The 139,647-nt window shown below is 43.3% G+C and overlaps 6 protein-coding genes and 2 long non-coding RNA genes across 10 annotated transcripts; 5 read left to right on the forward strand and 3 right to left on the reverse strand.

The window, feature by feature from the left end:
* The first annotated feature begins 10,755 nt into the window (after positions 1-10,755).
* LOC148129549 (uncharacterized) lies at positions 10,756-12,538 on the forward strand. Its single transcript, XR_015745375.1, has 2 exons — positions 10,756-10,810; positions 11,769-12,538. It is a non-coding gene; the product is annotated as an uncharacterized LOC148129549 (long non-coding RNA).
* A 1,141-nt stretch (positions 12,539-13,679) lies between these two features.
* Positions 13,680-14,084, reverse strand: LOC148129550 (feather keratin-like). Its single transcript, XM_087943272.1, has one exon. It carries the CDS (start codon positions 14,082-14,084, stop codon positions 13,680-13,682), a length of 405 nt encoding a protein of 134 aa, XP_087799398.1.
* Positions 14,085-21,268: 7,184 nt separating this feature from the next.
* Positions 21,269-48,271, reverse strand: LOC113425879 (uncharacterized). Of its 2 annotated transcripts, none has more exons than XM_087943267.1 (2): positions 48,147-48,271; positions 21,269-22,140 (listed from the first exon to the last, which is right to left on the reverse strand). In XM_087943267.1, the coding sequence occupies exon 2, from the start codon at positions 22,116-22,118 to the stop codon at positions 21,612-21,614; it is 507 nt and encodes a 168-aa protein (XP_087799393.1). In that variant the 5' UTR covers positions 22,119-22,140; positions 48,147-48,271; the 3' UTR covers positions 21,269-21,611. The 2 variants fall into 2 exon arrangements, with proteins under 2 accessions (XP_087799393.1, XP_087799392.1); XM_087943266.1 differs by lacking the exon at positions 48,147-48,271 and adding an exon at positions 23,572-23,659.
* On the forward strand, positions 25,694-27,722 carry LOC148129551 (uncharacterized). Its single transcript, XM_087943268.1, has 2 exons — positions 25,694-25,800; positions 27,090-27,722. The coding sequence occupies exon 2, from the start codon at positions 27,112-27,114 to the stop codon at positions 27,613-27,615; it is 504 nt and encodes a 167-aa protein (XP_087799394.1). The 5' UTR covers positions 25,694-25,800; positions 27,090-27,111; the 3' UTR covers positions 27,616-27,722.
* Positions 41,219-42,933, forward strand: LOC148129552 (uncharacterized). The gene is made up of 2 exons (XM_087943271.1): positions 41,219-41,323; positions 42,160-42,933. The coding sequence occupies exon 2, from the start codon at positions 42,185-42,187 to the stop codon at positions 42,629-42,631; it is 447 nt and encodes a 148-aa protein (XP_087799397.1). The 5' UTR covers positions 41,219-41,323; positions 42,160-42,184; the 3' UTR covers positions 42,632-42,933.
* On the reverse strand, positions 45,626-56,636 carry LOC113425880 (uncharacterized). Of its 2 annotated transcripts, none has more exons than XM_087943269.1 (2): positions 56,600-56,636; positions 45,626-46,305 (listed from the first exon to the last, which is right to left on the reverse strand). In XM_087943269.1, exon 2 carries the CDS (start codon positions 46,281-46,283, stop codon positions 45,819-45,821), a length of 465 nt encoding a protein of 154 aa, XP_087799395.1. In that variant the 5' UTR covers positions 46,284-46,305; positions 56,600-56,636; the 3' UTR covers positions 45,626-45,818. The 2 variants fall into 2 exon arrangements, with proteins under 2 accessions (XP_087799395.1, XP_087799396.1); XM_087943270.1 differs by lacking the exon at positions 56,600-56,636 and adding an exon at positions 48,147-48,259.
* A 1,425-nt stretch (positions 56,637-58,061) lies between these two features.
* On the forward strand, positions 58,062-69,230 carry LOC148129553 (uncharacterized). Its single transcript, XM_087943725.1, has 2 exons — positions 58,062-58,314; positions 68,696-69,230. The coding sequence occupies exons 1-2, from the start codon at positions 58,199-58,201 to the stop codon at positions 69,228-69,230; spliced, it is 651 nt and encodes a 216-aa protein (XP_087799851.1). The 5' UTR covers positions 58,062-58,198.
* A 19,981-nt stretch (positions 69,231-89,211) lies between these two features.
* Positions 89,212-92,602, forward strand: LOC148129554 (uncharacterized). The gene is made up of 2 exons (XR_015745327.1): positions 89,212-89,389; positions 91,230-92,602. It is a non-coding gene; the product is annotated as an uncharacterized LOC148129554 (long non-coding RNA).
* Positions 92,603-139,647: the final 47,045 nt, after the last annotated feature.

Raw genomic sequence — 139,647 nt, forward strand, 5'->3', positions numbered from 1 at the left:
ACACTGGTAGGATAAGCTACTGTAGATAAACAGGGAGCAAACCCCACACTCCCTCACACTGATGATGTTACCTAGTAGGTTAATGAGATGTCTGCAAGCAAACAGCCAAGTTCAGATAGCACTCCACAGTTCAACCCTAATTATTGATATTATCTCCTATTTCAATCTTTCTTCTTCCTCCGTCCCTTCCTCTTTTCATCCATCCACTCATTTCCTCCTTAACAACAAAACAAACAAACAAACAAACTCAATGCAGGAAAAAGATTTGGGGCAGGGGGCTCTCTGTATTGTTAATCCCAACCGATAAATAATCAAAGGAATCCCTATTGGATATTAAAATTTCTTGGAAGGAAGCTAAGCAGATTGCAAGCGTGAGAGCAGCGAAAAGAAAAACCACTTCTGGATCAGGCCTATCAAAATGCAAATACCTGGCCAGGTTAACACCACGGATTGAACCATGGTTAGCCAAACCACTGTTTCTTGAACAAACCTCAACTGTCCAAGTTTGCTGGCCAAAAAGCTAAGCCATAATCTCTATCTAATTTCTACTCTATCAAATGCTTCCCCCCCCCCCCCAACTCCTTTTAGCGCAAGTTTTTGGGTGGTATAGATGTTAACTGTTGATAAGTCTCCAAGCTGATGGAATTTAAGCAGGAGAGCATCTTGGAACTGCCTTCCTGATTAAAAGGAGAAAGAGAACACTCTGCAGATTTGGTCCCAAATATATTGGGAGAAACTGGTTTTATTGCAAATGAAGTATTTTGTTCCAGAAGAAACTGACCATGCTAATTATATTTTATAATGGTCTCAGAAGGGAGGGGCAAGTGTAGAGAAGGAAAATGAGGATGAATCACAATATAACAAAGTGGAAAGATCAGATGCAACAAACTGGATGAGAACAGCAGAATATGACATTAATTGGACTCTGGACTAATTTATGATATTGTAGTCCTCAGAACAGCATTTTGCGCACACCTGCAAAACATAGGAGATTTGGAGAAAGAATACCTGGGATTGGAGCCCACCAAATGCTTCTTGAAAACTTTCACAGAGGGAGAACTTGCTACCTTTCCAAATGTAGTCAGATATGTAAGATATCGGCATACATATTTGCAAGATATTTTTGGGGTGGGTAGGTGGGGAAGCCAGAGAATATCATCGCCTCTGTGAATGTGTCAAAAGATTGAATCATGGCAACTGGACTACACTTTGTTAATCTGAGAGGTTTCGTTGCAGATGTTCTGTTGGTACATTCCAACAACTCTCTGACTCTCTTCCTAGATAATTTTGCTCTGACAACTTATTTTCCAAAGCAACCTGGAATTAAGAAGAAACTTCCTAACAGTGAGAACAATTAACCAGTAGAATTGCTTGTCTTCAGAAGTTATGGGGTGTTCCCTCAATGGAAGTTTTTAAGAAGAGACTGGCAGCCACTTGTCTAAAATGGTACAGGGTTGGACTAGAAGACCTCCAAGGTCCCTTCCATCTCTATTCTATTCTGCTGAAATTGCTTGAATGAGCATCGGAATGTCTCAGATTCAAAAGTTTGCTCCAGTTGCACCCAGTTGCCATTGGCCTGGGTGATTGACATGCCTCTATGAACAATTTCTTACATTGAATGGATTTAGTTGTCCCTTTCCTGGTTTAGCTAAATTAATTTTTAGACCTAAATTTAAAAAAAAAAAAAAATTAAACAGGGGGGGATTAAAAATTTGGGGGAAACCAAAGAACTGGTAGGAATAACTTGTTGTCATAAAGGGAACAATACCAACCCAGCATCCTAGATGGAGAACAACACGTTTGCTTCATCCTGACTGTACACAAGTTCATCGGATTTGTGATTCATTTTAAATTCAGTTGCGGGTGAAGCAATGTTAGTGTGCAAATTCTCGCTAAAACTGAACAAACTGCTGTCTTGTCCTGATGCCAATTACCAGATTAACTAATCTTTTTATGAGTCAAAGGGACACTAATATGGGCAGATCAAGGGCAGGATCGAGCTGAAATTAATGTTAATGAGAAAGGAGTTAAAAATAAATTATAGGTACCCTATCCATTCATTGCTGTTAATAGGTTTGCGAAATGATTTCCCCAATCCTTCATTCCTTGGTGTGAGCTCACAAAGTTGTGTGTAGGATCTTGAGAGGACTTTCTTGTCCAATCGGATGGAGCCAAATGAATTGATCCTATAATTCATGGGGAATTCCCCTTAACAATCCCAACTGAATTGATGGTTTGGATAAAATTGGGTTAGCTCATTCCCTTCTAATGATCTAATTTAATAATTTATTTATTGACCAAAACACAATGAAGTGTTTTTGTACAAACCATGGCTTATGAACCACAAGGTCATGCAATGCACTATTCCAAAGTCAAATAAAGCATGTTTTGTCAAGAAGGCCACCATATCAGCTAAATTAATATTATGGAAAGCCACCCAAGAGATAGCACCTTGGTGGCCGCCATAAGAAATGTTGGACTAGATGGATGTTCAACGATATGTTGGACTTCAGTTGGTCTTCAACCAGGGGGACAGAAGTTGCCTCCAGAAGTTGTGGGTGCTCCATCCATGGAGGAGATGGAGAAGAGACTGGACAGGTATTTGTCTGGAGTGGTCTAGGATCTCCTGTTTGAGGACAGAGTTGGACTCCAGAAGACCCCCCAAGGTGCCTTCCAACTCTATTATTCTGTATTCTTTTCTGGTGTTAAGTCCACCAAGTTTGGTGTGGGATGAACCCTTTGATGGAACTTCCAAACAGCTATGAAATTAAGTCCAGTCATAAACTCCCTCATGTGAAAGGCATTTGAGGGTGTTAGTTAGCATCATGCTGACTTTACAGCAAGATTTGCCTTTGATAAACTAATGGCTTCAAAGAAGGAGAGAAAAAAACACCAAACAATTAAAGTAATTAGGATATTACCCGCTCAACTTATCAAGATTCATAATTAATTGAGATTAGAAAATCTAGTATGCTAGAGCTGCCTCATGATCAGAGAAGTATAAAAGGAGAAGACAGACAGGAGAGCTTCAACAGCTTCACTTGGGCTTTCCAACCTTCTGATATCCAAGTAAGTTCTTGTAAGGCGTCTCCTTTACTTTTCTTTGCTCAGAGAATTGGCTCAATTCTGAACTGTCCTTCTTTGAAATGTCCACTCTTGGGTCTGTTGACAGAACGTCTCAAAATGAACAACCCAGGGTTGTCCCTTTTGAGAAGTTGGGTTGCCTTCTGTGGATGGAAGGCATGGATTTCCACCAGGATGTTTGATTGGACCCCTTCTAAATCATCTGATGGTGGCTGAGGAATTTGGGGAGTTGGAGTCCACCCTTTCGGTTCTGGGAGGATGACAAAAGTAGGAATGTTATCGTAGAGGAATGAATGAGGACATGTTTCTTCCTTCTGAGATCCTTCTCCAACTCAACAATGGTTCTTCTGAGCTGAAAGTGATCTCCTTTCATTGTTTTGTGTCTCGTTTCAGATCTACCCATCTTCTTTAAAGCAAGATGTCCTACTATCCAAACCAGTCCTGTTATGATTCAAGCCATCCCAGACGTTTCTCCGCTGGAAGTAGCGGGTTGAGGAATAGAACTCGCTGGAGTAGCGGAAGCTGCTATGGCAGTTACGGCCGGGGTATCCGTTACATACCCTCTTGTGGTTATGGTTATGGTGGTCATCAAAGCCCGGCCTACGGAGGTACCTGCTATCAGCCCATAGGTTACAACTGCGGTTATGGTTATGGTTATGGCAACAAATACTCCTCACCTGGGTACTACGGAGGCTACGGTTCCGGAGGTTATGACTATGGATGTAGATATGGTGGTCTCTATGGCCGTCGCCAATCCATCGGCTACAACTCCTGTTATGGCCCTAGGTATCAATATGGGTCCAGGCGTGGCAGCTTCTGTGGGCCTTGCTAAGCTCTGAAGAATCCATGAAGATGCTGAGTGACACAAGAAGCTCTCCAAGGGAAAGTCAAGAGGCCAAGTCTTCAGAACTTCCTGAAGGAACATATGATGGCTTGGTGCTTCTTGAAAGCCCCTTCATCCTCTGCTTTTTCCCCCCAAGGACATTCTTCTCCAGATCTCTGTCCTTCAAGGACTTGCTGACCCACCTTTAAAGGTGCATGTGAAAATGTTTAATCTCTCCTTTGATTGCTCACCTGATCTGTACAATCTGTCTTGATGCTTATTTGTTATTTCTGCTCCGGAATGAATCAAGACGGGGCATAAAATAAAGCTTATTTTGCATGACAGTTTTGGTCTTCTTCTCATTTTGTGATGTGATCCACGTTTACTATCAGGTCCTCACTCCAGGGTGAAAGGGACAGAATAACAGAGTTGGAAGGGACTTTGTGTTCTGACCAAAGCTTCCTGAGACCGTAATTAAGCACATGCTTAGTTAAAACAAATCTTGTTTATTTCAATGCTGGGAATTATGTTCATTCCCAGCCTGTAGGGAGTCCCAAACAGTCCCTCGAGATAAGCACCCACCTTTCTCTCCTTTGAATTGCTGCCAACAACTAAAGTGCCAAATGAACTATTTAAAAAAACCAACCGAAGTACAAAGTCCACACAGAGCTTCAAGGATTAATCTGAACAGAGCGAATGACCTTGCTTCCTGAAAAGGTTTCTTCACCTTTGCCTGTCCTTTATACCCTATGGGAGGGGCAATCACCTCCAAGACTTACTCCCAAGTCGCCCCTTTTGTCTTTGCTGCTCTTGCCTTCTAGCAGCTCTGCACACATGTGCACTGGGAACAGGCTCCCCTTGTTTGGTGGTCCCTGAGGTCCAAAAGGTTGGCGACCCCTGGACTAGAAGACCTCCAAGGCCCCTTCCAGTTCTATTCTGATTGATTGACTGATTGAAGATGGTGGACTTTGAATATCAGGGGAGAAAGTTGATATTTGGACTCTGGATGAGGCCCAGAAATAATTAATTGGGGGAGGGGGAGGGGGTTGTAAGGTAGAAACAGCTGATCCCCAGTTGAAATTGGGGATCGATACAGCTTGGACAGAATTAAATAGAACACAGGTTTAACATTTTATTTAAGGTGAAAAATGCTTTGAGTCCGCCTCTTCCCAATCCTGAAATCTCCCCACCCTGCTTTGCAAAATGTTTATGCTGACCAAATCTCCCCTTCGCCTCTTGCAAAGAAGCCTCACTCTGCATGTGCTCAGGTGCCCATTTTTTGTGACTCATGAATTGCACACTTAATCCTGACCTTCGGTATGTTTTTTTACTCTGAGAAGAAAAGCAAGATGTGGGGAGGGAAGAGGAAAAAAGCAGGCTGTATTCTTAAAATTCCTGTTGTTATTGTGCTCTGAAATGCAAATGCTTCATGAAGAATTCATTCACAGTGGGGTTTGAGCTCTTTCCATCCAAAATTGATCAATAAAAACTGGAAATGTCTGTTCAAATGCTCCTTTTAATACCTATTTTTCCCTATATGTTTTATACATATCCATCTAAATATCATCTAAATACAACATCAGGGATATTATAGTGAAGTGTCAGCCTGACCTCTGGTGGATTCTCTTTGTATTTCCAGATTTATTTCTGATTATTTTAAGGGCGGGTTGCAGAGATGCACCAGTAGAGGGTAGGAGCAGACAGGGAGATACGTTTAAACTAAAATTCCTAGTCCTTAAGATAGTTACTGTTTTGGAGAAAATGGTTGCCCTGAACATTTGAGAAGTGGACCAAAACTGAATGATTGAGAATGCTTTTTTTTTTTTTTTGCAGGAGTTATACTTCTCGGAGCTGCACTTTTAAGCACACCAAGTGTGTGTGTGTGTGTGTGTGCATGTGTGTGTGTGTGTGTTTTGTATGTGCCTTCCCTGTAATTACACTATTACTTCCCACATTTGCCATACAATTCTGGGCTAAAACATTGAATAATAACGACAGCAATATGTATTCTATGGAAACAACACCAAGCTGGGTGAAAAACTGCCGCTTCATTTTGAAATGGGTTTCTAGTCCTTATGGTGGCTGGCTCGGTTCAAAGGCCTTTTTGCACCTGTCCTGCTGCCTAAACTTTAGGAACTTTTTCCTGTGGCCAAAACCAGAATCTTGGCCATTTTTCATCTTCCTGCTCTCGTCTTTTCTGCAAAATGACTGTGCATTTTCTCACAGTTTTTTTTTTTTTTGGAGGGGGGGATCTTGTAGGTGCTGCAAATCTCAGCACTCAAAAAGGCAAGAGAAATAGGGAGATTGGCTGGCCCTCAAACTCACTGTGTGCCTCTCAAGATCGGGCTTTCGTTCCTGCTTAAGTTGGTAATCCCACACCCCAGTGGCAGCCTTCAAGTCAAGAATCTGTTTTAATTCTGGTTTCTGTAATATTATTTGGACAGTGAAGTAGGTTTCTCATAGGCGACTGGAGACAAAAATGCCTCTTGTTGCAAAGCATTGGGCAACAGATGATCAGCTGGTCCAGGCTTAGCTAAACCAACCCTGGGGTTTATAATGGGCTCACACATCAAAAAGGAGACTGGCAGATCTATTTTTCTCTAGCTGTTGACATTTATTGATGGATTGATTGATGAAGATGTTTTTAACCATGAAACTCTGGGCACCTTACACTTTATATATGCACCAAGACAAATTTGTTATGTGTCTAATCACACTTGGACAATAAACAAGAAAGAAAGAAAGAAAGAGAAAGAGAAAGAGAAAGAGAAAGAGAGAGAGAGAGAGAGAGAATAATTGTATATTTCCTGGGTCCTCTATTCCAATTCAAACTGGGGATTGACAGAGAGAGAATCAATCAACTTTTCTAATTTAGGTTTCGAACTGAAGTATATTTGAATATTAGGAACTCGGGTTGGTCATTGGGCTGAAGGTTTGATCTCCGAGCTCGGCCATTTGGTTGCAAACATTTCATCACCGTTCGAGGAGACATCTTTGGTGTGCTTTGAATTGTCCTCGTATGACAAGCACAATTCAAAGCGACGATGTCTCCTCCAACGGTGATGAAACGTTTGCAACCAAACGGCCAAGCTCGCAGCTCAAATCTTCAGCCCAGGTTTCAAACTCTCCCTGTTTACAATTGTTTTGTGCCCGAAATTTAATGTGGGATGAAATTTTCTCCCGTGGGGTGATCTGTAAATCTTTTCTGTGGTTCCTACTCAGTCAGATTGGGTCTACAAACGGTCCTTCACTAACAATCATTTGTTTTATGACTGGTTGTAAGTCAATATTTTGTGTGCCTTTGTAACTTTCAACGCACAGTTGAAATCTGGCTGATTGGAGAAGGAAGCAGGAATGGAGTAATCTGGGTGTAACTGCTCGATCAGCGATTAGCAATTATTTTCCCCTGGGCTAATCACAACCACCACCTCTTGCCTTTGATATTGTTCTGTCCTGAAAGTGTACTCCCTTGTTTCAGAAATCCTACCTGTGTTTTACATGCTCCTTGACTTGAAGATGACACGATAGGATTCTGGGGCTCAGGCCATGCTGTGTAAATGGGAGAACCAACCACACGGAAGGCCCTGAGTTGCGAGCTGCAATACACAAAGCTTTGAATCAGAATAGAGCTGGAAGGGACCAGCCCAAACCCCTGCTCAGACAGTACACCCTATAGTATTTCAGGCAAGTGTCAACTCATGTGGTGGGAAGCATTGGCAGATGGTTCTTGCTTCCATAAATCAAGCCAAATGCAGCTTAGTGTAAAAAGGAAAGGGTCTTTTCATGGGTCTTTTCATGGGTATACTAGTCGGTCTTTCGGTTCAGCTCATTGCTCAATGACAATAAAGGACAACATCTTTCGCTTAACATACCCACCAACCTCCGGTTTTCCATTCTTAAGAAGTTGTAAGTTGGGTCCACAATAATTATGGTTGGATCTCATCGTGGTTTGGGTTTTCTCCATTCAGTTGAAAACAAAATCCATGGTTTGCCCTCCTTTCTGGACCATAGAAGATCCATTAGGAGAAAGGAAGGTAGGAGAAAGGAAGAAGATGGGCCTGAAAGTTCAAGGTTGGAGATACCTAAATAGAATCTTTAGTCAAGGGATGATTCATGGCTGGGTATTCCAGTTTCATAGGGGAGGGGAGCATTATTTGAGGTTCACTCCTTCAAGGTTGGGGCAGTCTTAGGCCCACACGGGACTTCCAGCAGTATCCATGGCCTACAACCCTTTCTTAGAACACGAGGTACTTCTGAATAAGACCTGGCGCCGGGGCAAAAATGTAGCCACTGTGTTTTGGTTGGGTGTTTCTGAACAGAGACTCACCTCCCCTGGAGGCCACGGGAGAAAGACTTGATAAGATCTCAGCTGCTGTTTGCCCACAAGTCCTGTGCTCTGCATTTTCCCACGCTCTTTTACATGAGCTCTTGTAATCCTTGTTTAATAAGCTTAGTTATGTCCTGGTATGGCCCATCATTCATGGGAAGGCCCGCCCAGTGTCCTTGCTATGGCTTTCTTGACCTCTTCAAAGAATGGAGAACTTTGGTTGCATGAGGACTTCCCTAGCTAGCTTCTGCGGTTGGGGACTTCCCTGGCAAACTTCTACCCATTTCCTCAGCGTTGAAGTTCCAGGAATTCTAAAATTCCAGACGTGAACTTTGGGTCCGGAGCTTTGCAAACACCTTTATCGTTGTGCCAAAAAAGAAAGAAAGTCAAAACAAGCATTTATTTCCCCTGGAGATATTCTCCATTGAGCAACACTTTCCCAATTAAGCTCTTTCACATCCAGTTGTTTGAAACTGAACAAGGAGAGATTTAACCTGGAAACAAGGAGAAATTTTCTGACAGTGAGAACAATCAACCCATGGAACTGAAGTTGCCTTCAGAAGTTGTGCGAGCTTCATCACTGGAGGCTTCCAAGAAGAGATTGGACTGCCAACTGTCAGAAATGGTGTAGGGTCTCCCGCTTGGGCGGGGGGTTGGACTAGATGATCTATAAGGTCCCTTCCAACTCTTCTATTCTTCCTTCCTCCCTCCCTCCTTCCTTCCTCCTTTCTCTCATTTCTTCCTTCCTCCTTCCCTCCCTTCTCCATCCCTGGAGGCTTCCAAGAAGAGATCAGACTGCCACCTATCAGAAATGGTGTAGGGTCTCCCGCTTGGGTGGGGGGTTGGACTAGTTGACCTACAAGGTCCCTTCCAACTCTGATTATCTGTATCTATCTGTTTAATTTCTTTTAAATGACAAATTTCTTCTTCCGGATAAGATCAGAGATTTGCGGGATTACCATAAAGAAGTGTCGTTTATCAATTCATGTGATGTGAGGCATTGAATGTGTAAATGAATCTTTTCTAAATACTCAGACAGGGAGAATCAGTAATGGCAAAATGCAATGGGATTCCAACTTCCATCAGCCTCGTTGGTTAAGAATGATGGGAATGGTTGCTCAGAAAGCCCAGCAGCTCCCCCTGCTGGATTGTAGAAGAACTTGATCATTTAAGTTGTTGTGTTGACCCAATCGGATACTACACTTTGGATAATCCATGAATGTAAGGAAGGAAATAGGCTGAGTAGCCCTTTAGCACCCATATTAACCTTAGGTTTCCGTCTGGTAGAATGCAAAGCTACTGTATGTGAAGAGGTGTGGTTTGTGTATGGCACCGTGCATTGGGACAAGCTAGAAAATTCGATGACCTGGGTCAATGTGGGTCATGTGAAGTCAATCCAGGTGCTCCAAGGCTGGATTCCAACCACTTAAGATGGTGTGCTAGAGAACCAAGAAAAGTAACATTTTGTTCTACAAATTTGGGTCACTCAGATGAAGGAGCTATCTCAACCTATTGGAAGGAAGGAAGGAAGGAAGGAAGGAAGGAAGGAAGGAAGGAAGGAAGGAAGGAAGGAAGGAAGGAAGGAAGGAAGGAAGGAAGGAAGGAAGGAAGGAGAACAAAAATCGTGGAAGGAAGGAAGGAATAGAGAAGGAAGGAAGGAAAACAAGAAAGGAAGAATGGAAGGAGGGAAGGAGGGAGGAAGAAAGGAAAGAAGGAAAGAATAAAGGAAGGAAGGAAGAACAAGAATAGAGGAAGAAAGGAAGGAATAAAGAAGGAAGGAAGGAGAACAAGAATGCTGGAAGGAAGGAAGGAATTCTAAACATCCTTAAATTTAGGTGGATTTAATGACTTGCAAGTCAACTGGCTGGATATTTAAACACAGTATTCATTGGCTTCTTGAATTTCTGGAAATTATTTCTTTCTTTTCAGAAGTATCTCCTGTATACCTTTTCCCAAATCACCTGACATTCTGCAATAAGCAGGATTTGGTAGCCCTTAAAAATCTTGGCCCAAGGCCCATCTTCTTAACAACCTTGGAAATACCAGCTTGGTTTTTCTCTCCGCCTCTTGTTCTTCCAAAACAGGCACCCCCCCACCCTCAGGCAAAACTCCCCATTATCCGCAGTATCTGTTGGTGTTGGGGAGGGAAGTCAAGCTGCTTCAATACATTGCCAGCACGAGAGAGAGAGAGATTGGCGAGTCCCTGAAACTATTGCTGCAAGAGAAAAGTTTGGACATCAACTTTGGCACCACCATAGAAGCGGTTTCAGTTGTTGCAAGATCAGCCCGTCTTCAGGGTGTAACAATTCTGGATTGATGTAACCTGGTGTAGATAATCCAAACGGATGCCAAATGGCCAGAGAGGTAAACAAAATCGAAAATGATTTGATAATTTCTTTCATCTGTCCTCCTGTCCTCTCATTAAGAAAGGCCTGTGTGGGAGAGGGGTTGGCACGCCCATCTCCCACCCCATACGAGGTCAGGAGGAGCGTATAAAAGGACTTGAAACACAAGACTTCGCACAGTAAGCATCCACCTTCCTATCACCTTCTCCGTTCTGTTTCTCCGAGAACCAGGTAAGCTAAATTCAAATCCATCCCTTCTGCAGGAGTTAGGTTGACTTTCTCCATGTCTCTGTTTGCTCCATCGTCCATGGAGTTCTGGCTGTGTGCATCTCTCCTGCTCCATGAATTTTTTATGGTGGGTTTTAAGAGGTTTACCTGGGACCTCTTGTGAAGAACATCAAGAGATCCCAGGTGGATTGGATCCGAAGTCTCTCCAGGAGGCTGCCTTTGGAGGCTTCAAGATCTCAAGATCTTGTTGCATCTCTGATTTCATCCCTCAAATCAAACCAAATCAAGCTTTATCATGGTCCATGGGGAGGGTAAGTCATAGTTTTGCCTTTGTGCATTTCTCCTGCCCATGAAATTTATATGGTGGGGATTAAGAGGTTCTGTGTCCTAGTGAAGAACATCAAGAGATCCCAGGAGGATTAGCTCAGAAGTTTCTCCAGAAAAAGAGAAGGAAGGAGAACAGATGAAGGAAAAGGAGGACGATTTGTGGGATCCTTGGAGTTGTTTGAGCTTGGTTCTTTCCTTGCCAACATTTCATGACCCAACTAGGGAACATCATTAGTGTTAGAAGGGAGTAGGGTTTGCAAGGAAGAGAAGGAGAAGAGGAAGAAGAAGGAGAACAAATGAAGGGAAAAGAGGAGGAGGAGGAGAAGAAGAACTGGGGAGGAATTCCTTGGTGTTCTCTAGCATGGTTGTTTCCTTGCAGACATTTCATGACCCAACTAGAGGACATCATCTGTACTAGAAGGGAGTGGGGTTTGCTCTGTATTTGTACAGTGGGAGTGGGAGTTTGGTTTTTCTCCTTGGCAAGGCCTCGATTAGGTTGTTGTTTACTCTCTAGTTGTTAATCCTCTAACTTCCCTTCCCATTTTAAGTAACAAACCCATTGCTACTTCTCACCCTTTCCACCTTGGTCTTCACTGCTCTCTCTCTCTCTCTTTTGGTATCATCTGCCTTCCAGAACACTCCTAAGATGTCTTATTGTGGGTCCGTCTGCCATGTGCCTTATGCTTCCAATAGCGGATCCTGTGCGCTGGTCTCATCATATGGATCCGGTGCTCTCACCGGTCTTGCCGCCAACTACTACACCGGGGGCCACGTCAATTGTTCCAGCCAACTCACCGGATCGGAACTCATCATCCAACCTCCGGCTTCAGTGGTGTCCATCCCAGGTCCCATTATATCCTCCACTCACGATCCAGTCTCTGTGGGCCAGGTGACACCATGTAGCTACACTCACCCGCTGAACTCCTATGGGGCGTACGGCCGGCTTGGATACTTAGGCTACGGGAACTACGGAAACTACGGAAACTACGGAAACTACGGAGGTTGGAGAAGGTACAGCCGCAAATGCCTGACGTACAACTGAGAACTTTGCGAAGGGTTGACTTCCCACGATGTGGAACCACCTGGAAAGGAAAACGAGATCTCTGTTTTGGTCTGTTGTGTTGTTCTCGGTGTACGTGATGCTTGCTAAGTTCTTCCAGCCCCATCCTTTCCAGTTTGCGCCGAAGGTAGAGATGGTGTGCTACTAAAGCTGGAAAGTTCTCTCCCCAGTTTTTGCTCCTCCTTTACTCATTTCAAATACACTGTTTGTAACTTTGAATAGCTGTGGAAAAAAAAACCAACAGAATAATGTTGCCCATTTCTGCCTTGTGTACATTGTTCCTTAGCACATGTATCGCCTTCTGATCTCACACTTTCATAATAAAGCTTATTGCAGCATCATAACTTCTATTTCTCTTTCTCTCTCAATATATATATATATATATATATATATATATATATATATATATATATATATATATATATATATAATTTAAGGTTGTCTGTCAGAGTGTATATTTGCATATTGATTGAGATGGGTGGTTATAGGAATCCGATAAATTAAATGATCAATCCAGTTATATACAACCTGATCTCAGATGGAAAAGTATTTCCTTAACAGACATTGGGTGACCCACTTCAACCTTCTAAATGCAAGTAGCCCTTGGCTTATGACCACAACCAAGCCCAAAATTTCTGTCGCTAAGTGAGACATTTGGTTAATGAGTTTTCCCCAGTTCACGGCGGTTGCTAAGTGAACCACTGCCATTGTTAAATTAGTCACACAGTTGTTAAGCAAATCCAGCTTCCCCACTGAAGATCAGAGGGTTGCAAAAGAGGATTCCAGGACATTGCAACCGTCATGAATCCAGGTCAGTTGCCAAGCATTTGAAGATGTGACTGTGGGGATGCCACAATGGTCATAAGTGTGAAAAACCCACCATAAGTCACGTTTCTCTTTGGCATTGTAACATTGAATGGTGGCTAAGTGAACTGTTGTAAGTCAAGAACTACCCATACCCTTATCTAGAGAGCTTTCTTCCTTTTATCGCTCACAACCCCAGATATCTCAATGTCATTAAAAAAGAATCCGAAGAGACCAAAATTAAGATGCAACATTTTATTAAGAAGGAAGAGTAAAAAAAACCAGAGAGAACAGATGGCATGGAAAGGAGAAAAGCATAGACAGAGAACATGCTGGACAATTTCCCTTCGGAGAAATTTCGTGGTGGAGCAAAACCAAGAGTTTCTCTTGCCCCAAAATGTTGTCTCTTTCATCCTGTGTGGTTCACCAGGAGAAGCACCACAAGCTCAGCTCCCTTTAAAATGTGGGTTGTGCAAAAGAGGTGTGAATAAACAATAAACAAAAGCACGTGCTTTTTTTTAAAAAAAGGGAGAGCAAAGAATACATTCAGGCTAAGGAAAGATGAGGGAGGATGATATGGAGTGAGGAATGTCTAGTAGATGTTTTCCTCGGCACCAAAAGTTCTGCCCTTGTTCCTTGCAGGTCCTCTGTCTTCCCCATCTCTGGACCATCCAGGTGAGTTTAACAGGGGGTATAACAGATGCTGCCTCGGTTACCGACAAACCCATAACGGGAGCCCAGGCGAGGTTGGCCTCCAAGACTCAGAGGTAACCCTTGACCGAAACCACCAGCAGGAGCACATGGTGTGTTGCCTCCAACGGCAACGGGTTCACAGCTGGCAGACAGGATGGGACCAGGGATGGTGACCACACAGGCAGGGGGCTGGATGGTCACCTCGGAGGCTGGGATCTGGTTGATGCAGGAGGGGACGATTCCGGCCAAGGTGCCCAGGCTTTCTGCAGATTCAGCCAAGGGTGAGAGACCCAAGCTTCCGGGGACCAGTCCTCCGAAACCAGAAGATCCGAACCCAATGCTTGGGGTAGAGGCAAAAGAGGGGACGGCACAGGATGGTCCACAGAAAGCCATGGCGATGGAGATGACCTGAAAGAGTCCAAGAGAAGAACCATGGTTATATTATAATTGAGTAGCGTTGCAATGTCCATGGAGAAGAAACCTAGTCCTGTTCTCCATGGACCAGGTCTGTCTCCATCACCCACCCAAAGAGGAAAGAGAAATTGGGAGAAGCCGTTTCTCTTCTTCCAGCAGACTCAACTCAACTCAACCTTACCTGTTTTGAAAGCTTGGAATGAGAGTTTCTGGTGAAGCTGTTAAGAAGACAGTCCAAAGCATGGGCTTATATACTCTCAGAGGTCTCCTCCCCCATGGCCTTGATGAGGCCTGAAGCTTTAATGAGGCATTAACAAATTGTATCATCAGCATCACTTATAACAAATTACTTTAATAACTGTGAGGATTCAGGACAAATTTGGCTTCTTTAATAACCCTGTTTCCAATTTCTTAGAAGCTTACATTTTCAAGCTTTGTTCTCCTTCCTTCCTTCCTCCCCACCTTCCTTCCTTTCTCCCTCCCTCCCTCCATCCTTCTGTCTTTCCTTCCTTCCTTCCTTCCTTCCTTCCTTCCTTCCTTCCTTCCTTCCTTCCTTCCTTCCTTCCTTCCTTCCTTCCTTCCTTCCTTCCTCCCTCTATCCCTTCATCCCTCTGTCTCTCCCTCCCTCCCTCCCATCCATCAATCTTCCTTCCATTTTTCCTCCCCAGAAACAATGGTTTATTTTCTCAAGATTAATCTGGAGGTCAACTAACCAGCTTCTAACCAGCTTTAGCTAATCAGTTTTTGCTCGTGCTCCCATTTGCCCCATTTCACCTAACCTTGTCATGAAATTCACCCAATATATCTCTGCACTTGACGCTAAATGAATCAAACTCAGAGGATGTAGCCCCCCACAAAACCATAGTTAAGGTTGATAATATTAGGAAGTCAGTCAAAGATGCTGGTTTAAATAATATGATTCAGCACATTGCTCAAGGACAGACTAAAAATGCCTTTTCCTGAACTGATTTGTTTACAGAAAGGATGGTGGATTTTCCTCTCCCCCAAAAAAGAATTAAACAGAGAAAAGGTCTAAAAAAGATCCATTTGTATAAACTTGCGGTAAAGATATCAGGTTTCAGGTGGGGATAACCCCGAAACCTCCTTCTTTCTTGTGGTTTGTGGTTAACTTTAAAAAAATAATAATTAAACCTACCCTGAATGCTTGCAATCAAGGATGTTTTTCATTTTCCAAGCCTTTTTTTTTTTTTTTTTGCAAAGATCAACGTATTCCTGAATGCTGAACTCATCTGAATTCTTTCTGCGAAGGGCTAAAGGCTAGTTTGAAAAAAAATCAACTTTAATTGCCCATTGTCCATCTCTTGAAAGCCCAAGCTAATGTCTGAGCAACCCACGAGAAAGCATTGAAACTTGAGCTTAAATTGCATGTGACTCCTAGCCGAGTTTATAGGTATCATCCACGTATATTTCAGCTGACCTGGATTGTTTTCCCAGTTCTGTTTTTCTTTGTCTTTTTTAAAAAAAGTGTTGAGTGTTACGCTTGCTTAGCAAACTCCATCCCATACAGGTGAATCTTTATAGCTCAGGGTTGAACAGTGGGGTCCTTGGTGCTTTCTTACCTTTGTGGTTTTCTTGCAGACATCTCATGAACCATCTAGGGGACATCATCATGGCTAGAAGGGAGTAGGGTTGGTGGGGAGAGGAGGAGGAGAAGAAGAAAGAGGAGAAAGGAGGATTGTGGGGTCTTTGGTGCTCTCTGAGCTCAGTGATTTTCCTGCAGACATTTCATAACCCAACTAGGTAACATCATCAGGGCTAGAAGGGAGTGTGGTTTGCAGAGAGGAGGAGGAGGAGGAGGAGAAGGAGAAGGAGGAGGAGGAGAAGGAGGAGGAGAAGGAGAAGGAGAAGGAGAAGGAGAAGGAGGAGAAGAAGGAGGAGGAGGAGAAGGAGGAGGAGGAGGAGGAGGAGGAGGAGGAGGAGGAGGAGGAGGAGAAGGAGAAGGAGAAGGAGAAGGAGAAGGAGAAGGAGGAAGGAGAAGGAGAAGGAGAAGGAGAAAGAGGAGAAGGAGGATTGTGGGGTCTTTGGTGCTCTCTGAGCTCAGTGATTTTCCTGCAGATGTTTCATAACCCAACTAGGTAACATCATCAATGCTAATGCAAGAAACCAACCAAACTCAGGGAGCACCAGGGACCTCTCAACCTCAAATCTGTTTAGGCTGAACAAACCCAGAATCTGAATTAATTCAGATACCCAATTTGAAAGGTGATGTATGAATGCCACCATTGGTTTCTTCCAGTAAAAACGTCTTTATCTTTATTTGAGTTGGGATCCTCATGTTGAGCATTTTGTCTTCCAGCTCAAGGGGGAAAAAAGCAAGGGGACAATCTCCTTAATAAATAAACAATCTCCCTCAATAAAGCATTATTTTGCAATTAAAATATGTTAAATTCAGAAGGGAAAATGCTACACACGGTAGAATTGACTCTTAGCTCCAGGTGGGGATTGAAATGCCATCCTAAAAGAAACCTTATGAAGAGAGAGAGAGAGAGAGAGATGGAGAAATTAAAGGATGCTAATTTTTGTGATTCACAAAGCTTTGAGATGATGACAGTGAAAACTTTGCGGGTGATTAAAATAATTGGGGCCTTGATGAATCCAGCAGAAGTCAGAGATGGGATAATTATGAATTAATGAAGGCCAAGGGGAGGGATTGGAAGGTGTATATAAGACGTTAGACCCTCAGCAGTTCTCATACAGCTTCAGACCTCACCTGAATCAGGTAAGTTTGTCTTGGGCACAGCTCTGGTGAACCTTCGGTGAAATGTATTTGCAACTGAACCAGTGGTGGGATTCAATTTTTTTACTACCGGTTCTGTGGGTGTGGCTTGGTGGGCATGGCAGGGGAAGGATACTGTAAAATCTCCATTTCCCTCCCCACCCCACTAACCTGTTTTCCAGCTCTGTTCTCCTGTGCAGGGCAACAAAAGAAGACCCAGCCAATCAGCTGGGACCCGGGAGGCAGAGAATAGATGGGGGCGGGGCCAGTCAGAAGTGGTATTTGCCGGTTCTCCGAACTACTCAAAATTTCTGCTACCGGTTCTGTTGAACCGGTCCAAACCGGCTGAATACTATCTCTGAACTGAACTCGACATAAATTTAATTGCACTCTTGGGAGGAATCGTTGCCTTTTTAAAAATTTTTCCATGGGAGGCTTTGATTTCCCAGGTTTTAGGAAGGCCTTGGGAATTCTGGAACTCTGTTAGCAAGGCTGGATAAATTTGGATGCTCAGCTCAGGATGGGGATTTAAAGATGGCGGGTATTCTTTTCCTAAATTTTGAGATTAAGAGGTCTGGGGATGGAGGACGTGTGCCGCAAAACAACAAGAAATATTTGGGTGTATATTTTTTTCTGCTTGCTTTGCAAAGGGAGGGATTATTTAGTGGATCATCTGCTAGAAAAGAGTGGGGGAAGTCTCAAAATGAACCAAAAAACTCCTGGGTTGTCTTGAATCAAATTTTGTGGCAGAAAAGAAGAATATGTTAGTTGGAGTCTTGATAATATTGGCCAGAGAAATAGGATTTCCCGCTAGGAGATTAACTATATAAGTGATGCCCTTTAGTGTTTTGCTTTGGACTTTCTCTTAGCCCACTTACATGCTAGACTTTGGGCTTTAAGTCTGTTCTTCAAGTGTGCAAGAATTGTGAGAAAAGGTGGGGGGGAAAGCCCAGGAAGGAATCCCAAGGAGAAGCAAAGAAGGGTATTGGGATTGGGTTGACCAAGAGATCTACTGATGACAATGGCCCTCACGTATTTTGTAACCATGGTTCTCTTCTTGGCTTCTTTCAGCTCATCTTCATCAATCCACCACCATGGCTCTCTGTGGACCTTCCTGTGCCATCCCCTCTTGTGCCTCTACCCCAAGCATTGGGTTCAGATCTTCTGGTTTCGGAGGACTGCTCCCCGGAAGCTTGGGTCTCTCACCCTTCCCCTTGGCTGAATCTGCAGGAAGCCTGGGCACCTTGGCTGGAATCATCCCTTCCTGCATCAACCAGATCCCAGCCTCCGAGGTGACCATCCAGCCCCCTGCCTGTGTGGTCACCATCCCTGGTCCCATCCTGTCTGCCAGCTGTGAACCAGTCGCCGTTGGAGGCAACGCACCATGTGCTCCTGCTGGTGGTTTCAGTCAAGGGTTGCCCACTGGTCTTCTAGGAGCTGGTTTGCTTGGGTCTAGTTTTGGTCGCCGTTATAACTTCGCCGGGAAATGGGGCAGCATCTTCTATTCTCCTTGTTAAACTCATCTGAGTGGCCAACCAAAGGATGAGTAGAAGATTGGTGGGCCCTGAATTCTTTTCAGGGTGTGCATTTATCATTCTGGACTCTGTTTTCAGTCTTGATTTCACAATCCTTTCTGATTTATTAATGCAGCTCAGGAACTGAGCTTCTAAAACCTTTGAGCTTTCAAAATAATCCCTTCCGTTGAATTGGAGCTGAATTACAACGGAGACGACGTAGAATAGATACGAATCATCTCCCATTCTCAACCCAAGAGTAAAACAAAAGCTGTTTGCTTGTTTTCTTGTCCTTCATCTGTGCAAAATCCTGTTGGCTGCAGTTTTTTTTTCACACGGGCTACTCTTTCTTAATAAAAAAAATTCTTTGGCATCATAACTGGTCTTTGACGTCTTCTTCTGAAGAGTCGCTTGTTGGGTTGGGCCAAGGCACTGAGGAAATTAACTTGTTCTTCCTGGTTCAAATAATATTTCAAAAAGAAACAAGGCACTTATTAAAAATAAATAAACCAAGATTGATGTGTTGGGCTTAACAGCCAATCCCTGAACTATTTTTAGCCTGTAAACTTCCTTGCCACAAGAAGACCCTCTAGTGTCTCCTTCAATGATGGACAAGTGGAGGAAACATCAAGAACTTAAACTTCCCACTCTTTCCCTCTCATTCTAGTTTCTCTTCTCTCCATCTCCTCTTTCCAGCCCTCTTTTTCTTCTTCTTCTACAGCCCTCTTGACATACTCAGAGGCTACATTCACATAGGCTTTCCAAAGGATCCCATTTTTTTCTAGCTCAGCATGGTAGATTGAACCCTCATTCAGTGGGGTAGCTTCATCTACCCTACTTAGCCACACAGCCCAACATACAAATACAATTTTGTGTGAATGTAACTCTTAGTCTTTTGCTGATCTTCTTAACACAGAGAAGTTTGGATAATAAAGAACTTTTTAAAAAAAAGATAGGTTGATAAATCTGACATCCCTAATAGGATATCTGGTTAGTTATCCCTTAAGAAGGAAGAAGAAAATAAAGAGAACAAAAAAAAAATTAAGGAGACAGGAATATTTGAGAATTTACCCATTGGGATCTGTAAACTACAATTGCTTTGGCTTATTGGTCAACAAACTCTGGTTCAAAGAAATTGAGTGTAGGATGGTCTATGAATCCAGCTAAAATTTCCTTTTAAACAATTGGCAGATTATTTTAATGTTTTATTGTATTGGTGATGATTTAAAAGGAAGAAAAAGCAATACAGATTGGCTTTTTTTAAAAAATGTTGCTTTGATGGGACACCATTAACAAAGGGAAGAATTCTGTTTCAAAATGGGGATAATCAATGATTGATTACTTCAGTGTGAGGTTTCTTTCTGCAGCATCAAATTTTGAACTTCAGCCCAAAACATCTTCCTCCTCGTTTTAAATAAACTTCGGAAGTGTATAATGATTTATAGGAAAATTGACTTAGCAGCTTGAGTCCACTATGGGGCAGCAAAAGGCTCTCGAAAGGATGAAGATTTTGCAGCCAATCTAGGCAATTCATTGTTTGGCTTTAAAATAGTGATGAGGATGTCAGCCGATTTCAAGGCATGACTTTTATAAGCATGAATGAAATCAGAAAGAGAAGGGAGGGTGAAAGAAAAGTGAAAGGAGGAGGGATGGAGGTAGAGAGGCAGGGAAAGAGGAAGGAAGGAAGGGGAATGTGGAGAAAGAAGGAAGATGATCAGAGGAAGGAAGTAAGAAGATGGGAATGAGGAGAAAGAAGGAAGGGAGGGAGGGAGGGAGGGAGGAAGAAAGGAAGGAAGGAAGGAAGGAAGGAAGGAAGGAAGGAAGGAAGGAAGGAAGGAAGGAAGGAAGGAAGGAAGGAAGGAAGGGGAATGTGGAGAAAGAAGAAAGATGATCAGAGGAAGGAAGTAAGAAGATGGGAATGAGGAGAAAGAAGGAAGGAAGGAAGGAAGGAAGGAAGGAAGGAAGGAAGGAAGGAAGGAAGGGGAATGTGGAGAAAGAAGGAAGATGATCAGAGGAAGGAAGTAAGAAGATGGGAATGAGGAGAAAGAAGGAAGGAAGGAAGGGGAATGTGGAGAAAGAAGGAAGGAAGAAGATGGGAATGAGGAGAAAGAAGGAAGGAAGGAAGGAAGGAAGGAAGGAAGGAAGGAAGGAAGGAAGGAAGGAAGGAAGGAAGGAAGGAAGGAAGGAAGGGGGAATGTGGAGAAAGAAGGAAGATGATCAGAGGAAGGAAGGAAGAAGATGGGAATGAGGAGAAAGAAGGAAGGAAGGAAGGAAGGAAGGAAGGAAGGAAGGAAGGAAGGAAGGAAGGAAGGAAGGAAGGGGAATGTGGAGAAAGAAGAAAGATGATCAGAGGAAGGAAGGAAGAAGATGGGAATGAGAAGAAAGAAGGAAGGAAGGAAGGAAGGAAGGAAGGAAGGAAGGAAGGAAGGAAGGAAGGAAGGAAGGAAGGGAATGTGGAGAAAGAAGGAAGATGATCAGAGGAAGGAAGGAAGAAGATGGGAATGAGAAGAAAGAAGGAAGGAAGAAGATGGAAATGAGGAGAAAGAAGGAAGATGATCAGAGGAAGGAAGGAAAGAAGGAAGGAAGGAAGGAAGGAAGGACGGAAAAGAGAGGAAAATATGGTTTGTTTAATTGTGGCTGAATGTATTGTATGAATTCAGGCCTTCTGATAGGAAAAAAAATGGTCCAGACCTTTCATAGAGTCACACAACCAATGACCTGCTTCACCCATCATGGTTTATACCTCAACAGAGACAACTTGGGCAACTTTCACTTTCCACCCCATCCCACCCAGCCTACTTGGAGAAAATCTCCACAGCCACCCAAGACAAGAGTTTCCCCACCTTCAAATTACAACCAAACAAGAGCCACTGGTTTATCATGCAGAATCACATTTATTAAGGGGGCAAAGAATGAATATGGGGGCAAATCATTAGGTCTTCCAAGCAGACCAAAGCAAACAATCATCTCTCCTTTGATAAGTAATTTCACATGTCGGAAAAAACACAAGGTCTCCTAGATGTTGGCTGAGCTTCTTTCCTTCCAACTTCACATGAAGCTCTGGACTGATCGATTGAGGAGGAAGAGGAGGCTAATTGGTGCTAATGGTTGTTGGAATCACAGGAGAGAACATGGGTAACTCTAGAGTAGAAAGAAAAGAGTCATAAAAGCCACAGGCAGTCCAGAAAAGGGCTCAGATACACCTCAGTCGATCTTCTCGAATCCGTTTTTTGGTCATGGAGAGTCCAGGTTGACTTAACAAGGGAGGTTGCAGATGCTACCTCTGCGCCCAAGACCACAGATGCTACCTCTGCGCCCAAGACCACAGATGCTGCCACGGCGACCGAGACGCCCCAGGCGGCCTCCGTAGAAGCCACCATAATGTCCGAAACCTCCGATACCTCCGATACCTCCAGGGGCACATGGGGTGTTGCCTCCGACGGCGACGGGCTCACAGCTGGCGGACAGGATGGGACCAGGGATGGTGACCACAACTGCAGGGGGCTGGATGGTCACCTCAGAGGCTGGGATCTGGTTGATGCAGGAGGGGATGACTCCGGCCAGGGTGCCCAGGCTTCCTGAGCTTTCGGCCAAGGCACCAGCTCCGTAGCCATAGCCCAAACCATGGCCATAACCCAGGCCATAGCCAAGACCTCCAGAGCCAAGACCCCAACCAAGACCTCTGGCACCAGCTGATCCAAAGCCAACAGCTGGGGTGGAGGCGCAAGATGGCACAGCACAAGAGGGTCCACAGAAAGGCATGGTGTTGAGTTGTAAGGTGAATCTATTGCACAAAATAGAGAGAGTTTGTGAGAATTGCATTCATTCCCTTTTACCAACACATCCCTTGCTTCTTCTATCAACCAACATGATAACTTTAATAAGATTTGATTTGCTCGGACTGGGGTAAATGGTAGCCTCTAACTGGTCTTCTCAAGCTAGGCTTCCTTGACCTGAAATGGTCAAGAGGCTCACCAGTAGAGGCCATGAATTTTGGAAGGCAGAGCTGGAAACCCATTCCTTCCCTTTCTTAGAGGGGAGAAAAATAACCCCAACCGAGACCTCTGGCACCAGCTGATCCAAAGACAACAGCTGGGGCAGAGGCACAAGATGGCACAGCACAAGAAGGTCCACAGAAAACCATGGCTGGATGGAAGAGCTGTTAGAATAAGAAGAACCATGGGTTTTGTGATTCACACCCAGAGCATGAATGGCATCCAAGAAAAAAACAGAAGACTCTTCCTGGTATGGTGGCCTTCAATGTAGGACCACAATTGAAACTGCCATGAATGCATCTAGTTGCCAAGCACCCAAATATTGATCACATGACTGCCAGGATGTTGCCATCATGGTCATAAGACTGAGGATTGGTCATAAGGCACTTCATTGGGAATACTGCAACAATATTTAGGGGGAATCCCATTAGTGGACAGTGACTTCCCATCTTGATGGAAAGCCCTAAGATGGCTGCTCCACAGTTGTATGAATCTGGATGTTTTTGCTGGTATTTGAATGAAATATAAGTCCAGTGGGTATATCATTCTGAGATCAAGCATGTTTTCTGGATGCTGCTTTAAGGTCAGAATGAAACATTTTTCTAGGCTCTTCCTAAGAGGAGACAGAATTGTTTCAAATCCTTCCTTCCTTCCTTCCTTCCTTGTCTCCTGTCCCCTACAAATTTTCAGTGTGATTTAAACTGAATTTTCCTTCCTTCCTTCCTTCCTTCCTTCCTTCCTTCCTTCCTTCCTTCCTCCCTCCCTCCCTCCCTCCCTCCCTCCCTCCCTTGTCCCTCTCCTCCATCCTTATTCCCTCCTTCCTTTCCTTCTTTTTGCCCTCCTTCTTTTCCTACCACCCTTACTTCTCTTTCTCCTCTGTCCCAATTCACTTCCTTCCTTCTCCATTCCCTTCCTTCCTTCTTCCCTCCCTCCTTTCCTTTCTTCTTTCTCTTCCATCCTTATTCCTTCCTTCCTTCTAATCTTCCTCCTCCTCTCTCTCCTCCATTCCTATCCCCTTCCTTCCTTTCCTTCCTTCCTTCCGTCCTTCCTTCTATCCTTCCTTTCATCCCTCCTTCCATCCATCCTTCCATCCTTCCTTCTAATCTTTCTCCCTTCTCTCTCTCCTCCCTTCCTTCCCTCCTTCCCTTCCTTCCCATCCCAATTCATGAAACCAAGAGCCATAACAACCCAGAAAGGCATCTCAGATGCAAGGGACTTACCAGAGAGACTCTTGGAGAAGCAGTCAAGAGGAGGAGATGAAGCTGATGGAAACTCTCAGCAGGAGAAGCTCTTTTATACTGTTTTTCTGTCCCCACCGCTAGCTTAGAAACACCCCTTTTTGCTCCAGGGTTTCCTTTGTGTTTGTGCAAAGTCTCATCAAACTGCCCCAAATTACTTTAATAAGATGAAATAAACTTATGAATTGAAGACTTGGCGTTTTGTCAGACTTGTGTGACATGGTTGTTATTTTGATCTTATCTTTGCTTCCCCTTTTCTTCTTGTGTTCTTTCCACAGAGATAAATGCACTTTATGCCTAGCCTTGCCAAACACAAAGTAGCATTCATATAGTTTGTTTATGATTTCAAATTCCAAAATTCCATTCTATTATTAAATTGCTACCGACATTTCTTCTTTCTCCTCGTCCCTGTTGCATCAGGAGCGGTGATTATCCCTGTTGCATCATTCAGAATAATTGATCTCTCACAGTGTTATTCGATAAAAATTGGTTTGATTTTTAATTCAGCCTGTTCATTCAGAGGATAGAGGAGAGGGTTTGGAGAGAAAGGGAGAAGAAGAGTATCAAAGAGAAAGGGAGAGAGAGGGGGAGAGGAAGAGAGGAAACTATGTATGAAGTCTTCAAGGAGCGGTTGGATGATCAACTGTTGGATGTGTTGCAGTAGATCCTGTACAGCAGGGGTCCCCAACCACCGGTCCGCGGACCGGTACCGGTCCGTGGAACAAGTCCTACCGGGCCACTGGTTTGCTGGGCGCTGCCATCTTTTTTTGATGAAAAAGTGCTTCCAGTGAGCTTTTCCGGCTTTTCCCGGAAAAGCTCACCGGAAGTGCTGGCGCCGCCATCTTTTTTGATGAAAAAGTGCTTCCGGTGAGGTCACCGGAAGCACTTTTTCATCAAAAAAAGATGGCGGCGCCCAGCTGATGCCGGTACCGGGCCGCGGCATAAAAAAGGTTGGGGATCACTGCTGTACAGAAAAGGGGTAAGAATAAAGAAGTCCCTTCCAACTCTGCGATTCTAGGAAAGAAAGATGGGAAATGCCCATTCTGTTAAGTCATATTAACTAAGGATTATCAACAAACCATAGTTAGCAGGGCTTGGGAATCTGTGAGCCAAAACAGTAACTGGTACTATGGTTCCTGTTCTCACCACCACACCATCACCACCACACAGCTTGATTGCTACACTGTGCTCAGCATGGGGCTGCCCTTGAAGACTGTTCCAAGAGTACAGAATGCCAGGGTGCCAGTAGGTTGAGCATTATTCCTTGATCACCATATGGGCCAAAGTCTTCTGGACTGAACTCCAAGCCCAGTTTATAATCCTGGGTGATGGAGTTTAGAAGAGCCATCCAGAACCATCTCCTCCCAAAATAATTCCATGGGAACGAGGGGACGGTCTTGGAAGTCCTCTGATCTTCATACCACTCCAAATGTGCTCTAGAACACATGTTTTCATGGCTCTTGGAAAGCTTACTAAAGTTGGGTTGGTTGAAATATTTGGGACAAACAGCTTTGGAATGAAGGCCATCATGGAGAAGGTTGAACACTGAGGTTCGGGAGCTGATGTTCTAATGGTGATGGCATCTTCAGGGTGCTTTATCCTCCAGACATTACTGCAGAGTAGATTCAACCCGGAGCAGGGGTTCTCAGGTACAAAGTGAGTTTGGGTTACTGCTAGTTTTCAACAAGACCTTGGGAATGTTACTTTTTCCATTTTCCCATGTATTGGGTAGATTTAAGGATCCCTCCAGGGTCACAAGCTCCCCACCTTGAAGTCAAAGTTATCTCTGTGCTGATTCAAGGAAAAGTTACCCATTTTTGGCGGAGTTGCTACTGAGGACAACAATCCAACTTTGATCTTACCTTCATCTCCACCTGTGTGGGTGTTGCTCACTTCCATGATCAGATAAACAAAAACATTTGGCTTGAGGTCAACTAACTTGAAAGGGAGCACAGAAGAAATAGTTTTTATCATATTTACGGTGACAAGATTATTATGCCTCACAATGGCGATGTGACATTTGTGCTGAATTAAGTCCTTTTTTTCCTCTTTTAAATGCCGGAAAAGAAAATTGTAGGAAGCCAAATGACGTTTTATGAGTCCCAACTTCCTGAGGACGCAGAGGGAATGGTATAAAAACCCTCTCTGCACTCTGGAGCTCCATCAGCTTCTGGTTGACTCTCCTGTCTTCACTACTTCTCTCCAAAGCAGGTAAGACTATCGACTTAGAGAGAATCCCTCCGGGTTGCGAGCAGATGAGGTAGATCTTCAAGCCAGAATCTGAGATTCTGCAAGATTTGGACCTCATCAGGGGCTAGAATGCTTCTGAATGCATCTGCTTTCAGAACCAGCTTCTGGCATTCTATTTGAAGGAGTAGGAAGGCTTCATTTTGAGTTTGAGAAGATATAAGTAAGGGTTTGGAGAGAAAGGGAGAAAAAGAGAGTGTCAAAGGGAGGGGGAAGAATGGAAGAGAGAGGGGGGAGAACGAAAGCAATCCAGTTTTTCGAGATAGCTGAGGTAGATCTTCAAGTCAGAATCTGAGGTTCTTCAAAATTTGGACCTCATCATAGGCTTGAATGCTTCTGAATGCTTCTGCTTTCAGAGCCAGCTTCACCCTTTCTATTTGAAGGACTAGGATGGGCTTCATTTTGAATTTTTCTCCTCTCCTTCTCTATTTGAGCTTACCATCCAAAGAGTTTATGGTTAGGATACCGGAAAGCCATCAGTTCTTTTTGAGATAGCTTGGATGGTCACGCTTATAAAATCCAGGTTGTAATGACACATGATTGAGGGTCTCCAGTTAACTGATAACTAGAATGAGAGATTGAGACCCAACCTTGACTTCTTACTCAGAGGTCAGTTGAGAAGTCGAGAACTAATCTTAATTTTGGAGAGGGTGATACGAAAAAAAAAAACCTGGGAGGACCTTTTTCCGGATCTCCTTGAGGTTTGGCCACCAGCTGGCCAAAAAAAAGAAGCACATTCTTCAGCCTTAAACAAAAGCATATGGCTCAGAGTTAATATTGACAAGACATTTTTATGATTGAAGAAGTCAGGAGATATATATAAATGCAGATTCACATCAAAGGTGAAAACAATTGAGCCTTTGGATTTGACGTTACATTGTCTCTTGTTTCTTCTAGAACTTTTTTCTTTTGACCTCACTGTAGTCAGAAGTCATTTGATCAAGGACCATCATGTTGGGTCCAAAGTGGGCTTCCAAAGGAAAGAGAAGTTGAGGGAAACTGAAGTCTTGTCTTCAATTGTTTTTCTTCTTCTCCCTTCTAATAAAAAAGGGTTGATTTTCCAGCCCCCCCCTTCCAAATTTCATGGCTCACCCTAGTGAATCACTGGGAGAGATCTTGAGATCAGTTAGTTCAACTCAGTTCTAGCTGATCCTGTTGAAGTATTTGCTGGTTGAAGGATGAGGCGGGAGATGGAACGGGGAAGCTGAATGGAATGCAATTCTCACGATGTCTCCCCACTTGTTTTATCCTAGACTCACTTCACAACTCAACACAATGGCCTACTGTGGACCCGCTTGTGCTGTACCTTCCTGTGCCTCTGCTCCAGTTGTTGGCTTTGGATCAGGTGGTTCCAGAGGTCATGGTTGGGGTCTTGGCTATGGTCTGGGCCAGGGCTATGGCTTGGGCTATGGCTATGGCCGCGGTTTGGGCTACGGCTATGGAGCTGGTGCCTTGGCCGAAAGCTCAGGAAGCCTGGGCACCCTGGCCGGAGTCATCCCCTCCTGCATCAACCAGATCCCAGCATCCGAGGTGACCATCCAGCCTCCTTCTTCCGTGGTGACCCTCCCTGGTCCCATCCTGTCCGCCAGCTGCGAGCCCGTCGCCGTCGGAGGCCACACCCCATGTGCCCCCGGAGGGCTGAGAGGAGGCTGGGGCTATGGAGGCTGGGGCTATGGAGGCCTTGGCTTCAAGGGTTATGGTGGTCTTCTTGGGAAAAGGTACCCATGGAACCGTAGAGGAAGCATCTGTCTGAGCCGTCGTGGTAGCATCTGTCTGTAGATGGATGACATTGGCATGGAAGATCCCTCCTGATACTACAATGGCGTTGGACTCATTCCTCTTGTTGGTTTTCCCCACTTTTGCTTTAAAATGCTCAGGTTCCCACTCCCTTTTATATATATATATATATATATATATATATATATATATATATATATATATATATATATATATATATATATATATATATATATATATATATATATATATATATATGTTATACATAAAACATACCTTCACCAGCTCTTGCGTGTCTCTTAACGTTGCTTCTCTCTGTTTTCCAATAAAATCAAATGTGAATCATTTGAAACCCACGTCTCTGTCTTCCTTTGATCTCAGTTCTCTCTAGCATGGGTTGCAGTGAATTAAATTCCCATGAGGACATGGATCCTTGTCTTTGAAACCATGACTACCTTCAGACCATCCAAAGAACTTAAGTAGAGCTCAGATGAACCAAGTCAAAGTCCTTCTTAATCTAACACAGGGGTCTTCAAAACTTGACAGCTTTAAGACCTGTGGACTTCAACTCCTGTAATCCTTCCTCCAGTCACGTTAGCTCAGGAATTCTGGGAGCTGAAGTCCACAAGTCTTAAACTTGCCAAGTTTGAAGACCCTTGGCCTAAAAGTTGGTTTCTGCCAAAGGTCAACCTTTTTGGTGCTTGCAAACTGACATCATAGCCTATAGAATAGAAGATAGAATAATAGAGTTGGAAGGGACTTTGGAGGTCTTCTAGTCCAACCCTATACTATTACAGATAATTGGATGTCCAGTCACTTTTTGAAAGCCTCCAGAGATGGAGCACCCTCAATGTCTGAAGGCAAGATGTTCCATGGGTTGTCTATGGAGATTCTTGGAGAACCGAAGAAGCTTCTTGGATGAGAAGTGAAATGTCTTCAAAGAAAAACCAGAAGGCCCAGTTGCCTCTTGAAAAAGCACTTTGGATTCCATTGAAAGGCTCTCACCTTTAGGAAATTTCTAGGTTGCTTCTCTCCAGGGTGAGTTTCCATCCATTGTTCCTCCATCCATTGTCAGATTCCATCGCTTGTTTCTGCAGGCATGTGTCTTTCATGTCATCACAGTCCCCCATCCCTGAAAGTAACATTGAACTCTCAAGACTAATAGCTCATGGTCGCCTTCTCCTCCATGGTGGTATCTACTTCCCTTTTAAAACAAGGAAATGGCCCATCACCAGATTATGCCATCTTCTCTCTTTCTCTTAACTTTCTTCCAGCTCCTCTTCCCCCTCCTCTTCTTCCTCTCTACAAACCCAACTTCTTTCTAGAACTGATGATGTTACCCAGTTAGTAGTGCAGACTTTGTAAATAGTTGGACAGTGTTGAGGGAATTATTTGTTTAGCAGAGTGATGGCGTTCGGGGGAAAAAAACTGTCTTTTTTTTTCTTTGAAGACATTTCACTTCACTTCTAACATTCTCTTAGATATGTCTCTGAATGACCTAGCTCATTCAGACAAACGGGTTTCTGGTGAATTCCACCATCAGTTGGAAATATTTGGATGAACCTCTCACAGAAAGAAATGGCCACATAAATCATAGAAATTTGCAGGAGAAAAGACATCATAAAGCTCAAGAATCTTTGGTATATGCAGAAATAAAGAGAAGGCACACATCCCAACAGTTCACAGGGCATCTCTAGTAGTTATGCAAATAAGTACTTTTGTCTTTTTAATATATATATATATATATATATATATATATATATATATATATATATATTTATTTATTTATTTATTTATTGTTTACAACTGTAAATATACACACCGACCTCACATCCCAGACACAAACTGTTTCAACTCCTTCACTCAAAACGACCACACACGACACTATGGAGCACTGCACACCAAAACACAAGGACATTTTTTTCCCCCAAACGCCATCACTCTGCAAAACAAATAATTCCCTCAACACTGTCCAACTATTTGCAAAGTCTGCACTACTATTACAAACTAGGTAACATCATCAGTTCTAGAAAGAAGTTGGGTTTGTGAGAGGGAAGAAGAGGAGAGGGGAAGAAAGGAGCTGGGAGAAAAAAGAAGGCACTGTCCACATTCTCTTCTAAAGATAGAAGACATTTAGGAGAATTAAAAATTTATTGAGTTAGGAAGGGGTATCTTTGTATCTCTCTTGAGAGCAGGAGGAGGAGGAGGAGGAGGAGGAGGAGGAGGAGGAGGAGGAGGAGGAGGAGGAGGAGGAGGAGGAGGAGGAGGATTATGGGGTTATTGATGCTCTCTGAGCTTGGTTGCTTTCCTACAGATGTTTCATTACCAAACTAGGTAACACCATCAGTGCTTGTCTCATTATTGTCTTTCATTCATTCAATTACTCATTCATTCATTCCCTCATTCAAAGGAACCACAACACCTGGCCCACAGGGGGCTGGACTAGAAGGCCTCCAAGGTCCCTTCCAACTCTGTTATTCTATTAACCTCCTTGGGAACTCCAGAATATTCCATGAACTCCAGAACCTTCTATTCTTCTTCTGGATGCTGTTCATCCAGCTGTTCTAACGAAGCTTAGCTTCTTACACGAATGTAGCAGCTACATCATTCCTTGACTAAGCTAAGATATTGTGTAAACCTGGTTTCTCCACCAACATGGTTTTTCCACCAATAGCTTGGAGGAAGGAGAGTCCCCTCCTATTTTTAGTGTATGTCTTGTGTGTTTTGAGGTACAATACCCACAAGGAAGCACTGGGTGACCAGTTTCATCCGTTTTGGCAGACCAGCCCCATGTTTTTCGATGGGAGGTCCAAACCTTCTTTTGAGAATTCAACTCATTCATGTTTTGGATGACTATATATAGTGGATGAAGCTTCACGGGACATCTAGATCTTGCATATTACACCTGTTATTCTGCTCATAGCTTTGTGGTTATAGTTCATGAATGCGTTCCCTTTCCTTCCTTTTATGGGGCTGAAGAAAGATCTGATGTAGACTCCAGTTCCTTTGTCCTGTTCTCGTAGGACACATCCTCAGGCCCCTTGTCCTCTTTGTCACCTTCTTCTGAACTATCTCCAGGCTAAACATCCTTCTGGAGATGTGGTACCCAGAACTGTTCTCCAGGTGGAGTCTCAAAATACAGGGAAGGAGAACCAGATGTCAGCCTTGGAAGCAGAGGTGGTATTTAGCAGGTTCTGACCAGTTCTGGAGAACCGGTAGTGGAAATTTTGAGTAGTTTGGAGAACCAGCAAATATCACCTCTGACTGGAGATTTTACAGTATCCTTCCCATGCCACTCCCACCAAACCACACCCATAGAACTGGTAGTAGAAAAAATTGAATCCTACCACCACTTAGAAGCCATATTTTACTTAGAAGCTTTGAGGCTGCCACATTCAGTGCCTGGGAATTTGGGGGGGGGGATTTCATCGAGAGGTGGAAAATTAGACTCAACAACATTCTTTGCCCTGCACCTGGAGGGGAGCTTGTAGAGGAATGTCTCCAGTTTGCGAGAAAGATCTGATTGGGCCATGTGATGGACTGATGGGTGCAGGGGATGGATCTTTGGATTTCTTTGGGGGAAGGGAAAACCCAGAATTCTCAGATTTGGGTTTTCCCACATGTGCCAACTCTAATAAAATGGAGCTTTGAGAAAATGCCTGCCTTGGAGTTTGTTGGTTTGGAGTTTGTGAACTGGAATGCTGACACCAGAACTGTGATAGTCCTTGTAGCAGCCTTGACTGAGGCCCGGCCGAGTTTATATGGATGAATGCAAAGGGCAAACCCAACCAATTGATCTGCTCCACCCACCATGGCTTAATCATCATCAGGGGAACCTTGGCCACTCTTCTCTTTTCACCTCTACCCCACCCAGGCTCCATGGAGAAGTCATCACCCATCTTCAAATGACAACCAAAGAGAACCACAAGTTTGCAATGCAGAATGTTTTTTTTTTATTAAAGTGCCAAGAAAGAACATTGGAAGAAGCCACCGAGGATTCCAAATAGTGCAAAGAAATGAAGACCTCCTTTTTAGACAAATAATTTTAGAGGAAATGAGGCCCTAGATGTTTGGAGAGCGTCCTTCATTCGTGTGAAGCCCTTGACCAATCAATTTGGCAGGGGGCTAGTTTCACAGGAAGGCACAGTGCTAACTATTGTTGGAATATCAAAGAAGAATCCAAGTGGTGGAGTAACTCTAGAGTAGATGGGAGAGAGCTGTGAAAGCTAAATGCAGGCCCATGGAGGGCCCAGACACACCTTAGCCAACCTTCTGAAATCCGTTTTGGTCAGGGAGAGTCCGGGTTAACTTAACAAGGGTTGCAGGGAAGACTGCAGATGCTCCCTCGGCGACCGAGACGCCCCAGCCGGCCTCCGTAGTAGCCACCGTAACGTCCATAACCTCCAGCAGCACATGGGGTGTGGCCTCCAACAGCGACAGGCTCACAGCTGGCGGAGAGGATGGGACCAGGGAGGGTGACCACAACTGAAGGGGGCTGGATGGTCACTTCAGATGCTGGGATCTGGTTGATGCAGGAGGGGATGACTCCAGCCAGGGTGCCCAGGCTTCCTGAGGATTCGGCCAGGGCTCCAGCTCCATAGCCCAGTCCTCTGTATCCGTATCCCCAAGGTCCACATCCAGATGACCCAAGTCCGATGACAGGGGCGGAAGCACAGGATGGGACAGCACAAGAAGGTCCACAGTAAGCCATGCCTGGTGATAGGACTGAAAGAAGAAGGAGACAATGTTGATGTACACCAACCAAGGGTGGCCAAAAGGAATTGTGGAAGAACATAGTTATGGTATCCCATCCAGGAATGGTGGGTGACTTCCAAAGTCAATAAAATTAGGGATCTTCTGAATTATCCATTTGGTTTAACTTAACTGGTGTGTGAACATTTGAAGCTCTTTTGGCATTATACCATAGCATCAGTTTTCTAGATCCAATGTTCTAAGAAGTCAACAATCCCCAAGTCTACTTGGCATAGGAAGATCCAAGTCCTCCAAATTCTAATTAGTCCACTACACCAACTTTAGATGTTCTCCAATATTTATACATTATATTTTCATTCTCTGAGCTTTGTAGCACATGTACACCATCAGAATCTCCCATGTTAGAACCTAATGCAAACGTAGTGGTAGCACCCAAACATCTCCTATCTTGAGTTCTGAATTACCCCAAAATTGGAGGTGTTTGGTTGGGTTTGAGAGCATCTGAGGATCATTAAGAAGCATTGGAATTTGTAAACTTTAAGGAATAACTAGGCTCATCGAGGGCTGAAAGAAAGATACTCTTCAACCTCTTCTCCAAAGCAGCAGAAGACAGAACAAGAGGTAACGGATGAAAACGAATGAAGGAGAGATTCAATCTGGAACTAAGGAGAAACTTCCTAACAATGTGGACAATTAACCAATGGAACTGCTTGCCTCCAGAAGTTGTGGATGCTCCAACACTGGAGGTTTTAAAGAAGAGATTGGACAGTCATTTGTCTCTGTTATTCTATTATTCTGATACTGATTATAATTGTTCAGGCTGAGCTCAGTTTCTGGTGGCTACATGGCCAGAATTGCGTAGTTTTCATGACAAAAAAACAAAAACCCAAAAGACTTGTCATTGCTTTTCTCCCGAGCGTCGTTCCAACTTTCCAGCCTAGCCTACAGATTCCATGGTGGTGTCCCACCATAGATTCCCTGACTTAATCCTGTTTAGCCTTCCAAGCAAATTCAGCCAGACAGATTCTTCTACCCAAGTCTTGAGTATTCCAAAGCTGTCAATAAACTTTCTGTTTCCTACAAAGGTAAGAGAGATCAACTTACCTGTTCCTCTCAGGAGAAGAAGGCAAGAGAAGGCGAAATGTGAAGCTGTTGGAAATCCTGTGGAAGACTGGTGTTTTTATACTGTCTTCCTAGTGTCCCAGTGAGCGGACAGGAATGCCTTCGCCTCACTAACTGGTAATTAATCACCATTAAAATCTGCTGTTCCTGTCCTTTGAAAAAATTACTTTAAAACCCTGAAGGTATTCCATGGAAAAGATTCTGCTGTTGTCAGCACAGGATAACACAAATGGCCTGAAACACGTTAGATAACTTCCTTCCTTCCTTTCCTTTTTACCTTTTTACAGAAGCTTGCAACTTTCAAGATGGGAAGTGGAATGTAGGGAGAAGGTTGAGATTTGCAAATGGGCGAAAACTCTGTAGGATCTTTCAGTTGAATCTGAGAGCAAACAATGGGATTGAGTTCCTTTATTTATTGTTCCTCGTGTATCACATCTAGCCTCCTTAGTTTTGACCATGGTTTGTTGAACAAACCACAACAGGTTCTCAGCTGCCTACCTGATTTTGTGTCAGCCAGTGGGTCACGGTTAAAAGGATGTTGTAGAATTATCAGGTCAACAAAGCTTTGGAGAACCACTTCCAACAATGACCATGTAGTAGCAGATAGGTCAATGTTCACGTGTATTATGGAGTGCTGATCCTTCATTTTCTAGAGAAGTACCTGGCCCGCTGTAGAGAAATACACCATATCCATGAATGTCCATGTTTCTTTGTTGTGTCCCAATATAAAGAGTCCCATTTGGAGGCTAAATTTGGATGATCTGGAACTCGCACTCTCTCTGAAGCCATATTCATACAACAAACTCCATGTAAAATAGGGTTGCCTAGGTTTTGGTTCTATGTGCTGAACAAACTTAGATGCTCTGACTGACCAATCAATTGACAGAGTGTGTAAACCCCAACTATTGGGACCTAGTCCATAGATCAGGGTCAAAGAAGCCATAGTTTACTGGAATGAGTTTTAACAATAATGATATGGGATGCTGTGTTTCACAAATGATTGTGCAAGTACATTAATGTAGAATCCTGGTCTGATACTAGAAGGAAGGTGGAACCATTACTCAAAACCTACCAGCTCCATTCACACAATCGGTTTGCTGAGCGCTCACAATACATATAACCTAAATGAACTTCATCAGCTGGATTTGTTCAACATGCCAACACAAAAGTCCTCCCCACACTTAACACTAACCTAGTCATAGAATGGTGGAACAATCTTGAGGAACATCTAGTCTACTAGATGTTGCAATATGAAGAAAAACCAATTAAACCAGACCTGAGAGTGGTGGACGTCCAGCCTCTTCTCAAAAATTTCCAGAGGTGGAGAACCCACAAAGAAATGTGTCGGCGTTCCAAGTAATGCATTCCTAGAAAACAAAATGTTTTACTGGTGTACACAACTGACCATGAAAATTCTAGATGGCCAGCTGGGGAGAAAAGTTATGGCAAATCTAGACGGCACACAAAAAAGCAGAGACATCACCTTGCCAACAAAAGTGCATATAGTCAAGGCTGTGGTTTTCCAGTTGCAATGTATGGCTGTGAAAGCTGGACCATAAGAAAGGTTGAGCACCAAAGAATTGAGGCCTTTGAACTAGGGTTCTGGAGAAGACTCCTGTGAGTCCCTTGGACTGCAAGGCGATCAAACCGGTCAGTCCTAGAGGAGATCAACCCTGACCACTCTTTAGAAAGCCAGATCCTGAAGATGAAACTCAAAGATTTTGGCCACCTCATGAGAAGGAAGGACTCCCTGGAGAAGAGCCTCATGCTGGGAATGATGGAGGGCAACAGAAGAAGGGGACAACAGAGAAGGAGGGGGCTGGATGGAGTCATGGAAGCAGTCAGCGTGAGCTTAAATGGACTCCAGGGGATGGTAGAGGACAGGAAGGCCTGGAGGAACATTGTCACGATGGGTCAGACACAACTTTGTGAATAACAACATACTTTTTTACTTCCGATCCTCCTTTTTCTTCCACGGAAAAGAGTTCCTGACTATTTTCCTTAGGACATTCTGAGCACTGTTTTTTTTTTTTTTTTGTTTGTTTGTTTGGTAGTACCTGATAGAAGTGCATCTACTGGTTATTCATGTGGTTCAAGTAGCATCAAGAAATACAGGCTCAAAAAGTGTAAAGGGTTGCCATATAAGTCCAACCTTGAAGTTTGTGAGAAGAAGGGTCTCCTCAATGATGTTCTCCTTGGTGGTAAGGACCTTTCCAAAGCCGTGCTTTAGCATGAGAAGAGGGTGAAAAACCTTCGTTCTCCAAGGTTGTGGATTGGTTTCTGGACATCTCATTACCAGGCTGGGCAACATCTTCAGCAAAGTTTAGATGTCAGTGTTCTTCTGTTTACGAGGGCTTTAGTGTGGGTGTATCAAGTGAGGGTCTTCGGGTGGGTCAGGTGTGAGTCATCAGTGAGTCTTGTGATGGGTTTTGTGATAAGGAGGTCAGGGTCATTGGGAGATGAACTGATGGTGGGGAGGGGGGCCTTGTGTGGGTTGGTTGAGGGTCAATGGTGCCCCTAGTTGGCGGTGGGGTTGATTTGAATTCTGAGGGGTTCATAGGCTTGTTGTAGGTCCCTGTGTCTCTTGATGGAGTTGCTTGTGGAGTGCCAAGCCTCAATGAACTCACAAGCGTGGTGGGTGGTAACGTGGCCGATGATTGTGTTGCTCACAAGATCCTCACTTGACACAACCACAAACCCTTATAAACAGAAGAACACTGACCTCCCCTAAACTCCACTAAAGATGGTACCCAGCCTGGTGATGAAACATTTGGAAACCAACCCACAATAGCACTCAGCAACAGTGCTTAGACTTATATACAGTTTCACAGGGCTTTTGCAGCCCCCTCAAAGCGGTTCACAAGCTCGAAGGATGAACCTTCATCCTACACCTGAGCTACCGTAATCTGTGACTATTGCAAACCTCAGAGCCAACTTTTTGGGCTCCTTTCAGGAAAAACTAGCCAGCCTTAATGTTTTTCTCTTGGACAACTGAATCCTACACAGGATTATTCCGATAGTATGACTTCCCAGAGTTAGAATTCACAGTCAGCATCACGAGTAAATTGGCAAATTCTTTGCGGTGGGAACTATCTGCCTCCTTTGAAGTCCTGCACTTCCTTTTGGGTGTTGCTAGCTTTTTTATTATTATTTATTTCCTGGTAGAACAGCCTTGAACAGTTTTTCAGAAATGTCGATACAATCAGAATTAATCTTGTGTGTTTTGACCCCTGTAGCAACCTGACCTCTGTTTCGGGTAGCATCTTGGTGATAATTAAAGGTGCAGGACTTGTTGTATAATTATTTACTCATAAAGGAAATGGGTATGAGCATATTTTTAAAAGCTTGGCAATGGACCATGTCATTTGATCTGTACCGTGATTGGAAAGATTAAAAAAATTTAGGAATGTAAACTTCTATGAAGTTTTCCTGAGATGCTTAGCCAAGCCACATTCCAATTAAACTGGAGATATTTTTTCCCTCCAGGTAGAATGAATTTAGTCATGCCACAACACATTTGTGAATCCATATTGGGATGGAAGTGGGGTCAGAGGTTACCGTGTTGAAAAGGGATAGAAACAAAATTGAGTGGGGATGAGGCAACAGGAAGAAAGAAATGGACAGGTTCGCTCAGGTCCAGAAAGAGTGAAATTGACTAGCTGTGCAATCTCTTCCACTCAATGAGTACCTAGGGAGATTCTTAGCCATCCAGGTCATGGTCCCAAAGGTGATTTTTCAAGAGACAACTGGGCTTCCTTTGTTTTTCCTTGAAGATGTTTCACTTCTCATCTGAAAAACTTCTCCAGTTCTTCAGTTCAGAACTGAAGAAACTTCTGGGATGAGAAGTAAAATATCTTGAAGGAAAAACAAAGGAAGTCCAGTTGCCTCTTGAAAAAGCACCTTTGAGACACTCAACAAGTAGGAAGAAGCTCACTCTGGTCCAGAAAGGGTGAAACTGACCAGCCATGAATCTCTCCTACTCACCAAACTAAGAAGGAACACACTCAGGTCCAGAAAGGATGGAATTTACCATCCATGCAATCTCTCCCACACAGCAACTTATCTTCAAAGGCTTCCTTGCTGTTTACAGTCATTTGTACCTCCCACTCACTTAATCATTTTCAGCACTATCTTCGACATTATCTCCTGTTCTTCTCCACACATGTATGCCATCCCCACCCTTCGCCAGTAGTTAGGGAGGGTGGAACCTCTTGTTCCCAGTGTATACATTTTCCCATGGACACACAATTTCATTTGGGCTGAGTCGGTGAATTGCAAGGCAGAACTTAGCTTCAAAAGAGGAAGCTGGATAAACTAGCCATTGTAGAGCAATTTAATTTGCATTGAGGGTTATGACTTCCCATTATTATTCACATGAATAAGAATTTGCTTCTCGCCATTAAATCCCCATTTGTTGACAAATATTATTGAGCTTGAAAGTTTCCATGGCATTTAATTACACCCCTTCCTCTTATATCAAGCTGAGGCTATGCCCAAACATTGAACTTTTTCAAATTTACAGATAATAAAATTTAAAAACCAACAATGTCAAATGTGTATTTTTATTTGTTAAGGGTAAGATGTTCCTTGTGTCCATGATTGGCAAAATGCCCACCGCCACATGTGCTTTTTAACCCTTTCATCTGACCTTCATCTAATCTTGAAAGAAAAAGAGAAACAGGGGTATTTGTGTTGATAAATCAAAAATAGGCCTTGAAAATTGACCTTTGGGTGAGCTTACATGCCAACGAAGATCTTCAATCATCTCTGGGTTCATTAAATGATACAAAAAAATCTAGTAAATTTTCCCTCTAATATAATTCCAAAATGTATCTAATATGAAGCAGATAAAAAATATGGAACATTATAGAGCAAGAAAATAGATTTATTTAAGAATGACCACCTTAAAACAGGATGCATCTTGTGAACTTGTGAAGAAACAGCTTTGAGGGCTCCTGGAGTGAGATTTGGGGTACAAAGATATAGATATCCATATGTGGCCCTTGGAAACTGTGTCCTAACTCTCAAATTTTTATTTATTTATTTATATGTATATATAAATATCATATATGTAGAATAGAATAACAGAGTTGGAAGGGACCTTGGAGGTCTTCTAGTTCAACCCCTGCTTAGGCAGGAAACCCTACACCGCTTGAGACATTTGTCCAATCTCTTCTTGAAAACTTACAGTGTTGGAGCATTTACAACTTCTGGAAACTCAACCATCACCTCCTTCTTCTTCCTGCTCCTTCTCCTCCTCTTCCCCCTCCTCCTCCTCCTCTCTACAACCCCCCTAACTTCCAGCCCTCATGATGTTGGGTCTACAAGAAAACAGCCAAACTCAGAGACCACCAAGGATCCCACAGTTTTCTCCTCTTCCTATCAAGAAAGAAACAAAGATATCCTCCAAGCCCCCTAACTCAACACATTTTTAATTCTCCTAAATGTCCTCCAGGAGAACTGGGCCAAAAAAGCAGGATTTTTTCCTGCAACATTTGGGGCCCAATTTCCTTCCTTTGCTAATACTCTTTGTGACAACTCTAAAAGACCAGAGAAATATTTTTGAGTTGACATTGAATGGAGGTGGATGCTGGAGCCCTGACACTTTGGAATTTCTTCAATTACACCAAGTAGTCACCAACTTGAAAGGAAGATCCTGTCAATAAGATCCTATCTCAAAGTTTTCTAAGAAGAGATAAACATCTGACCACCGGAATGTCATTTTTGTCAACTGTTTATTTTCTCGGTTCTTTTCCTGCTGACGTGTTCTTCCAAGGAAATTCAACCAGCCCGATTAGAGATGGAAGCTAGAACAGGGAGAGATGGATAATTGCAGATTGCAATTCTATGGTAAATCTTTGATGTCTTTTGTTGTTTAAATGAGCTGGAGAGAAGACAGCTATGTGGAATGGCAAACATCTTGTCCACACGCCTGTTCGGGCTAAACAACTTGTGAAAAAATCCACACAGGTCAGCTTTTTGCATTGATACACCTGTCATCCACGCACAACATGATGGTGGGCCATGAATTAAAAGCCAAACAGAACTCCATTATCCTTTTCCACATGGTATTTGCCCCACCAAGAATGTCTTTAGTACTGATCCAGGGAGATTGTCTTTATTTTTTATTTTATTTTTTCTAAATTATTTTAATCTTACCGAAACTAAAGATAAGTAAATCCTCTTTAGGTTGCACAAAAACATTCAAGAAACCCATGACAAAAGTCCTGTGATTTTTCTGGGAATCAACGCGTATTTAAAAGGAAATTCAAACCATCAAATGTAGCTTGAAGTATATTTAGTAAAAAAAAAAAAAAAAGCCCATCAGTAGATGAAAAAACTACTTTTTTTTTTTGTTACCAACTCATCTGCACTACTATTACTATTAATCTTCTCCTCACTCCTTATCACCCATCCACTCCCACTTGTGACTATATGACTGTAACTTTGTCGCTTGTATCCTTACGATTTATATTGACTGTTTCCTAATATGATTTCATTGCTTCTTGTACCCTATGACTATCATTAAGTGTAGCACCTTATGATTCTTGACTCTTGATGAAGGTATCTTTTCTTTTTATGTACACTGAGAGCATTTGCACCAAGACAAATTCCTTGTGGGTCCAATCACACTTGGCCAATAAAGAATTCAATTCAATTCTATTCTATTCGTTGTATCCCACAATTTTTTCCGGGAGTTCCTTGATACATCTAGTACAATGGAGGTTGTGTGAATCCATCATTCTGGTTTCTTTGGTTCTGGGAACAGTGTGGTTATGAGTTGTGTCGCAACACCACTCCAGAGGGAGAGGAGGTGGGGGGTATTTTGTTTTTACCCCCCGGTTTTTCGATTTGTGGTTTTGTTTTGTTTTCAGCCTGAAATCGATGCCTGCAAAAACTCAGGGGTAGCAGTAAAACTCCGTTTCCCCAAAGCATCTCGTGTCAATCTTACATTCAGCTACAGAGATGTTTTGAAATGGTTGATTAATCTCTGTTGACAGCAGAAACAAGGGAAACAAAGGAAACAGGCCTGAACAAACGAAATGGCACCCATCTTTTTTTTAATAAATAAATAAATTTCAGAAGTGGAAGAGAAATGGAAATAATGTTATATGTGGATTTCCCCGAGAGAACCAGGATTTAGTTACAGCTGCTATTTCTGTTGGAATGAAGAAGCATCGAGTTTTCAGGATTTCGATCTGGAGATTCCAAGACCATCCCCTTGAGGAAAAAATCTGGAGATTTGCTCTTTCCCCGTGTTAATTTGTATGATCTTGAAATTTTGTTGATCTTTCTCCTTCCTTTTGTTCTCCTTCTCTTCAACTTCCTTCTCCTCGACTTCCTTCTCCTCCTTCTCCTTTTCCTCCTTTTCCTTCTCCTTCACCTCCTTTTCCTTCTCCTCCTCTTTCTTCTGCTCCTCAACTTCCTTCTCCTTCTTCTCCTTCACTTCCTTCTCTTCTCCTTCCCATACCAAACCCACCCCAGATCCTGATTTCATATTCCATAACCCTTACCTATTTCTTACTACAATAGGTTGAAAGGGTCAGTGCAAGAAAAAGAACTGAGAAGCAATTCTCAACCTTTTCCTATTCTTCTCCTGTGGGAAACAAAAGAGTGAATCCCCGTGGCTCCCGCTGTGGCGAGACACACCCCGTAAGATGAGCTTTGTACAAAATATCCGTAAACCCCAAACAACTGAAAAATAGAGGAACACCCACACGGCATTCTAAGCAACTAAAATTGTAATTATTATCTTGACATGTTATGAGTCAGACTGTGTTGGCGGTTCATTAAGGCCTGTGGGGAGTCTTCTTCAGATGCCACCAGAATGGTATAAAAGCCCTCGCTACTCCGGGAGATCTTCACAGCTTCTCTGACCAGCTTGCTCCCTTTCTACTTCTTCTCCTCAGAGCAGGTAAGTCAATTTCTTTACTGGAGCGAGTTAACTTAGAGAGTTGGAACTGCCAAATAGGAAAAAGAGTGAGGTTTGATTAACCTCCAAACTCTTACTAGGAGGAATAATCTCTGTGAAGGAAGATCTGGAGGAGAAATAACTTTTGGGGATTCATCTGAATGGAGAGGAATTTGAGGCCAGGACATTCTTCTGATCAGCTTTAGTTAAGATCTTAGAAACCTCCTAGGGGAGGAAGAGCCCTGCACTAAGAAAGATGCTAGAGCACCGGCAAAGTTCTCAATGATAAACAAGGATAGGATACGTAGAAGGGCACTTCATATCTTCAGAGTCTCTATGTCAGAAGCTCTCAGAGCTTCTCCAAAACATATTGAAGTGGTCTTCAGAAAAATGCTGATCATTTTTACTAGATCCTTCTGGTAATTCTTTCCTGTAGTGGATCTTCACAGTTCTTGGAATTCAGAGAGCAATTCCAGATGGAAACTTCCTTCCATTTTAGTTTAGGTTATGACAAAGGCTGGGTTTGTTTGGTGGAGCAGGTTGAAGTTCTAGTGTTTGCAGTCCTACAAGATGCTAAGCTTGAGTAGCTGGAAGCTGTGGTTAATTTGAAGGGGGGGGGTTGACTTTATGACTCATTATTCTGTGCACCTAAAGGATGGATTATCATCTAATTAATCATGCTGTGCAAAATCAGACAGAAGATTGACATGAATCAAATGAGCAAATGTCGTTTGTGCACATGGTCCCATCCTCTGGAACCTTCTCTGAGTCTTCATGATTCTTTGGCATTCTCTCTCTCCTCCCATGGTCAACTTGGTTGTGTAAATGTTTCATTTCAGACCTACCTTAACTGTCCTACAAAAAATGGCTTGCTGTGGACCATCTTGTGCTGTTCCATCTTGTGCTTCCGCCCCCGTTGTCGGACTGGGGTCAACTGGCTGTGGACCATGGGGATACGGCTCATGGGGATACGGCCACAGCGGTCTTGGTCTTGGCTACGGTTATGGCTCTGCTAGGTTAGCTGAATCTGCTAGGAACCTGGGCACTTTGGCTGGAGTCGTCCCATCCTGCATCAACCAGATCCCAGCATCTGAGGTGACCATCCAGCCCCCTCCAGTCGTGGTCACTCTCCCTGGTCCCATCCTCTCCGCCAGCTGTGAGCCTGTCGCTGTTGGAGGCCACACCCCATGTGCTGCTGGAGGTTATGGACGTTACGGTGGCTACTACGGAGGCCGCCTGGGGCGTCTCGGTCGCCGTGGCAGCATCTGCTCTGTCGGACGCAAAGGTAGCATCTGCACCCTCCCTTGTTAAGTGAACCTGGACTGTCCATGACCAAAAACAGATGTGAGAAGATCGTCTAAGTCCTATCTGAGCCCTGCTCTGTGTGTATACAGCTATCACAGCTCCCTCTACTCTAGACTGATCCCATTGCTTGTATTCTTTTCTGGCATTCCAACAAGCACTTAAGGCAGTTAAGTCATCAGTCAAGGGCTTCATGTGAAGAATGAAAGCTCTGCAAACATCTAGGGCCTCTGAGATTATTTGTCAAAGGGGAGGTCTTCATTTCTTTGCGCTGTTTGGAACCCCTGATGGCTTCTGCCAATGTTCTTTCTTTGCACTTTAATAAAAGTCATTCTGCACTGCAAACTTGTGGTTCTCCTTGGCTGTCATTTGAAGGTGGGCGAAGTCTTCCCTTGGTGGAGGTTTTCTCCATGGAGCCTGGGTGGGTAAGGGTGGAAAGAGAAGGGTGTATTTTGCCACAGCTGTGGAAAAACAAGATACAGTAAACCTGTAGAGTAAGGGTTCTGGAGTTCTCAAGAACCCCTTTCAGATAGAGGTCAGTCAACTCTTCAAAGGTCCTTCCTGGCTAGCATAGCCTCTTTTGAAGACCTCTTGTATTCTCAGCCCCATTAGCTCACAAAGAACTCAGCAAATCAAATAATTAGTGGGAAATGCATACCTTTTCCTTGATCCCTTATTAGCATCCCCGAGACGCCTGGAGTTTCTTGTCGAAACAACAATATACAATGCACCTTCTCTTATGCCCGCGAGCTTATATTTGCAAAATTGGCTTGACGTTTGCTGATGCAAATGTTTTCTTTTTTTTAATTTGCAGCAAAAAGTGTCCCTGAATGATTGCCCCCAGGATACAAAAAAAGAGAAATTAAAAATAATCTTCAAATGATGAAAAATAAAATAAAATAAAAGCACAGATAAACAATCTCAAGGAGACATGAACCTGGAAATAAGGAGGAACTTTCTGACAGTGAGAATAATCAACCCATGGAACAGAAGTTGCCCTTGGAAGTTGTGGGAGCGTCATCACTTGAGACTTTCAAGAAGAGATTGGACTCCCATCTGCCAGAAATTGGTGTAGGGTCTCCCGCTTGGTTAGACTAGATGACCTACAAGATCCCTTCCAACTCTGATTATCTGTTATCTGAAAATAGGCCTCTTGTTGAAAAGAAATGGGCAAGAAATTCCTGCCTAGGTTTAAATCCAGGTAACGAGAAAGAAAGGTAGGGAAAAATGCAGGTTGGCTGTGGTGTTATTAGAAAAATAAAATTAAACACAATTAAGGCAGAATTAAATATATGAGGCCCCACAGACATCCTGTTGGAGTTCTTTATTCACCTTTATTGCTTGTGATTGTGCTTGTGCAGAAGACATTCAGAAATTACTCGCACAGATCCAAATTTGAAAGTAAACCATAAAAATGTCACAGGATGAGGATGATGATGGACTTAACCTGGTCAGTCAGTTCACCTCTGCTTGTCCAGAACAATAAGCCATAATCCTAAAATACAACAAGAGATCTGAATAAAACAGAGATATCTTTATCACACCTGGTGAAACCTGTTGTGTGTGAACTTCTGTGTATTTTGCCACAGCTGTGGAAAAACAAGATACAGTAAACCTGTAGAGTAAGGGTTCTGGAGTTCTCAAGAACCCCTTTCAGATAGAGGTCAGTCAACTCTTCAAAGGTCCTTCCTGGCTAGCATAGCCTCTTTTGAAGACCTCTTGTATTCTCAGCCCCATTAGTGAAGATCTGATGATGAAGAAGGTTCTTCTTAGAAGGCAAAATAGAAAGAACACAATATCATAGCCCTCTTTTGCTTAGCCATAGTTTATCGCCTGAGCCACAATGGGTAGACTTCATGTCCCAGTCGATGCTTAACAAACCACCATGCCTCGGTTTCGTCCAACCAGCAATGCCAACAAACGAAACAGGTCATAACCTTTTGCTTCAGGGTACTTCATTACATCCCCCCCCTTTCCTATTGGACATTTGAGGAACAAGTAGGTGGGACTTGGGAGCAGCAGCCAATAAGTATTCTAACACCTGTTGGGTTTAGCAATCAACCATCTTGTGTTGTGGGCAACTCTGTACGACTGTATTGTTTCATTGGAGGAATGACTGAGTGGAGGAGAGACACTGTTCCCCCAGTTGACTAGGTTTGGAGTTGATACCTGGTGTGACCCATAATCAACCTGGTTGGGTTTGGGGTTCAAATGGACTTTCCCATTGGTATGGAATGGGTTTGGTGGTCCATATAATATGTTGGAACTCAAACTAGCCTGGTTAGGCAGATTGGGTGCCTCTACAGAAGAACCACTGTACTGAGAATGTTCACTCTTCAGAAGATGTAATGAGAAGAGGATGGACTTCAAACAAACAAACAAACCAGAGATTCAGAAATGAGAATGCAGCATGAGTTTTAATGAAGAAATAGGAACAAAAGCATGAGTGGACAATTATCAAAGGAACAATAATGACATACAAAGCAAATAAAGAGAAGCGATGCCGAGACAAGAAAGAAGAAATGCCAGTCCGGTGGAAAAAGAATTTTCAGATTCTAAGCCCTGATAACCTTCATGTTCTTGGTCCATGTTAGATCATTTCTAGGCTTAGACCAGAGCAATACAAAGACAAGCAGACATCTCCACAATATCCTGGAAGACACCTTCTTTTTTGTTCATGGGTCCATGTGCTCCCAAAGCCATAAGCCTAGGCTTCACTTCTCTAAAGAACCAGAGATTACACATGGTATGTTGCCTCCAATGCAAATGGGCTCACAGCTGATGAAGAGAATAGGACCAAGGATGGTCACAATGGAAGCAGGTGGCTAGATGATGATCTCGATTGATGGTGTCTGGTTGATGGTAGAAGGGGGTGACACCAGTCAAGGGGTCTATGCTGCCCGAGCTTTCAGCCAAAGCACCAGATCCATAACCATAACCCAATGAGGGACCTCTGTAGCCAAGATGTTTGCACAGCTTCTTGATACCTTGACTGATCAATTTAGCGGAGAGATAATTTCACAGGAGGATGTAGTTCTCTGCTGGTTGTAAAAATACTGGGGGGAAAACACAAGCAATAGGATCTAGAGCAACCTGGAGCAGGCAGAGGAGAATTGTGAAAACTGCAGACAGGGCAAAATGGGGCCTTAGCCAATCTTCTGAAATCTGTATTTGGTCATGGAGAGTCCTGGTTTACTTAACAGGGGAGGTTGCAAGGATTGCAGATGATGCTGCCACGGCGACCAAGACGCCCCAGCCGGCCTCCGAGATAGCCAGCACCTAAGCGTCCGATACCTCCAGGGGCACATGGGGAGTTGCCTCCGACGGCGACGGGCTCACAGCTGGCGGACAGGATGGGACCAGGGATGGTGACCACAACTGAAGGGGGCTGGATGGTCACCTCGGAGGGTGGGACCTGGTTGATGGGTTTGGGCAAGACTCCGGCCAGGGTGCCCAGGTTTCTTGAGGATTCGGCCAAGCCAGCAGCTCCATAGCCATAACCTAAACTATAGTCGATACCTCCAGAGACGAGACTTCCATAGCCGAGACCTCCATAGCCGAGACCTCCATAGCCGAGACCTCTGGCACCAGCTGATCCAAAGCCAACAGCTGGGGCGGAGGCGCAAGATGGCACAGCACAAGAGGGTCCACAGAAAGCCATGGTGTGGAGTTGTGAAGTGAGTCTAATGTAAGAAATGGAGAGAGATTGTGAGAATTGCATTCAATTCATTTCTATCACCATATCCCTTGCTTCTTCCGTCAACGAACACAATAGTTTTAATAGGATTTGATTTGCTAGGACGGGAGTGAATGGTAGCCTCTAATTGATCTTCTCAAGCTAGGCTTCCTCAACCTGAAATGGTCAGGAGGATCACCAGTACAGGCCATGAATTTTGGAAGGCAGATCTGGAATCCCAAACCTTCCCTTTCTTAGAGGGGAGAAGAAAATTTTGAAGGAAAGGTCCAGCTTTAAGCACTTTGGCTTTCCTTCAGCAGCCCCATTATTTTCGAAGCCCACTTTGGATCCAACATGATGGTCCTCAGCCAACTGACTTCCTCAGATTACAGGGAGGACTAAAAAAAGAAACGTTCTAGAAGAAAAATGCATGGTCACCAAGATTCAACATCAAATCACAGGCTCCATGTTTCCACCTCAGTTATAAAGCAGGGGAGAAACCTGCATTTCTGTGTCTCAAGTCCATCAAGTGTAAAAATACTCTGTAAATATGAGTCCAGCTCTGTGCCCTATGCCTTTGTTTAAGGCTGAAGAGTCTGCTTCTTTCTTTGGCCAGCTAACGGAAAAATCCTAAAGAGATCAGGAGAAAGGTCCTCCCATATTTTTCTTGTCATCTTCTCTGAAACTATTTTTTTTAAATAATGCTTTATTGAGGTTTTTTTCCCATGTATACATAATACCAATAGTTATTAAACAGTGCTGTGACATTATATATACGTTTATGTGTCCTATCAAAACTTACAATACATAATACTTTCATACCCTCTTATTTATTATATACTTTATTTACATTTTCTATTCTTATATCTATTATCAATCCGAATAAACCATGTTTCCCATACTGCATTGTATTCTGTGTCTGTTTTCCCTTTTAATTCCATAGTTCATTTATCCATTTCCACACACTCTAATTTTTTAATTATTAAGCCTTCAGGTGGTATGGAGTTTTTCGTCCAGTACTAAGCATATGAAATTCTCGCTGCTGTTAATATATGTAATAAGAGATATTTTGTCTTTCTGTTGTAGTTTTCTTTTTATTATACCTAAGAGGAATAATTCCGGGACAAAATCAATTTTGTTTTTAGTTAACTCTCTCTGAAACTAAAATTAGACCTCAACTTCTCAACTGGTTTCATGCCCTCTGAGTTAGAAGTCAATATTGGGTCTCAATCATTCATTCTAGTTAACAGTTGAGTTAACTGATTACCCTCAATCTTTTGTCATTACAACCTGGATTTTATGACCATCCAAGCTATCTCAAAAAGACCTGATTATTTTCCAGTATCCTAACCATAAAGTCAGTTCTCTTAGGATGGGAAGCTAAAAATAGAGAAGGAGTGGGGGGAAACTCAAAATGAAGCCCATCTTAGTCCTTCAAATAGAAAGCATGATTCTAAAAGCAGAAGTATTCAAGCCTATGATGAGGTCCATATTTTGAAGAACCTCAGATTCTGACTTGAAAATCTACTTCAGCTATCTCAAAAAGACTGGTTTGCTTTTGTTCCCCCTCTCCCTCCCCCCCCCCCCATCTCTCCATTCGCCCCTCTCTCTTCTTTCCCTCTCTCTCCCTCCCTTTAACACACTCTTTTTCTCCCTTTCTTTCCAAAACCTGACCTGTAACTTCTGAAACTCAAAATGAAGTCTTCCTACTCCTTCAAATAGAGCACCAGAAGCTGGTTCTGAAAGCAGAAGCATTCTAGCCTATGAAGAGGTCCATATTTTGAAGAACCTCCATCTACCTCATCTGCTCACAACCAAGAGGGATTCTCTCTGAGTCGATAGTCTTACCTGCTTCGGAGAGAAGTAGTGAAGACAGGAGAGTCAACCAGAAGCTGATGGTGCTACAGAGAGCAGAGAGGGTTTTTATACCATCCTCTCTGCGTCCTCAGGAAGTTGGAGCTCATAAAACGTCATTTGGCTTCCTACAATTTTCTTTTTTGGTCATACAAAAGAGAAAAAAAGGTTCTTCCCTCAGCAGAAATTGTCACCTTGGCATTCTGAGGTACAATCATCATGTCACCACAAATAAGCTACTGGGTGATCTGTGCATCCTTTCAAGTTTGCTAACTTCAGGTCAAACGCTTTGGTTTATCTGATCTTGGAAATGTGCCACTGCCACAGGGCGGGCATACAGTCAGGATCAAAGCTGGGTTGTTGTCCTCAGTAGCAACTTCATGAAAATGACGGCATTTCCTTGAATCAGCACAGAATATCTTTGACTTCAAGGTGGGTAGCTTATGATGCTGCAAATATCCCTCAAACTACCCAACATATGGGAAGATGCCAGAATGGTGTTCTCAAGGCCTTGTTGGAAACCAGTAACCCCAGTTCACTTTGAACCTGAGACCACCTGCTCCAGGTTGACTTTACTTTTCAGTAATGTCTGGAGGAGAAGCATCCTTTCTCCATGGTAGTCCCCTTTTCTGAACTATCTAACCTGAAAATGTTGACCAACCCAACATTGGTAAGCTTTCATGGAGCCATGAGAACATGTCTGTTCTAGAGACATTTGAAGCAGCGTGAAGGACACATGCTGCTGTTGGGACACAAGTCCTCAAGCTCTGATAACAATGGTTTGTTCAAATAAATTAGATAACATGGCTTAGTAGGGTAGATAAATCCCACTCTGCGGTGATATCTAGAGGAGGAAGCATCCAGGAGGTCCCATCATGAATGGAGTTTCACCACCAGAACCTCAGTGTTCAACCTTCTCATGATGGTCTTGTCACCTCCAGAAGCTCAGCGTCCAACCTTCTCCATGATAGTCCCCCTGTCCGAATATTTGGTTTATCCCAAATATTTTGACCAACCTAACTTTACTAAACTTTCAAAGAAGTGTGAAAACATGGGTGTTCTGGAGCACATTTGGAGTGGTGTGAAGATCCAAGATATGGGTCGTGGGTCTGGTGTGAATTGCTTCTCCTTGTTTCTATTGCTTTTGTCTCTTTTTTTGTGCTGGTTTCTTCTGGGACTGGAGCAGCCTATAAGCCAGAGTCAGTAAATAAATGAACAAGGAATACTAGTAGATTATTTTAAAGTTATTATTAGTGATGGAAATCCATCAGTAGAGGTTCCTTCACTGGGAGACTTCTGACTTTGTGGAACAAATGATGGCACGATGAATGCCAATTCTACTTGATCTTAAATATTGAGAAAAGAGTTGACCTTTTCTGTCATTTTCAATTGTTGCCTTCGCCTTGTAAGAACATGAAGAGAGATGGTGATGCTAGGAAAAGACCAGGTCCCTCAATAACAATTTCCATGTGTCATGCCTTCACTCACTCACTCACTCATTAACTCACTTGTTCGTTCGTTCATTCATTCATTCATTCATTGTACTTTGAATGAATGAATGATGTTCATGGAAACAAGAAAAGAAAAGATTAAAGGGACAACCACAACTTATGTGGTTGATAAAATGCTAAGTCTTCAACTACTTATTCCTACTTATTAAAATAATTGGCACCAGAGGGATGAAGCTATGCGGAAATTGCTTATTAATGAAACCCTGTGGTAAAAAAGGGGCCGTCTCTAAATAAGTGGTGGGGACAGAAAAACAGTATAAAAGAGCTTCTCCTGCTGAGAGTTTCCATCAGCTTCATCTCCTCCTCTTGACTGCTTCTCCAAGAGTCTCTCTGGTAAGTCCCTTGCATCTGAGATGCCTTTCTGGGTTGTTATGGCTCTTGGTTTCATGGAATGGGGTGGCATGGAAGACTGACAATATAGTGTACTCAGAATCTGATGGACGAAAGGAAGGAAGGAAAGACCTTTAAGAGCCCTGAGCATTCAGAAAACATGTTTGTCTCAGAATGAGACAAATGTTAGGGAAAACTTCCAGATTTGTAGAACCGTGGAACAGCTATCTGATAGGGGTTGTAGCCGCCTCGGCGGGTTTTTGAGAAAAGACGAAACAATTACTCCTTGATCCCATGATTAACCAGTTGCAATGTTCCAGGCTAGTCACAATTTATGAGCTTTCTAGGTGACTTCCAAGAAGCAAAGCCAACAGGGAAACCTGGATCCTTTTAATGACCAAGCCAAAAGAGGTTGTAAAAACAAGTGAAACTCGCTTAAGAACTGTTCCACTTGACAATGGGATCAAAATTAGAGGGTTTGAAAACAAGCACACATTTATGACAGTCCCAAGTGTGATTTTGACTTACTTCCGGAAGTTGTGGATGCTTCAACACTGGAGCTCATTAAAAAAGAGATGGGACAGTCCTTTGAAATGGTAGAGGGTCTCCTGCTTGAGCAGGGGGTTGGATTAGAAGACCTCCAAGGCCCCATCCAACTCTGTTATTGTGTATGTTGAGGCTTCCTGTCCACGATGCCAGGAAGAGTCTTCTGTTTCTTTCTTGGATGCTATTCGTGCTCTGGGTGTTAATCACAAAACCCATGGTTCTTCTTTTTCTTCTACCAACAGCTCTTCCATCCAGCCATGGCTTTCTGTGGACCCTCTTGTGCTGTGCCATCTTGTGCCTCCGCCCCAGCTGTTGGCTTTGGATCAGATGGTGCCAGAGGTCTCGGCTATGGAGGTCTCAGCTATGGAGGTCTCGGCTCTGGAGGTCTTGGCTATGGTTTGGGCTACGGCTATGGAGCTGGTGCCTTGGCCGAATCCTCAGGAAGCCTGGGCACCCTGGCCGGAGTCAACCCCTCCTGCATCAACCAGATCCCAGCATCTGAGGTGACCATCCAGCCCCTGCAGTTGTGGTCACCATCCCTGGTCCCATCCTGTCCGCCAGCTGTGAGCCCGTCGCCGTCGGAGGCAACGCACCATGTGCCCCTGGAGGTATCGGAGGAGTCGGAGGTTTCGGACGCTTAGGTTCTGGCTACTATGGAGGCCGGCTGGGGCGTCTTGGTCGCCGTGGCAGCATCATCTGCAATCCTTGCAACCTCCCCTGTTAAATAAACCAGGACTCTCCATGATCAAACTGGACTTTAGAAGATTGGCTAAGGCATGTCTGAGTGCTACATTGGCCCACATCTAGCTTTCACAAGTCTCTTTCATCTCTTTCCTGGCCATCTTCAGCAGCGAGTACCATGCCTTCCTGTGAAATGAGCCCCCCTGCTAAATTAAGCAGGGAAAGGTTTCGAATTAAGTAATGGAGGACCTTGTCTCTTCCCTTTCTCAAACAGGAAATGTGGATGGCTTTGGAGTGCTTTGGCACATCTGCACGGTTTCTCTTAATGCTCTCTCTGTGCACTTTAATAAAAGTCATTCTGCACTGCAAACTTGTGGTTCTCCTTGGCTGTCATTTGAAGGTGGGCGAAGTCTTCCCTTGGTGGAGGTTTTCTCCATGGAGCCTGGGTGGGTAAGGGTGGAAAGAGAAGGGTGGGCAAGGTTCCTCTGCTGATGAATAAGCCATGCTGGGTGAAAGAGATCGTTGGTTGGGTTTCCCCTTTGCATTCATCCACATAAACCGGGCCAGGTCTCAGTCAAGGCTGCTAGAAAGTCTATCACAATTCTGCTTCTCCTTCCCCTCGGTTCTGCCTTGCTGGCCACAGATCTGGAGAAGTTTGCATAATTCTGGGCACCACAGATGAGAAGGATATTCAGTTTGGAAAAGGGTTCAGGGCAAGGTGACAAAGAAGACAGGGGAGCTTCTTTGGTCTAGGTTGTCCTACCTGAGCAGGGATTGGACTAGAAGATCTTCAAGGTTTCTTCCAACTCTATTCTGCTTGATAGATTGGCTTGAGGACATATCTTATGATGAGAGGCCTAAGGAACATGAGATGTTCAGTACCAAGTCAACAAACCTATGGGAACCACCATAGGTCCACTCTAGGATCAGGTTCATGTCCACGAAGGGAAGGTACAATCAAAATACACCCTCTTACGGGCTCCAAACCAGAGTAACAATTACAGGTTGCCAGATCTAAAATTTAATGGATCAAATAAAGTTATCCAAAGCATGAAGGCCAATGAGTTTGATTCCCTGAAGAGGCTTTGGAATCTCATGGAACAACATCTGGCTTCTCACCTCTGAAGATGCCCTATGAAGATGAAACGGCTAACATCATACTTCCTATGGTCACTTTTTTTTCTGAGAACCCACAGGATAAATATACATATACATATACATATACATATACATATACATATACATATACATATACATACACACACACACACACACACACACACACACACACACACACACATATATATATATATATATTATGTTTAAAAAGAGAAATGTCTCTTTCCTCAAAGATGGTGGCAAAGAGGGCATCTCATGGTGGCATGACCCAACAATAGGTCAAGCTATTCTCCAAAGCACCTGAAAGTGGGACAAGAAACAATGGAGGGAAACTAAACAGGGAGAGATCCAACTTACAAATATGGAGAATTTTCCTGATAGTTAGAACGCTGAATCAGTGGAAGAGTTTTCCTCCAGAGGTTGTAAATGCTTCATCACTGGAGCCTTTCAAGAAGAGACTGGACAGCCATTTGTCTGGAATGGTCTACAGTCTCCTGCTTCAGCTAGAAGACTAGAAGACCTCCAGGGCCCCTTCCAACTCTGTCATTCTGTTATTTCTGTTAAGGACTAGGGGTGACATGATAGCAGTCTTCCAATATCCATGGGGCTGCCACAAAGAAGAGAAGGTCAAGCTATTCTCCAAAGCACCAGAATGCAGAACAAGAAGCAATGGATGGAAACTCATCCAGGAGGGATGATCCAACCTAGAACTAAGGAGTAATTTCCTACAGTTAGAACAATAACCCAATGGAACGGTTTCCCTCTGGAAGCTGTGGGTGCTCCAACACTTGGAGGTTTTCAAGAAGAGACTGGACAGCTTGAAATAGTTTTAGGTTTCCTACTTGAGCAAGGGGCTTGGGCTAGAAGACCTCCAAGGTAGAGGTGGCACTCAGCAGGTTCTGACCAGTTCTGGAGAACCGGTAGCAGAAATTGTGAGTAGTCCAGAGAACCGGCAAATCCCACCTCTGACTGGCTCTACCCCCACCTATTCTCTGCCTCCCATTGAGTCCCAGCTGATCGGCTGGGTCTTCTTTGTTGCCCTGCACAGGAGAACGGAGCTGGAAAGCAGGTTAGTGGGGTGGGGAAGTTATGGTGATTTTACAGTATCCTTCCCCTGCCACGCCCACCAAGCCACGCCCACAGAACCAGTAGTAAAATACTTTGAATCCCACCACTGCTCCAAGGTCCCTTCTGTTATTCTGTTATTGTGTCCTTCTGTGGTATCTCTTTCCCATTTTTAAACTCTTTGTTATCAGAGCTTAAGGTAGGTTGCCCTGTAGATGCCATTCTGGCCTGACTTGACTATTCAGAACAGACAAATCAAAGTCCGCAAGCTAGAAAGAGCTTGTGGAATTCATTGTTACTGTAGACAATCATGATGACCAGAGAGTAAAAGGTTTCAGCAGGAATGAGGTCCCATTGCTAGCTGTTCTCCAGGATTGCTCATCAAAGCTTGAGAACATAGAATTTAGGATAACACTTACAGTAAATTCTTTCCTCTTTTGTAGGTTCTCTGGAGATATGCTATGGCCTTTGCAAGGAGACCATGTTTCCCAGATCCCTCATCTCAGCCAGGGGTGATCCCTAGGTAGAGTCTCTTCATGGAAAGGCTGTGCTAAGGAACTGCACCCTGAGTTGGCTGAAGCCATCATGGGATGAAGGACCTGCTGCATTTTTGTGCTGTGCTAAATCTGTTAGAACAGCTGGATGAACAAGGATTGGAAGAAGAATGGAACATTCTGGAGTTCATGGAATCTTCTGGAATTCCCCAAAAGAATTGACTGACTGACTGACTAAATAAATAAATAAATCATGAATGGAGTTTTTTTAAGGAAGAATTATATATGCAATGGATTGGAGAAGCCTGGGAAAGACTTGGCTATATGGCCCATCTAGAGCAAACTATCGACTGTTATCTGTAGCATTGATAAATTCTGATTCTATCATATTTCCAAATCAAGGCAACTATTCAAATTTTTGATCCAAGCGGGGAAGAACCAGCAGGGATCACTGTTGGAGGAGAGGATCAGTGGCCTCTCTGCATGATTTGGGTTCCGACCTTCTGCCAAAGTCCTTGTGTTTTCTGAGAGGTTCAACCAAACCATTAACAACTGAAGGTGAACCTCAACAGATGCTCCTTTGTCTGAATGGGTTCAGGTTCTGGGCAGCCCAAAGGCAAACCTTGAAGACCTAAGAGTGCAAGAGAGGGAGAGAGAAGATGGTGAAATCTGGTGGTGGCCATTAAGCGGCCATTAATGGTGAATGAGATGCCATCATGGAGGAGATGCCTACTATGGGTCTTGAAAATTCATCATTAGCTGCAGGGAGACCATCCATCCAATGTACTGTAGTGAACTGTGGTGGCACCAAAGGGGCAGATCTCTAAGCTTCTCTTTGCAATCACCGTAGTGGTTGACCTTTGGGAGAAACCAACGGTTGGACTTAGAAGGACCTTGATTTGGTTCATCTTAGTGTCCTTGGAAGCCCGAAGGCAGGCTCTTGTCGTTTGAAGACAAGAGTCCCCCACTTTAATTTAATTCACAGTAACCCATGCTACCAAGGATAGAGCGCAAAGGAAGACAGAGACGTGGGTTCAAATAAAGCACATTTTATTGGAAGACCCAGAAGGGACATTAAGAGACACACAAGAGCTGGTGAAGGCTGGTTATATATAAGCAAAGGGAGAAGGATGTTGAGCTGTTTTAAAGCAAAGTTGGTGGGGGGAAACGAAGACTAACCGTAGAAGCCACGGGTACCATCTCGGCCCAGGCGGCCTCTGAAGTAGTCAATACCGATACCTCCGGTACCTCCGATACCTCCGATACCTCCAATACCTCCGGTACCTCCGATACCTCCGATACCTCCGATACCTCCGATACCTCCGATACCTCCGATACCTCCGATACCTCCGGTACCTCCGATACCTCTGATACCTCCAGGGGCACATGGTGCGTTGCCTCCGACGGCGACGGGCTCACAGCTGGCGGACAGGATGGGACCAGGGATGGTGACCACAACTGCAGGGGGCTGGATGGTCACCTCGGAGGGTGGGACCTGGTTGATGGGTTTGGGCAAGACTCCGGCCAGGGTGCCCAGGCTTCCTGAGGATTCGGCCAAGGCCCCAGCTCCGTATCCGTAGCCCAAGCCAAGACCTCCAAAGCTGAGACCTCCATAGCCGAGACCTCTGGCACCAGCTGATCCAAAGCCAACAGCTGGGGCAGAGGCACAAGATGGCACAGCACAAGAGGGTCCACAGAAAGCCATGGCTGGATGGAAGAGCTGTTGGAAGAAGAAAAAGAAGAACCATGGGTTTTGTGATTCACACCCAGGGCACGAATGGCATCCAAGAAAAAAAACAGAAGACTCTTCCTGGTATGGTGGCCTTCAATGTAGGACCACAATTGAGACTGTCATGAATGTATCTAGTTGCCAAGCACCCAAATATTGATCACATGACTGCCAGGATGTTGCTATCATGGTCAAAAGACTGAGGATTGGTCATAAGGCACTTCATTGGGAATACTGCAACAATGTTTAGTCTGCCGTTAGGGGGAATCCCATTAGTGGACAGTGACTTCCCATCTTGATGGAAAGCCCTAAGATGGCTGCTCCACAGTTGTATGAATCTGGATGTTTTTGCTGGTATTTGAATGAAATAAGAGGAGATAGAATTGTTTCAAATCCTTCCTTCCTTCCTTCCTTCCTTGTCTCCTGCCCCCTACAAATTTTCAGTGTGATTTAAACTGAATTTTCCTTCCTTCCTTCCTTCCTTCCTTCCTTCCTTCCTTCCTTCCTTCCTTCCTTCCTCCCTCCCTCCCTCCCTTGTCCCCCTCCTCCATCCTTATTCCCTCCTTCCTTTCCTTCTTTTTGCCCTCCTTCTCTTCCTACCTCCCTTACTTCTCTTTCTGCTCTGTCCCAATTCACTTCCTTCCTTCCTTCTCCATTCCCTTCCTTCCTTCTTCCCTCCCTCCTTTCCTTTCTTCTCTTTCTCTTCCATCCTTATTCCTTCCTTCCTTCTAATCTTCCTCCCTCCTCTCTCTCCTCCATTCCTATTCCCTTCCTTCCTTTCCTTCCTTCCTTCCGTCCTTCCTTCCATCCATCCATCCATCCATCCTTCCTTCCTTCCTTCTAATCTTCCTCCCTTTTCTCTCTCCTCCCTCCCTCCCTCCCTCCCTCCCTTCCTTCATTCCTTCCCACCCCAATTCATGAAACCAAGAGCCATAACAACCCAGAAAGGCATCTCAGATACAAGGGACTTACCAGAGAGACTCTTGGAGAAGCAGTCAAGAGGAGGAGATGAAGCTGATGGAAACTCTCAGCAGGAGAAGCTCTTTTATACTGTTTTTCTGTCCCCACTGCTAGCTTAGAAACGCCCTTTTTGCTCCAGAGTTTCATTCATGTTTGTGCAAAGTCTCATCAAACTGCTTCAAATTACTTTAATGATAGGAAATAAAGATGAGTTTGAAGACTTAGCATTTTCTCAGTCCAAGAAGATACAATTGCCACTTTGATTTCTTTCTTTCTTTCTTTCTTTCTTTCTTTCTTTCTTTCTTTCTTTCTTTCTTTCTTTCTTTCTTTCTTTCTTTCTTTCTTTCTTTCTTCTCTCTTCTGTTTCTTTCCTTTCTTATAAATACACTTTATTTCTAGCCTTGCCGAACACAAAGCAGCATTCACATATCCTGTTCATAATTTCAAATCTCAAGAGTTCATTCAATTATTCAGTTGCAACTGACAATATTTTCTCCTCATCCCTGTTACATCAGAAGCAGTGATTAAGCATCAGTAGATTCACTGATCTGGTCTACTAGTAATAACAACATTCAATAAAGATTTATTTGATTTTCAGTCAACATGTTCATTCAGAAGATAGAGGACAGATTTTGGAGAGAAAGGGAGAAGAAGAGAGTGTCAAAGAGAGGGTGGGAGGGAGAGGGAGAGGGGGAGAGAGAGAGAGAGAGAACACAAACATAAGGTTTGGAAGCTTTCATAGGGGGCCTTCAAAGAAAGGCTGAATGATCACCTCTTAGAGTGATGTAGTAGAACCTGTATATAACAAGTGTGGGAATATAGAGGTCCCTTCCAACTCTGTTGTTCTGGAAAAGAAAGTGGGATTTATGTACCCTGCTAAGCCATGTTAACTAGTTTATTCGAACAAACCATCATTATCAGAGCTTGAGAACTTGTATGCCAACAGCAGTATATGTTCTTGACATTGCTTCAAATGTCTCCAGATCAGACATGTTTTCATGGCTCTATGAAAGCTTAACTAAAATTGGGTTGGTCAAAATATTTGGGTTAGGTAGTTCAGAAAGGGGAACCATCATGGACAAAGTTCAACTTTGAGGTTCTGGAACTGGGGATGAGACCTCCAGGATGCTGCTCCTTCCAGTCATCACTGCAGAGTAGAGTCAACCTGGAGCATGTAGCTTCAGGATCAAAAGGAACTTGGGTGAACTGGTTCTTGGGAATACTCTTTTTCCATGTTCCCATGTGTTGGATAGGTTCAGGGATACCTGCAGAGTCACAAGCTCTCCACCTTGAAGTCAAAGGAATCCTTGGGTCTCCGTGCTGATCCACAAAAATGTTGTCATTTTCGCAGAGTCACTGCTGACAACAACCATCCGGCTTTGATCTTGCCTTCATCTCCACCCCATGGGTGTTGCTCACTTCCAAGATCACATAAACAGAAACATCTGACTTGCATACTACACAGGAAGAACAGAAGAAGTAGTAGCTTATTTGTGGTGACATGATTATCTCACCTTACAATGGCAATATGACAGTTTGTGCTGAGGGAAGTGCTTTTTGTTTTCTTTTGAATGCCAGAAATGCAAATTGTAGGAAGCCTAATGAAGTTTTATGAGCCCCAACTTCTTGAGGACACAGAGGGAATGGTATAAAAACCCTCTCTGCACTCTGGAGCTCCATCAGCTTCTGGTTGACTCTCCTGTCTTCACTACTTCTCTCCGAAGCAGGTAAGACTATCGACTTAGAGAGAATCCCTCCGGGTTGCGAGCAGATGAGGTAGATCTTCCAGCCAGAATCTGAGATTCTGCAAGATTTGGACCTCATCAGGGGCTAGAATGCTTCTGAATGCATCTGCTTTCAGAACCAGCTTCAGGCATTCTATTTGAAGGAGTAGGAAGGCTTCATTTCGAGTTTCAGAGCTCAGGGTTTAGAGAGAAAGGGAGAATAAGAGAGTGTCAAAGGGAGGCAGGGAGAGGGGGAGAATGGGAGAGTGAGGAATGAAAGCAATCCAGTCTTTTTAAGATAGCTGAGGTAGATCTTCAAGTCAAAATCTGAGGCACTTCAAAATATGGACCTCATCATAGGCCAGAATTCTTGCTCAACGTTTCTGCTTTCAAGAAGTCATTTTGGGGGTTTGCTATTTGATTTTTTTTGGCCAGGTTATAGAACCAGAGTGCCTCTGCTTTTTTCCAGAACCTTCTTTTCTTCTTCTTTTACTTCACACCATTAGCAGTTGAAGCCAGTTGGTCAAGGGCCATCACATTGGATCTAAATCGGACTTCTGAAATTATTGGGGAGCTAAGAGAAAGCCACGTTTTTAAAGTCTGATTATTTCTTCAAATATTTTTCTCCCCTCTAAGAAAGGGAAGGAATGGGTTTCCAGCTCTGCCTTCCAAAATTCATGGCCTCTACTGGTGAGCCTCTTGATCATTTCAGGTCAAGGAAGCCTAGCTTGAGAAGACCAGTTAGAGGCTACCATTCACCCCAGTCCGAGCAAATCAAATCCTATTAAAGTTATTGTGTTGGTTAACGGCAGACTAAACATTGTTGCAGTATTCCCAATGAAGTGCCTTGTGACCAATCCTCAGTCTTATCACCATGATAGCAACATCCTGGCAGTCATGTGATCAATATTTGGGTGCTTGGCAACTAGATGCATTCATGACAGTCTCAATTGTGGTCCTACATTGAAGGCCACCATACCAGGAAGAGTCTTCTGTTTTTTGCTTGGATGCCATTCGTGCCCTGGGTGTGAATCACAAAACCCATGGTTCTTCTTTTTCTTCTTCCAACAGCTCTTCCATCCAGCCATGGCTTTCTGTGGACCCTCTTGTGCTGTGCCATCTTGTGCCTCTGCCCCAGCTGTTGGCTTTGGATCAGCTGGTGCCAGAGGTCTCGGCTATGGAGGTCTCAGCTTTGGAGGTCTTGGCTTGGGCTACGGATACGGAGCTGGGGCCTTGGCCGAATCCTCAGGAAGCCTGGGCACCCTGGCCGGAGTCTTGCCCAAACCCATCAACCAGGTCCCACCCTCCGAGGTGACCATCCAGCCCCCTGCAGTTGTGGTCACCATCCCTGGTCCCATCCTGTCCGCCAGCTGTGAGCCCGTCGCCGTCGGAGGCAACGCACCATGTGCCCCTGGAGGTATCAGAGGTATCGGAGGTACCGGAGGTATCGGAGGTATCGGAGGTATCGGAGGTATCGGAGGTACCGGAGGTATCGGAGGTATCGGAGGTATCGGAGGTACCGGAGGTATCGGAGGTACCGGAGGTATTGGAGGTATCGGAGGTATCGGAGGTACCGGAGGTATCGGTATTGACTACTTCAGAGGCCGCCTGGGCCGAGATGGTACCCGTGGCTTCTACGGTTAGTCTTCGTTTCCCCCCACCAACTTTGCTTTAAAACAGCTCAACATCCTTCTCCCTTTGCTTATATATAACCAGCCTTCACCAGCTCTTGTGTGTCTCTTAATGTCCCTTCTGGGTCTTCCAATAAAATGTGCTTTATTTGAACCCACGTCTCTGTCTTCCTTTGCGCTCTATCCTTGGTAGCATGGGTTACTGTGAATTAAATTAAAGTGGGGGACTCTTGTCTTCAAACGACAAGAGCCTGCCTTCGGGGCTTCCAAGGACACTAAGATGAACCAAATCAAGGTCCTTCTAAGTCCAACCGTTGGTTTCTCCCAAAGGTCAACCACTACGGTGATTGCAAAGAGAAGCTTAGAGATCTGCCCCTTTGGTGCCACCACAGTTCACTACAGTACATTGGATGGATGGTCTCCCTGCAGCTAATGATGAATTTTCAAGACCCATAGTAGGCATCTCCTCCATGATGGCATCTCATTCACCATTAATGGCCGCTTAATGGCCACCACCAGATTTCACCATCTTCTCTCTCCCTCTCTTGCACTCTTAGGTCTTCAAGGTTTGCCTTTGGGCTGCCCAGAACCTGAACCCATTCAGACAAAGGAGCATCTGTTGAGGTTCACCTTCAGTTGTTAATGGTTTGGTTGAACCTCTCAGAAAACACAAGGACTTTGGCAGAAGGTCGGAACCCAAATCATGCAGAGAGGCCACTGATCCTCTCCTCCAACAGTGATCCCTGCTGGTTCTTCCCCGCTTGGATCAAAAATTTGAATAGTTGCCTTGATTTGGAAATATGATAGAATCAGAATTTATCAATGCTACAGATAACAGTCGATAGTTTGCTCTAGATGGGCCATATAGCCAAGTCTTTCCCAGGCTTCTCCAATCCATTGCATATATAATTCTTCCTTAAAAAAACTCCATTCATGATTTATTTATTTATTTAGTCAGTCAGTCAGTCAATTCTTTTGGGGAATTCCAGAAGATTCCATGAACTCCAGAATGTTCCATTCTTCTTCCAATCCTTGTTCATCCAGCTGTTCTAACAGATTTAGCACAGCACAAAAATGCAGCAGGTCCTTCATCCCATGATGGCTTCAGCCAACTCAGGGTGCAGTTCCTTAGCACAGCCTTTCCATGAAGAGACTCTACCTAGGGATCACCCTGGCTGAGATGAGGGATCTGGGAAACATGGTCTCCTTGCAAAGGCCATAGCATATCTCCAGAGAACCTACAAAAGAGGAAAGAATTTACTGTAAGTGTTATCCTAAATTCTATGTTCTCAAGCTTTGATGAGCAATCCTGGAGAACAGCTAGCAATGGGACCTCATTCCTGCTGAAACCTTTTACTCTCTGGTCATCATGATTGTCTACAGTAACAATGAATTCCACAAGCTCTTTCTAGCTTGCGGACTTTGATTTGTCTGTTCTGAATAGTCAAGTCAGGCCAGAATGGCATCTACAGGGCAACCTACCTTAAGCTCTGATAACAAAGAGTTTAAAAATGGGAAAGAGATACCACAGAAGGACACAATAACAGAATAACAGAAGGGACCTTGGAGCAGTGGTGGGATTCAAAGTATTTTACTACTGGTTCTGTGGGCGTGGCTTGGTGGGCGTGGCAGGGGAAGGATACTGTAAAATCACCATAACTTCCCCACCCCACTAACCTGCTTTCCAGCTCCGTTCTCCTGTGCAGGGCAACAAAAGAAGACCCAGCCGATCAGCTGGGACTCAATGGGAGGCAGAGAATAGGTGGGGTAGAGCCAGTCAGAGGTGGGATTTGCCGGTTCTCTGGACTACTCACAATTTCTGCTACCGGTTCTCCAGAACTGGTCAGAACCTGCTGAGTGCCACCTCTACCTTGGAGGTCTTCTAGCCCAAGCCCCTTGCTCAAGTAGGAAACCTAAAACTATTTCAAGCTGTCCAGTCTCTTCTTGAAAACCTCCAAGTGTTGGAGCACCCACAGCTTCCAGAGGGAAACCGTTCCATTGGGTTATTGTTCTAACTGTAGGAAATTACTCCTTAGTTCTAGGTTGGATCATCCCTCCTGGATGAGTTTCCATCCATTGCTTCTTGTTCTGCATTCTGGTGCTTTGGAGAATAGCTTGACCTTCTCTTCTTTGTGGCAGCCCCATGGATATTGGAAGACTGCTATCATGTCACCCCTAGTCCTTAACAGAAATAACAGAATGACAGAGTTGGAAGGGGCCCTGGAGGTCTTCTAGTCTTCTAGCTGAAGCAGGAGACTGTAGACCATTCCAGACAAATGGCTGTCCAGTCTCTTCTTGAAAGGCTCCAGTGATGAAGCATTTACAACCTCTGGAGGAAAACTCTTCCACTGATTCAGCGTTCTAACTATCAGGAAAATTCTCCATATTTGTAAGTTGGATCTCTCCCTGTTTAGTTTCCTCCATTGTTTCTTGTCCCACTTTCAGGTGCTTTGGAGAATAGCTTGACCTATTGTTGGGTCATGCCACCATGAGATGCCCTCTTTGCCACCATCTTTGAGGAAAGAGACATTTCTCTTTTTAAACATAATATATATATATATATGTGTGTGTGTGTGTGTGTGTGTGTGTGTGTATGTATATGTATATGTATATGTATATGTATATGTATATGTATATGTATATGTATATTTATCCTGTGGGTTCTCAGAAAAAAAAAGTGACCATAGGAAGTATGATGTTAGCCGTTTCATCTTCATAGGGCATCTTCAGAGGTGAGAAGCCAGATGTTGTTCCATGAGATTCCAAAGCCTCTTCAGGGAATCAAACTCATTGGCCTTCATGCTTTGGATAACTTTATTTGATCCATTAAATTTTAGATCTGGCAACCTGTAATTGTTACTCTGGTTTGGAGCCCGTAAGAGGGTGTATTTTGATTGTACCTTCCCTTCGTGGACATGAACCTGATCCTAGAGTGGACCTATGGTGGTTCCCATAGGTTTGTTGACTTGGTACTGAACATCTCATGTTCCTTAGGCCTCTCATCATAAGATATGTCCTCAAGCCAATCTATCAAGCAGAATAGAGTTGGAAGAAACCTTGAAGATCTTCTAGTCCAATCCCTGCTCAGGTAGGACAACCTAGACCAAAGAAGCTCCCCTGTCTTCTTTGTCACCTTGCCCTGAACCCTTTTCCAAACTGAATATCCTTCTCATCTGTGGTGCCCAGAATTATGCAAACTTCTCCAGATCTGTGGCCAGCAAGGCAGAACCGAGGGAAGGAGAAGCAGAATTGTGATAGACTTTCTAGCAGCCTTGACTGAGACCTGGCCCGGTTTATGTGGATGAATGCAAAGGGGAAACCCAACCAACGATCTCTTTCACCCAGCATGGCTTATTCATCAGCAGAGGAACCTTGCCCACCCTTCTCTTTCCACCCTTACCCACCCAGGCTCCATGGAGAAAACCTCCACCAAGGGAAGACTTCGCCCACCTTCAAATGACAGCCAAGGAGAACCACAAGTTTGCAGTGCAGAATGACTTTTATTAAAGTGCACAGAGAGAGCATTAAGAGAAACCGTGCAGATGTGCCAAAGCACTCCAAAGCCATCCACATTTCCTGTTTGAGAAAGGGAAGAGACAAGGTCCTTCATTACTTAATTGAAACCTTCCCTGCTTAATTTAGTAGGGGGCTCATTTCACAGGAAGGCATGGTACTCGCTGCTGAAGATGGCCAGGAAAGAGATGAAAGAGACTTGTGAAAGCTAGATGTGGGCCAATGTAGCACTCAGACATGCCTTAGCCAATCTTCTAAAGTCCAGTTTGATCATGGAGAGTCCTGGTTTATTTAACAGGGGAGGTTGCAAGGATTGCAGATGATGCTGCCACGGCGACCAAGACGCCCCAGCCGGCCTCCATAGTAGCCAGAACCTAAGCGTCCGAAACCTCCGACTCCTCCGATACCTCCAGGGGCACATGGTGCGTTGCCTCCGACGGCGACGGGCTCACAGCTGGCGGACAGGATGGGACCAGGGATGGTGACCACAACTGCAGGGGGCTGGATGGTCACCTCAGATGCTGGGATCTGGTTGATGCAGGAGGGTTGACTCCGGCCAGGGTGCCCAGGCTTCCTGAGGATTCGGCCAAGGCACCAGCTCCATAGCCGTAGCCCAAACCATAGCCAAGACCTCCAGAGCCGAGACCTCCATAGCTGAGACCTCCATAGCCGAGACCTCTGGCACCAGCTGATCCAAAGCCAACAGCTGGGGCGGAGGCACAAGATGGCACAGCACAAGAGGGTCCACAGAAAGCCATGGCTGGATGGAAGAGCTGTTGGTAGAAGAAAAAGAAGAACCATGGGTTTTGTGATTAACACCCAGAGCACGAATAGCATCCAAGAAAGAAACAGAAGACTCTTCCTGGCATCGTGGACAGGAAGCCTCAACATACACAATAACAGAGTTGGATGGGGCCTTGGAGGTCTTCTAATCCAACCCCTGCTCAAGCAGGAGACCCTCTACCATTTCAAAGGACTGTCCCATCTCTTTTTAATGAGCTCCAGTGTTGAAGCATCCACAACTTCCGGAAGTAAGTCAAAATCACACTTGGGACTGTCATAAATGTGTGCTTGTTTTCAAACCCTCTAATTTTGATCCCATTGTCAAGTGGAACAGTTCTTAAGCGAGTTTCACTTGTTTTTACAACCTCTTTTGGCTTGGTCATTAAAAGGATCCAGGTTTCCCTGTTGGCTTTGCTTCTTGGAAGTCACCTAGAAAGCTCATAAATTGTGACTAGCCTGGAACATTGCAACTGGTTAATCATGGGATCAAGGAGTAATTGTTTCGTCTTTTCTCAAAAACCCGCCGAGGCGGCTACAACCCCTATCAGATAGCTGTTCCACGGTTCTACAAATCTGAAGTTTTCCTAACATTTGTCTCATTCTGAGACAAACATGTTTTCTGAATGCTCAGGGCTCTTAAAGGTCTTTCCTTCCTTCCTTTCGTCCATCAGATTCTGAGTACACTATATTGTCAGTCTTCCATGCCACCCCATTCCATGAAACCAAGAGCCATAACAATCTAGAAAGGCATCTCAGATGCAAGGGACTTACCAGAGAGACTCTTGGAGAAGCAGTCAAGAGGAGGAGATGAAGCTGATGGAAACTCTCAGCAGGAGAAGCTCTTTTATACTGTTTTTCTGTCCCCACCACTTATTTAGAGACGGCCCCTTTTTACCACAGGGTTTCATTAATAAGCAATTTCCGCATAGCTTCATCCCTCTGGTGCCAATTATTTTAATAAGTAGGAATAAGTAGTTGAAGACTTAGCATTTTATCAACCACGTAAGTTGTGGTTGTCCCTTTAATCTTTTCTTTTCTTGTTTCCATGAACATCATTCATTCATTCAAAGTACAATGAATGAATGAATGAATGAACGAACGAACAAGTGAGTTAATGAGTGAGTGAGTGAGTGAAGGCATGACACATGGAAATTGTTATTGAGGGACCTGGTCTTTTCCTAGCATCACCATCTCTCTTCATGTTCTTACAAGGCGAAGGCAACAATTGAAAATGACAGAAAAGGTCAACTCTTTTCTCAATATTTAAGATCAAGTAGAATTGGCATTCATCGTGCCATCATTTGTTCCACAAAGTCAGAAGTCTCCCAGTGAAGGAACCTCTACTGATGGATTTCCATCACTAATAATAACTTTAAAATAATCTACTAATATTCCTTGTTCATTTATTTACTGACTCTGGCTTATAGGCTGCTCCAGTCCCAGAAGAAACCAGCACAAAAAAAGAGACAAAAGCAATAGAAACAAGGAGAAGCAATTCACACCAGACCCACGACCCATATCTTGGATCTTCACACCACTCCAAATGTGCTCCAGAACACCCATGTTTTCACACTTCTTTGAAAGTTTAGTAAAGTTAGGTTGGTCAAAATATTTGGGATAAACCAAATATTCGGACAGGGGGACTATCATGGAGAAGGTTGGACGCTGAGCTTCTGGAGGTGACAAGACCATTATGAGAAGGTTGAACACTGAGGATCTGGTGTTGAAACTCCATTCATGATGGGACCTCCTGGATGCTTCCTCCTCTAGATATCACCGCAGAGTGGGATTTATCTACCCTACTAAGCCATGTTATCTAATTTATTTGAACAAACCATTGTTATCAGAGCTTGAGGACTTGTGTCCCAACAGCAGCATGTGTCCTTCACGCTGCTTCAAATGTCTCTAGAACAGACATGTTCTCATGGCTCCATGAAAGCTTACCAATGTTGGGTTGGTCAACATTTTCAGGTTAGATAGTTCAGAAAAGGGGACTACCATGGAGAAAGGATGCTTCTCCCTCCAGACATTACTGAAAAGTAAAGTCAACCTGGAGCAGGTGGTCTCAGGTTCAAAGTGAACTGGGGTTACTGGTTTCCAACAAGGCCTTGAGAACACCATTCTGGCATCTTCCCATATGTTGGGTAGTTTGAGGGATATTTGCAGCATCATAAGCTACCCACCTTGAAGTCAAAGATATTCTGTGCTGATTCAAGGAAATGCCGTCATTTTCATGAAGTTGCTACTGAGGACAACAACCCAGCTTTGATCCTGACTGTATGCCCGCCCTGTGGCAGTGGCACATTTCCAAGATCAGATAAACCAAAGCATTTGACCTGAAGTTAGCAAACTTGAAAGGATGCACAGATCACCCAGTAGCTTATTTGTGGTGACATGATGATTGTACCTCAGAATGCCAAGGTGACAATTTCTGCTGAGGGAAGAACCTTTTTTTCTCTTTTGTATGACCAAAAAAGAAAATTGTAGGAAGCCAAATGACGTTTTATGAGCTCCAACTTCCTGAGGACGCAGAGAGGATGGTATAAAACCCTCTCTGCTCTCTGTAGCACCATCAGCTTCTGGTTGACTCTCCTGTCTTCACTACTTCTCTCCGAAGCAGGTAAGACTATCGACTCAGAGAGAATCCCTCTTGGTTGTGAGCAGATGAGGTAGATGGAGGTTCTTCAAAATATGGACCTCTTCATAGGCTAGAATGCTTCTGCTTTCAGAACCAGCTTCTGGTGCTCTATTTGAAGGAGTAGGAAGACTTCATTTTGAGTTTCAGAAGTTACAGGTCAGGTTTTGGAAAGAAAGGGAGAAAAAGAGAGTGTTAAAGGGAGGGAGAGAGAGGGAAAGAAGAGAGAGGGGCGAATGGAGAGATGGGGGGGGAGGGACAGAGGGGGAACAAAAGCAAACCAGTCTTTTTGAGATAGCTGGAGTAGATTTTCAAGTCAGAATCTGAGGTTCTTCAAAATATGGACCTCATCATAGGCTTGAATACTTCTGCTTTTAGAATCATGCTTTCTATTTGAAGGACTAAGATGGGCTTCATTTTGAGTTTCCCCCACTCCTTCTCTATTTTTAGCTTCCCATCCTAAGAGAACTGACTTTATGGTTAGGATACTGGAAAATAATCAGGTCTTTTTGAGATAGCTTGGATGGTCATAAAATCCAGGTTGTAATGACAAAAGATTGAGGGTAATCAGTTAACTCAACTGTTAACTAGAATGAATGATTGAGACCCAATATTGACTTCTAACTCAGAGGGCATGAAACCAGTTGAGAAGTTGAGGTCTAATTTTAGTTTCAGAGAGAGTTAACTAAAAACAAAATTGATTTTGTCCCGGAATTATTCCTCTTAGGTATAATAAAAAGAAAACTACAACAGAAAGACAAAATATCTCTTATTACATATATTAACAGCAGCGAGAATTTCATATGCTTAGTACTGGACGAAAAACTCCATACCACCTGAAGGCTTAATAATTAAAAAATTAGAGTGTGTGGAAATGGATAAATGAACTATGGAATTAAAAGGAAAACAGACACAGAATACAATGCAGTATGGGAAACATGGTTTATTCGGATTGATAATAGATATAAGAATAGAAAATGTAAATAAAGTATATAATAAATAAGAGGGTATGAAAGTATTATGTATTGTAAGTTTTGATAGGACACATAAACGTATATATAATGTCACAGCACTGTTTAATAACTATTGGTATTATGTATACATGGGAAAAAAACCTCAATAAAGCATTATTTAAAAAAATAGTTTCAGAGAAGATGACAAGAAAAATATGGGAGGACCTTTCTCCTGATCTCTTTAGGATTTTTCCGTTAGCTGGCCAAAGAAAGAAGCAGACTCTTCAGCCTTAAACAAAGGCATAGGGCACAGAGCTGGACTCATATTTACAGAGTATTTTTACACTTGATGGACTTGAGACACAGAAATGCAGGTTTCTCCCCTACTTTATAACTGAGGTGGAAACATGGAGCCTGTGATTTGATGTTGAATCTTGGTGACCATGCATTTTTCTTCTAGAACGTTTCTTTTTTTAGTCCTCCCTGTAATCTGAGGAAGTCAGTTGGCTGAGGACCATCATGTTGGATCCAAAGTGGGCTTCGAAAATAATGGGGCTGCTGAAGGAAAGCCAAAGTGCTTAAAGCTGGACCTTTCCTTCAAAATTTTCTTCTCCCCTCTAAGAAAGGGAAGGTTTGGGATTCCAGATCTGCCTTCCAAAATTCATGGCCTGTACTGGTGATCCTCCTGACCATTTCAGGTTGAGGAAGCCTAGCTTGAGAAGATCAATTAGAGGCTACCATTCACTCCCGTCCTAGCAAATCAAATCCTATTAAAACTATTGTGTTCGTTGGACGGAAGAAGCAAGGGATATGGTGATAGAAATGAATTGAATGCAATTCTCACAATCTCTCTCCATTTCTTACATTAGACTCACTTCACAACTCCACACCATGGCTTTCTGTGGACCCTCTTGTGCTGTGCCATCTTGCGCCTCCGCCCCAGCTGTTGGCTTTGGATCAGCTGGTGCCAGAGGTCTCGGCTATGGAGGTCTCGGCTATGGAGGTCTCGGCTATGGAAGTCTCGTCTCTGGAGGTATCGACTATAGTTTAGGTTATGGCTATGGAGCTGCTGGCTTGGCCGAATCCTCAAGAAACCTGGGCACCCTGGCCGGAGTCTTGCCCAAACCCATCAACCAGGTCCCACCCTCCGAGGTGATCATCCAGCCCCCTCCAGTTGTGGTCACCATCCCTGGTCCCATCCTGTCCGCCAGCTGTGAGCCCGTCGCCGTCGGAGGCAACGCACCATGTGCCCCTGGAGGTATCGGACGCTTAGGTGCTGGCTATCTCGGAGGCCGGCTGGGGCGTCTTGGTCGCCGTGGCAGCATCATCTGCAATCCTTGCAACCCCCTGTTAAGTAAACCAGGACTCTCCATGACCAAATACAGATTTCAGAAGATTGGCTAAGGCCCCATTTTGCCCTGTCTGCAGTTTTCACAATTCTCCTCTGCCTGCTCCAGGTTGCTCTAGATCCTATTGCTTGTGTTTTCCCCCCAGTATTTTCACAACCAGCAGAGAACTACATCCTCCTGTGAAATTATCTCTCTGCTAAATTGATCAGTCAAGGTATCAAGAAGCTGTGCAAACATCTTGGCTACAGAGGTCCCTCATTGGGTTATGGTTATGGATCTGGTGCTTTGGCTGAAAGCTCGGGCAGCATAGACCCCTTGACTGGTGTCACCCCCTTCTACCATCAACCAGACACCATCAATCGAGATCATCATCTAGCCACCTGCTTCCATTGTGACCATCCTTGGTCCTATTCTCTTCATCAGCTGTGAGCCCATTTGCATTGGAGGCAACATACCATGTGTAATCTCTGGTTCTTTAGAGAAGTGAAGCCTAGGCTTATGGCTTTGGGAGCACATGGACCCATGAACAAAAAAGAAGGTGTCTTCCAGGATATTGTGGAGATGTCTGCTTGTCTTTGTATTGCTCTGGTCTAAGCCTAGAAATGATCTAACATGGACCAAGAACATGAAGGTTATCAGGGCTTAGAATCTGAAAATTCTTTTTCCACCGGACTGGCATTTCTTCTTTCTTGTCTCGGCATCGCTTCTCTTTATTTGCTTTGTATGTCATTATTGTTCCTTTGATAATTGTCCACTCATGCTTTTGTTCCTATTTCTTCATTAAAACTCATGCTGCATTCTCATTTCTGAATCTCTGGTTTGTTTGTTTGTTTGAAGTCCATCCTCTTCTCATTACATCTTCTGAAGAGTGAACATTCTCAGTACAGTGGTTCTTCTGTAGAGGCACCCAATCTGCCTAACCAGGCTAGTTTGAGTTCCAACATATTATATGGACCACCAAACCCATTCCATACCAATGGGAAAGTCCATTTGAACCCCAAACCCAACCAGGTTGATTATGGGTCACACCAGGTATCAACTCCAAACCTAGTCAACCGGGGGAACAGTGTCTCTCCTCCACTCAGTCATTCCTCCAATGAAACAATACAGACGTACAGAGTTGCCCACAACACAAGATGGTTGATTGCTAAACCCAACAGGTGTTAGAATACTTATTGGCTGCTGCTCCCAAGTCCCACCTACTTGTTCCTCAAATGTCCAATAGGAAAGGGGGGGATGTAATGAAGTACCCTGAAGCAAAAGGTTATGACCTGTTTCATTTGTTGGCATTGCTGGTTGGACGAAACCGAGGCATGGTGGTTTGTTAAGCATCGATTGGGACATGAAGTCTACCCATTGTGGCTCAGGCGATAAACTATGGCTAAGCAAAAGAGGGCTATGATATTGTGTTCTTTCTATTTTGCCTTCTAAGAAGAACCTTCTTCATCATCAGATCTTCACTAATGGGGCTGAGAATACAAGAGGTCTTCAAAAGAGGCTATGCTAGCCAGGAAGGACCTTTGAAGAGTTGACTGACCTCTATCTGAAAGGGGTTCTTGAGAACTCCAGAACCCTTACTCTACAGGTTTACTGTATCTTGTTTTTCCACAGCTGTGGCAAAATACACAGAAGTTCACACACAACAGGTTTCACCAGGTGTGATAAAGATATCTCTGTTTTATTCAGATCTCTTGTTGTATTTTAGGATTATGGCTTATTGTTCTGGACAAGCAGAGGTGAACTGACTGACCAGGTTAAGTCCATCCTCATCCTCATCTTGTGACATTTTTATGGTTTACTTTCAAATTTGGATCTGTGCGAATAATTTCTGAATGTCTTCTGCACAAGCACAATCACAAGCAATAAAGGTGAATAAAGAACTCCAACAGGATGTCTGTGGGGCCTCATATATTTAATTCTGCCTTAATTGTGTTTAATTTTATTTTTCTAATAACACCACAGCCAACCTGCATTTTTCCCTACCTTTCTTTCTCGTTACCTGGATTTAAACCCAGGGCAGGAATTTCTTGCATATTTCTTTTCAACAAGAGGCCTATTTTCAGATAACAGATAATCAGAGTTGGAAGGGATCTTCTAGGTCATCTAGTCTAACCCCCCACCCAAGCGAGAGACCCTACACCAATTTCTGGCAGATGGGAGTCCAATCTCTTCTTGAAAGTCTCAAGTGATGACGCTCCCACAACTTCCAAGGGCAACTTCTGTTCCATGGGTTGATTATTCTCACTGTCAGAAAGTTCCTCCTTATTTCCAGGTTCATGTCTCCTTGAGATTGTTTATCTGTGCTTTTCTTTTATTTTTCATCATTTGAGGATTATTTTTAATTTCTCTTTTTTTGTATCCTGAGGGCAATCATTCAGGGACACTTTTTGCTACAAATTAAAAAAAAAGAAAACATTTGCATCAGCAAACGTCAAGCCAATTTTGCAAATATAAGCTCGCGGGCATAAGAGAAGGTGCATTGTATATTGTTGTTTCAACAAGAAACTCCAGGCGTCTCGGGGATGCTAATAAGGGATCAAAGAAAAGGTATGCATTTCCCACTAATTATTTGATTTGCTGAGTTCTTTGTGAGCTCAGCTTTGTCAAGCACTGAGTCAGCAGAAAAGATCGAGAAAAACATTCTCGCGTCGTGCTGACAATAGAGATGGCTACAATTTTTAATTTAAATTCCTCTGCTTTTTATGAGTGTCTTGGAGTCTGGGATGCAGGTTCATAATTTTGGGGTGCCCAATTTAAGATATCCTGAATTTTCAGGGCCTTTCAATTTCATCTGAGCTGGTTTGCACGATCCAGATGAAGCTTTGCAAGACGGTCAGTTTCAGAATTTAATTGGACAGAAGAAGTTTATCTATCCAAGTTTCTTCCAGATAGACCTTAGCTTTTACAGACAGATGGGGGAGGAAAAAAAAATCAGGGATTATATTTTCCTTATTCTCCAGGTAAGATTTTTGAAAATGTTCCCTTGCCATCCCCTATTTGACTTTGCTCTAAGCCATGAATGAATAAATGGATGGATGGATGGATGAAATACCAGATTTTGAAATGTGTGAACTCCTCTCTTGGACTGCTGTTTTCTACATTGCCTCCACCTTGCTACAAGGAAGAGGAGATGAAAAATTGAAAGAAAAACCAAGAGACATGGAATTACGTGCCTGGAGATTTATTGAAAAGGGCCATGAAGCAACACAGTGGGTGAAAAAACCATGAACCATGAACGGAGAAAAGGAGCTGGGTCCTGAGCAGTTCAAAGGAGAAAAGAACTCAGGGAGAGAAAAGCAGAAAGCTCAGACCTTCTACAGAAGGTCTTCCAGTCCAAATCTTCTCAATCCAAGACCAGCAGAAGCAGTCTCATCAGTTCTGTAAACATGAGGATCCATTCTTTGGATTCTACCTGTCCATCAGTAACCACAAGGGATCAAGATGACGTTTCCACGGCCTCCTGAAGATTTTTCGCACCGAGCAATCCTCTTCTCGCGGCTGAGGGCCTTCCTAGGATCCCAGATCCAGGAGCAGCACATGGTGTGCTGCCTCCAACGGCAACAGGGTCACAGCTGGCGGAGAGGATGGGACCAGGGATGGTCACAATGAAGGGAGGAGGCTGGATCACGAGCTCTGCAGGAGGGATCTGGTTGATGGGTTGTGGGACGATTCCAGACAGGGTTCCAAGTTCTCCAGAACTTACGCCTCCTCCGAGAAGACTACCTCCCAGGCCACCCATGCTTCCTCCTTGAAGGCCACCTCCAAGACCTCTACCACCAAGGCCAAGGCCACCAGCAGAGGCACCTCCAAAGGCACCAGCAGAACCAAGACCAAACTGTGGGGTGGAGCAACAAGATGGGACGACACAGGATGGAGAACAGAAAGCCATTGCTGAAATCTGGAAACTAGATCAAGAAGGAACCAAGTCAAAACAAAGGAGAAGAAAACAAATTCATGTATCTTCATCATTTATCATACTTCTCTCCTACCAGTTTCCCAAGATAAGTTCTCCTAATTTTTACAGCTTTTCCTCCTCAGACACAAAAACTTTATCCATGGATCTTAGGAGGTACCAAGCGTGGAAAATTTCAGCTACCAATTTTGGAAGACCAAGCTGGTCGTGACCACACAGAGCCATTCTCACAAAAGGTGTTGGCATGGAGAAGAATCAGAAGACCTCACTGGATCCTAAAGGACACATTAGCTAAGCATGGACATTTCTCCAAGAACCATGGCCTCTTACCTCTTCTTCTGAGATCTTTATGTGAAGACAGGAGAACTCAAGTGAAGCTGTTGAGATACCTGAAGAGGCCAAAGCTTTTATACCATTCTGCTGGCCTTCTCAAATGTCTAAGAAGCCACCTCTTTTGTCTGATGTTCTTAGTTTGCAACACCCATTTTTACCCTTTTTCCTGAGTCAGAATAGTTTTATTAAGAACTCAGAAGAATTAAGGTACCATCAAAGAAAGTTAATAGCCCATCATCACTTCCTTTCGTCTTCCTTTCGTCTTGCATTGATCTTCGTGTTTTCTTTGATTTAAACCCTGGGGAAGGAAAATAAATAAATAAATGGATTACAAATACCCTGGGGTTCAAGGAATCATCTAAACCCTCCCAAATTTCTTCTGACAGCTCAGAAATTCTTGCTTGTAGGCAGCGTGGCTACCAATGAGATTTGTAATGCCACGAGATCAAAAGGGTCACTCCCTGTGGATTGACCAGACAGATTTTGCATCACTCTCTTTTGTCTGATTTAAATCCAAACATTTTTTTAAAAAAGGGAGGCCTGATTTAAGTCTAATTTTACACCTACGGACTGTCCTCATGTAGCACCAAAATCAGGACTCAGTCATTAATTGAAGCAATGGCTGTGTTTGTCTACGTGTATTTACCCAAGTAATATGGCTGTGGCATTATTATTTAACAGAATAACAGAGTTGGAAGGGACTTTGAAGGTCTTCTAGTCAACCTTCGGCTCAAGCAGGAAACCCTATATACCATTCCAGACAGATCTTTTCTTAAAAACCTCCAGTGATGAAGCACCCACAACTTCCAGAAACAAATTGTTCTACTGATTGATTGTTCTCACCGTCAGAAAATCTCTCCTTAGATGTAGGTTGCGTCTCTCCATCCATTGCTTCTTGTCCTGCTTTCAGGGGCTTTGGAGAATAGCTTGACTCCCTCTTCTTTGGGGCAGCCCCTCAAATATTGGAAGGCTGCTATCATGTCTCACCTGATGCTTCGTTTCATTAAACTAGACATATCCAATTCCTGCAACCCCTCTTTGTATGTTTTAGCTTCCAGCCCCATTTAACCATTTTTGTTGCTCTTCTCTGCACTCTTTCCACGTTCTCAACATCGTTTTCATATCATGGGGGCCAAAACAGGATGCAATCAAGGCTTTATAAAGAGGGAATTAAAACCGCACATCATTTTCATTCTATCCCTCAATGAATGCTTTGGAAGGAAGCATAACCAAAGTTGTAATACTTGAGGGACACTTGCACCAGAGACAAATTCCTTCTGTGTCTCATCACACTTGGCCAAATAAAATTATTCAACTCAACTCAGTTCCTTAGAGGGTCATTTGATCAACCAAACAAAGCAGTTATTTGTAGCAATTTCCTGGTCGGGCTTCAAAGACAACTCAACCCTCTCTGATGGATCCAGGAGGATAAAATTTGAGCCTCCCAATAGAGGAATCCAAGGAACTAGACTCAAGAGAAATATGACTTTGAGATGTCCTGGTTTCTTGGTATTGCAAGAACATGCTTGGTCATTTGATCTTCACTTTGGCTTCAGGTTGAGCAGTAAAATTAAGATGCAGATTATGACGCCTGAAATATACTATGCTCAGCCTTCCTTATGAAGCAATTTTTAGCGTGCTAAATCCTTAATGGGCCAATTCTTTGAAGTGGCCTCATATGGCAATCATGTTCTCATGTTAATACCTAGATTTTTTGCTAATCACCCCAGCATGATGTGCCTTGGGACTTTAATTAATTGTTTTTGAAGTAGTTGGATTATTTCTGAGGCTTCCTTAAGAATTACAGCTTTGGTTATTCTTCTTTCCTTCCTTCCTTCTTCCCTTCCTTCCTTCCTTCCTTCCATCCATCCATCCTTCTTTGCTTTCCCTTCTTCTATTTCCTTCCTACTTCCATTCCTTTCTTCCTTCCTCCCTTCCTTCCTCCCAACCTCTCAAATAAAAAACAACCAAGGCTGACCACTATGCCAATCAACAAATTGGGAACATTAAATAAAGCAAAGCAAATTTTTTTTTTTCATGATGGCAGCTTACTTCTCCAGCATTTTCTGCTGAGCAATGCTAGGTTACCCACATGAAAAGAAAACCAGCCATGGCTCACACAACCTTTAAGCCAGAAAAGAGGCAGAGTCTGACCAGTCCAAACCAGTCCAGATGCCAAGACAAGAGTATAAAAAGCCCAGCTCCATTTCCAAAATCCAACAGGTTCACTTGACTCTCTTGTCTTCGTAACTTCTCCTCAAAGAACAGGTAAGTTCATTTGTCTTCTGCAGATTTGGGTAGGAAACTGGTAGGAGAGAAATATGATAACCGATGGAGAGATTGTCTTCTTCTCTTTCTCCTTTGTTCTGACTTAGTTCCTTCTTGACCTTGTCTCCAGATTTCAGCAATGGCTTTCTGTCCTCCATCCTGCACCATCCCATCTTGTAGCTCCACCCCACAGTTTGGTCTTGGTTCTGCTGGTGCCTTTGGAGGTGCCTCTGCTGGTGGCCTTGGCCTTGGTGGTAGAGGTCTTGGAGGTGGCCTTCAAGGAGACCTGGGAGGAGGCATACGTTCTGGAGAACTTGGAACCCTGTCTGGAATCGTCCCACAACCCATCAACCAGATCCCACCTGCAGAGATCATGATCCAGCCTCCTCCCGTCATTGTGACCATCCCTGGTCCCATCCTCTCCGCCAGCTGTGACCCTGTTGCCGTTGGAGGCAGCACACCATGTGCTGCTCCTGGATCTGGGATCCTAGGAAGGCCCTCAGCCCTGAGTAGAGGATTGCTCGGTGGGAGAAATCTTCAGGGAGGCCGTGGAAACGTCATCTTGATCCCTTGTGGTTACTGATGGACAGGTAGAATCCAAAGAATGGATCCTCATGTTTACAGAACTGATGAGACTGCTTCTGCTGGTCTTGGATTGAGAAGATTTGGACTGGAAGACCTTCTGTAGAAGGTCTGAGCTTTCTGCTTTTCTCTCCCTGTGTTCTTTTCTCCTTTGAACTGCTCAGGACCCAGCTCATTTTCTCCGTGAAATTCATGGTTTTTTCACCCACTGTGTTGCTTCATGGCCCTTTTCAATAAATCTCCAGGCACGTAATTCCATGTCTCTTGGTTTTTCTTTCGATGTTTGATATCGTCTTCCTTGCAACGAGATAGCCAACATGACCAGTTGCATCTTTTGGTCTGAATTAGAAGCAAAAATGGGAAACTATGTAAACCCCAAATCTAACAAATGAGTTATAGTTCTAGAAGTTTCTTCCATCATGGCTGGGAGGCTAGGAGTTCTAGTCAATACCCCTCTGGGGAAGAATACCTAGGGAGTGGTTTTGGTTGCAAAAATGTGTGTATGGGATCCGGAGCGACAACATTTTTAATTGGCTTCACACTTCATCTTGCCACTAAATGCATTTTTACCACACCTCACTAAGATTTTCTCGCATTTCGATAGCCAGATGGGTGGCATGTAAATTTAATAAATAGCACAACCTAGCACAAAACATAGCATGATATAAATGTAACTGATAACGTAAACTATAACATAACGTAACATAAACCATCAAACATAATGTAACATAACCAACATGACATAAGGATTTATGGGCTAACTGGCTGTGTAGTCGTCTCTATCTAAAACCTTTTTAAAAGAAAAAGAATAGCTATTCTGATAATAACATTTTTAAAAATCAGCTGGTATCCAGTAGGGGAAATATAAAGGGGAAAGTTTCCTTTTCCCACTATGTATTCAAAATGGACAGTTATTAATACACACACACAGAGAGAGAGAGAGAGAGAGAGAGAGAGAGAGAGAGAGAGAGAGAGAGAGACATATTCCTGCTGGCTGGGGAATTCTGGGAGTTGGTCCTCACAAAGTTATTGAGGTTGAGTAATAGTGATCTAAAGACTTCTCACACGGGCCATAGGAAAGGGATTAATTCTGACTTTTCTCCAATCTACAGGTGTGCCACGTCCAAGAAATTTTGAACTGGGAATGCAGCTTCCATACCACTCCCTTCTGTCATGGGAACATCCAATGTTTCTGGTGCTTTCATAAACCCAAGTTCCTAGATCTCATGGCCATAGGTGGGTGGTGATAACATCCAGGAAGAAAAGACACAGGCGAAGTTAATTAAAAGCCCAATTCTGAAGGGGCGTGTTTTAATCACGAGGGATGTCAACAACATCGCATAAAAGCATACAGCCTCTTGGAAAGTTCTCTCCATTTAGCATCCTTAAGACTAGAAGTAACCCCTCCAGAGGGTTAGAAGACACAGGTGCAGTTCAGAAATTCACAGTGGAGAGCGGAGAGAAAACCAGATGCTATAATGGGAAAACTTTATTTTCGTTCTGAAACCTGGATGGCCCTGCTTGTCCTTGTGAACAACCTGACGTGCGTCTTCAGAGAGGCATCCATTATGGGGTTCTTCCAGAGAAAGGAGGATGTAGAACCATTTGGGAAAAGAAAGGAAGGAAGGAAGGGAGGGAGAGAGGGAGGGAGGGAGGAAGTAGAAGAAGGAGGGAGGAAGAGAGGATGGGAGGAAATAGAAAAAGGGAAGGAAGGAAGGAGGAAGGGAGAGTGGGAGTAGAAGAAGGAGGGAGGGAGGAAATAGAAGGGGAAGGAAGGGAGGGAGGGATGAAGAGAGGAAGGAAGTAGAAGAAGGAGGGAGGGGGAAGAGAGGAAGGGAGGAAATAGAAAAAGGGGAAGGAAGGAAGGAGGAAGGGAGAGTGGGAGTAGAAGAAAGAGGGAGGGAGGAAATAGAAGGGGAAGGAAGGGAGGGAGGGATGAAGAGAGGAAGGAAGTAGAAGAAGGAGGGAGGGAGGAAGAGAGGAAGGGAGGAAATAGAAAAGGGGGAAGGAAGGAAGGAGGAAGGGAGAGTGGGAGTAGAAGAAAGAGGGAGGGAGGAAATAGAAGGGGAAGGAAGGGAGGGATGAAGAGAGGTAAGAAGTAGAAGGAGGAGGGAGGGAGGGAGGGGGGAGGAAGAGAGGAAGGGAGGAAATAGAAAAAGGGGAAGGAAGGAAGGAAGGAAGGAAGGAAGGAAGGAAGGAAGGAAGGAAGGAAGGAAGGAAGGAAGGAAGGAAGGAAGTAGAAGTCTTAGGTATTCAAATTGTCCACTAGATGACAGCAAAGGGACACAATTGGCTCTAGACCTTGGTAGGCTCCTCCTGAGCTTCACTGAAGAACTGAAGAAAAGGGTTATAGGTGGACAAACCTTGGAAAATGCGACTGGGTTGGGTGTTAAAGTATTGAAAGCGATACATGGCAATCACAGCAGAAGTGGTCATCCCGATGCAGGAGCCCTGTGAGATCGTCTTGGACATGGCAACCTTCTACAGGTGGTTGTCGAAAGCTCTCTGGTCTTCTGGAATGCTAAAGATGGACTTGCTTGCTTGGGAAATTCTATTCATCTTTTCTAGGTTTTGAGAGTGCAGGTGGATGGTGACAAATTGAATGGCATGGCCTGGGACCAGTGATGATGATGATCCTCCTCCTCCTCCTCCTCCTCCTCTGACACTGTATCTTCTTCTGCTCCTCCTTCTTCTGCTCCTCCTTCTTCTGCTCCTCTTTCTTCTGCTCCTCCTCCTTCTCCTTCTCCTTCTCCTTCTTTTTCTCCTCCTCCTCCTCCTTCTCCTCCTTCTCCTTCTTTTTCTCCTCCTTCTCCTTCTTTTCCTTCTCCTTCTTCTTCTTCTTCTTCTTCTTCTTTTTCTTCTCCTTCTTCTTCTCCTCTTCCTTCTCTTCCTCATCTTCCTCCTTATGCTTCTTCTTTTTCTTCTTCTTGCCCTCCTCCTCCTCCTCCTCCTCCTTCATCACCTCCTCCACCTTCTCCTCCTCCTCCTTTCCTTTGTCCTCCTCATTCTCTTCCTTCTCCTTCCCTTCCATAAAAGAAGGAACCATGTTCAAGAACTTATTAACACCCCACCAAGTGTTAATTCCTGGGCGGGGGGAGGAGAAAAGAATGAAAATACGGATCTTTGTGCCTGAAAGAAAAAGACAAGACCAGATGAAGAAGTTGCTTGCGAAAGAAGAGACACAAATCAATGTCCTTCTTATTGGTGAAGATCTACCTTCTGGTGTCCCGTTCTAAATCCCCTCTTTTAAGAATATTTCACTGGAGAAGGAGCAGAAGGTATGATCAGAGTCTGGAAGGCTACGTTGATTATGGAAGGAAGCGAACCTATCAACCAAATATATAGCATAATGTCTACCAGACAGATGTATTGGCAGTTCATTCCACACCAATTAAAAATAGCACCAAGCAAATTTTAATTAACCATGATGGGGGAAAGACCATCATTTCCGTGCCATAGAATATCTAAAGAACTTCTGAAAGGAATTATAAACCACCACAATAAAGTGAACAAAACATGACTGAACACCCATGACTGAGTGACTGTGCTTCTGTGTGTTTAGGGGTGTGTGTGTGTGTGTGTGTGTATACATGTATACGTGTACAAATTTCCCATTTCCTGTTTTGTCATTCTTTCAGGACGTTAATCAAACAAGTCCACCTCCTAGTGGTCACTATTAAAATACACACACAACTCATTTATGTTTAAAAAAAAGTTTTGTTTTCTTTCATCTGGATGAAATATATTTCTTCAGAAGTCATGGGAGCTTCACTGCTGGAAGCTTTCAAGAAGTGACTGGACTGCCATCTGTCAGAAATGGTGTAAGGTCCCCTGCTTGGGTGAGGGGGTTGGGACTACATGATCTCTAACACTGTTTATCTGTTGTTTATTCTGTTCTTGGCAGGGTTTCTTTGTTGGCTAAGGTGATTTACACTCTGAACATCATAACTGGAAACTATGAAGCCATCGGGGGTGGGTGGGTGGAGTTGTGATTGTGAATAACAACAACAGCAATAACAATGGAACAGTTTATGCCAGGAACTAGGTTGAAGGGTTTCACTGCTATTCTTAAGCATTTCGTTTAAGGGAGTATGCAATCCAACTCGATTTAAATCCTCAACTTACTGACGCTGATCACTAAAACTTGGACTCCGCCTTAAAGGGGAGTCCAACTCCTTCAAAAGACTCCGCCTGATGTGAACTGCCCAAACCAGTTGGAGAGCACATGGCGGAGGTGAAGCTTTTCCTAGGACTGTGATGGTGCTGTTGATTAGAATTCCAGGGGAATTTTAGTGGATGGGGGAGGGAGGGAAGGAGGGAGAGAGGGAGAGAAAGAGAGGGGATGGAGGGAGGAAGAAGGAAGAAAGAGAGAAAGGAAGGGAGAAAAGAGAGGGAAGGAGGGAGAAAGAGGGAGGGAAGGAAGGAGGGAGAAAAGAAGGAAGGGAAAAAGAGAGAGATGGAGAAGAGGATTTTTTTTTTCACTACTGTGAATCTTTCTCTGTCTTTCCCCTTCTCTCATCTTATTTAATGGTCTTTTTGTCTTCAGTAACATTCCTGTTGCATCTAATGGTATGTGGGACCTCAGGGAGGGAGGGAGTGGGAGAAACTGACTAGGGAACAATCAGATAAAAGGAGAGGGGAGCCCACAACTGCATAACAGGCAGAGAGAGAGGAAGAAAGAAACTCAGAAAGGATTGTTTCTAAGCGATCAGGCTGTAAAAAAAAAAAAAGACAGAGGGAGATTAGTATTTTCAAACTTGCAAGATCCTGTTAATATAGTCTTACAATGAAATAGAATTAGTTCTCTCTCTGGTTTTTTTTTTTAAAATGTCCTTTTGTCTTCAATATCATTTTTGTTGCATCTAATGGTATTTGGGACTTAGGAAGGGGGATGGAGGAAGGGACAGAAACTGCTTAGGGAATGATCAGATAAAAGGAAGGGAATCCCACAGCTGCATAACAGGCAAAGAAACTCAAAAAGGATTTTCTACCAGGCTGTAAAACGAGACAGCAAGAGACTTGCATTTTCAGACTTGCAAGTTTCTGTTGACGTAGTCTTATAATAAAGTAGAATTAGCTCTTCGGGTCCATTTCCTGTCATCTCTCCTTGGTAAGGCTGACTCGGTGTTAGCCCACAATGAATATTGCATCACATGATGAATAACAGGGACACCAAAGTTCAAAGCCCAATTGCAACCACCAGCAACCTGCAGAGGTTTGGTTAATAAAAGGAGAAGGGAAAAAAATGAAGCAAGCAGATTCAGCAAGGAAAAACAGGAATTAATTTGCACTGGGGGAAAGAACACTCTCTCTCAAATTAAATTTAGGAATTCACATGAGCACCTAAACTGGTCAGAACTGGTCTTTATCTGCAGATAAAAAGAGATTACAAAAGTGCTATGGGTTTTCTGGAAGAGCTGGATGCCTGGGACATGATATAAACTTGCTTGGCTATTCCTAATTAATTATATCAATGTTAGCTAAATGAATATGAAGCTAGGAATCAGATATGCACCGCTTCTGTTCCTTTTCTCCCTCTGGAAAGGCCCCAACGATCATTACCCTTTATAAATAATCCTTGAGATAGGAACCGTCAGTTTAAGTGACCACTCAAAGTTCTGGTGGACTTCTCTTGGGTCTATTTACAACCTGGATTTCAAGTTCCAACAGGTGCTCAGCAACTGGGTGACATTCACAACAGTTTGCAGGATGCTAAAGTCATGTGACCTCATTTTGTGATGGTGTTGCTGAAAAGTAGCATTTATTGTCCTAATTTTCTATCCAACCGGCCCCGTTGCAAACAATTAGTTCACTTAAGGACCATGGTGGTTGCTTTACGACTGCCATTTTCACTTAACAACCATTGCAACAATGTTCATGAAATCAGGTCACTTGGGTAAATGACTCACTTTATAATCATCATGAGATACATGTCAATATAGTTGCCAGTATGACTGTAATGGATTCTGTTATGGTTGTAACTCAAATGATCTTCTTCTTCTTCTTCTTCTTCTTCTTCTTCTTCTTCTTCTTCTTCTTCTTCTTCTTCTTCTTCTTCTTCTTCTTCTTCTTCTTCTTCTTCTTCTTCTTCTTCTTCTTCTTCTTCTTCTTCTTCTTCTTCTTCTTCTTCTTTCCCCCCTCCTCCTCCTCCCTCCCTATGGAACAACCTTATCCCATGAAGACTTCCCATCTTGCTCCTGACAAGTCCAAGTCCCTGTCATCATGAAGAAACTTCATAGCTCACTCTATTGTTTTTCTGGAATACTTGCTCAATGGACATTCACCTGCATCTCCATTTTAATTGCAGGTAGTAGCTTTCATTGCCCTGGCTGGCCTTCCAGCTATGTTGGCACAACACTCCCCATAATTTTCATTGGGCTAGAAGGTTGGGGTTGTTGGAACTAGGGATTACAACATGCCCAGAAGGGCAGTCAAGTTAAGAAGAGCCAGTGATCTGACCTCTTATTTTAAAGCATTTAATTCTAGGTGTGCTCCATGGAGCCACTTTGACCCAACCTTTGCTTGGTTGGCTGGGAAGACTGTGGGGAGTGGAATTTAGCAACACCTGGAGAATTATACAGGTGCTTCACTTTAACAATTCATCTGAGTTTGTGTCAGAGGATCTTCTGAGTTCCATCTTTCTTTCTTGATGTTCTCCAATCAAATCCACGTTCTGATGGCCTCTACTATGAGAAGGCCATCATCTTCAGAAGGTTGTTTCCTGCCACTGGAGATACTGTCCCTTGTAAGATCTCTGGATTAAGCCAGGATAGGGAACAACAACTGGCTCAAAGTCACCCAGACAACTTCCAAACCAAGTTTGGAAGATTTGAATCTGTTTCTTTGACCTTTTGTAGCCTTCTCAGGACCACATGAGACTTGAGAAGGGGTTCATCTTGACCCTGGGCACCATATCTTCTTCTTTCTTTCTTTTTTTCTTTTTCTTTCTCTTTCTCTTCCTCTTCCTCCTCCTCCTCCTCCTCCTCCTCCTCCTTCTTCTCCCATATCTGACATCAGATGTTGGCGATCATGTTGGTGATTCTATTTTTATCAACAGCCACAGAAGAAAGTGCTGTTCAGTTTTGTCCAAACCAATCCCTTAGATTTTGAAGCCATGATATTCTTCTTCTGCCTGGTCCTCATTTGCCTTCAATTTTTTTCCTGGAGGATTAAGGGAAGTATGCTATATTTTTCAGGGTGTCATAACACATGACTAAAATATTCTAACTTTTGCTTTTTTTATGGTTTTAATGATTTCTCTTGGCTTTCCCAGGTGGCTTATCACCTCCTTATTTCTGATTCAAACATTACTCAATTACTCAAAACATTGTTCAAACATTACTCAATCTCAAACATTACTCAAACTCAAAAATTACTCAAACATTATGCTATTCAGAAGTGCCCTTTTTAACTTATTGGGCCTTTTTATGCAGGAGTTGGAATTGAATTCACACAACGGAACAAACAGGTACATTTCCAAGTTGGGACATGAAGGGATCAGCCATTAATTTCTAAGTGAGTCTATTCTCTGCTGTGGCACAAGATTTATTAATAAGCCTATGAACTTGGTTTGTTCCTAACTTGGTCCTGCATGTTCGGTAAATCAGCCTTCTTTATAGTGGTGAATGTTGCATATGAAAAAAATTGTAGTTATGTGAACAAGAGAGAAAAGAGTTTATATCAGGGAAGTACAGAATACAAAAGCCAAAGTGGGACACTGACTTGGCAAAGAATGACATTAGGGAAACTGAATCATAGATACGAATGAATTTGTCACTAATCTAGAAAACAGCCTCTTATGTGGCTAAGAAAGTCATGTGTGAAAAGTAGTAGTTACATTAAAAAGATAGGGAAGGAGCTTACAGTAAGCAAATTACAGGATAGAAGAGCCTTGGGGAGATATTAACTTGACAAACAACAACATTTGGGAAAATCAAATTGTTGGTAGGGGTGACATTGCTGCCCTAAATGTAATCTGAATATTTGTTTTGCATTCCCATCCTTCACTTGGAAAGAAATGAGAGTCCACACTTCAATTCAATTCAGAATAAAGCTGGAAGGGGCATTGGAGGTCTTGTAGTCCAAACTCCCTGCTGAAGCAGGAGACTCAATACCACTCCGGACAAGCGGCTGTCCAATTTCTTCTTGAAAACATCCAGTGATGGTGCAACCACAACTTCTGAAGGCAAGTCGTTGGAGGAATTTTAGCAAAATTCCTAGGATCTACAAGGAGACTGAGAGCAGGAAATTGCACATAAAAAATGGATTGATAGGCTCCATCAATTAGTTCCTCTAGGGATCCACATTGCAATTAATCCTTAAGAGATATTCTGTAAGAGGGATGTATTATTATTATTATCACAATTAAAGAATTCTATCATCACTTGGGTATCTGTGTATCCTATGAACAATGGGACAGGATCATTCCTAGTAGTATTTTACTAGCAGAAGGAAGGCTTCCTGTAGCAGTTCGAAAGTCCCAATTTCCAACAAGGAGATATCCTGAGCTTAACTTACAGGGAGAACTAATCATTTCCCAATTCTTTATCTAGTTATCTTGATCACTTCACACATTGCAACAAGGTTTATCACAGCCAAAAGCCATCAATTAAGCTATTAATTTAAGACATATCATTGCTGATCACTCACTCACTCTTGGAAACAATGCCCATAAACAAAGTAATTAAGAGTTCACCCCCAATCTGAATTTTCTGGGCCCACGTTCTGCATCTCAGCTTTGAAAACAAGAATCAGGATGCTGGGGTGAAGGTTTCCTGAGATATGGTGCCCAGGGTCAAGATGAACCCCTTCTCAAGTCTCATGTGGTCCTGAGAAGGCTACAAAAGGTCAAAGAAACAGATTCAAATCTTCCAAACTTGGTTTCGAAGTTGTCTGGGTGACTTTGAGCCAGTTGTTGTTCCCTATCCTGGCTTAATCCAGAGATCTTACAAGGGACAGTATCTCCAGTGGCAGGAAACAACCTTCTGAAGATGATGGCCTTCTCATAGTAGAGGCCATCAGAACGTGGATTTGATTGGACAACATCAAGAAAGAAAGATGGAACTCAGAAGATCCTCTGACACAAACTCAGATGAATTGTTAAAGTGAAGCACCTGTATAATTCTCCAGATGTTGCTAAATTCCACTCCCCACAGTCTTCCCAGCCAACCAAGCAAAGGTTGGGTCAAAGTGGCTCCATGGAGCACACCTAGAATTAAATACTTTAAAATAAGAGGTCAGATCACTGGCTCTTCTTAACTTGACTGCCCTTCTGGGCATGTTGTAATCCCTAGTTCCAACAACCCCAACCTTCTAACCCAATGAAAATTATGGGGAGTGTTGTGCCAACATAGCTGGAAGGCCAGCCAGGGCAATGAAAGCTACTACCTGCAATTAAAATGGAGATGCAGGTGAATGTCCATTGAGCAAGTATTCCAGAGCAACAATAGAGTGAGCTATGAAGTTTCTTCATGATGAAAAGGACTTGGACTTGTCAGGAGCAAGGTGGGAAGTCTGCATGGGATAAGGTTGTTCCATAGGGAGGGAGGAGGAGGAGGAGGGGAAGAAGAAGAAGAAGAAGAAGAAGAAGAAGAAGAAGAAGAAGAAGAAGAAGAAGAAGAAGAAGAAGAAGAAGAAGAAGAAGAAGAAGAAGAAGAAGAAGAAGAAGAAGAAGAAGAAGAAGAAGAAGAAGAAGTTCCATAAGTGCATAACCTTCTTCTCTTTAGTCTATACTTTTCGTATTGCCTCTTCAATCACTCTGAAAAGCTTTGGGCCTCTTCCTCTTCCTGTCCTGTCAGGTAGAACATCAAACGTATCTCTTTTCCATTCCACCCTTCAGCTCCTGGGCCTTAATTATGAAGCACACATTTCTCTTTTTCCTGATATTTCTTGTCTCCCTCTTATCTCTTTGGAACAAGCAGACCCCTGCAGCCATAGCCCCACAGCTTGTTACTCAACAGCAGGGGACTTTCACACTCCTAAATATCTCACTCTGGGGAAAACCCTCACCTATCTGCTTCTGGGAAGTTTCTCATAAGTTCTTCCCTTCCAGTGACAGCATCTTGCCATAGATCTGTCAAAGAAGAAGTCCTGATAACCATAATTGAGCCACTCCAAAACAACAGCAGCAACCACAACAACAAAATCCTCAGGGATCCAAAGGTGGACTGTTTCAAGAGAAATATCTTGAAGCTGTCAACCTTGATGGGTGAACTGGAAGTTTCATTTCTGCACATTCCATGAACCGGTTCTCAATTATCTCTTGGACTTGAGTCAAATGAAGATCCCACAAACCTTCACACAGACCTCCTCAAGTTGCCCAAAGAACCAGTTTTAGAGTTCAGGTTCCTTAACTCAGATACGGTGACCTTCCCTTCCTCTCTTCTTCAGCCATTGCCAAAACCTTCACCGATTTCTTTCAAAATTGATTCACCACCATGGAAAGCCTTGACAAGAATTTGACGGTAGCACCCCTGAGATTTTCTGATTGGGGAGACCTGGAGGGAACCCAACCTCAAAATATCAACCCTGATCAAAATCAAGACAGCTTCAGGTTTACCAGCTGTGGTGTCCCAGTGGTGAAGCATTAATTGAGCCATCTCTTTGAAGACGAGTTGGCTTAATTGTAATTCTTTCCTCTTTGGGTTCCTGGGTGGGTGGGTGGGTGGGGGATAATCATGGTTAACACAATTATTATAATGTGACAAAGTTGCTTAAGTTGAATATTTCCCTCATGAGCTTAAAGCATAATGTGAACTTCCTTCCCATCCAAGCTTGTAGGTATGAATGTCCCTATTCTTAATTTCTACAGCCTTATGAAAGGCTGTTGAGCTTGAAATTACAGTTCTTTGAGAAAAATCACTGCCTTCCTTTGATTTCCTTGGAAAACCTAGAACGTTTTGGATCCTCAAATGGGGACTCGATCCGTAAGTCGGAAAATGTTGGATTTCCAAGACAGAAATACTGTTTGAAATAGCTTTCATGGAGACTAAAACCTTTCTACCAGAGGTGGTATCCAGCAGGTTCTGACCAGTTCTGGAGAAATTTTGAGTAGTTCGGAGAACTAGCAAATGCCATCTCTGACTGGAGATTTTACAGTATCCTTCCCTGCCATGCCCACCAAGCCATGCCCCACAGAACCGGTAGTAAAAAAAATTGAATCCCACCACTGCTTTCTACCATTTCTTAAAGAAGAACAAGTTTTCCATGGCCTCTTCATCCTTAAAGAGTTCTTCTCCTCAACCAGGAGAAACTTCCAGATGCCTTGCCTTTTAGTTAAATATCTGGACCAAATGTCCTTACAGGAACACTCACTGAAAAAAAATCCATCAATGCATAACCAAGCACTGTGTTAATCACATTATATGGGGAGGGGATTAAGAGGTTCTCCAGACCAACAAAGTTCTTCTGTAGGACTTTGATTCAACAAGGTTTCTGACATTGTCAGATGATCTTGCCCCCATCTTGAAATCCAGGAACTTGCTTTGCAGTAAAACCTAAGATTCTTAGGAAGTCTCAATCTGTACCCTCCTAACATGGGAGAAAACACTTGTGTAAACCATAGTTTACTTCCCTGGAAGCCACATGCATGGACAACTGATGAAAATCCACCATGGTCTCTGAGTGTAGAACTGCATAAGATGTAGATAAAACAATTGTTCTTCAAGACCCTACATTATCTTCTACTTCTACCGAGAAGACATCTTGGGTCTCATTGTCCTGAACAATGATACAATGATGACAAAATATGATTGATTCCTGGGAAAGTGGCCCATGATATTTAAATTTTAATTGTTGTTCTCAAGCTTTGCTATAATGTTGCTAATCCACCATAAGGTTAACCTTGGTTTCTTCCATTTATGTGCTATAATTTTGCTCCCTCCCTCCAAAGATGGAGGGGAGAAGATGGAAGGTGGAAGAACATGTGGAGTCACCCTTGACTAGATTTGACAGAGGACCTGTCTCCTAACATGCCATTATTTTCCATCACATCTGTCCCAGCTGGATGTCCCAGCTTGATTTAGACAGAATGCCACAAAATCATTTACATTGTGAAGTTTCCTCTTTTGTTGCCTCATCTATGCCATCAAACTTATTAATCAATTAGATTTAGCTTAAGGAGGAATTGTTGAGGAAAGGAATAAACATAACTCTTTCAGTCATTTATGAAATAGAGATCTTCCAAGCGTGGCATGAAGATACAGGTTCCAACGTTGAATGAAAGCAGATCTTCCAATGTTGAATGAAGACAGACCTTCCAATATTGAATGAAAGCAGATCTTCCAACGTTGAATGAAGAAGATCTTCCAGTATTGAATGGATACAGATCTTCTTGTCATTGAAGGAACCCAAATCCTTTAATCCTTTAATAAACCCAGATGTTTCAGATTGCAGCGAGAAAAGAAACCGAGACCAGGATACTAGCAAACTTAAATGTTATGAACAATAGAAATTGACTGCTCATTGATTAGCGTATCCTCAAGACCAGCTTTTGGCTTCCTTGTGGCTCCCAACCACAATCTCCTGACCACAAACGATTCCTTGAAATAATCTGCTCGTCTCAAAGGACTGTTTCTGACAGTTGCTTTCTATCAACATCTTTACTCTGAACAAAAGTCAAGAAAGTGAATCCAACTCATTTCATTTATTAATCTGGTTTAATACCATGCCCAAGAGGACTTTGGATAGAGTTGAAGGCCCTGGCAGGAGATCCACTTACTCAGAGATCCACTTACTCGGTTCTTGGAAAAAAAAGAGGACAATTAAAATCCCAGGAAAAAAACAAAACCCAAGCTAAATGCCCAAGGAGTAAGTAAACAATAATTCTTGATGAAAGGGGGAATCTGTGTGTCTACAAAAAAGGAAGTCAGCTGAAATTAAGGCTATTAAAAGGAGAACAAAGCTCTTCTAGATTAAAGCAACTCCCGAGAGGCATCTGAACTTTGTAAACAGGCAGGTCGATAATTAAAACAATTTAAAGATACTTTGAAATGTGCAATCAGATTAAGGCTGATGAACCCCGGCTGTTTTCTCGCCTACGGTCTGTTGAGCAGCTCATATAAAACATCTTTCTCAGCCCTGCTTCACTAGCTGTTGCTCCTGAACAACGTACAGACCAGGTAAGTCCTGCCCACTTAGCACCCCGTCCTTTGCGAGGTCTCCCAGATCACTTCCTTTGCCCCCAAATTTCAACCAGGGCACCTCATTTTCTGCTTCATTCTCAGAAGATTTGACATTCTCCTCCTCCTCCTCCTCCTCTCTCTCTCTCTCTCTCTCTCTCTCTCTCTCTCTTTATTTCTTTTCTTTCTTTCTCTCTCTCTCTGTCTCTGTATCTCTCTCTGTGTGTGTCTCTGTATCTCTCTCTCTTTCTTTCTTTCTTTCTCTCTCTCTGTCTCTCTCTCTCTCCCTGTCTCTCTCTCTCTCTCTCTCCCTCTCCCCCTCTCTCTCTCACACACAAACACTTTGAGGTGATTTTGATGCTGGGAGAGGCAAGGATGGAGAAATGTGGGAAGAAAGGAAGGTGGCGGAATTGTCCAGAGAGGAGGTTGATTATGGTAAAGCAGGCGTTGCAGGATGAATTCTCTCTCTGAACTATGTCCATGCCAGCTGCTTGCTCTAAAGGGGATTTCTAAATGAATAGAATAGAATAGCAGAGTTGGAAGGGACATTGGAGGTCTTCTAGTCCAACCCGCCTCTGCTTAGGGAAATGTGTGGGGAAATTTAGGCCCAACCTTTGTGGAGAACTCCGACCGAAGCAAATCTGGCTGGTTTCTCAAGTTTTGCTCAAGCCCGTTCTTCAAGTTAAATTTTCAGAGCAATTTTTGTTTCCGTTGACGCGTTGCTGCCAGCTGAGAAATGCCAGGGCACCATTTCATGTTATTTGTTTACTGATTTTGCTGATTCCTTGATTTCAATTTCAGAAAGCAGCTTTTGTTTTTCAATTCTGGCCACAAAGCTGAAGATGGAAAGATACTCAAGCTGTCTAAGTCAGGAGTTTTCTCCTACATTTTGTGGCATTTTGTTCCTTTAATTAAGGAATATCTGTGGGCAGAATAATTGAATTGGGAGATTCCCATATCAGAAGAACAGGTTTTTCCTGCATTAAACTTACTCCGGTCTTTATTTTTCAAAGCCAATATCCGAGGCGCCTTTGTTTCTATTTCATAAAAGTCTTGATTTTTTTTTTTCTTTAGAGGATGGAAACTTGTGACCTTAAAAAAGAATCAGATGAGGAAGGAAACAAAATATTTGGATTTTTGAGTATTTTATCCTGTTTGCATCATTTCTTCTCACCCCTCAGGAGCTCAGCATGGTTAAGAGTTGCAGGACAATTAGTACGATGGATTATTATTATTATTTTGTCACAGTAAAAATTGTAATTTGGCCCTGAATGACTGGATTTTTCTCAGTTTGTTTTTAGATCAAACTTACCCATGCATATTTTTTTAAAAAACTGCTCACACAATTCTCATTAAGGGAGAAAAAAAGAGAAAGAGAGAGGGAGGAAGGAAGGGAGGGAGGGAGGGAGGGAGGGAGGGAGGAAGGAAGGAAGGAAGGAAGGAAGGAAGAAAGAAAGGAAGGAAGGAAGGAAGGAAGGAAGGAAGGAAGGAAGGAAGGAAATTAAGGAGGAAACGCACATGAATTTTGATACCAGGTTTTCAGTTTCCCACATTCTCAGCATTGTCCATCTTGGCTGAGGAATTCTGGAAACTGAAGTTCACATGTCAGGGAATATCCATTCCCAGAATTCTCAGTAAGTTGCCAGGTTAGAGAAGTCAACGATGAAGAACTTGGATTCAGACCAGAAAGAATTGGTTCCAGATCTTCACCCTGAGATTCTTCTGCCATTTTGTAGGATTATTCTTTGGGGAAAGAGAGAGGACAAGATATGTTGTAATAGCAAATTAAACTATGAACAAAAAAACATACTGGAAACCAATGACCATTTTCTCCTTTCAGAGTTATCTTCCACCACCTAACCATGGCTTGTCCTGGACTCTGCAGCTACAACCCGGCTTATAGCACCAGCCTGCCTTCAAAGGCATTCTTGCTGCAACCTCCATCCTTTGTGGCCGAAACAAGGTTAACAGACTTGGAAATTCTGGTTCCAGAACACATACCTTGTGAAGTCCCAGATGTTTGCTCACACCCTTGTAGCCCACCTGCCTTTTACTACCACGAGCCTCCAGTTGTGGTGGGTTTCTTCGAAACTAGCCTGCATGTGGTATAAGCAGGCCCAACATAACGTCCATTTGTGGAGAGGCCAGGGTCATGAAGGAAGCTACAGACCAGTGTAAGTCTGAGAGAGGAATCCAATTTAGATAGGGCTGGAGTTAGACTCTTGAAACAACAAAATATGGAGTTCCTTACTCCATAGGGACCAGAGCAGAAATGTTAGAGCATTTTGTATAGTCATGTAGGTGTAGTTTGACGAATAAGAAATTATAATCATCATAGAGACTGAACGGTAGCCTGAGTCTTTCTTCATGGATTTATCCATCTGTGTCCAGAGCATGGACATGGGCCTGTTTCTTTTCTTTTTTGAAATTTTGCTGATCATGGATCTAATAAATATGATTGATTGATCTTTCCAGATTTGTTCATCCATGTCCTGGACATTTGGGGTGGGAAAACACAAAACAAAGTGGGAAGGTTAAGGGTCATTTTTCTCCTATCAACCAAGGTGTAGAAACATCTCAACCCAATCAATTGACCACTCCGGCCAACTTAGTCCTCCAAGAAAGAGAGGAGGAGAGGAAAGAAGTCTTACCATGTTGTCAAGACTAGTAGAAGAGAACATTGGCTGAATAGGCCAAACCACACCTATTGCTGCCCACTGGCCAATGAAAAGGAGTAACCTTGGAGATATGCCAGTAGTTTCCCAGCCCAAAGTTGGTGGATTACCCATTAAGAAGCAATACAACCCCATCGTAGGAAGGACTATAAATTTAGTAGAACGAATGTGCAACGTGTCAGTTAGAGACGAAGGAACTGTAATAACACGTACTCAAGAGTAGATAGGAAGTTACAAGACCGGCAACAAGAAAATAAGCAGCAGAAACCCCAAGGAGGGACAAAAGGACACGTAGAACTTATGAAGTGTGTGCTCAAACAAGGCGTAACTCCGTAGACAAACAGACAATGTAGACTAAAAGCAAGATAGAACTCCAAAAATAACCACAGCATAATGGCTTTGTGAAATGTTACTTCCTTATTTCTGGAAATCAACTGTGTAAGAGATCGTGTGGTGCTATTGTTCATGGTCTCAGCTCCCAAAATTGGAGTGAGACCCTTTTGCTGAAACACGTCAATAAACGGTTTGCAAAAATCCATCTCTTGTGTCTGGCTCTGAGTGGCTTTTGGAGAAGAAAGGATGATGGGATACTAGGAACATCCCGGAGAAAGTGAGCACTACTCTGTATGCCCACAATAATCTCCAGAAAGGAGATGTAACATAGTTGATGTCTGACAAGGATATTGTAGGAATAGATTCTCAGCTTTTTTCGTGTATGTCCATTTGCATCTCTTGTAAGGGCTCCAACACATCCACCTTCATTCAAATCAAAAGTCTCTAGCCACGTCTCAGAAAAAGTAAATTGGTTTATTAGAAATTGCCGTGTTGGCGCATGGCTGGGTGCAGCCGGTATGAAATCACATTATACATTTCCCCTTTGACCCTGGTCTTAACCCCACCCCCCCGGATGTGACTTCTCCAATGGGACATATCCGTCTCCAAGAGTCATCCATCATGCTGTCCAATAACCTTATGCTCCGACAACTTTGGGCTGCCGAGGTGATTATCTAGGCATTTCCAGAATGTTTTGTTTTCCCCCACTCCCTTTTTCTGGCAGCTAAAAAGATTAAAGGAGTATCTTTTTAGTTGACAGCTCTGCTATAGCTCTGCTATATATTAACCTTAGACTGTCTACTATTGACCTCACCCCTTTCCTAAGAGGTCTGTAGGGGGCGTGCATAAGCGCACCAACGTGCCTACCGTCCCTGTCCTGTTGTTTCTCTTATTCTTCTTTTATTTTTCTTATATGTACCCATTTCATGTATTCACAACTATGTATACACTTATACTTATTATCTTGTAAACAATTGGCAAATCAAATAAATAAATAAATAAAATAAAAATAAATAGTGGCATTTGGGAACGTCAAATAAACCCTATACCAGGGGAATCAAACTCAAGGCCTGTGGGCCAAATTTAGCCCATGGGGTGTTTAGATCTGGAAACCACCCTGGAAGCCACCCTGGAAACAGTGAAGGACTGTAGTGCCTCTTCCAGTGGATCCATCCATCCATCCATCCATCTGTCCATCCATCCATTGGGACTGCCCTTATTCCATTGTTCATAGATTAAATTCTCCATCCAAAATTTTCTGCACTTCTCCCTTTCCAGACCGATGAGGTCCTACCTGCTTAGCTTTGGGGGAATCTGTTAAATCCAGAGCAGTAGCGCTGCCACCTGTTGATGTTGTATCTCTAAAAACCAGCACCTGTGTCACAATGGACACAGGTCCCCCTGGTGGACCAGACTATGAAACCAATGTCAAGCAAGATTTTCAGGCTGTTAGCTGGTTGTTACCTTGGTAGGGACACTTTTTCTCCTGTTCCTACAGCTTATCCCCTCTTCTCTGCTCTAGGACAGAAAGGTCATGGATCTTTTAAAGTTGGTCCTATCGAGGACGCGATGGCTCAGTGGCTAAGACGCTGAGCTTGTTGATCAGAAAAGTCAGCAGTTCGGCGGTTTGAATCCCTAGCGCCACATAACGGAGGGAGCTCCCGTTACTTGTCCCAGCTTCTGCCAACCTAGCAGTTCAAAAGCATGTAAAAAAATGCAAGTAGAAAAATAGAGACCCCTTCGGTGGGACGGTAACAATGTTCCATGCGCCTTTGGCATTGAATCATGCCAACCACATGACCACAGAGATGTCTTTGGACAGAACTGGCTCTTTGGCTTTGTAATGGAGGTGAGCACCACCCCCTAGAGCCAGAAACAACTAGCACGGATGTGCAAGGGAACCTTTACCTTTATCAAGGAAGCCCCCAGGGAGGGAAGTCCAGCTTAGAATGGAGTAATTTTGAAGGGCATTTGATAAAACCAAGGAACTTCCAAGAAACCCCCAGAACAAGAAACAACCACATAAAAACTCGGGTTGATGCTGAAGTGAATCTTTATTGCCAAACAGAAATCCTAAGAACATTTGCGATGAAACTGTGGTCAAAGCAAAGAACTGGAATCCCATCTGATGTTATGAAATAAAGAAGATGCTGGAGTCAGAAGAAGAAGATGAAGGCCAGGTTCGGGAATACTGTTGTCTAGATTTCTACACGTTTCCAAATTCAAGGGATGAAATCAAACGAGAACCCTTATAGAATATGGGTTTTTCTCCATGTTTCAGAGACAGACAGAGAGAAAGAGAGAGAGAGAGCCATCCCAGGAGATGAAAGAAAGCAAAGAAGGGAAGAAGCATTGAAATAACACAACTTGGAGAACATGGAAAAACGTGGCTGTTGGAAAACCCGAGATTTTGGACCATGGTAGAGGGATCGAGGTAAGGATGCTTGAGACTACCGCAACCAGATCTACAAGATCTTCATTGTAAACTGAGGTCTCAAGAGTCCGTTTGCCAGTGGTGCCTCTGGGAGCAGACATGTCCTTAGCTTCTACATGGGTTGCAGGGGTAGTATCGCATCCTTGAGCTTCCACCAGAAGACCCAGAAGCACATGCGGTGTATCCTCCCACACGAACCGGCTCACACGTGGAGCTGAGGATGGCTCCCGGAATGACAACAATGGACGGAGGTGGCTGGATCAAAATTTCAGATGGAGGGTTCTGGCTGACACAGCTCACATTGGCCCCGGGGGCTAAACCCAGGCTGGCCGCTGATATCGAACCCATTGAACCTGAGCCCAATCCATAGGAGCCAACACCACATGAGCTCAGGGACCCCAAGCCGCCCACTGGGTAGCAAACGGAAGGGCTGCAAGAAGGGATGCAGGTGGGTACAGCACAGGCTGGGGCACAGCAGGACATCTTGAGAAAGGTGGAGGAATGTCTGAAAAGAAACACAACATTGCTTCATTCGGGGAGGTTCGGGAGCAGGGAAGACCACTGTCAAACGTGACACGGAAAGTATCGAGGAGAGCATAGAGAAAGGTTCCTTCTGTGTGGTTCCATCTAGTTCCGTCGGCCTCTTTTGAGAACATCATTCTAGCCCGTCTTGGTCATTGACTACATACTACCCTTCCACCCATTCCCCATCCCGCTAAACTTCTCATTTTTTTTCCCCTCTGGTTTCTCCTGTCCCTTTTTAAGCTTGCAACCTTTGGAAATGATTGCATGAAGGAAAGTGCAGGATGAATTCCCTCTCTGAACTATGTCCATGCCAGCTGCCTGCTCTCAAGGGGATTTCTAAATGAATAGAAGAGAAGAGCAGAGTTGGAAGGGACCTTGGAGGTCTTCTAGTCCAACCCGCCTCTGCTTAGGAAAGAAACACTCCCCCACTTCAGACAAATGGTTATCCAGTCTCTTCTTAAAAACTTCAGGGTTGGAGCATTTGCAACTTCTGGAGGACCTTGTCCGTAGGATTCCTTGCTTTCCTCTTCCTTTCTCATCCTTTTCCCCTTCTCTGCTATCCCTGATGGACAATAAACTTCCACAGGGTAGTTCTTCATTTCTCCCTAGCTAGTCTTTTGGTCAAAACTGACAATGGAGATGAGGATCGATACACTTACAAGATCCTTCCTGATATCAGAACCGAGTATAAATTTCTACCCAGCTGAATAAAATCCATCAGGTAGTCCCAGGAAGTCCAAATAGACAAACAGAAAAAGAGAGAGAGGGGGGGGGAGAGAGAGAGAGAAGAATTTCTGAAGGGAGAAACCAGCAGAGGTAATCTCACACTTACCAAGTTCTCAAAGGAGAAGATCGGAGAAGCAGAGAGAAGCTGATGGTGAGCTTGAGGATTAAGCGTCCTTATATACCATGCACAAGTTGGGATGGGGGCCCTGAGGCTCGCAGGAGACCATACTTAACCAAATAACCTGACCCAACAATTTGCACCTAAATTCAACCCTGTGTAATTTACCCCTGCATGGTACCTTTTAGGCGGATTATAATCCGGTGACATCCCTTTTTCATGAGCTTTGAGATTATGTCTGCTTCATTTCCCATTATGTAGGAAATGTCAAGAGTTTGCACCTGGACGTGCAGCACCTGCTGTTCCATATGGAAGATTCTGACGTTAAATTCCATAGAGCTTGGTGGAACATCGTGGTGGTGTGTCCTGATATGTTTCTGAAAGGGTTTGACTACAAGGACTGACATTCTGGACTCAACTGTGGTCCTAAGTCAAGTTCCGTAAAACTTGAGCACACTGGCTGAATTTCACTGTAGAGTTGAGAAAGTTCATAGCATTTATTTATTTATGTGATGATGAAGTTTCCCAAGATGGAATCTCAGAAAACCTGTCTCCAGACCCATCTCAGCCAATACCCACATAATCAGTTGTGTGGACCTGCAAACACAACATCTATGTGGAGCCTCGGTGACGCAGTGGTTAGAGTGCAGTGGTTAGAGAGCTATTTCCACTTCAATTTGGCAGATCGAATCCCACCAGGCTCAAGGTTGACTCAGCCTTCCATCCTTCCGAGGTGGGTAAAATGAAGACCCAAATGGTTGGGGGCAAGAGGCTGACTCTGTAAATCACTTAAAGAGGACTGTAAAGCACGATAAAGCGGTATATAAGTCTAGGCACTATTGCTATTGCTATCTAAACACAAATCCGGGATTTTCTACCACATCCTAGAAAATGGAGCCTCTAGGACAGGGGTGTCAAACTCAAGGCCCGTGGATCGGATCCAGCCTGCACGGTGCTTAGATCTGGCCAGGGGTGGGATTCAAAGATTTTAGCAAAGGGTTCTTTGCCCAGTTGCTGGGTTGTCCAGGTTCATCGTAAGTAAATATGTCTACACAAAATATTTGTATTGATCAGCTTAGGTGGTCATGAAGATGAAAATCATTTGGCTTCTCAAGTGGCCCATTTTTTTGTTTGGCCTTCTTCCTGTTTCATTTCCTGAACATGAGTGGTTAACTCAAACATTCAGCCTTAAGGTGTTGGGTGACACAAGAGTTGTTCTTTCTTATTTCCACCCATGAAAGGAAGTTTCCTGCAATTATAAAGCAGGTGGATGGCTCAGAACCTTATGAAGGCATCACTCATGTGAAAGAATCTTTGCCAAGGGGAGGTTTCATAGCATTAAAATAATTAAAAGGTGACAAGAAGGCAGATGTTCTTAACTAGATGGCCTCAGGTTCCAATGTAAAACTAAGATGGAAAGGAGGCCACGTCGTGTGTTTATCCAAGCAAATCCAACCCTAGCATTTGGATATTTCATGATGCCCCCTAGTTGGAAAGGTTTGGCTCTTCTCATTCCATCCTGGAGGAGACTGGATTTGGGACAGTGGCTGGAAGCAACAAAGCCATCCTAGATATTTTTTTAAAAAGTTGACAAGAATGTCAACTTTGAGGGGAAGAAAATGTCTCAAAGCTAGAGAACAGTTGGATCACATGGCATCAGTGGTAGTATTCTATCGGTTTGGCACGGTTTGACCAAACCGGTTGCTCCAACAATCATCTGTGAGCAAAACGGTTCGCTCCAACGATCAGCTGCTGGGCCCTCCTCCCACCTGCCCCAACTCTATTTACTTTTATTTCCTGCTTTTCAACCTTCAGCTGCTTCGCGCAGCACAGCCGATTGCCACGCATCCACTGTTTTACACACAGGGCTTGCAGGAGAAGGTGAGTTGCAAACACTGTGCACATGCAAAGCATGCAAAGTGCGTGAAGCAGGCATGCATGTGCAAAGCACGTGCTCACCCCGAATCGGTAGGAAAAAGTTTTGAAACCTACCACTGCGTGGCATGGTTGACCAGTATTTCTTGAAAGAGAATCTCCTGGCCAGCTACTCCGATCCTGGATTGTGCAAACAGAGGCATAGAATCGAGATCACGAGAAGTATTTGTGCCGTGTTACAAAACCCTCGAAAGGCCAGACCTGGAATACTGCAACTAATTTTGGTCACCCTACTACAAAAAAAGATGTTGAGGCTTTGGGGAAAGTCAGAGAAGAGCAACTAAGATGATCAAAGGCCTGGAGACTAAAACATACGAAGAATGACTGCAGGTTTCGGGTCTGGCTAGTCCAAAGAAAAGAAGAATTGGGGTGACCTGATAGCAGCATTCGAGTATTTGAAGGGCTGCCACCAAGGAGAGGGGGGTCAAATTATTCTCCAAAGCACCAGAGGGCAGGACAAGAAACAATGGTTGGAAACTGATCAAGGAGAGAAGCAACCTGGAATTCAGGAGATAGTTCCTAACAGTGAGGACAATTAATCAGTGGAACAACTTGCCACCAGAACTTGTAGGTGCTCCATGACTGGAGGTTTCAAAGAAAAGGCTGGACAACCACTTGTCTGAGATGGTATAGGGCAGGGGTTGGCAACCCACTGCTCTGGAGCCACATGTGGCTCTTTCATCCCTCTGCTATGGCTCCCTGTTGTCAGTCAGCTCCACAATTGGATGGGGGGCTTTTGATTAGAACCTTTGTTGGCTCTTGGAGTATTTAAGGTAGCCGACCCTGATATAGTTCTCCTGTTTGAGCAGGGGGCTGGACTAGAACACCTCCAAGGTCCCTTCCATCTCTATTCTATTCTAATTTGTGAATTCGAGATTATCAGGGTCAAACTGGGGCATGTAAAAAATGATTATTATTTTTTTTAAAAGATACTCTAAATTTTGGCAAAGAATCTCCCCAAATCTCATCCAGTTCCCCAATTGGCTCTTCCAAGGAACTCTAAGGAAAACCTCAACATCTCATTAACCTTCATTTATTAACTTCAACTTCATTTTTGGAGCTTCACGGGTCATAAATCCTGCAGGTCATTCAGTGGTTCACCGTGCCATTGCACCCAGTTTTACCACAGCTTTTGCATCCATCATTAAGCAGATGAGGAGATCATAAAAGATACATCTCAGTCCTTAAGTGAGCACTACCATTGTTAAGTGAATCCACTTGACTTTTTTGTTTTTTTAACCAAGCCGTTTCCCTGGTTTATCCACACACTCAAAAGTTTTTGGCTTTACGTCATTCATCATTTCCATTGTTCTTTCGGTTAGCATCCATCATTGCCATGAAAAATCTTGACTTGTTGAGAAACATTTATCGCCTCTGGAAATTTCTTTCATTCTTCCATTAAAATTCCTTTGCTCATACCTTACCCAGCTGCTCAAACATTTTCTGAAGCAAATCTGGTGTAATTCTCCCCTCGGCAGGTTGCTCTCCCAGTCGTCTTCTCCCCTGTCTTTTGACCACTTTGCCAGGGGTTGCCATTATGATATTATATCCCAAAAATTAAAGGGTCTCAAACAAGACAAAATCCATCCATCCATATTTTTTTATCTGCCCTGAATGGGAGTCTTTCTTATTTATTTTATTTATTTATTTTGTCAAGCATGTTTTAGATAACAGATATATAAAACATGATTAAGAGTACATGAAATGGGTACGAATAACAGGGGACATTAGGACAGGAACGGTAGGCACATTGGTGCTCTTATGCACGCCCCTTACACACCTCTTAGAAATGGGGTGAGGTTAAAGTTTTGGGGGCTTGGGGAAGAGATCACAGAGTCAGGGAGGGCGTTCCAGGCGTTGACCACTCTGTTGCCGAAGTCGTATTTCCTGCAACCAACTTTGGTGCGGTTTACCTTAAGTTTGTATCTACTGTGTGCTTGTGTGTTGTTGTGGTTGAAGCTGAAGTGTTCGTTGACAGGTAGGACATTGTAGGAATCCAAATTGCTTGGTGTGGACTAGAAATAAATGGTTGTCTGCAACAACTGGCCCCTCCCAAACCTATTTATTATTTCCCAGGGACGGGCTGGCTAGCGAATATGTCTGCTTTTTCCTGAGAGCCGGCTTATTGCTTTCCTTTGCTCTCCTCTCCTCTCCCTGCGTACACGTATGTGGGATGGGCCCTATCTGTTCCTCCCCCTCACTCAGCTCAGGCCCCGAAGACAGCTGCCTCTCCACCAGAAGGCCCAGGCACTCCCTCCTCCTCCTCCTCTGACTCTCCTGCTATCTCTGCTGGCAGCCGATGGGCCACAACACTGGCAAGGGAAACCTGGGTTAGGGCAGAGCAGGAGATCTGACATAACCAGGAACTTGGATCCTCCAAGGAGGGGCTAACAAGAAAGAACCACGAAAGAAACATCTGTGGATGCTGCAATGAATCTTTAATAGATAGAAATTTTGAGAACATTTGCCATGAAATTGTAGTCCAACCCCAAGGAGGAGTGGAATCCCATCGGAGGGAAGGAAATCAGGACGAGGAGATGTTGGAGGCAGAAGAGAAAGATCAGAATCAGATTTGGCACTACAATTTTGACCAGCCCAAGGAGGAAGCGAAAAAGAATCCATGTGAGTTTGTCTTCATGTTTCAGAGAGGGCTATCACCAGGAGGTAAAAGAAGGCAAAGAACGAAAGAAGCATTGACATAAGTAAAGCTTGAAGAACAGGGGAGGATTTTGGTTATTGGATAAGCACAGAGTTTTGGACCTTTTGGAGGGATCGACGTATGGATGCTTGAGATTACGGGCACCCAGGTCTATGAGATCTTCATTGTAAACTCAGGTTGCAAGAGTCTGTTTGCCGGTGGTCCCCCTGGGAGCAGATACATCCTTACTACTTACAGGGACCACATGGCTTGCAAGGGAAATATCGGAACCTTGAGCTTACGCCAGAAGAAGACCCAGAAGCTCACGCGGTGTATCTTCCAATACGAATTGGGAAACCCGGGGCAGAGAGGATGCCTCCTGGAATGACAAAAATGTACGGAGGTAGCTGGACCACAATTTCAAATGGAGGGATCTGGTTGATGCCACTCACACTGGCCATGGGGGCTAGGCACAGGCAGGCCGCTGACACCTCACCCACTGAGCCAATCCCGTTAGAGCCCATTCCATAGGAGCCAACACCATATGAAGTCAGGGAGCCCAAGTCGCCCACTCGGTAGCAAATTAAAGGGCTGCAAGCAGGGATGCAGGTGGGTACAGCATAGGCTGGGGCACAGCAGGACATCTTGAGAAAGATGGAGGAATGTCTGAAAAGAAAGACAACATTGTTTTATTCAGGGTGGTTGGGGAGCAGGGAAGACCATTGTCAAACGTGACATGGAAAATATCAAGCAGAGCATGGAGAAAGGTTCCTTCTGCGGGGTTCCATCTAGTTCCCTCAACCTCTTTTGAGAACATCATTCTAGCCCCTCTTGGCCATTGGCGACATGCTACCACATCACACTAAACATTTTGCTTCTTATTTCTAATGTCCCTTTATAGCTTGCACATTTTGGAAAATATGGAACCCTCCACAACTGGTAGATCCATGTCTCGTGTGCTCCCAACTTGGCTATACAATAATTGAAAATCACGGAACACATGGATTACTGAAGATAGACCTCTGTTCAAAGAGAAGAAACAGCAACCTTCAGCAGAGTAATATTAAAACCTTGCCATCATCCCTCATCATCCCTCTGTCTTTCTGTGCTTTCCTAAATGGACAATATACCTCCATAGAGTCGTTCTTAATTTCTCCTTTCAATGTCTTTTGGTCAAATGTCCATTGAGATTAGGATAAGCACCTACACAACATCCTGATAGAATAAAGATTTCTACCCTGCTGAGTAAAGTCAGAAGGAGACAGAGCCAATCCCATCACTTACCAAGTTCTGCAAGGAGAAGAATGGAGAAGCAGAGATGAACTTGTGGAAAACCTGAGGACCAAACATCCTTATATACTGTGCAAGAGTTGAGGAGAGGCCCCCGAGCCTCACAAGTGACCCTAAAATAAAATTAATTGAAGTGCAAGACTCATTAATTTGCACCCCCATTTATTTCTGCATGGTTCCTATTAAGCCCGAATTATAAGCCTACCACATCTTTTTTTTAGCTTCAATGACCTTTCAAATTCTTGGCTCATCCACTTCATTTCCCCGGGTGTAGAAATAGAGCCATGTGTTTGAAACCTACGGATGCAGCACCTGCTCTTCAATTTGGATGGTGCTAATGTTAAATTTCATAGAGTTTAGTGGATCATCGTGGTGGTATCTCCCAATATCTTTGTGAAGAGATTTCAAGATGGTGAAGAGATAATTTGGTGCAACTCTTCTACACCATCTCTAGATTCTGAATCCTTTCTACTGACTTTTGGGCGAGACTTTCAACAACTCTTCTGGGGATGAACCATGATGTGGTATGCATCAATCCTGGCAAAAATGAGAGACTACTTCCACACAACAAATGTTGTGGAAGTAAACTGTCATTATAGAGGGTCAGTGAGCAGTCATAAAATTCCTTAATCCCTTAAAGATCACAGAAACTAGAAGAAAAGCTCTGCGATCTTTAAGGGATTAAGGAATTTTATGACTGCTCACTGACCCTCTATAATGACAGTTTACTTCCGTATCTACCATTAATCTAATACCCAGGTTGGTCAAAAGACTGGCAGGACATCCTCTTCTGACTTCTAATATTCCTCAGGGAGAGGAAGAGAAATAATAATCACTCTCCCACTTCCAAATTGAGAGGTGGACACAAAGCAAAGAGGGTAAACAGCTTGCACGGTTTCTTTGAAGTGAGATAGAAGGTAATTGATGGATACTTTTGATTGAAATCCCTTCTGCCTTCAGGGTTCCTGGGGTTTGTATAAAAGCTCCTGCTTTGAATCCACTCTCCATCTGCTTCTCTCATCTCCTCTGAACTTCTCTTCTCCAGCTCTTTTGGTTAGTGGGAACTAACGTCGTACTAGATCCATAGCTCCAAGTGCTTCCTGCTCTTGACTTTGGCATCATGGTGGATGAAGGGCTTTCGTAGCCTGGAAAACTATCCACTCTGACCACAGACCACTAAGTCTTTTCATTGTAAGGTGGCTCGTTGAACAGAATGGGCAAATGAGTGTTATTCTCACCAAGGTATTTGGTAGTGTACCGAACAGGGAAGGCATGATAAACTGTTGAGTTGATGGACAGAGCAGAGTTGTATGACAGGAGGAAGAGATGCTACCAGGGCTATAGTCAAATAACTGGGCGTGAGCCCACATCTCAAGAAAATAACTTGAGGAAACATCTTAGGTCCAGTATTTGAGGGGCTGCCACCAAGGAGAGGGGGGTCAAATTATTCTCCAAAGCACCAGAGGGCAGGACAAGAAACAATGGTTGGAAACTGATCAAGGAGAGAAGCAACCTGGAATTCGGGAGAAAGTTCCTCACAGTGAGGACAATTAATCAGTGGAACAACTTGCCACCAGAACTTGTAGGTGCTCCATGACTGGAGGTTTCAAAGAAAAGGCTGGACAACCACTTGTCTGAGATGGTATAGGGCAGGGGTTGGCAACCCACTGCTCTGGAGCCACATGTGGCTCTTTCATCCCTCTGCTATGGCTCCCTGTTGCCAGTCAGCTCCACAATTGAATGGGGGGCTTTTGATTAGAACCTTTGTTGGCTCTTGGAGTATTTAAGGCAGCCGACCCTGAAATAGTTCTCCTGCTTGACTAGGGGGCTGGACTAGAACACCTCCAAGGTCCCTTCCATCTCTATTCTATTCTAATTTGTGAAGTCGAGATTATCAGCGTCAAACTGGGGAATGTAAAAAATGATTTTTATTTAAAAAAAAAGATACTCTAAATTTTTGGCAAAGAATCTCATCCAGTTCCCCAATTGGCTCTTCCAAGGAACTCTAAGGAAAACCCCAACATCTCATTAACCTTCATTTATTAACTTCAACTTCATTTTTGGAGCTTCACAGGTCATAAATCCTGCAGGTCATTCAGTGGTTCACCGTGCCATTGCACCCAGTTTTACCACAGCTTTTGCATCCATCATTAAGCAGATGAGGAGATCATAAAAGATACATCTCAGTCCTTAAGTGAGCACTACCATTGTTAAGTGAATCCACGACTTTTTTTTTTAACCAAGCCGTTTCCCTGGTTTATCCACAAACTCAAAAGTTTTTGGCTTTACGTCATTCATCATTTCCATTTTTCTTTCGGTTAGCATCTATCATTGCCATGAAAAAACTTGACTTGTTGAGAAACATTTATCGCCTCTGGAAATTTCTTTCATTCTTCCATTAAAATTCCTTTGCTCATACCTTACCCAGCTCCATTATGATATTATATTCCAAAAATTAAAGTGTCTCAAACAAAACAAAATCCGTCCATCCATATTTTTTTTATCTGCCCTGAATGGGAGTCTTTCTTATTTATTTTATTTATTTATTTTGTCTAGCATGTTTTAGATAACAGATATAATCGAAAACATGATTAAGAGTACATGAAATGTGTACGAATCACAGGGGACATTAGGACAGGAACGGTAGGCACATTGGTGCTCTTATGCACGCCCCTTACACACCTCTTAGAAATGGGGTGAGGTTAAAGTTTTGGGGGCTTGGGGAAGAGATCACAGAGTCAGGGAGGGCGTTCCAGGCGTTGACCACTCTGTTGCCGAAGTCGTATTTCCTGCAACCAAGTTTGGTGCGGTTTACCTTATGTTTGTATCTATTGTGTGCTTGTGTGTTGTTGTGGTTGAAGCTGAAGTATTCATTGACAGGTAGGACATTGTAGGAATCCAAATTGCTTGGTGTGGACTAGAAATAAATGGTTGTCTGCAACAACTGGCCCCTCCCAAACCTATTTATTATTTCCCAGGGACGGGCTGGCTAGCGAATATGTCTGCTTTTTCCTGAGAGCCGGCTTATTGCTTTCCTTTGCTCTCCTCTCCTCTCCCTGCGTACACGTATGTGGGATGGGCCCTATCTGTTCCTCCCCCTCACTCAGCTCAGGCCCCGAAGACAGCTGCCTCTCCACCAGAAGGCCCAGGCACTCCCTCCTCCTCCTCCTCTGACTCTCCTGCTATCTCTGCTGGCAGCCGATGGGCCACAACACTGGCAAGGGAAACCTGGGTTAGGGCAGAGCAGGAGATCTGACATAACCAGGAACTTGGATCCTCCAAGGAGGGGCTAACAAGAAAGAACCACGAAAGAAACATCTGTGGATGCTGCAATGAATCTTTAATAGATAGAAATTTTGAGAACATTTGCCATGAAATTGTAGTCCAACCCCAAGGAGGAGTGGAATCCCATCGGAGGGAAGGAAATCAGGACGAGGAGATGTTGGAGGCAGAAGAGAAAGATCAGAATCAGATTTGGCACTACAATTTTGACCAGCCCAAGGAGGAAGGGAAAAAGAATCCATGTGAGTTTGTCTTCATGTTTCAGAGAGGGCTATCACCAGGAGGTAAAAGAAAGCAAAGAACGAAAGAAGAATTGACATAAGTAAAGCTTGAAGAACAGGGGAGGATTTGGGTTATTGGATAAGCACAGAGTTTTGGACCTTTTGGAGGGATCGATGTATGGATGCTTGAGATTACGGGCACCCAGGTCTATGAGATCTTCATTGTAAACTCAGGTTGCAAGAGTCTGTTTGCCGGTGGTCCCCCTGGGAGCAGATACATCCTTACTACTTACAGGGACCACATGGCTTGCAAGGGAAGTATCGGAACCTTGAGCTTCCGCCAGAAGAAGACCCAGAAGCTCACACGGTGTATCTTCCCATACGAATTGGGCGACCCAGGCCAGGGAGGATGGATGCCGGAATGACAATAACGAACGGAGGTGGCTGGATCACAATTTCAGATGGAGGGATCTGGTTGATGCCACTCACACTGGCCATGGGGGCTAGGCACAGGCAGGCCGCTGACACCTCACCCACTGAGCCAATCCCGTTAGAGCCCATTCCATAGGAGCCAACACCATATGAAGTCAGAGACCCCAAGTCGTCCACTCGGTAGCAAATTAAAGGGCTGCAAGCAGGGATGCAGGTGGGTACAGCATAGGCTGGGGCACAGCAGGACATCTTGAGAAAGATGGAGGAATGTCTGAAAAGAAAGACAACATTGTTTTATTCAGGGTGGTTGGGGAGCAGGGAAGACCATTGTCAAACGTGACATGGAAAATATCAAGCAGAGCATGGAGAAAGGTTCCTTCTGCGGGGTTCCATCTAGTTCCCTCAACCTCTTTTGAGAACATCATTCTAGCCCCTCTTGGCCATTGGCGACATGCTACCACATCACACTAAACTTTTTGCTTCTTATTTCTAATGTCCCTTTATAGCTTGCACATTTTGGAAAATATGGAACCCTCCACAACTGGTAGCTCCATGTCTCGTGTGCTCCCAACTTGGCTATACAATAATTGAAAATCACGGAACACATGGATTACTGAAGATAGACCTCTGTTCAAAGAGAAGAAACAGCAACCTTCAGCAGAGTAATATTAAAACCTTGCCATCATCCCTCATCATCCCTCTGTCTTTCTGTGCTTTCCTAAATGGACAATATACCTCCATAGAGTCGTTCTTAATTTCTCCTTTCAATGTCTTTTGGTCAAATGTCCATTGAGATTAGGATAAGCACCTACACAACATCCTGATAGAATAAAGATTTCTACCCAGCTGAGTAAAGTCAGAAGGAGACAGAGCCAATCCCATCACTTACCAAGTTCTGCCAGGAGAAGAATGGAGAAGCAGAGATGAACTTGTGGAAAACCTGAGGACCAAACATCCTTATATACTGTGCAAGAGTTGAGGAGAGGCCCCCGAAATGTCTGCAACAAATTTTTGCACTGATCAGCATGTGCGAACCTAAGCAGAATAGCAGCAGTAAGAATGTGACTGAATCCCGATGTTTTGGATTACCACTAACTTTGCAGATGATTGGGAAGCAACATTTGCAGTTCCAGAGATGAGTCCAGAAACTATTTTTGCAGCTTTTTCCCTGGAGCATCTCATCTCAATCATCTCCATCCCATTGACCACCAGTCAACCTATCTCATCTTATGGAGCTAAACTAAAAGGTGAAGCTTACCCAAATGCTAGCATGTCAACTTTGTAAGATTTCTATCAAAAGCCAGCCCAAAACCACTATCAACATCCCAAAGCTGGCCGGATAAGTTTTCTAAAGAGATTTGCAAGGTTAACAAAACTGAGTTGTGTATTTGGGTTTGGCTTCTGTAAGTTACCCGGAATTACTGTGGGTGAGTTGGGTAGCCATAAAAAAAACCTTTGTTAATAAATAAGTAAGAGATTGGGAAATCATAATCATAAAGATTAGAGAGCAAGCTATTCCCTAGCATGGAAGTCACCATCTCTAGATTCTGAATCCTTTCTACTGACTTTTGGGCGAGACTTTCAACAACTCTTCTGGGGATGAACCATGATGTGGTACCCATCAATCCTGGCAAAAATGAGAGACTACTTCCACACAACAAATGTTGTGGAAGTAAACTGTCATTATAGAGGGTCAGTGAGCAGTCATAAAATTCCTTAATCCCTTAAAGATCACAGAAGCTAGAAGAAAAGCTTTGGTAATCTACCATTAATCTAATACCCAGGTTGGTCAAAAGACTGGCAGGACATCCTCTTCTGACTTCTAATATTCCTCAGGGAGAGGAAGAGAAATAATAATCACTCTCCCACTTCCAAATTGAGAGGTGGACACAAAGCAAAGAGGGTATACAGCTTGCACTCTTTCTTTGAAGTGAGATAGAAGGTAATTGATGGATACTTTTGATTGAAATCCCTTCTGCCTTCAGGGTTCCTGGGGTTTGTATAAAAGCTCCTGCTTTGAATCCACTCTCCATCTGCTTCTCTCATCTCCTCTGAACTTCTCTTCTCCAGCTCTTTTGGTTAGTGGGAACCAACGTCGTACTAGATCCATAGCTCCAAGTGCTTCCTGCTCTTGAATTTGGCATTATGGTGGATGAAGGGCTTTCGTAGCCTGGAAAACTATCCACTCTGACCACAGACCACTAAGTCTTTTCATTGTAAGGTGGCTCGTTGAACAGAATGGGCAAATGAGTGTTATTCTCACCAAGGTATTTGGTAGTGTACCGAACAGGGAAGGCGTGATAAACTGTTGAGTTGATGGACAGAGCAGGGTTGTATGACAGGAGGAAGAGATGCTACCAGGGCTATAGTCAAATAACTGGGTGTGAGCCCACATCTCAAGAAAATAACTTGAGGAATCATCTTAGACAAATCCCTACTTCACACACACGTAATGGAATGGTGAGAGGAATGGATTCAGACTTCCAAGATACTGTAGTTACAATGAAAATAAAAGTCCTGATCTATACAACATTGGTTTCTTCATTTGGTCAAAGCTACATGACTGACAGTTTGATGTTTCTTCTTGTTTCAGGCCACCTGCCCTCTTCATCTCCAGCAAGATGTTCTACTGCTGCATGCCATCATGCCACATGCGACCCATTGCCCCGTTGTGTGTCCAGCCTCTTCAGCAGCCCTCCATCAACATCTCTTGCAGCCCGCCTCCACCTCCCATGCCACCATCTGTCTCCATCCCAGTCTCTTTTAGCCCACCACCTTCCTGTATCCCACTTTGTCATAGCCAACCATCTTCCAGCTCTAGCCCTACCATCTCCATCCCGTTGTCCTCTATGCAACCTCCTCCTTCTATCTCCTTGGCCCCCAGTCAACCACCTTCTGGGTCCAGCCCTACTATCTCCATCCCATTGAGTGCCCTCATTCCATCTCCTCATAGCCAACCTTGTTGCATCCCACTTTGTCTACAGCCCTCCAGTTCTGGCCCTATCTCACTTGCACCTAGTCCATCTCCTAGTAGCCAATCTCCTTGCTTTCTCCCACTTTGCCCTGGCCAAGGTCCTCCTTGTATTTCCCTTGTCCCTAGTCAACCATCTTCTGGCTCTGGTCCTACCATCTCCATCCCATTGTCTGCTCTACAACTTCCTTCTTCTATCTCCCTTGCCCATAGTCAACCATCTTCAAGGTCCAGCCCTACTATCTCCATCCCATTGAGCACCCTCATCCCACCTCCTCCTAGCCGACCTTGTTACATCCCACTTGGTCCAAGCCCATTTTCTTCTGGCCCTACCATCTCCATCCCAATGAACTTTTCTCCTAGGTCTAATCCTCCGCCCAACTGTTGTTTTCCTATTTTTATGCCAAGCTTCCCTTGCTTCATTTGCTGAACCTCCAAAGGATGGTTGCTGCCTGGTACAAGTTTGGTTAAAAATTGAGAACATTATGCTGGATCCATGGACTACCTCCTGGAAACTGGATAGTGAAGCTTCCACTCATTCACCATTCCAGTGGAAGAAGAGAAAGAAAATGTATTCTGTGTATTTCCTATTTCATCCATTTGGTATTCAGAGCCAGGATCCTTTCCTTAGTGACACCCTGTGGTTGTTCAGTAGTGGGATTTTTTTTTCCTTGATTAGTTTTTATAATTGCTCTGCTCAGACTCAAGGTTTCTGGAAATGTCCGTCAGTGTAGCTAGCTGAGCTTCCTGTCTTCATGCTAGCGTAGATTTGAACAACATGCTCTTTCATCTTTGTCTATTTTTTTTCAATGCCAGAGTGTTATCTTTCAATAAAGTCTACCTTAGTGCATGATAACTATATGGTCCCTGGTGTTTTTTCGGGTTACCTTTTGTATAATTTTGGACATTTTCAAGTTGTGTCTTCTGGAAAGTCAGGCAGTTCATAAGGATCCACCCTAAGATTCCATTGTTGCATTGAGTGACAGGAATTGCCTGGTACCCATTAGACATGGATTATAAAGCTGGCACATCCTTTCATCATAGCTTCAATGAACTCTGAGTTCATTAGTTCACCCACTTCATTGCCCCTGTCTCAGAACATATCAGTGTCAGGGCTCCAACACATCCACCCTCATTCAAATCAAAAGTCTCTAGCCGCATCTCAGAAAAAAGTAAACTGGTTTATTAGAAGTTGCCATGTTGGCACGTGGCTGGGTGCAGCCAGTATGAAATAACATTATACATTTCCCCTTTGACCCCGGTCTTAACCCCACCCCCCTGGATGTGACTTCTCCAATGGGACATATCCGTCTCCAAGAGTCATCCATCATGCTGTCCAATAACCTTATGCTCCGACAACTTTGGACTGCCGAGGTGATTATCTAGGCATTTCCAGAATGCCTTGTTTTCCCCCACTCCCTTTTTCTGGAAGCTAAAAAGACTAAAGGAGTATCTTTCTATCAATCTGTCTATCTGTCTGTCTCTATCTATCTATTTATCTACCTATCTATCCTCTATCTATCTATCTATCTATCTATCTATCTATCTATCTATCTATCTATCTATCTATCTATCTATCCATCCATCCATCCATCCATCTATCCATCTGTCCATCCATCCATTGGGACTGCCCTCATTCCATTGTTCATAGATTAAATTCTCCATCCAAAATTTTCTGGGCTTCTCCCTTTCCAGACCGATGAGGTCCTACCTGCTTAGCTTTGGGGGAATCTGTTAAATCCAGAGCAGTAGCGCTGCCACCTGTTGATGTTGTATCTCTAAAAACCAGCACCTGTGTCACAATGGACACAGGTCCCCCTGGTGGACCAGACTATGAAACCAATGTCAAGCATGATTTTCAGGCTGTTAGCTGGTTGTTACCTTGGTAGGGACACTTTTTCTCCTGTTCCTACAGCTTATCCCCTCTTCTCTGCTCTAGGACAGAAAGGTCATGGATCTTTTAAAGTTGGTCCTATCGAGGACGCGATGGCTCAGTGGCTAAGACGCTGATCTCGTTGATCAGAAAGGTCAGCAGTTTGGCGGTTTGAATCCCTAGCGCCACATAACGGAGGGAGCTCCCGTTACTTGTCCCAGCTTCTGCCAACCTAGCAGTTCAAAAGCATATTAAAAATGCAAGTAGAAAAATAGAGACCCCTTCGGTGGGACGGTAACAATGTTCCATGCGCCTTTGGCATTGAATCATGCCAACCACATGACCACAGAGATGTCTTTGGACAGAACTGGCTCTTTGGCTTTGTAATGGAGGTGAGCACCACCCCCTAGAGCCAGAAACAACTAGCACGGATGTGCAAGGGAACCTTTACCTTTATCAAGGAAGCCCCCAGGGAGGGAAGTCCAGCTTAGAATGGAGTAATTTTGAAGGGCATTTGATAAAACCAAGGAACTTCCCAGAAACCCCCAGAACAAGAAACAACCACATAAAAACTCGGGTTGATGCTGAAGTGAATCTTTATTGCCAAACAGAAATCCTAAGAACATTTGCCATGAAACTGTGGTCCAAAGCAAAGAACTGGAATCCCATCTGGATGTTATGAAATGAAGAAGATGCTGGAGTCAGAAGAAGAAGATGAAGGCCAGGTTCAGGAATACTGTTGTCTAGATTTCTACACGTTTCCAAATTCAAGGGATGAAATCAAACGAGAACCCTTATAGAATATGGGTTTTTCTCCACGTTTCAGAGACAGACAGAGAGAAAGAGAGAGAGAGAGCCATCCCAGGAGATGAAAGAAAGCAAAGAAGGGAAGAAGCATTGAAATAACACAACTTGGAGAACATGGAAAAATGTGGCTGTTGGAAAACCCGAGATTTTGGACCATGGTAGAGGGATCGAGGTAAGGATGCTTGAGACTACCGCAACCAGATCTACAAGATCTTCATTGTAAACTGAGGTCTCAAGAGTCCGTTTGCCAGTGGTGCCTCTGGGAGCAGACATGTCCTTAGCTTCTACATGGGTTGCATGGCACGCAGGGGTAGTATCGCACCCTTGAGCTTCCACCAGAATACCCAGAAGCACATGCGGTGTATCCTCCCACACGAACCGGCTCACACGTGGCACTGAGGATGGCTCCCGGAATGACAACACTGATCGGAGCTGGCTGGATCAAAATTTCAGATGGAGGGGTCTGGTTGAGACAGCTCACATTGGCCCCGGGGGCTAAACCCAGGCTGGCCGCTGATATCGAACCCATTGAACCTGAGCCCGATCCATAGGAGCCAACACCACATGAGCTCAGGGACCCCAAGCTGCCCACTGGGTAGCAAACGGAAGGGCTGCAAGAAGGGATGCAGGTGGGTACAGCACAGGCTGGGGCACAGCAGGACATCTTGAGAAAGGTGGAGGAATGTCTGAAAAGAAACACAACATTGCTTCATTCGGGGAGGTTCGGGAGCAGGGAAGACCACTGTCAAACGTGACACGGAAAGTATCGAGGAGAGCATAGAGAAAGGTTCCTTCTGTGTGGTTCCATCTAGTTCCGTCGGCCTCTTTTGAGAACATCATTCTATCCCGTCTTGGTCATTGACTACATACTACCCTTCCACCCATTCCCCATCCCGCTAAACTTCTCATTTTTTTTCCCCTCTGGTTTCTCCTGTCCCTTTTTAAGCTTGCAACCTTTGGAAATGATTGCATGAAGGAAAGTGCAGGATGAATTCCCTCTCTGAACTATGTCCATGCCAGCTGCCTGCTCTCAAGGGGATTTCTAAATGAATAGAAGAGAAGAGCAGAGTTGGAAGGGACCTTGGAGGTCTTCTAGTCCAACCCGCCTCTGCTAAGGAAAGAAACACTCCCCCACTTCAGACAAATGGTTATCCAGTCTCTTCTTAAAAACTTCAGGGTTGGAGCATTTGCAACTTCTGGAGGACCTTGTCCGTAGGATTCCTTGCTTTCCTCTTCCCTTCTCATCCTTTTCCCCTTCTCTGCTATCCCTGATGGACAATAAACTTCCACAGGGTAGTTCTTCATTTCTCCCTAGCTTGTCTTTTGGTCAAAAATGACAATGGAGATGAGGATCGATACACTTACAAGATCCTTCCTGATATCAGAATTGAGTATAAATTTCTACCCAGCTGAATAAAATCCATCAGGTAGTCCCAGGAAGTCCAAATAGACAAACAGAAAAAAAGAGAGAGGGAGAGGGAGAGAGGGAGAGAGCAAGAGAGAGAGGGAGAGGGAGAGAGGGAGGGAGAGAGAGAGGGAGGGAGGGAGAGAGGGAGGGAGAGAAGAATTTCTGAAGGGAGAAACCAGCAGAGGTAATCTCACACTTACCAAGTTCTCAAAGGAGAAGATCGGAGAAGCAGAGAGAAGCTGATGGTGAGCTTGAGGATTAAGCGTCCTTATATACCATGCACAAGTTGGGATGGGGGCCCTGAGGCTCGCAGGAGACCATACTTAACCAAATAACCTGACTCAACAATTTGCACCTAAATTCAACCCTGTGTAATTTACCCCTTTTAGGCGGATTATAATCCGGTGACATCCCTTTTTCATGAGCTTTGAGATTATGTCTGCTTCATTTCCCATTATGTAGGAAATGTCAAGAGTTTGCACCTGGACGTGCAGCACCTGCTGTTCCATATGGAAGATTCTGACGTTAAATTCCATAGAGCTTGGTGGAACATCGTGGTGGTGTGTCCTGATATGTTTCTGAAAGGGTTTGACTACAAGGACTGACATTCTGGACTCAACTGTGGTCCTAAGTCAAGTTCCGTAAAACTTGAGCACACTGGCTGAATTTCACTGTAGAGTTGAGAAAGTTCATAGCATTTATTTATTTATCTTCTAATGATGATGAAGTTTCCCAAGATGGAATCTCAGAAAACGTGTCTCCAGACCCATCTCAGCCACATAATCAGTTGTGTGGACCTGCAAACACAACATCTATCTAGGTTCTGACCAGTTCTGGAGAACCGGTAGTGGAAATTTTGAGTAGTTCGGAGAACCGGCAAATACCAGCTCTGACTGAAGATTTTACAGTCTACTTCCCCTGCCACGCCCACCAAGCCACATTCGCAGAACTGGTAGTAAAAAATTTGAATCCTACCACTGCCCCCAAGGTCAAACCCAACCCTGACGCAGCCCTCAATGAAGTTGAGTTTGACACCCCTTGTCCAGGGTCATCGTAAGTAAATATGTCTACACAAAATATTTGTATTGATCAGCTTAGGTGGTCATGAAGATGAAAATCATTTGGCTTCTCAAGTGGCCCATTTTTTTGTTTGGCCTTCTTCCTGTTTCATTTCCTGAACATGAGTGGTCAACTCAAACATTCAGCCTTAAGGTGTTGGGTGACACAAGAGTTGTTCTTTCTTATTTCCACCCATGAAAGGAAGTTTCCTGCAATTATAAAGCAGGTGGATGGCTCAGAACCTTATGAAGGCATCACTCAGGTGAAAGAATCTTTGCCAAGGGGAGGTTTCATAGCGTCAACATAATTAAAAGGTGACAAGAAGGCAGATGTTCTTAACTAGATGGCCTCAGGTTCCAATGTAAAACTAAGATGGAAAGGAGGCCACGTCGTGTGTTTATCCAAGCAAATCCAACCCTAGCATTTGGATATTTCATGATGCCCCCTAGCTGGAAAGGTTTGGCTCTTCTCATTCCATCCTGGAGGAGACTCGATTTGGGACGGTGGCTGGAAGCAACAAAGGTGATTATCTAGGCATTTCAAGAATGCCTTGTTTTCCCCCACTCCCTTTTTCTGGCAGCTAAAAAAACCAAAGGAGTATCTTTTTAGTTGACAGTCAGGAGTTGAGCCAGGGGACAGTCCTCTAATTTGGAAGATCCGATGGAAGAACTTTCCATTTGAAATGGTTCAAAAGGTTTCACTGTAACAAATTATCATCATGTCATTTAAGTTGTCAGGTTGTCTTCTCTTGTAATAATTGAGACAAGGAGGAAATCCACCTGAGGACCTATCAACATCCCTTCTTCCCATAAATGAGTAGGAGAAATATCTTTGAGGTTGGTGATCCTTTAGAACTTCTAATTCCAACCTTGTGGATATTTATCTTGACTTGAGATAAAATCCTGCTTCCCCTTAATCACCCTAGACTTTTTCATGACTCTGGCCTCAGTGTACCTAGAACATGGAACATGGAGCCTGGAATAATAGAGTTGGAAGGGACCTTGGAGGTCTTCTAGTCTGACCTCAAGGAGGAGACCCTATACCATTTCAGACAAATGATTGTCCAGTCTCTTATTGAAAGATGAAGTCAGGAAACCAAAGGCTCAGAATGAACAAAGGCTTGCAACAAAAGTCAAATATAATTTTTAATAACAAGAAATAACCTCAAGGAAACAGTAGGTTCACTTAAGAGAGAAGGTGGCAAGGAAGTAACAGGCAGTAGAGAACAAACAGAACTTCTTAACTCATTTTTTGCATCAGTCTTCACACAAAAAGAAACTACAGCCCAACCTACCAAAATCCTGTAAAAGACAGACTAGAAATAAAAATTAAAGTAAACAATGAAATGGTTAGAGAACACCTATATGATCTCAATGAATATAAATCATTAAGATCTGATGGTTTACATCCCAGACTTCTGAAAGAACTGGCAGATGTTATCTCACAATCATTGTACCATATCTTTCAAACATTGGAACACTGAGGAATTACTCAAGGTTTGGAAAAACAGCTGATGTGGTTTCCATCTTCAAAAAGTGGGAGGGGGGAAACAGACCCAGGAAACTACAGACTATCAGTCTAACATCAATATGTGGGAAGATACTAGAAAAGATGATCAAAAAAACAGATCTGCGAACATCTAGAAACAAATAAAATTATAAATAAAAGCATGGGTTTCTGAAAAACAGATTGCACCAAACCAATTTTATTTCATTCTTTGACAAAGTGAGTCAATTGGTAGATGAGTGAAATACTCTGGACATAATATACTTAGACTTCAGAAAGGCATTTGACAAAGTAGACCACAACCTACTTCTTGGTAAGCTAGAAAAATGTGGGATAGAAAGCATCACCACCAAACGAGTTGACAAACTGGCTGACAAACTGTACTCAACGAGTAGCCCTTAATGGTACTACATCTACATGGAGGGAAGTAAGCGGTGGGGAACCACAAGGTTCTGCCTTAGGTCCAGTGCACTTCAATATCTTCATAAATGACTTAGATGAGGAATAGAAGGGGAACCCATCAAATTTGCAGATGACGCTAAGCTGGCAGGAATAGCCAGGATCCAAAAAGATCTTGACATACTTGAACAATGAGCCCTAACCAACAAAATGAATTTTAATGTGGAGAAAAGCAAGGTTTTGCACTTAGGCAGGAAAAATGAAGTACAGATTAGTCCAACTATTGACAAAGTCTGCACTACTATTACTATTAATCTTATCCTCACTCCTTATCACCCATCCCCTCTCACTTGTGACTGTGTGACTGTAACTTTGTCACTTGTATCCTTACAATTTATATTGTTTCCTAGTATGATTTGATTGCTTATTGTACCCTCTGACTATCATTAAGTGTTGTACCTGATGATTCTTGACGAATGTATCTTTTCTTTTATGTACACTGGGAGCATTTGCACCAAGACAAATTCCTTGTGTGTCCAATCACACTTGCCCAATAAAGAATTCGGTTCAGTTTAGGCAAAACCTGACTAATCGGAAATTTCTCCTTAGTTCTAGATTGCTTCTTTCCTCACAACCTGAGAACGTGTAATTGGTCTAGAAACAAACTGGGATACCATAAAGATTTCTGGTTAAGCAGAGTTTTGTTAAACAAATTTGGAGGAGGGTTAATTTTAGTGGGAAGGATTGGTTGGGCTAAGAGATAGTCTATCTTTTGGGTTGGGTTGGAATCCCACCTTAGAAGGTACCTTCAATCTACAGAGTTGGGCTACACAACTGGAACAGAAAGAGAACACCGACGGACTGTAATTACGGGGCTGTTCTAAATTAAGGAACAGTGCACACCAATACACCTGCCAACAATCCTTCTTGAACTACCATGTGTATATCCTGCTATAATTTCCTCATGGAGGCTTCCAAGGTGGTACTTAGGAATGAATGTCCTGTGGAGAGGAGATTGATGGCTTTCATGAATGTATGGGAATAGATTCTGTTTGTTCTGGATGATTACACAGAAAGAACTCAAGTTGCCCAAAGGATCTGCTGATACAGTTCTTCAGAGGAATTATTGAGTCTGTACCTTGATAATTGTCTGGTTTGGCACAGCAACTCAACGGGACAGACACAGACTCCGGTGGATACTTAAGACTGCAGAAAAACCAATTGCAACCAGCCCGCCTTCTATGGAGGACACGTATACTGCAGGAACCAAAACGAGGGCTGAGAAAATATTTACAGACCCTTCAGATTGTGAACATAAACGGTTTCGACTCCTCCCCTAAGAATGCCCCTATAGGGCATTGCACTCCAAAACAACTCGACACAAAGATAGCTTTTCCCCGTGCCTTCACTCTTGTCAACACCTAATTCCCACAGCGTTGTCTTATGCCTAACAATATCTACCCATGTAGTAAGCTGTATTGCTATTATCCTTGTCATCTCCTCATCTTTCTCACCGACTCATCTTTCCTACTACCTCCCCTTATTGGTATCTTATGACTTATCACTTGTTGTTTGTATCTTTTGATTGTATCTTATGATTTATGATCGGTGACTTATCACTTTGTCGTTTCTATTGTACCCCGAGAACTTCTGTGTCAGAGACAAATTCCTTGTGTGCCCAATCACACTTTGCCTATTCTATTCTATTCTATTCTATTCTATTCTATTCTATTCTATTCTATTCTATTCTATTCTATTCTGTTCTATTCCATTCCCATTCCATTTTCTATTCTATTCTATTCTATTCTATTCTATTCCATTCCCATTCCATTTTCTATTCTATTCTATTCTATTCTATTCTATTCTATTCTATTCTATTCTATTCCATTCCATTCCATTCCATTCCATTCTGAATTCCTATTCTACATTCAATTGTATTCTATAGAGTAGAGTATACCCTACTCTATGCTACCCTACCCTACCCTACCTACCCTACCCTATTCTACCCTACCCTACCCCACCATACCCTACCATATTCTATTATTTAAAAGGAAGAGGAGAGGACAAAGACACAGATAACCATATTGGCATTGCAGAAGAACTTTAATTTCAGAGTAGAATAGCAAGAACATTTTACTCGACACACACTTCCAGTGAGAAGGCAATGCCCTGAACTATTCAGAATAGAATAGAAATGTCATCTGTAGCAAGGTAGCTCTTCGGGACACTTCAGGGCTTCTCTTCCATACTCTGTAGCTTAAGGAAAAGAGCAGAGTTATGCAAGCAAAGAATCAAGACATCCGGAGCCACAAATTCAGACACCGCAGATCACTGTGGTTCTCGGAGAAGCCACAGAAGTGGACAACTTGAAAGAAGGAGAGTGAAGATAGCCAGGAATTCAGGCACCAAGGCTTTTAGGTCACTTCAGTTGGGTTGCTGGTTGTCCTCCTGGGTGTTGATTAACTTCTGCAAATGTAAGGTCTACAGTTGTACATCATGGACCTTGAGGCTCTACCCGAAGAGCCAGAAGATCCAGTAGCACACGCCGTGTATCCTCCCACACGAACTGGTTCACATGAGGCACTGAGGATGGCTCCTGGAATAGTAACCACTACAGGAGAGGGCTGGATCACAACTTCAGAAGAGGGAGTCTGGTTGATACAACTCACGCTGGCCCCGGGGGCTATGCCAAGGCTGGCCGCCGTGGTGGCACCCCCGCCTCCAGAACTCATCATGCCGCCCCCTGAACTGAGAGACCCAAGACCGCCGACCGGATAGCAAATCGGAGAGCTGGAGGGTGGCATACACGTAGGAACACAATTCGGGACGGTACAGGTTGGGACGTAGCAGGACATCTTGAGAAACGTGGAAGAAAGTCTGAAACGAAACACAGGAGGGTTTTAGGAGAAAAGAGAGAACGGGGATCATGGCAACCCTCAAAACAGTAACAGAGTGGGAAGGGACCTCCATGGTCATCTAGTCCAACCCAACTCTTGCAGGAGATCTACACTCTTTCTGATAAATGGCTGTCCAGTCTTTCCTTACAAATCTCCAGTAATGGAACAACCACAACTTCTGGAGGCAAGCAGTCCCACTGGTTGATTGTTCCTCACTGTCAGACAATTCCTCCTTAGTTCTAGGTTGCTTCTCTCCTTGATTAGTTTCCATCCATTGTTTCTTGTCCTGCTATTATTATTATTATTATTATTATTATTATTATTATTATTATTATTATTATTATTATTATTAGTGCAGGTTTACAAGAAGGAGGGCTCCATTTCTTCCCCCTTTTAAAAAACTTCTTTGGGTTTAGGAATCCAACCCAACAAAACTCAAACGATTGATTACTTCTTATGCAATTCTGCTGCCTAGGAATCAAAAAATGAATAATGATTGCCTTTATTATTAGAGTATAAATTTGAACCCTGAAAAAATAGGGATCTCATTCCTTAGAATCTTGCACTGCATTGCTGTGAAAAACAGGATTTGCTACTAAAAAAATGGTCTTGCTCCAAAGAGGAAAACAGAGAAGTAGCATACTCCATATCCACCTGGTATAGAATATAATTTTAAAACTAAACTCTATTTCTGAGAAACAACACTTGAGATCATTGATTTTTTTTCCGCCTCCTTTCCTCTTCTTGTTTCGGAAATTGATATAGGGATGAAGACACCTACTGTAGTTTTCCTCCCAAAAAAACTAACCTTATCGATTCTTCAATTCTGCCACAACATTACTAATAAAAGCCAGAATAATTCTGTGCTGGATTGGAGCCCGATAGCTTGGTGCCTGATAACCGATATCCCGACATATCCACAACATGCAGGCTGTTTCCACAATGCTGCATTTATTTTTTAAAAAATCCGTATTCTTATTAATAAATGAAAGTTGTCTGAGCTCAGAAAGTTAGAAGGAATCCCTGAATGGAGCAACGAGAACGGTGAATATAGTCACTTACCGAGTTCTCAGAGAAGCAGATCGGATGCTGTTGGAAGAATTGAAGAGTCAAATCCCTTTTTATATCCTTTTGGGGGGAGGATTTTTCTCCCTGGGGTTGGCTAAAGGCTCATATTTAACCCTGTTGTTTCGATTCAGCATTTTGCAAACTGTGTAATTTACACCAGCTGTTAGATATTAGATTATCCGGATTATGCATTAAGGCTGGGTCCTTTGATCACAGCCTCAATTAGACCTTGAGGGAATGAATTGAACTAGCTTTTATTTTATCATTTTGGCATACTGTGTCATAATGGTGTGGTATGCTGGATGCTCTGCAGTGGATAAGAAGATGCTCCAGGGAGTTATAAACACAGCACAAAAAAAAATCATCGGTTGCTCTCTTTCTTCTTTGGAAGAGATTGCAAAGACCAGACTCCTCTCTAGAGCACTAAAAAATCTCCACAGACCGTTCTCATCCTGGTCATTCATCTTTTGAACTGTTACCATCAGGGAGGCGTGATAGGTGTCTTAAAATGAGGACTAATCGATTGAGAAACAGTTTCTTTTCCAAGGCAGTAATTGTCTTGAATCAAACAATGCATAAGTGTTTTAGCCCTATGTATATAGTGGCATTTTTAAACTACCTAACTTACTATATGTTTTAGATATGTTTTAGACTAGGTATTATTATTATTATTATTATTATTATTATTATTATTATTATTATTATTATTATTATTATTATTATTATTATTATTATTTAATTATTTTAATTTTTAAATACTCTGTAGTGTGATTGTGATGTGGTGTTTGGGGTACTGTGCTGGAGTAGCTTTCAAATTTCATTGTATTTGTAGAACGCAATGACAATAAAGGTATTCTATTCTATTCTATTCTATTCTATTCTATTCTATTCTATTCTATTCTATTCTATTCTATTCTAATCTTCTCTAATCTTCTCCCATTCCCCTCCTCTGATGGCTTCGTTTCCTCTCAGTGCTTCCAGACTACCTATTAAGGAACATAATCCAGCAAAGACAGAATTGGTCCATCAGGATTAAGGATCAACCTGTCATTAAAAAATTCTAAAAATGTGTCAAAGCAACCAGCAGGAACCGAAGAGATCAGGTGGCTCAAGCAATTGAATAAGGTGGTTTTTGTGGTTTGCCAATCAATAAAGTGGGATGTGGTCTCACTCCAGAAGGAGAGAGATTCCACAAAATCGGAGTTGCAATTTCAGACCATTTCAGAGTTGGGAGTCAAAAAAAAAGACATGGGTGAACTATAATTATGGGTTTCGTCTGGAATACAGGAACAGGTGCATGCTAACACACCTGCCAATAATCATTCCTTCAGTGCCATATCAAATCCTGCTGATGCTTTTCCCAAGAGATGCTTCCATGTCCCAGGGGAGAAAAAAATGGACGGTTATCGTGAGTGTGCCCAGGAACAGTTTCTCTACACTGTTGAGGACTATAATAATCCTCACAGGGAGAAGGGGTAGAATAAACACAGGGGAACCATGTTTGGTGTGTCAGAAGAGCATTAATCTTGGAGGAGAATAGCCAGAATGTTTGTCTCAGCACACAGTTCTAACGAGAAGGTCTCCAGAATTATTTAGAAGAAGATGGAAATGTCAGCAGAAGTGAGATAGGATGGCGCGTGCAACCATATTTTGAAGTTCCTGTGGAAGGTGGGGGGAATCATAGTTTTTCTAGATACTTCTAGATGCCTCCACATATTTTGAAGTTCCTGAGGACAGGGGGGGAAAATGGTAGTTTCCTAGATACTTCTAGGTACTTCCGCATATTTTGAAATTCCTGTGGAAGAAAATTGGTGGTTTTTCTAAAAACTTCTAGTTGCTTCCACATATTTTGAAGTTCCCATGGAAGAAAAACGGTGGTTTTTCTAGATCCTTCAGGATCTCACTCACAGTTACATGTATAGATGCAGCCTAAGAAGAAGAAAGATGTCATCCCCTCCCAGGTCTTTGGTAATGTACTAAACAAAGAAGTGGGTTGGTGGACAGAGAAGAGGGAATATCCTTGAGGGACAGGTGAAAGCGCAGCCAGCTACACTTGGGCAAGAAAAACCCAAAAGGACACATATAGACTGGGGTGAAACCAGGCTCAATAGCAGGAACTATGAGAGGGATCTTGGAGTCTTAGTGGTCAACCAGCTAAATTGGAGGCAGCCGTGTGCAGCAGCAGCCAAAAAAGCTAATGCAATTCTAAGGTGCATTAACAGAGGAATACAATCCAGATCAAGGGATGTATTAATATCACTCTATAAAGCCTTAGTAAGACCAACCTAGAGTACTGCATCCAGTTTTGGTCACCACATTATAAAAAAGCGGTTGAGACTCTAGAAAAAGTGCAGAGAAGAGCAACCAGGATGATGAGGGGACTGGAGGCTAAAACATACGAGGAACGGTTTCCCCAGAGAGGAGGGGGCCAAGCTATTTTCCAAAGCACCCAAAGGCCAGACAAGGAACAATGGATGGAAACTGAGCAAGGGGAGATTTAACCTGGAAATAAGGAGAAACTTTCTGACAGTGAGAACAATCAACCCATGGAACAGAAGTTGCCTTCGGAAGTTGTGGGAGCTTCATCACTGGAGGCTTTTAAGAAGGGACTGTTCTGCCATCTGTCAGAAATGGCGTAAGGTCTCTTGCTTGGGTGGGGGGTTGGACTAGATGACCTACAAAGTCCCTTCCAACTCTGATTATCTGTTATCTGTTATGGTCAGATAAGAAGAGCCAAGCCCGGGCATAGGAAGCAACTTGAGGAAACATCTCAGACAGGTTTTCCCTAGTTCATTCACATTTAAGGAATGGAAACAGAAACAGATTCAGACTTCCAAGTTTCTCTTACTATAGTTGTTATCAAAAATAAATTAGTACTGATTGACACAACATTGTTTTCTTAGTCTGGGCAACCTTGTTTGATATTTCTTCTTGTTGCAGGCAAACTGCTCTCATCTCCGCCATCAAGATGTTCGTCTCCTGTCTTCCTTCCTACTGTATGGGACCTATTGCTCCACTGGATGTCCAGTTCTATCAGCAGACTTCCAGCATGCCACCTCCCGGCATCCCAGTTAGATTTAGCCCAGGTCCCAGTATGTCATAATCTGGCCCATTTCCTTCCTGCATCCCAATCTATGCAATCTCTTCTTCTTTCTCCCTTCCCCCTTGTAGTCTATCTCCTCCCACTTCTAGGCAACCTACTTACTGCATCCCATTTGGTCCTAACCCATCACCTCCCAGCTCCGGCCAAACCCAGTCCATCTCACTGAGCTTTTGCCAAACTCCTTACTGCATTCCACTTTGCCCAAGCGCATAATCTCCAAGCTCTGGTCAAACCACCTCTGCTGGTCAGCCTTCTTACTGTATCCCAGTTTCCACTAGCCAACCTTCTCCTTCTATGTCCTTTTTGTCCACTCCAGACCTGAAATATCCATCTTCCTTAGCCCTAGCCTGTCTTCTGGCAGCCAAAGTTATTGTAGTCCATTTTCAAGAGAGAAACAAAAATGAAAAACTGAGGAAAGAGGCAGAAGAAAGAAACAAATTATGGCGCCAAGAAAGAGTTTCGTGAGGCACAGAATTGGAGGGGAAGAAAGACCGCCCTGCTTTGCTTCTTGGTGCCAACGAGGAGGAATCCATTACCTCAGATTTAAATGGAAAATAGCTCTGAACTTGGATAAAGTTGCCCACTGAGCTCTCCTAAAATCTAGCTCCCATTTTCAGGTATCTGAATATCGTCTGAATATTTACCGGCAATTATTTCTTTGCCACAGAAACTTGGCATTGCTATGCAAAAGCCCGGATTATGGAACAAATGTTTTCAGGGTGTCATTTTGCTTTGCAGGGAGGAGCCAGACATTTTTATTGTATTTGTATTTGTATTGTGTAGTATTGCATTGCATTGCATTATATTTTATTTATGTTTTGTTATTTTACTTATTTTATTTTATTTATTTTTTTATTATTTTATTGTATTGTATTTTATTGTATTTTATTTATTATTTATTATTTTATTGTATTGTGTTGTATTGTATTTTATTGTATTTTAATTTATTGTATTTTAATTTATTGTATTTTAATTTATTGTATTTTAATTTATTGCATTTTAATTTATTGTATTTTAATTTATTGCATTTTAATTTATTGCATTTTAATTTATTGCATTTTAATTTATTGCATTTTAATTTATTATTTTATTTTATTTTTTATTTTATTTATGTGCTGCCCATTTCATTGCACGGTGAGTGGTCAGGAAGCCAGCAAGGGAATCCCTGGATTCCTGTGTGAAAATCACTACCACAAACTACAAAATGAAACGTGGAGTTTGTTTAATTAGTTGAAACTTAACAAAATTCTAATGATAACAAACAATTGGCATTCTTCAGTGAAGCTGAGCTGAGCTGAGTTACACTAAGTTCAAAGAAATATCCCACTGATACACAGACTATTATTATTATTATTATTATTATTATTATTATTATTATTATTATTATTATTATTATTATTATTATTATTATTATTGGACCCATTCTGGAACCAAAAGCAACTCTTATTTATTATGACACAAGATGGTCTTGTGTGTCCTCTGGGGAGAAAAGTCATCTCAAATCCTGCCTGAACATGAATGCTTCATTAATTTGGCTTTTCCAATGTGGAGGGTCCACTTTTATCCTTTTTGATGGATCCCCTGGACACTTCACCGGATACTTTTCCAGATGTCAGCTTGGAGGAGGATGAACCAGTTCCAGGCCCATCTGGAGGAGAGCTGGCCGATGGCTCCAAGCAGCCACCTGAGAGGGACTTGGCTGAAGAACAGCTACAGCAGGACAACCCTGAGCCTTCAGGCGGGGAAAGCATGCAGCTGCAGCCGGCCAGCGATGAGGAAGGGGAACTGCCTTCTGCACCTGATCCAAGAAGACATAGGGCAGAGAAAAGGCAGGAGCAGAGGTCAACCAGGTTGCTATGATGAGGCAGCCTCATCCTTCTTGCTGGGTTGCACCAGAAGCTGACTATTTAGCACAGCAGACGGATGGAAGTGATGGTGGGGAAAATGTGTTCATTTTCTAGTTGTCACCGTGCCTTGGCTTGGATCGTGCCTTGTGAACTCTGGACATTTCTTGCCTCTTGAACCCTCTTATGTTGTGGATTTAATTTTGCCTGGTGGGTTTATTTCGGTTGGGTAACTTTCCAGTGCCTTGTGGACTCCTTGGCTCTGTGGATTAGCATCAGTCTGCTTGTGGCTGGACTTAAAATCGGGACAGTCCTGAGTTTTTAGTGAAGGGAGTTTGAGGGGGAATATTAATAAACCCACTACACCACATTTTGTGTGTGTGTGTATGTGTGTGTGTGTGTGTGTTTGAGCAGAACAGCACATCCTTGGAGGAAGAATTAAAGCACTTTTGTGATGGATTGTTGTATCAAAAGAATAACAGAAGAGCAGAAGATATTTTTGTGCACTAGAGGAAATTTTATTGAATGTTGAAGCAAGGAGTGAACAGAGGAAATGCAGGGTCTCGTGCATGAAGAACATAACATAACAGAGTTACAAACAAAAACAGACTATAAAGCATTATCCTAAGCTTGAGAAATCAGATTAAAATGCCAGGGACAGTACTGTGTGGTACAGTAGTCATTTTTTTCTGAACATGGAACATTTAGATATGGGGAAAAAGCAAAGGTCATTTGTTGATCTTAAACTAGAAGGATATGCATGCAAACTTGAGGATTTTGGAGAATTCCATGAGAACTAGTTTAACCCCAATGTCTTTAAGGTGTCATCATTCCAAAAAGTAAACAAAGCCTATAGAAAGCAATCAGAAGATCTTATGATTCCCAGAGAGATGATGGCCTGTTTGAATACACGGAACGCCATGTATTGTCTCACGATGATAGTCTCTGAAGGCATCTTCCATCATGCTTCCATGATATCTTCCTTCAGTTCTTCAGGAGATGTTCATGAGAAGGTTGGCTGCAATGTACAATCTACAGTATATACCACCATTATGGGAATATAATTGTTGGAACTTAGACAGAAGAAACTCAGTTACAAGGAGTTTGGATTGAGTCTTCAACATACTTAAACTAGACTCATCTGAACTCCAATTGACTCCAAGGTGTCTATTAAAAAATAGCTGAGTTTGAATTCAACCTCTTTAAACACTAAGGTTAACTTGCAGAGATGTGGAGCAACCCCATATATCAAGTTTTTAAGAACTGCGGAGGCTCATGGAATTTTAGAATCCAGAAGCCATAACCTTGGTCATTAATCTGTGCCATAATTTTCAATTCCAGGAGGACCGTATTAGAGAGCCACTCCATGGTTGTTCAAAACAACAAATGGCAGGGGCTGCACGGGTGGACAGGAATGGCACAGGTTGGCAGGCAGGAAGAATGACCACCACTGACTGGGAAGATGGGGCCAGATGGACAGACACAGGATGGCTTACAGGGTTGGACACACATGGGCATACACCCGGAGGAGCTAACAGGGAAGATAGGCCCAGAAGGGGAGACACAAGATGGATAGCAGCTCTTTGGCCGAATACATATTGCAGGTGACCCACAAGACACGCCACAAGGAGATGAGCAGATCGGGACGCAGGACTGGAGGGGTTGCACACACACAGTGGGTGGCCCGCAAGACACGCCACAAGGAGATGCGCAGACCGGGACGCAGGAGGACTGGAGGGGTTGCACACACACAGTGGGTGGCCCACAAGGAGATGAGCAGACCGGGATGCCACAGGACTGGACGGGTTGCACACACACAGTGGGTGGCCCACAAGATATGCCACAAGGAGATGCACAGACTGGGACGCAGGAGGACTGGAGGGGTTGCACACACACAGTGGGTGGCCCACAAGGAGATGAGCAGACCGGGATGCCGCAGGACTGGACAGGTTGCACACACACAGTGGGGGGTCCACAAGGCACGGAGTGGCAGAGTGGGACACAGCAAGAGGAGCCACCCCCGACTGGGAAAATAGGTCCAGATGGGCTGAAACAAGCTGGTTTGTGACAGCTGAGCACCATGTTGGAGATAATGAAGGTTAGTCTGCAACGGGCAAAAAGGATAAGAAACAGTAAGCATTACAAGCAAATCGCCACTTTTATTCCACTTCTTCCAAAGAAAACTTAAATAGCATTTCTAAACTACTCAGCCAGCACTGATCAAGCAAGCTTAGAGGCATCCTGTCCTTCTCAATTAACCAGTATTTTGTTCTCATGAAACTAGCTTATGGTTCCTTGAGAATTCAGAATATTTTGAATGTAAGACTCAGGGAAAGCAGGATGGATGATACTTGTAGATGTTTTTCCTCTAACTATCCCCAAAGCTAACATTTGCCCACCATCATGTAAATTTCCCAAGTCCATTGTTAAGACATCTCCTGAATTTTGTATCATGTGCTAGATAGTCAAACTAGCCAATATACATACAGTGTAAGATATTCAACTGCATATTCAGTACGTATAAGTTCATTGATTGCATTCATAAATTGGCCATCTTGGTCAATGGCAACATGTCAACATTGGATCCATGCTATCAATAAAGAGAGATGGGTTGAAAAGCAAGTCTACAATAGGTTCAAAATAAACAGGGTTCTCTAACAAAACAAAACTCCTAAGGTAGAGTAAGAACTCTATCGTCAGCCAATCCCAAATCTAGATCTTCCTAAACTGGTCTCAAAGAAACCTACTTTTGCCTTCCATGTTCAGGTTGCTATCTGATCTTCTACATCTCCAAGTAGATCTGGAAAAGTCCAGACAGAAATCCTGGAGAATCAATCCTGGTTGAAAACTTGGTCAACTTCCCTCTAACACTTGCAAAGAAAAACTTCTTAGGGTTTTTACACCGAGTCAAAATTTAAGCTCTCTCAGGCCATCAACCTGCTAGTGTGGACTACTTGCTGGAAGCAAGCAAGGAAAACAAACACCAATCAGCAAGAATCTTCATAACTGAACCAGGAGGAGCATGACTCCTGGGGTTAGGCTGTTGGTCAAAGTCCAAAAGGACTTCTCAAAAGTTATTAGATGCATTTAATAAAGCGTCAAATCCAACTTACCGGAGAGAGCTGGAGAAGAGAAGTGAAGGAGAAGTAAGAAGTGCTGCTGAAGAACTGAAGCCCAGGCAGCAGCTTTTATACAGTTTCTTGGGGAACCTGACAAGCACCTTGACCAGTAAAGTCTACCAATTATGTGTGTCTCATCTCAAATGAAAGGGCTCTAGAACAGCCATCCTTGCTTTGTTGTCATTGTGTCCCTAGTAATTTTGGGGTGTTTGGGCGTTAATATTATGCATTATGTTCCCTATCATTGGAGTATATTAAAGTCTAAGGACAAGGATTAGGCCAGGTGGATTAATGATGACTAGTTTCCACAGCTAGTTTCCGCAGCTGACTAGTTTCTACGGTGATTTTAGACTTCTCCTTAACCTTCAAACTAAAGATCTTGGTTTAGTGGAGATGAAGGAGCAGACATTTCTTGGAGCTGAATTTTTAAATGCCCGTGTTTTGTTGAGTTTGATGGAAATGTGTATGAAAAATTAAGAAGGACAAATCTCCTCATACTTAGGGAATATTGTTAGGAAAGGTAGGAAGAATTCTAGCCCATCCTGGCAATGTAATTCAAGTGTTTATTCCTCCACAAATTTATAAATTTTTTGCTCCTGCAGACAAAAGTGATCCTTGTTATCTTCAAGAGAAGACCCCATGTTGAGTACATTTCCTTGAAGAAATCTTCTAGCTCAGCTATTCTTAAAAAAAATCCTGGGTCAAACATCTTGAAGATGGCCCCACTGAAGTCTCCTGAGATTATAGAAGGTTCTTCAAATACCATAAAATGGTCATATTACCTGGAATGTAATAAATGAACCAAAATCATAAAATTGTGTCTTATTTATTTTGGCCACGTCATGCAGGGGAATTCATTGGAAAAAGCAATTACGTTGGGAAGAGTTAGCGGTAAAAGGAAACCAGGCTGCCAAAGATCATGGTGGCTGGGCACCATCAAAGTGATGCCAGACAGAGCATAGAACATACTCAAAGAAGTAGTTCAAGATCAGAATATGTGGAGAAACCTGAACCATAGAATGATCCAGAGTTGGACTCGATTGAATGTATAACATCATCATCAATAAAATATCATGAAACTAAATTAAATTAATTTTGGGGGCCCAGCTCCAGTCTGCCCTGGTTCAGTGGTTGGTTGGTTGGTTGGTTGGTTGGTTGGTTGGTTGGTTTTGTAGAAAAGCACAAAGGTCAATGAAAAAGTGAAGTTGCCTTTCCTGGTATTTCATGGAAGAGTAATAGGAACTCTCAGGGCTAGAAATTGAACTGATTGTCCAAAAAAAAGATGACATTCGGCGTCATTGGCAAGAAAAGCACTTGGCTATCTCCTTGAAGTCCTCAGGAGTTCAATCCAACTTGAAAAAGATTTACTTTTAACCTTTTTATCAATGTTCAAAGGGGTCAAAGGTCTTCATCTCCCTGATCAAAAACTTATTTTGGGTTCCCTTCAAAAGTTTTTGGCTATTCCAGCCAAAGAGGATTTTTTGGTGCTACATGCTTCTCTTAGAACAAAATCACAGCCAGAAGGAAATGACATGTTTGGATTATATGGGCTGAGTTGAAGGAAGTTTCCCTCCCCACTCAATCCCAAGTTGCTTGGATCAGAAGCATTTCCCTCCTTGATGTGAACATCTGGGAAGCACCTTCACCTGAGGTTATGGGTGAACTTTAGAGGAAGTAGGCCTATCACTCTGCTGTCTTGCCCTTATGTCTTTCGTGTCTTCCTTGGAAGATGGCCAAGTTTTAATTGGCAGGAGCGTGCAGTGCAGCTGCTTCTTTAAATTTTTCACCTGCTGTTCCAAATCTGAAACGATCTGCCTTCAATTTCCATCGCCCAGGAAAATAGCTACCATTTAAGAGCTTAGAAGAAGAAAAGTCACCATATAATTCTGTATCATCATCAAACGATGGCTGGGCTCGCCAAGTCATTTTTGTAATTTGCTCTCTGCATTTCCAGAGCTTAGGAAGAAGGACGTTCACCAATGGTTTAGATCATCATTTTTCTAGCCCCTAGAAATACCATATGACTTTAGATTGTTATTTTGTTCCATCAGTGTTCCATATATTTCTTTTTTTAAAAAAATTTAAAGCAAAATAATTTATATATACAGTTCCAATAACTGGAGCCTTCCCTTCCCTTCTGAATGGAACTAGTTTCCCAAGACATGGTTTGACATTGAAACAGTCAACATTTGAACTCCATACATAGGACAGTTACAATTTTGAATTAAATGCAAAATTCCATCTGTTTGTTTTTTTTAAAGATGAGAGGTGCGGTATGCTGCTAGCTTGATCACCTTATCAGAAATATAAAAGTGAGCTGGAAATTGATTCCCAATGAGATGGTCCTCACAAGCTTTTAAGATTACGATGAGCAAGGGCTACAATTTTGCATCCTAAAACGTAGTTGGCTGGTTGGTTGGTTGGCTGGTTAGTAGACTGTGTAAATTTGGTTTAGAGTCAATGGTCTCAGGTGATCCAAGCCAATTCTAGCCTACTCAATAAATCATTACTAGACAAACATAGCTTAACATGCGGTGGGACCCAAGTCTTTGTGTGGGAAGGAAAAGGACCACCAAAAAGGAGAGACAGACAGATTCAATTTTGCTTTGAGAACAATCCCTGAGTCTAAATCTGGATGGCGATCAGCAGAGGTCATCTGGGAAGTTCTCCATCCAATTACATTGCTAATAATTAACGCCTGTAACTTAGACTAATTCTGCTTGGGGAAATTAGGAGAAGCAACCTGATTCCAGCATTTAATATTCCCCAGAAATGAATGGAATGCAAAACTGATGACAAAGGGATAGTGATGGAAGAAGAATAACAACTTAGGTCTCCAACACCCTGCATTTGGATATCTCCTCCAGCAAAAAGAAACACCCAACAATGTTGTATATAAGAAGGACGATGCTTCTTCTGGCTTTGTCCAACTTCTAGCTTGCCGTCACTGGTGAGTCTTCACACAAACTTCGCAGTTTTGTGGAAAGACAAGTCCGGTTTACTTGGATTTATCCTGGTTGTCATTCTCTAATGTCCAAATCTGTTTCTCAATGAAGCCAAAGCTGGGTTGACCTACAGCTTGTATAACAAGCTAAGTTGAAGAATACAATATGATTGTTTCATGTCTACTTTCTTCTGTCATCAGCTTTAAATGAACAACTTTGGCACAACTGGTCATGAGTGTGTAAGAAATATATCCAAAGCCTATTTACATTTATGGACATGATGAGAGAAGTGAGAAGGTTGTGTTGTTATGGTCTAGCAAGATGCTAGCCCTAGTTATTCAACAAAGCCCTCATAAAAGATATTAAACCATATATGAATCTATGTACAACATACTAAGCCACAGGTTCAAGCTTGATTGAGTATATATTGTCAAGTCAGTGTCAACTCTTAGAATCTACCTTAGACTTTCTCCAGAAGGATCTGTTTCTAACTAGGTCCTTCAGGTTCCCAATGGGCTCCTCCATCCTCCCTATAACTAAGTCCAACCACCCTGTTGCTTGTTGTCCTCTTCTGTCCTCGTTCTTTTCTGTCCTTCAGAAGTTGTGGGTGCTCCATCACAGGAGGCTTTTAAGAAGAGACTGAACAGCCACCTGTCTGAAGTGGTATGGGGTCTCCTGGTTGAGCAGAGGGTTGACTAGAAGACCTCCAAGGTCCCTTCCAATTCTGATATTCCATTCCTTTCCATTCTGTTCTATTTCTTTCCATCTTCCCCAAAATTAAACCCTTCCCCAGAGAACTGACCCTTCACCTGTATCCAAAGTAGGATCATTAGAACCTAAAGGTTAAAGCTTGTCAAGTTTTATACACTGTGCAGTTGTTGAGCTTTCCAATGTTATGTACATTGTGTGAAAAGTCCTGCAATCTTTTAGTTCTCCATGTGAATAATGCAGAACAATCAGCATTGTTTAACACTGTTTAAAGTTAATCATATTCATATATATATTCCTTGTTTTTTTCCCCCTTGGTTGTTTTATTGTTCTACTTTCCTTTAATCTTCCTTTCTATTTCTTCAATTGTTTATGATTGTGAGCCGCCATTGTGGTGACAAATACATTTGATAATAATAATAATAATAACAAATGGCCTTCTGAGAGTTCCAAATCTCAGGAACCCAGCTGCCCTTTTTGCAGAAGAGGGAAACATAAACCCAGGCCCTCTATTTGAATATTGCTGTCCAAAATTGCCCAAGATGTTACATTAAATGAATATGCAGTTGGACAGACTGTGGTTCAGCCTGTCTTGGGAACTCAATCCTTCCCAGTTATGCATGCTTTGATGGCACTGGTTGCTTTTAAGGGACGGTTTCAAAGCAGACTCTACCCCCAAGTGGACGTCCTGTGTCAGACCAAAAACCATGCAAGAGTCAGTAACTGCAATGCTGAGAAGCGTTTATTAAAAAGAGGGTGAGGGGGTGATATCCTTAACATAACAAAAACCAAACATACACAAAAGAGCACCGCGGGGTGGTTGGCTTACAAAAGCTTGAAGGAGTCAGAGAAAATAAATTACCCTCCCTTTCCAAGAGGTGAGAAAGAAAACCACTTGAAGTTCAGAGTCCTTCCCAGGTTGGGCCCTGAGTTTTGTTTTTCTGAAGACACTGTCCATAAGTCCTGTCCTGTTTCCATATCATGGTTGTATAATCCTACCCTGCTTCGGTTTAGCAAGGATATTTACAGATGCTGGCTCTGCGTCTTGGCCGGCAGATTGACCCGAGACCGCCGCCGCCGCCAAGATATCCTCCGTACCCACCGGCACAAGCGCTATAGCCTCCCACGGCAACTGGCTCACAGCTGGCGGAAAGGATGGGCCCCGGAATGGTGATCACAAAGGATGGTGGCTGGACCACAACTTCGGAAGGTGGAATCTGGTTAATGCATCCCACGTTAGCTCCCGGGAGAATCCCAAGGCTGCTGGCTGAAGCAGCACCGCCGCCGCCGTAACCGAGGAGTCCCGAGCCAATCCCGCAGGAGCCGAGCCCGATCCTTGGAACAGAGGCACAAGAAGGAATGGCACAGGAAGGTGGGCAAGGAGGCAGGCAAGTTGGTGGGCAGCAAGACATGTTGGGTGGCAGGTGTGAACCTGGAAAAGATGGAGAAAAGCACATTAATTAGCGTTGAGACGTTGAGTCATTCGTGCTGGACAGCAGATCGAGGTTGATACGATAGGCGAGAAGAAGGACACAGGCCAACCCAGAGAGCTTCCTGCTTTTCGGAGAGCCATAAAAAATAATTTTAAAACAAAACAAAAAAGGAATTAATGAGCTCAGATTGCCCAAAGCTGTGCCAGACAAATATTTCCAGGAGGAGCAATCAGGATGTCCAGACAAAATCTGCTATTTTGGTTTCATTGTGGTCACCGTAAATATCAGAGCTGTTCAGACACGCCATTCAAAGGCGTTATTTGAGGTCTGTTGGCATGCATCAGCAGCTCCGTTGTTGTGTCTCGAGACTACCAGCCAACAATTTAATAATTGCCTGCAATTTTGCCTTCCCAATAATGAATGTCTGGCTTGCAAAATTGGGATGCAATTATTTTGAATTTTTTTATATCTGGGTGGCAGAACAACTCGGCGAGCAGCGAAGGTTAAAAGTACTTCGCCTCTGTTGGCTAACATCTAGTGGCTGTCCAGGTTGTGCAGGCCAGAAGTGGAGGATCTACTCTTGAAGGCCCTCTAGATCAAGGGCCTTCAAACTTGGCAAGTTTAAAGAGTTGTGGACTTCAACTCCCAGAATTCCTGAGCTAACATGACTGGAGGAGGAGGAATTCTGGGAGTTGAAGTCCACAAGTCTTAAAGCTGTCAAGTTTGAAGATCCCCTGGAATAGAGAGATACAGAAAGAGAGGTAGAATAGATAGAGAGAATAAATCAAGGGTCTTCAAACTTGGCAACTTTAAGACTTGTGGACTTCAACTCCCAGAATTCCTGAGCTAACATGACTGGAGGAGGAGGAACTCTGGGGGTTGAAGTCCACAAGTCTTAAAGCTGTCAAGTTTGAAGACCCCTGCTCTAGATCAGTGTTTTGCAAACTTGGCTGTTTTAAGATGGGTGGACTTCAACTCCCAGAATTCCCCAGCCAGCAATTCTCAGTCATGGAAGCTGAAGTCTGCAGACATCTTAAAGTGGCTGAATTCTGAAAACACTGCTCTATTTGAATTGTTTTCATATCTTGAACTATTTTGCACTCTTTTCCAGAAGCTTAGCATCCTCTTAAGTCATGTCTGTGAACAGACTTGATTAATTTTTTGTTCTTTTCCTCATTTTCTGTCTCCCAGCACTTGGATTCCAAACAAGGCAAACGAGCCAAGATTTCTAATTAAACAATGGAGGCTTTTGTGCACCAGTTTAACCTGTTTTCTGATTTCTTTTGGTTTTCTGCCTTCCGAAATTGAGCTGCTTATAATGTTTTGAAGAGAAGGGAAATACCATCCTTGTCCACTGGGTGGCACTCTATGAGAAATTCTTGCAAGTTTTGACTCTTACATGAAATAAGTAGAAGCAATTATTGCTATAATTACTATATTCTGCTGCTGTAATATGATCTGGGTTGTTTTTTTAAAAAATTTGGGATGTTCAAGTCAAATGTCCTATTTCATAGGCTTTTGCTTCTTTGTATGAACCTTTAAAAAAAAATAAACTGTAGGATTTGGTATATTTGCTTTGATCTCATATGCCTAATTTTCTTACATTGCTTTGAAATTCTCCTATTCTTTCCCAGCTATTCAGCGAGGGATTTCTATCCATTTATTTCTTTGTTTAGGTGATGTTTGGAAAATCCTTACCAAAAATCAAACCATTTCCTTTGCACCAGCCAAACTCAATAGGGACAGTGCTTGCCAATAATGGGAAGAAAAGTTTTATAATTGGGTCACAATTTTAAAAGCTGGGACATACAAAAGTGAGGCATGAAAAATCCTCATGATGGAAATTTTGGAAGGACAATTACACGGGAGAATTTTTCATTCTTCTCAAATGGAAATTTGATTTCAAATAACCGGGTGAGCTTTAAACCAGCTGAAGAATAGCTCTGCTCAGAAAAGGAAAACCCACTGAGTTTTAATTTGTTTTTGTTTTTTCAATGAAATGCTTTTGGTTAGAAAGGCAAAATATAAAATAGCACAAGCCCGCAGTCCTACTTGGGTTTCTACTGTAAAACATCACAATTCAAAATATCTATAACCTCTTTGGCTCTATATTTCTTTGAGACAAGTTGCTGTCTTTATTTGGAAACCCAGACAACTCAAAACCTGTCAGATCTGTTGCTCTGAAAGTCATGCTCGAGACAAATGCCAGCTGAGTAGAATTTGGATGGTGATTTTACAAATAATGGGTGGTTGGGTTACCAAACCCAGAGTAGAGTAGATCATTTTTTTCTGGAAGATGACAAAAAACAGCAAGCCGAAAGAGCTTGTGAACTGAATAGTTTTTAAGATGTCCTAAATTTAGTCCCTGCTGTGATGGAATCCAAATGCACTTTTTGGTTCTCACCTTTTGGTTCTTGCAAATAACCAATTTCAGAGAGCACCAAAGATTCCACAGTAGAAACAGAATGTCAGCCTTCAAGATTTTCTCCCTTTGCTTTGCATCTTTCGGCTGTCATAAGTAACGGGGGGAGGAGGGGGGAATGGTTATGGGAAGTGAGCTGGAGGTGTTACAAACCAGAACTGTATAAACTGGAGGGGGGGGTTAGATTCTTGCTTAGGTTTCTATCCTATGCTATGCGCAGCTGCAACCCTTTATCAAACTATGTCAAGGTCAACGGATAGAAGCCTCATCACCACCTGGAGATGCCCACATGATGATCTACACAACTGTTAATTGGATGAGCCAATTGAACTATTGGGGGTGGGAATGTTGCCATTGCTTTGTATAGGTGATTTACGCGCCCATTTTCTCAGATTCAGAATCCTTTTGTTGCTACCACTTGATTTCCAGTAAAAAATATCTTTTCTCTAATTAAAAGAGTCTAAGTATTTCTTTCTTGGATTTTGAATGGAGCACCAGCTGACACAGGTCTAAGTTCTCCGAAACTCTTGGCCAACGCGTTGAAGTTGAAGCCTTGGCCAACGCATTGAAGTCAAGAGAGTTGGAAATTGTTGGACCTGGAAAGCAGCTACAGAGGTAGCACGGATGGATTGCATGTCCAATCATCCAAACCAAAACAGTAGCTAGGTTGGTAGGAGACACCAACCAAAATCAAAAGAAGAAGACAGTATCAAAGCTAGGCTATATGAAGCGAAAATCATGGACTTACCCAGGTAGAAGAAGGAAGAACTGAAGCTTTGATGAAAAGCTGAAGCTGTTGAGAAGTATAGAATGAACGGACACTTTTATACACATTCGGTAACTGGTTAATAACAGGCCACAACAGATTTTCCCTGAGGTTTTAATTAATTTTGACTTGTCATGTTATCTTTATCTCACTTCGCAACTTCTTTGCTAATTTGAATAATTTTCTTCTATTAGTCGTGTAACAAGCTCGCATATTTTAGCCTTCCTTCCACCCTGAATTTACCTTCAATCCGCTTTCTTGTGTTCGTAAACAGGAAAGGGCATGCAACTGAAACTAGCTACTCAGCAAATATAAGAGGAGGAGAAAAAAAACCACATGGAAAGGTGTTGACCATTCAAGCTTTTAATATTTGATGCGTTTCTCAAATGGTCAGATTTTCATTTAGATCTTTAGTTAATTCCCAAAACCAGAAGAAGAATGCTTTGTTCAAGACATTCCATAGATCTTCAATAAGACTTGGTTGGCATCAGAGCTACTTTAGGACATGTAGGATTGAAGTGTCTCCCAAAAGAAAAAAATGCTGAATTTCATTTGAATCCAATTTCCAAACTCATTTAAAAGAAATTTAGGGAGCCCCTTGACTATTTCTTGCTGATAATATTTCTCCCCCGAAATCTTACATTTCTACAAATGGGGTTTGTGCTGTCCCAGCCAGTTTACGGGAATTGGTTAGTTACTAAGGAATTGTGAGCTGTCCCCTTAAGGGTAAACGTAGTTAAAGATATCCTGGGAAATGTAGTTCATGTCACGTGGCTAAATCTGTAATCCTGATTGGTCACTGAATTGACCCTTGGTGGGTTAAGGGAGTTTTCCTTATTCTTTGTCTGAACTCTCTACCTCATGGCATCTTTCTTCTATCGCTACGAGATGGGTTAGGAGATAACCATCTTTCATGTACAAGGCAGATATACAAAGGATTGATCATTAAAGAAGAACTTCGTCACGAGTGTGAGTTATGTAGATACCTGATGTACCAATAAATGAACTTCGTTATGGAAGCTTTGTTGAGTTATCTATCTGCATCTGCACAGCTATAAATCTACCCCTGTGCAAGAGACAGAACAGGGTTTATTTTGGAGAGAAAAAATGGAAAGGAAGAGAACAGGTTGTTGATCTCCATCCAGTTCAGGTCAAGGACTTAAAATCTGGTTGATAAAAGCAGACATTCATGGATTATCTAGCTAAAACTTGGATTCTGATTGAGAAAGGTATGTATAGTCAAAGCTAGGTCTCACAGGTGCTTAGCAAAATGTCTGGGTTACCTCTTGAAAAAAGCACCTTTGGGACAACCTGGATGTCTGAGAATCTCCATAGACAGTCAAAGCTCTGGTTTTCCCAGCAATCATGCATGGCTGGGACAGTTGGGCCATATGGAAGGCCAAGCCCCAAAGAATTGATGCTTTCAAATTGTGGTGTTGGAAAAATCTCTTGAGAGTTTCTTGGACAGCAAGGAGATCAAATCAGTCGATCGTAAAGGAAATCAACCATGACTATTCTTTAGAAGGACAGAAACAGAAGTGCAGAGAAGAGCAACCAGCGGCAGCCAAAAAAAGCCAATTCAATCCTAAATTGCATTAACAGAGGGTCAAGATCAACTCAAGATCAGGTGAAGTGTTAATACCACTTTATAAAGTCTTAGTAAGGCCACACCTAGAGTACTGCATCCAGTTTTGGTCACGGCACTATAAAACTCTAGAAAAAGTGCAGAGAAGAACAACCAGGATGATGAGGGGACTGGAGGCTAAAACCATACAATGAACGGTTGCAGGAACTGGGCCTGGCTAGTCTAGGGAAGAGAAGGACCAGGGGAGACAGGAGAGCAGTCTTCCAGTATTTGAGGGGCTGCCCCAGAGAGGAGGAGGGGGTCAAGCTATTTTCCAAGGCACCCAAAGGTCAGACAAGGAATAACGGATGGACACGGAACAAGGAGAGATTCAACCTGGAACTAAGGAGAAATTTTCTGACAATGAGAACAGTCAACCCATGGAACAGAAGTTGTCTTCAGAAGTTGTGGGAGCTTCATCACTGGAGGCTTCCAAGAAGAGACTGGACTGCCATTTGTGGTGTAGGGTCTCCTGCTTTGGGAGGGTTTGGACTAGATAACCTACAAGATCCCTTTCAACTCTGTCAACTCTGTTAAACTGGAGCTGGAGCTGAAATATTTTGGCCACCTGATGAGAGTAGACCTTGGAGAAGACCTTGATGTTGGGAAAGATGGAAGGCAAAAAGGGGACAGCAGAGGATGAGATGGTTAGATGATGTTGTTGACGCAATGGTCTTGAATTTGGGCAGATGTAGGGAGACAGTGGAGGGCAGGGAAGCCCGGTGTGATATGATCCCTGGAGTCATGAAGAGTTGGACATGACTTAGCAACTGAAGAACAACAGCAAAATTAGGAAAATGGACCTTCTGTTAACAGCATTATGAGGTTGCCACCCAAAGAACATTGAGGAGCATATAGTGTAGATGCTTTAGTTTAGAGTACTTTATTGTCATTGCCCCTCGTACAATGAAATCAAACACCATCTTCAATGCACATCATGACCATGAAAATAAACACAAACACACTTCCTTCACCCTCTACACATTGAACCGAAAACTGCCAACACCACACCAACACTGCACTACACAGCAGATTTCAACAGAGCTCCTGCCCTGGGATAGAAGCTGTTTTTCAGCCTATTTGTCCTTGTTTTTATTATTATCCTGTACCGTCTGCCAGATGGTAATAGTTCAAAAAAAGGGTGCCCAGGATGATATGGAGTTTTGAGAATGTTTTGAACTTTCTTAAGGCAGTGGGAGCTATAAAACTCTTCCAAAGAGGGGAGAGGGCAACCCATGATCCTCTGGGCAATGACGTTCACCCTCTGGAGCTGATGTTCCTTCAGATCATAACCAATCAGAATAGAGCTGGAAGGGACTTTGGAGGTCTTCCAGCCCAACCCCTTGCTCAAGCAGGAGACCCTATACCATTTCAGACAGGTGACCGGTCCAGTCTCTTCTCAAAAGCCCCGAGGGATGAAGGACCCACAGTTTCTGGAGGCAACTTCTGCTCCACCACTTAATGGTCCTCATCATTGTCCTCACAACAAACTCATTCAGCTAAGAGGATATTGATTGACGTTCCCTAAATGACTAACTCCATGCCAAAGACAGAGGTGAGTTACCTGGGCTGTAAGGATGGACACGTAATCTCCTGGCATGGAAAAATACCCTGTTTATTTCCGCAAATACAGGTGATCTAAATCACCTTGAGACACCTCAGTATTGACATCCATGCAGATGATGGGCAGGTCCAAT

This window comes from Notechis scutatus, chromosome 14, assembly GCF_049901735.1.
Source record: "Notechis scutatus isolate UNSWTSFEM ecotype Mainland chromosome 14, rNotScu1.2, whole genome shotgun sequence".
In the NCBI taxonomy this organism is placed as follows: Eukaryota; Metazoa; Chordata; class Lepidosauria; order Squamata; family Elapidae; genus Notechis; species Notechis scutatus.

Excerpts from the sequence above, each read along its gene's own strand:
- LOC148129550 (XM_087943272.1), bottom strand. The coding sequence starts at position 14,084 with ATGGCTTTCTGTGGACCATCCTGTGCCGTCCCCTCTTTTGCCTCTACC.
- LOC113425879 (XM_087943267.1), bottom strand. The coding sequence starts at position 22,118 with ATGCCTTTCTGTGGACCCTCTTGTGCTGTGCCATCTTGCGCCTCCACC.
- LOC148129551 (XM_087943268.1), top strand. The coding sequence starts at position 27,112 with ATGGCCTACTGTGGACCCGCTTGTGCTGTACCTTCCTGTGCCTCTGCT.
- LOC148129552 (XM_087943271.1), top strand. The coding sequence starts at position 42,185 with ATGGCTTGCTGTGGACCATCTTGTGCTGTTCCATCTTGTGCTTCCGCC.
- LOC113425880 (XM_087943269.1), bottom strand. The coding sequence starts at position 46,283 with ATGGCTTTCTGTGGACCCTCTTGTGCTGTGCCATCTTGCGCCTCCGCC.
- LOC148129553 (XM_087943725.1), top strand. The coding sequence starts at position 58,199 with ATGAGCCCCAACTTCTTGAGGACACAGAGGGAATGGTATAAAAACCCT. Across the intron at positions 58,315-68,695 it reads ACTACTTCTCTCCGAAGCAG|ACTCACTTCACAACTCCACA; the intron begins GTAAGACTATCG and ends TTCTTACATTAG.